Source organism: Globicephala melas, chromosome 7, assembly GCF_963455315.2.
Source record: "Globicephala melas chromosome 7, mGloMel1.2, whole genome shotgun sequence".
NCBI classification, from domain to species: domain Eukaryota; kingdom Metazoa; phylum Chordata; class Mammalia; order Artiodactyla; family Delphinidae; genus Globicephala; species Globicephala melas.
The window spans coordinates 34,502,689-34,624,584 of record NC_083320.1 but is presented as its reverse complement, the minus strand read 5'-3'; the positions used below and the strand labels follow the sequence as shown (position 1 = coordinate 34,624,584).

Sequence of the window (121,896 nt, the reverse complement as noted above, 5' to 3'; positions counted from 1 at the left end):
ATATTTAATTACATGTTAATTGTCTCTCTTACTAACTATAAACTCTTCGGAGGAAGAAAACATGTAGATCTTATTTTCCACTGTGCCTCTACCACTTAGCATAGTGCCTGGTGCAAGGTAGATGCTTAATAACTGCTGGGCCAATGAATGAATGATCACTAATGCCTCCTTCATTTAAAGTATTTGGGGTAATAAGTCAAGCATTCATGAATCCCTGCAATGAACAAGTTGTCATCCATGCTGAGCATGGTGGGGGAAACAACCAGCTGCTTAACCTCCAGGAGCTTATTACCTAATTGGGAAAATGAGACATGAACATTGATAAGCCAACAAACTATTAGTAGCAGATTAGAGACTGGTTTCCTGGTTTATTAAATAGAAAGTAAAGAAGCAATTGGTTGGATCTGCAGATGCCTTTGGAATTGAGAGAAAGCAGTGAAGGGAGGTTTGATGCTGCTTTTTGATGGTAAATAGAGAAGGAGGGAAGATACAAGGACAAACAACCACAGCTGGACAGGAACAGGGTTGCTATCACTGCAGCATGGAAGAGCCTTCTCTGGTCACTTAACAGGTACTCATTGGGCATCTATTCTGTGGTCGGCACCATTCCAGGCCTGGGATACAGTGGTGCCCTCAGGGAGCTTACATTCTAGTGGAGAAAGCAAATACCAGGTGAAGAAGCATCCACGTCAGGTAGGACTGAGTGTCATGAAGAAAACGAAACAGAGCTGTTAGGAGAGTGACGGACATGCCCCTTCAGACGGGGTGGTCAGGGAAGAGCTCAGACCCAAGTACCAAGAAGGCACAGACATACCAGCATCTGAGAGAAGAGAAGTCGAGGCAGAACGGGTAACATGCACCAAGGCCTAGGACAGGAACGAACTCAGCACATTCAAGAAGCAGGGAAAGGCCAGTGTGGCAGAGACGACGACCAAGGGAGAAAGCGGTGAAGCTGCGCTCAGAGAGGCGGGCCCCAGTTTATTTATCTGTTGAGTGGTTACCTAGACTGGATCACTATTTTCCAATGGAATAATCCTGTGGGCCAGGAGGAAGGAGGAAAGGCATCAAGGTGCTGGGTGGATGCAACACCCTACACCTCCACTTCAGGGCACAAACTGGACTTGTCCATGCAATTTCCTATGAGGAGACATTTCTGCAGCTAGAATAAGAAAAGCGTTGGGGCAAGTGGGAGGTCTCCGAAAGCCCACTGCTAGCTCTCCATGAGAAGGAGGAAGTGCATCCAGGACATGCCCCTGCGGCAGAAGCAGCACGCAGAGTGGGTTTAAGTTTAAACAGTTGTTTATGGTTTTCACACTGAAGAGGTGTGGGCTATTCACGAGCAAGCTTCAAAGCCAGGATTGGTGGGAGGCAAAGTGAGGCATGAGCTAGGAGGCCGGGCCACACAGGTGCCCTTGACTTAAAAGGCCACGAAGCAAGGGAGTCTCCACCCCCTGCCCTGCTCTCTGGGGCTCCAGGCTGTCTGCTTCCACACAGGGAGAGATTTCAGTTGCTCGGACCTAAATCCTTTCTGCTCATTTCTGCAGCTGGTACCAAAGAGCATTCCCATTTGGAGCTGGAAGGTGAAACTTTATCTACGGGTGCAATGCCTTGCCCATCAAGATCGGATGAATTGGTTTTCTTTGTGAATGGGTGGAAGGTAAGGGTTGGGTATCACTACCATAGTTTGCAGAGACAACAGGAAACTTCTAATGTGAGGAGAGCACTTGTGGCCTGTTTGGGTTGAGACCGCTCCAATCAGGAACAAGAAGCCATAGGCTGGGAACCAGGCTAATGTGGCCCGTTATCCAGTCCGCCCAGGCTCGGCCTCTGGGAATGTGGGGAGGCGGTAAAGCATTGGGGGTAATGGCACGTGCCTCGGTGTCAGACAGACTTGGTTCCAAGCCGGCTCTGCCTTTTACTGGACAAGTTTCTACAAGTTACTTCACCTCCCTGAGCCTCAGGGTGCCCGTCGTTACGGCTATTGTAAAGATTAAGAGAGAGACGCTTCTTTCATTGATTAGGAACCTCTTAAATTCTTATACGAGGCCCTTAGCACTGGGCCTGATATACCGGAGGCCCTCTATTCTAGCAACGTATACCGATTCTCAAGCTCAGGAGGATAAGAAATGGAGCGCTCTTTATTTTTCTATTTTTTGAACTTAATTTTTCTGTTGAGTCTCCGTTATACAGAATTAGTTGACATGTAATTGCAGTCAATTTCCAGGCCCCCCTTTCCCTGAGTTGCAGTTGAATTGCAGGAGGAAACTCTACAACACTTTTCCCTGGCAGCCACCCCTCCAGGCCTCACCATCAGTCCACACAGGCCACTAGTTAACCCTCAGTGCCTTCTGCCGGGCCTGTTCCTCTCATGCATCTCTCAAGGGACCATTCTGTGCTCCAAGGCATGCAGCTTCTCTGGGGTCTTGCCACCTCTCCTCCATGGCCCCTCAGCCTTCCCATCCCATGAGCTTAGCTGGAATTTGGTCAGGTACCTCCACCCCTGCCCCATGTGGGGGCTTGGCCCAAGGAAGGAGATAGAGCAGAGCCTCTACCTTCTCATGACTTTCGTTTTAACTCTCTCTCCGGTATCCAGTCTCCACTGCCAGCAGACACCAAACATTCTTCCAAAACTCTCACTTACAAGCTGAGTCCTTACTCGCTTGTTCCACTGGCTAGGGCTTTGGAGGCTCCTTCCTCTATTTTCTATCCCGCATCCCTTCTGAGTCATGAGCCCAGAATGAAGTGGCTGCAGCCCGGACAGGGAATAAGTCAAGGGTTAGAGGAAACACAGGTTGTGTGGTAGGGGAATCAGCTAGATTATAAAAATATTATCCAACCACATTCTCATTAAGTGCTTTCAAAAGACCTGGCGGACTTCCCTGGTGGCGCAGTGGTTAAGACTGCACGCTTCCAATGCTGGGGGACCGGGTTCAATCCCTGGTCAAGCAAATAGACCCCACATGCATGCCGCAACTAAGGAGCCTGCATGCCACCACTAAGACCCTGGGCAACCAAATAAATAAATACATAAATATTCAAAAGACCTGGGATGAAAGTAAGGGCAGGCAGATGAGGGCTGCTTCTTTCATTGATAGCAGCCCCTAGAGATCCAGAAAGCTCTTGAATTGTAATATCTCAACTTGGAAGCATCTTCCTGTACTATTTTATTCTTTGAGGTCTACACAAGTTCATGTTTTTCTTCTGGGGAGGAAGAAGAACCAAACATGAATGGCCCACTGTAGCCTCCTTTCCTCTGTTGCAACAAAATGGCTGGAGGTGTTTACAGGACACCCAAAGAAAAAGTGAAAGGAAATAAGCAAATGGGAAAGAAGCAGCAAAGAAGCTCCCTCCGTGGCTTTAGAGTGCCAAAGCCCGCAGTTTTCAAGGTGAGGGAGGGAGGAATTCTAGTGTTCTCCCAGAGCCTCCCTGGGTCCTGAGCTGGGGCCACAAGGCTCACCATTGGCCACGCTGCTAGTGGCACATTCAGGGACCACTCCAGGACGGTAGCAACTCCCTCACTTCCCCTTTCTGCCACCAAGTCTTAGGATCCCGGATGTTATCAAACATACTCCCCACAGGAGGTGTCTCAGAGGTGCCAGAATAGAAACCCTTACTATTCAGCCTTCTTCCCTCAAGGACCCTTCACACTTACATACACACACACACACACACACACACACACACACACACACAGCATCCAAGTCCTTCCCCAATTTGAAGTAGTTCAAGAGTACAGAATACTGGGTTGAAAGACTCCACAAAATTAGATAGTAGAGCAAACGTGAAGAATTTAAGTGCCAGGGGCATTTTTTGTTTATAGCTCTATTTTTTTTTTATAGCTCTCTATCTTATAGCTCTCTCTAAACTGTGTTAGTTTCTGTTGTACAACAAGTGAATCAGCCATACACATACATATATCCCCATATCCCCTCTCTTCTGAGCCTCCCTCCCACCCTCCCTATCCCACCCCTCTAGGTCGTCACAAAGCACCGAGCTGATTTCCCTGTGCTATGCTGCTGCTTCCCACTAGCTAACCAAAGCAATCTATAGATTCATTGCAATCCCTATCAAACTACCAATGGCATTCTTCACAGAACTAGAACAAAAAATTTTACAATTCATATAGAAACAAAAAAGACCCTAAATAGCCAAAGCAATCTTGAGAAAGAAAAATGGAGCTGAAGGAATCAGGCTCCCTGACTTCAAACTATACTACAAAGCTACAGTAATCAAGACAGTATGGTACTGGCACAAAAACAGAAATATAGATCAATGGTACAGGATAGAAAGCCCAGAGATAAACCCACGCACCTATGGTCACCTAATTTATGACAAAGGAGGCAAGAACATACAATGCAGAAAAGAAAGCCTCTTCAATAAGTGGTGCTGGGAAAACTGGACAGCTACATGTAAAAGAATGAAATTAGAACACTCCCTAACACCATATACAAAAATAAACTCCAAATGGACTAAAGATCTAAATGTAAGACCAGACACTATAAAACTCTTAGAGGAAAACACAGGGGCATCTTTCCTCAGTGGTGGTTCCCAACTCTAATCACATATAAGAGCACTGTTGCCACAGATGCTTGGTGCATCTCTTACTCCATAGATGTGTGTAAAAGTCGTTTGCCTGTAGAGCACAAAAAGAGAGGCAAATGAAATCAGGCCTAATATACCCCAGTCCATAAACCAAGCAGGTCATGACAGGCATTCCTCGGGGTCACCCATTCAATTCCCATAATATTCTCTTTCCTGTTTCCAGTGCAGGTGATCGAGAGGAACGTGGACCCAAAAGTCACCCTGCTGACCTTCTTACAAAAGAACTGGACCCTTTTGATCCAAGTCTTGGCCGTGTCTGTGTTTGCCTTAAAACATAGGCCAGGGGCTTCCCTGGTGGCGCAGTGGTTGAGAGTCCGCCTGCCGATGCAGTGGACACGGGTTCGTGCCCCGGTCTGGGAAGATCCCACATGCCGCGGAGCGGCTGGGCCCGTGAGCCATGGCCGCTGAGCCTGCGCGTCCGGAGCCTGTGCTCTGCAATGGGAAAGGCCACAACAGTGAGAGGCCTGTGTACCGAAAAAAAAAAAAAACACATAGGCCAGCTACAATTATGAGAACTAATCAAACCTCTCCTTCCCCACACAGCCAGGTCCCGTGGTCCTTGCTCTCTATTTGCTTTTGGCAATGGTTCTAAGGATATTAAGTTAATTGAGCTATTTGGAGAGGATAAAGTTTCCCCAGAGTTTCTTATATCTTGATTTAATAGCCATGAAATAGAAGCTAAGTTCTTTCTTTCAGCACTAATTATTCCTTTAAGTGCCTTCCAGATCCCCAAGACAGTGGTTATGTAATAGAGGTTTGTGTTGCATGTACCCTTCCCTGGAAGAAAACCAAATTCTCCAGATTCAGGAAGAGCACATGTCATAGGAGAAGATTACCTTTCTCTACATCTGTTTTCTCACAACAGGTTTTCCCCACCATTCTATATTCTGAAATTTAGATCTTCATAATGGCAAACATATTTTAATTGGTAAATCTAATGGATCTCTCAGAGAAGCCCCCCCCAAAAAAAAAAGACAGAAATTACAAGTTTTGTTTAAAAGCCCACATGGTTTTTAATTCGTTGTCAACGTTTTAAAATTAGGAAATCTCATTTTTTTAAAAAAAAAAATAGGAATTTCTCATGAAAAATGGGAAGATAGTCCTTCCTGCCTGGCAGCAGTCTTGCTTAGAGCTGAGTGGGGCCTGTCATCCTCCATCTAAAATGGGGCACAAGCTCTCCAGTCACACCCAGCCCACTCCACTCATTCACACACCTCTCTGATAAGCATTTATGGTTATGACTTAATTTAGATGAGCAAGCCATATGGCTTAAAAAAAAAAAAAAGCCAAAGATTCCAAAGTCTTCTTAGCCAGTCTAGTTAATTACATCCAATCCATAAACTGTGTGGAAATGGGCCACAATCAGGGAGAAGGATGCCTAAAGAGAGGAACAGAGGCTGAGCCTTGGGATTGGACCTGGACCAAGCAGGAGCAGAGGGACACTCCGGGTGGGATATGAAAATAAGGACGGGAGTTTTCTCCAAAGGGTCACTGACTTGGTTTCAAATGCAGTACAAATTACTGGGCAAAACTAGCAATACATTAAACTGCTAAAAATAAGTGTTTCTCTTCCAATTACATGATTGGAACCCAGAAGAATACCTATAATGAAATAGGATTTTTCCAAGGGCTTTTACTTCTGTTATCCTACAAGATGCTTATGCTAAGCCTGTGAGGATAAAGTAGGTATTGCCTTTCCCTCTTTGCAAGTGAGGACACAGGCAGGGAGAAGTTCCTATGTCCAGTGTCACAAAGCTAGGAAGATACAGAGTGGCCTTGACTGAGGCCTGCGGGCAGGCGAATGCCTTCTCAGATCTGCACCTCACCCCACAAAGGAGACTTTCCTTGCTAGTGACACCCTAGGAAGGCAACTCTGATAGAGGCGACGTGTCCGCCTGGGAGTCTTTCCTTGACCACCCTTCCCAGTGCACCTGACAGGAAGTACGCCTGCAGAAGAGGAGGCTGTGGCACCTGCACCGTGATGGTGTCTAAGCGAGACCCCACGTCCCAGGAGATAAGGTATCTGCCCAGATGCCCAGAGACCAGGCTTGCACTCTCATCTCACAGCTTACGAAGATCTCAAAGACCTTCCAGCCTTGTGATTCTAACTCTCTCTAGGTCTTAGACCCCTCTGAGAAGCTGATAAAATCTATGAGCTTTTACAAAAACTAATAACGTTTTGCACACAATTTCCGGGAGATTGTGGACCTCCCAAGGCCCATCAATGCATCCCAGGTTAAGAATCCCCAATTAAGGGACCTCCCTGTTGGTCCAGAGGTTAAGACTCTGTGCTTCCACTGCAAGGGGCACGGGTTTGATCCCTGGGGAACAAAGGGAAGGGAAGATCCTGCATACTGCAGATACCACATACCACAGATCCCGCATGGGCACAGTGCGGCCAAAACAAAAAGAAAGGAAGGAAGGAAGGAAGGAAGGAAGAAAGGAAGAAAGAAAGAAAGAAGAAAGAAAGAAAGGAAGGAAGGAAGGAAGGAAGGAAGGAAGGAAGGAAGGAAGGAAGAAAGAAAGAAAGAAAGAAAGAAAGAAAGAAAGAGGGACTTCCCTGGTGGCACAGTGGTTAAGAATCCACCTGCCAATGCAGGGGACACGGGTTCAAGCCCTGGTCCGGGAGGATCCCACATGCCATGGAGCAACTAAGCCCATGAGCCACAACTACTGAGCTTGCACTCTAGAGCCCGTGAGCCACAACTACTGAGCCCATGTGCCACAACTACTGAAGCCCACGTGCCTAGAGCCCGTGCTCTGCAACAAGAGAAGCCATCTTAACGAGAGGCCTGCCCACGGCAACGAAGAGCAGCCCCTGCTTGCTGCAACGAAAAAGAAAGCCCGCGTGCAGCAACGAAGACCAATGCAGCCAAAAATAAATAAATAAATAAATTTATTTTTAAAAAAAGGAAAGAAAGAAACCGCAATTTAGGCCAAGCATTCATTTTACAGATGAGGAAACTGATGTCAGAAGGATGAAGTGACTTGTTCAAGGTCATGCAACTAGTATGTAGAACAACAACTTGAGCCCACGTTTTCTGGCTCTGACACTAATGCTCTTTCTACTGTTGGGCTGGATCTGGGCCATGATTCCAGCCTTTCTTAAGGGCCAGATTCCAGGACTTGGGCTGCTCCCAAATCCACTGGCCCAAGAAATCAAGAAATGGCCTCAGGACACAGGCCTTCCAACTCTACTGAATGACCTTATACAGAGAGTTTAAAATGAACAAGCAAAAAAATTATCAAATACAGTTAAAAGACAAAGGTGCGCCTTTTACCTGTTATGAGATCAATGTCCTAATGTTTACTAGTTGACATCCAACTATATTCCTGATGACATGAGTCCATTCCCACTGAGACCAGACCCAGGTGGGTCTGTTCTAGGCTTGGAAAATGTTTCTGAGGTTCAGAATGCCCGCATTCCCCCTAAGGATCCCAATTCTTATAGATAATACAGAGTCAGCAGAAAGGACTCTAAATTCTTCCTCCCAGGCACTCCTCCAGGTCTCCATCGTCTCGGCTGAGTGACAGGGAGAGGGGGTGGTTTCTGCTGCCCTTCTTGGTTCCCACATTCCCCACAGGGCAGAGCTGTGTTTCTCCTTTGGATTTTCCTTGTGCCTCTCATATAAGACACTTCTCTGTCACCGTGTGCCTGGTGCCCATCTGCTCTCTGTGTGGGGCTGCTGTCACCACTGTGAAAGGTGTTGGAAGCATCAAAATGAGGCTTCACCCCGTGCAGGTAAAAGCACATCCTAAATGTCTCATTTCTTAACTCTGTCTTTGTAATCAACGCTGTGTTGACTGTGCCTCCTGGGGCTTCTAGGTTGTCGTCCAGTAAGTAGAAGCTTTGGGTGCATATTGATCAAGATAATAATATCTGTTAAGTGATTTAAAAGAAAGCTAGAAATCCATCTACATTTCAGTAGCTGATTATCTTTCTTCTTACTTTTTCTGCTTGAATGATAACAGCATGATCAAAACATTGATTAATGCCAATTAGACTGTGAGGCAGAATAAATATTGCACAAAGAGCATTGTGCATTGAATAAAACACCTCTGAGGATAACAGGGTAAAATTCAGGATTATTCCCTCTGGCGTGGAGTTTTAAGAGCACTGTGACATGCACTGGTATAAACACACCAGTTCCTCTGTCATTGTCACAGGGGTTTGGAGAGTCCAGACCCATTAACACTGCGAGTCCTTCCAGGAAGAAGGAGTCTGGATTTAACCACATAAGAGTCAATTCCAGGAAGGTCAACAAAGGCAAAAGACCCAGCAGAGTTTACTAGAGTTTCTGAGAAGGTCAGAGAGGATGTTCACCCCAAGGCCAATAAGCCCAAATCCTAGAATTATACTACATTCTGAATCCAGAGCAAGGCTTTAATGTGCCCAAGAATCAATCAGCTGGGAGCTTGTTAAAAATGCAGAGGGGCTTCCCTGGTGGCGCAGTGGTTGAGAGTCCGCCTGCCGATGCAGGGGACACGGGTTCGTGCCCCGGTCCAGGAAGATCCCACGTGCCGCGGAGCGGCTGGGCCCGTGAGCCATGGCCGCTGAGCCTGTGCGTCCGGAGCCTGTGCTCCGCAGCTGGAGAGGCCACAACAGTGAGAGGCCCGCGTACCGCAAATAAAAATGCAGATTATGAGTCAAAAAGTTTGGAGCAGAGGTCTGAGGTTCTGCATTTCCTAAAAGACCGCAGGTGGAACCAACACCACTGGTCCACGGACTGCACTTTAAATTGCAAGGATCTAGAACACAGACCAAAATCGTGGACCTTTGAAAGCAGAGCTCCTTTTGAGCCACACCAGAAGAATTTAAAGAACAAAGTAACATGAGGTCCATAGTGGAGAGTCTCCAAGTTAATCAGAAAGAGGTGATCCCATGCTCAGAACCAGGCTGGGAAAGAAATAGGGGTGCTCAAGGAAACTGTTTTTGAAATTACACACGCTTTCCTTATAATTACTGATTTCTGGAGAATTCTTCTCTCTCTGGGAATGGAGGTTGTGTGCTAATTCCCAGTTAGAAGTACCTGGGCATTCGAGCTTGAGAAGTAATTGTAATGCTAGAACACAGCTTCCAGGTCACCTCCTCCAGAAGGAAAGGGGATGCCGGCCCACTCTGCCCAAGGGGAGGGTGCACTGCTCAGGGAGAGGGTTCCACCATGACAAGAGAGACACAGGATGTGGACCCTGGCAGGAGGCGGTGGCAGCAGGAAGGCAGGGCCTGTGACCATGGCTGTGTCCTTCCAGGAGAGGACTGCCGAGAGCCATGGCACCCGGTGCAGGATCTGCAGCCCAGGGATGGTGATGTCCATGTACACGCTGCCCAGGAGTCACCCGCAGCCTTCAGAGGAGCAGCTGCCGGCAGCCCTGGGGGGTAGGTCTGACTTGAACAAGCCCACTGCCCGCCAAAGCCAGGTGAGGTCATGCGTCAGCCTGCTGCTCCCCACCTACAATGCCACCCCAGCCCCGTTCAGGGACCCCTCGGTTGTTTCTGAAGTAGCTGCTTTCACCCCTGAGCAGAGAAGAACGTCAAGGTGTATCTGCTCTTCAGAGCACTTGCTGCACAGAACTAAAGAGCACGCGTGGCCCACGCCCGCATCTTGACACCCTACTTTTCTACCCAGTGACTTATGTGGTTGCCTTCATTCGGGCTGTCATAACAGAGCACCTCAAACTGGGGGTGTTAAAACAGCAGGAATTCCTTCTGTCGCAGTTCTGGAGGTGAAGAGTCTGAAATCTAGGCTCTAGAAGAGGACTCTTCCTTGCCTCTTCCTAGCTTCTGGTGGTGGACAGCAGTCCTGGCGTTCCTTGACTTAAGAGATTCATCACTCCCGTCTCTGCCTCCATCTTCTCACGGCCTCCTCCCCTGTGTGTCTGTGTCCAAATTTCCCTCTTCTTACAATCCAGTCACTGGATTAAGGCCTACCCTAATCCAGTAGGGCCTCATCTTAACTTGATTACATCTGCATCACTGCAGATTTCCAAATAAGGTCACATTCACAGGTTCCAGAGGTTAGAACGTCAACGTATCTTCTGCGGGGGGTGGGGGGGCGGGGAGACACTATTCAACCCATAACACAGCCCTTCATGTATCGAAGGGATCCTTTAAAATTTGCAATGGGTTTAAGTTACTAAAGAGTTCATGGGAATTCCTTGGCGGTCCAGTGGTTAGGACTCTGCATTCATTGCTGAGGGTCTGGGTTCAATCCCCGGTTGGGCAACTAAGATCCCACAAGCGGCGCAGCACAGCCAAATAAATAAATAAAGAGGAGTTCATAAACATATCCCTTTTGCAGGATCAATAAAGCTCACGTTCAGCTGTCAACAATCCCTAAACCAGACATCTGTTACACAATAGATATACAAATCCCTAGATTGAGGCCTGAAGGGTGAGCACCACACACTCTCCTAATCTGCCAGTTGCCGGTGAACTTCCTTTACTCTCTCTGCTCCATTGCAGAAAATCAGATCAAATCACCTAAAACCCTGCCTTCCTTAGGTCCTTCCACTATTTGAGGTCCTTCAGCAGCTCCTTACCCCTCGTGTGGCCACGCCTACCCTCCTTCACCCAGCATTCAGAGAAGTCCAACAGCTGGCCTCCCAAACTCATTATTCCTCCTCAGCTACATGAGTCCCTGCTGGCCAGTCTCCTCTCAACCCTCAGTCCTCCGCATGTTTCCACTTCTGCACCTCTGCTTGTGCTGCGCTGTGAACCCCGAATGCCCCTTCCTTGCTCTCCACCAATCCATTGCTTTCTCATCCTTCAATCCAAGCTTCTTTGTGAAGCCTCCCCCGATGAACTCGAGTCCACACTGACCCTCCTCCATCCCACCCTCTCCCATGCCTTCATCTGTGGAAACCTGAGTTTCTTACACTTTACCACGCAATAGAATTACCCGCAGACCTCTTAAATGCAGATTCCTCCACCGGGACCCAGACGTTCTAATTTAGGAGAATTGGAGAAAGGCCAGAGATCTGCATTTTAAACAAATAGCAGAAATTCTGATGCAGTGACCTAAAATCCACTGAGGGGCACTACTAACAACCTGTCCGGGGCATTACACTTCACTCATATGGTGCCTTAGAAACGGCCACATTTTCTTGTTTTGGGATCGCTTGCATCTTACCTAGTATCTGAAATATAGTTGCTGTCAATAGATACATGTTGAATGAATAAAAATAATTTAATAGATGGATGCAACTGAGCTCACCAGATAGCCTATCATCTTCTTTAGAACAGAGAATAAAACTGGAATTGAGGTGGTGGGAAGGATAATTATCTAAGAAGAAAAAAATCAGTGAACAGCCTAGTGGCTATTTAAATATTCTCAAAAACAAAGCAAAACACCAGTGTTTGTTTCAATTTTCTAAAGAAAAATAAATTAAGAGTCAGTAAAAATAAAGAATACTGATAACTTTTCTTCTTCTCTGATTAGGTAATCTATGCCACTGCACTGGGTATCGGCCAATTCTTGCAAGTGGAGGGACCTTTTGTTTGGTGAGTAGGGGACTGTGGGGGCAACCTACAGAGCAAGAATGACAGTGACAGCTGGTCCAGGCTGGGAGCACAGGAGGTGAGTTGTTTTTTTGTTTTTTGTGGGGTTTTTTTGGTACGCGGGCCTCTCACTGTTGTGGCCTCTTCCGTTGCGGAGCACAGGCTCCGGACGCGCAGGCTCAGCGGCCATGGCTCACGGGCCCAGCCGCTCCGCGGCACGTGGGATCTTCCCGGACCGGGGCACGAACCCGTGTCCCCTGCATCGTTAGGCAGACTCTCAACCACTGCGCCACCAGGGAAGCCCTAATTTTTTAGACCATCTAAATAGACCATAAGGAAGACCAATTGAGTTAGCTCCAACTAACTCACGGGAGTTTGAGCTCTTTGTTGAGAGAAGGGTGAACGTTACACCACCTTTGATGCTCTACATCACACCGCTGGGAAGCTAGGTGGTCTAGCCAGCCAGCCAGACATCTTCCGTGGCTAGTTCAGCAAGGCCTCGGGCCAGGACATGTAGGAGGGCTCAAGGAAACCCAAGGAGACAAGCAAAGACATGGAATTTGCTTTGGGGAGGCAAGGTTAGTTCTAAGAATCCAAACCAGCTGGGAAAGTGTGAGCAGATAAAGAAGCCAAAAATCTAGAGTGGAATCCAAAATTCACCCCAAGTACCAGAGTGCAGGGAGTTTCCCCCACCAAAGAGCGATACCGCACTAGGCTGCTGTGAAAATCAAATGAGAAATTGAAGGCCCATAACAAAGTCTTCCTTGGCACTTAGTAAGAACTCAACAAATAGTTACTACTGTATTGAGGATGCTGTCCACACTATGAATAGTGTTTGCCAGGGAAACCAGACAAGTACATCTGATCACCCTCTACAGAGGGCAGGATGGATGTCGGCAGTACTGCCCTTAGACCCAAGCAAGGGGGATTCCAAGCTTTGGAGAGCCCCTCGCTGGTCCTCCTCCGGCCAATCTCAGGAGGCCATGGGGCCAAAGTGACTTGTTTGCCTCGAGCCTTCACCCTTTTCTAGACTGTGCTCCAGATACATTCTTGACCCCATTCCCAGGCACAAGTCTCTTCCCCAAGTCCATCTTCCTCGGGAAGATCATAACAGCCAGCATGTGCACCCTGAGGCCAAAGACTAGCTGTTTGGGGAACGAGTAGACAGAGCTTGGACATGCAGGCTGGCTCACAAGTGTGTGAGGCCCTTCACGGTACAGAACAGAGGCAGGGTGGGGAGGGAAGGGCAGCAGGCCACAGGCCCGGGGCCTCCATTTGTATTCTTGCCTCAACTCCACAAATAGTGGATGAGGGCCTGGAAATAGACCAGCAGGTGTGTCCCACTCCCCAGAGCCAGCCCGGTCCCCAGTGAGTGTCCCATCTTCTACTGCCACATGGGGGAGCCAGCAGGTGACAAGCTGAGAAAATGAATATCTTGTAAACCCATCAAATTGCTGGTGTAAATAGGAAAACACTTGTGAAATACAAATAAAGGAAGTTACAGGCAACCTCTCTCCCTCTGGAACTTGGATGTTACCCATCTTTCCAGGCACAGACTCTGGGGATAAAAGCAAAAATACAGTCAGAGACCCACCCTGCAGCCAACTGGCCCCAGGGACCTTAATGGGTGAAAGGAACCTAGCCCCGGTGGGAATACCCAAGGCTCCCATTTATTAGGCAAGAGAAGACTGGCTTCTGCTGTTATCTCTCACTCATGAGAGCGCTCAGAGTTCTGAGTGAAAGAGGAAGCGCTACTGGCTTCGCTCAGCTGGTTTTGCTTCTTGGACAGAGAAGAAGCTGTCTCTGCACAACTGCCAGCCTGAGACATTTATGCAGAGACAGAGAACTGAAGTATCTGGAAGAAAGTATTTTACTAGAAACTTAGGAGAGACTATTTGAGGAAGAAGGTACAAGAGGTAAGCTTGGAGAAAATGGGAAATGAAAGAACCAGCAAGTGGAAACCAGCTTTAAAATTCATTGATTGTCCACTCATTCCCAGTCAGTCCCATGCAGATCGCAAATGTCGGGGAGATCTGGTTCCAAAATGGTTTTCTTTTTTTTTTGTCTTTCTTTTTTTTTCTCTTTTTAAGGTCCCTTTATAAATGATAATACTCAATGTTGTTGAGTCTTGTATATACTAGAGAATGGATAAATTATTATTGCTGTGAAAAGCATCTTATCAATTGATTCTACAACTAGGAATTCACCTAAGAAAAAATTCAGAGATGTACACAAAGCTGTACATGTAATGAACAGAAATGTTCATTATGTTATTTGTAGTTATAAAATGCAAAAAAACCCACTAAGTATACATCAATAGCAAATTTTACAACTATATTGTGGAATAGCCAGAAGATGGACTATTATGCAATCAGCAAAATTATATTTTAAAGGCTTTTTAATGATAGGCAAATAAATGAACAAAAAGTCAAAGTAAAAAGTATATTGTACTATAACTATTGTACAAATATATATTACATAAAAATATTACCAGTGGGATAGAGTAATGATAGTTTATTTCTTTTATGCTTCTCCATATTCTTTTTTTTGCGGTATGCGGGCCTCTCACTGTTGTGGCCTCTCCCGTTGCGGAGCACAGGTTCCGGACGCGCAGGCTCAGTGGCCATGGCTCACGGGACCAGCCGCTCCGCAGCATGTGGGATCTTCCCAGACCAGGGCACGAACCTGTGTCCCCTGCATCGGCAGGCGGACTCTCAACCACTGCGCCACCAGGGAAGCCCTCCATATTCTTTATTATTGTTTTAAGCTATATAATATATACTGTGTGTGTATTATACATTCTATATATTTATCTGTATCACTGTATTTAAAAAATAAAGTAAAAAAAAAAGGAAGATCTTGTGATTACCCCTATTCCAGTAGAAACCACCAAAAGTGACTTTAAAAGTTTGGAGCCTCATTTAAATTGTCAAACTCTTCAAGGCACACACCCATTTACATGTTAAAAAGTTCTTCATCTCAAGGCATTTCACTATCCTAGGAGTCAAATGGTTGTCAACAGAAAGGAACAGGAAAATGCTGCCTAGATCGGGGAGAAAATGATTCTTCCTCGCTCGACAGGAAAAGTGACGTGAGTCCCTTTGTTTGCCCTCTTCCTGAGAGTATCGCTTATGCCGGCCAGTGCTGCAACTGTGCTTGTGAGTTTTGATGGTCATTCTCCGCTTTACTTACAAACGTCCAAAGTGCGGGCACGAATAATGCACTTTTCGTTTGGGATCTGGGTAAAGTGGTGATTCAAAGCCCACGCTCTGATTTCCCCTTCACTCTCTGGAAGGCTGAAACAATAAATCATACACCCACTCAGACAAGAGAAAAAAGACCTACCCCAGCTACGATGAGTCCCATCCTTGCCTGGCCCTCCTCATGTAGAGCTGGCCTCTATCACCATCTCCTCCTTTGCAGAGAGAGGACACTGCAATGTCAGGAAGGCTGAGGAGCCTGTCCAAAGATACATGGCGAGTTCATGGCTCCCACAGCTGGGAAGTCCAGCCAGAAACACACCAGTCTCTGGCTTTGCTCTCTGAGAGACACTAGTTTCAAAAAAAAGACCCACGGCCAAGATCTTAAAGGAATTACTTAGAAAGAATTCCTAGTTCGAATATAGGAAAAATAGAGTCTGCTCCCTGTAGACACGGAAAACTAAGAGAACACAGTTGACAAAACTTAGACAAAACTGAGCCCGTCATTCCCTGCTGTATGTGTTTCTATCCTTAACACCCCGGGAATTCAATCTGGGCAATGATTGCACTCTGGGGTCCACCTGGATCACTTTAACCAAATGCAAAAGAACACACTTAAACTGGACTGTGCCCCAATATTCCTTATAAAGAGAAACACAATTTTAAGGTGGATCTTATGATCACTGAGCCACATGTCCTTTCCCTATACGAAAAGACACACAGGAAGCCACGTTATAAGGCGAAGGTTGCTTGGTGACCACGGATGCAGAGCAGTTGGATAATCTTAAGGGTAACATCATAGAAGACGCCCCTCCATCCATCAGGCAGACCTGCTGGATGGCAGGTGTCTGCCCCATGACACTCCCTTCTCTTGAAGCTATGTTAATATCTTCCATGGGGTAACTATAAAGTCTTGGCCTGGTCCCTGTTTAGGGGAACTTTAATCCCTCAGCTCTGATTCATTTTGTTTGTTTTACATTTTAATTCTCAGACACTATCAGGTACTGCCTATACTTCTAATTCCAACTTACACAAAAACTGATCTTCAGATGTTGGCCGGTTATGCTTCAGTCTGGGATCCTAACCTACACAAGGAACAACTACAAGTTGTCCTTCTGCAACCTAGGAAGACCTTAGAGAGATAGGAAAAAAGGCAGAGGAGTATTGGACAAATGTCAGGTCATTTCACTTACTTGTCACAATTACCCTTCAAAATAGGCATTATTTCTATTTAATCTTCAGAGAGGTTACCTTTCCATTGAGAGGGTCAGAGAGCCAAGTCATGGCAGAAGTGAGAAGGAACCCACACCTGTCTGTCTCCCTATTCCCCATGCTCTTCCCCACTACACAGCCCTCTAGCCCTGCATCCCACAGTTCCCTCCCAATTTGTCTTTCTCTTTAGGAAGGTTTCCTGGGAATAAGTGTTTCCAAAAACTGAAATATGTTTGATTCAGACAAGATTCCAGTTTGGGTAACTTTTCACTGTGCTTTAGTTTCCTAATAGGTAAAGTGGAGTTGATAATTTACTTTCTTTGTACAATTGTTGTGAGGATTAAGTAAATTATTAATACGTGTAAAAGTACTTGGAACATAAGCACCCCATAAATGTTAACTATTGTTATTAAAGCAAGTGGTGTGTGTGTGTGTGTGTGTGTGTGTGTGTGTGTGTGTGTTTACACATGGGTCTGTATGTTTAGAGTCTTTTTTTTACTTAAACTATAGGACTTCTCAGAGTTTTGAATCCTGACTTGACAGGTGAGGGGATAGAGGTTGGGGCACAGTGGAGAGGGTTTCCCAAACTTATATGACCTGTGATTGTCTTTCATAGGCTGTCTTGGTGTTTCGCAGGGTACTGTTTGAACTATTTAATAGAATACTCTTTTCTTTAACATCACATTAGTGTCAAATCAGTATTTCTCTTACAAAAAGATTCTTATTTAAAACTATTTGGTTTGAACTATTTTCCCATACAAGGAGAATCAGATAGTTATTACTATGTTCATTTTGCCTAATTAATGTAAAGAATTACAATGCTGTTTCCATTTGAGCAGGGCTGACAGAACAATCTTCTTCTGCCCTTTATAGAGATTTGCATGGAGCTATTTGCAAAAGAGGAGTTCCAGCCCTTAGACCTTACCAGGAACTCATATTTCCCCCAGAACTCTTGGTAAGATGAGTTGGGTGTTTTATGTGCTCGTTTCAATGCCACTGGTTATAATCTCAGTTTTCTAAAACCACGCTTCCCCTCCTGTGAAATTATCAAATTGTGGAAATGCTTGATCAAATCAGTATGCCTGTCCCTGTCCAGCTCACCAAGCCCTGGCTGTTGCCCTGCACACTTTCTCTGAAGCCTCAGCTGAGGTTATTTTTTAAAGCGATTTCGTCATTACTCCCATCATTGTCATCTGCAGTGTGTCCCTACTGACTGTCCCAAGCAATCCAGTTTTTCTCAGCTTCTAACTTGGCCTTTCCAGCCTTTTCCAGATATTGACCTCAAGGGGCACTTCCAGGGCCTCCCGATACCTCAGCCTTCCCTCTGTCAGCATCTCTATCTTTCCTCTCTAACATCCAGTGGTCTCATTCCATAAAATGCCTATTTCTGAAAGATTCTGATGTGTTTATTCATGCATTCAACAAATATTCATCATTCAGCAATGTGCCAGGCACTGTTTGGGGTACTGAATATACAACAGGGAACAAAACTCACACAGACCTGACCCCAAGGAGTTTGTAACCTGGTGGCAGAGACAGACAATGAGCAAGATACTAGATAAGTTATATAGTGTGTTAGCAAGTGAGAAGGAGAACAAAATAAAACAGAGAAAGGGGATAGGATGATGCAGGGGGTTGCAACTTTAAATATCCGGCCAGAGGAAACTTCTCTGAGAAGATAACATTTGAAGAAAGTCCTGAAAGAGGGGAGGGAACTGGCCATGAAGATACATGGGGGAAGAGCAGTGCAGGCAGTGGGGCAAGTGCAAAGGTGCCAAGGAGGGGAGAACTCCCGGCCTGATCAAGGGACGGAGCAGGGGCCAGCCTGGCTGGAGCGCAGTGAACTAGAGAGATCAGAAAGCTGCGGGCAGGGGGGGTGGGCAGACCATGCTGAACCTAGACTACTTGGCTTTTACTCTGCCTGAGATGTGAAGCTACCAGAGAGGTTGGACAGAAGAGGGTTACGCTCCTATTAACCTTGTAATGGGATCCGGGGTCGTTTTGGCTGCTGGGATGGGAATAGCCTGCGGAGGGGGCGAGGGAAGGAGCAGTGAGCCCATTAGGGCCCTAATGTCATGCTGAGGATGGTGGTGCTGGACCAGGCGGCCAGCATGCAGGTGGTGAGGAGGGAGTGGATTCTGGATACATTTTGGAAGAAGAGCCAACAAGATTTCCTGATGGGGCTTCCCTGGTGGCGCAGTGGTTGAGAGTCCGCCTGCCGATTCAGGGGACGCGGGTTCGTGCCCCGGTCCGGGAAGATCCCACATGCCGCGGAGCGGCTGGGCCTGTGAGCCATGGCCGCTGAGCCTGCGCGCCCGGAGCCTGTGCTCCACAACGGGAGAAGCCACAACAGTGAGAGGCCCGCGTAACGCGCAAAAAAAAAAAAAAAAAAAAAGATTCCCTGATGAATGTGATGTAGGGGAGGGGTCCCCAACCCACCCGGCCGCGGACAGATACCGGCTGCAGCCTGTTAGGCACAGGGCAGCACAGCAGGAGTAAGCATCGGGCAAGCAAGCTTCATCTGCCGCTCCCCATTGCTCCCATCGCTCGCGTTACTGCCTGAACCATCCCCCCACCACCACGTCCGTGGAAAAGCTGTCTTCCACGAAACCAGTCCCTGGTGCCAGATAGGCTGGGGACCGCTGCTGTAGAGTGTGGGAGAGAGAGCGCATTCACTGCTGACTCCGGGGCTTTGGCAGCTGGAAACGGGAGTGGCCATTTATGGAGAAAGGGAAGACCTCCGTAGGAGCAGGGCCTTTTGCCTTTGGGGGGTCCTTTTCCGGGGCTTGGAGGGCAATGGGATATGAGGAGCTCAGTTTTGGACACGTTAAATTTGAGATGCCTATTACACATCTAAGGAGAGACACTGAGTACTCGTTCAGGATTTCAGAGGAAAAGCTGAAGATTCTAATTTAGGAGTATTAGTATAATTATGATTTTTAAGGCCATGATACTAAATTATGTTGAATTAATCTATACTGAAGGGTCAGTGACAGATGCCAGCTCATATTGTCCGTTTCCTCCAAAGAACTACACATTATCAAGGCTTAAGCTAAAGGAGTAAATATCTAACTATGGAAAATTCAGGCCTTAGCCAATGGGTGTAGTGAGTGTCTTTTTGGTCAAGGGGACCCCAGAACTTCTGAAATCTCTCTAGAGAAACATACCTCCACCTAGGATCTATCATAACCCAGGAATACAGGTGTGCACAGGTGCACACACCTTGTTATTTGCACGTAGAGAATGGCAAAGAACCCAGAAAAACGAACCCTGGCCTTTCATGGAAAGAGCGTCACCTGGATCTCCCCTGGGACCCTCAAGGACCTCCTGGAGCTGAAAGCAAAACACCTGGAAGGCCCTCTCATCCTGGGCAACACCTCGCTGGGTGAGTGATTGCAACGATTCTCAGTCCACCATTTGTGCCGAGGTGGGTTTCCTGTCCCCCACTGTGCTCACAGTCTACAAAAACTACTTTTTAAGGATAAAAACCTCATTTTTTAAATAAAAATGCTATAATACTGTATCATAAAATATACTACTATATTGTATATTATATAATAATTATTTATATAACATAGTATTTTTATATCTACTATATATTTTTATAAATACTAGCATATATGTGCTATATACTCATATATAAATTATATATACAATATTAAAGTATAATACAAATATCGTATTATTATATAAAATGGTCTCCAAAATTGGAGGTACATATACCCTGGGAGTATGCAGTGTAATTTCTTGAGGTGTGGGAAAAAAGTATTAGAGGACAGTTTATCATTTAATTTACTTTGTCCTTTTTAACTTTGTTTTTGTTCAATAAAATAGAATTTTATAAAATATGTATGGATATATTAACAATGCACACCCAGTTATCACCACACCCAGTTTAAGAACCAGAGCTTTACCAAGAACTTTGAATGCCCCATGGGCCCTCCCAAACCACAGGCCCCCCCTCGCCTTCTTCTCAGAGGCACTCATTAGCCTGAATACGATGTTGGTCAGTCTCTTCCTCATTTTTACAATTTTACCCCATATATTTGAGTAACTAAGCACCATGTCCCTTAGTTTTGCATATTTTTGAACTTCACATAAATAGACTGACACGGTATTATTCTTCTGCAATTTGCTTTGTGCGTTCAACATTCTTGAGCTGAGATTCACCCATATTGTTGCGTGTAACTGTGCTGCTGGATTCCATCGTGTGTCCAGGGCACAATTTGCTCATCCATTCTATTGCTCAAGGATGTGGAGTGTTCTCCAAGTTTTTGCTATTACAGATATCTTTATATGTGCCTCCTGGTGCCCACATGCAAGGGTTTTCTAAGAACCTCTCATCCATTTTATTTCCTATTTTTATATACATGTAGAGAGTATAAATAAATACATATACCAGGAGAGCCTGTGCTATAAAATTACTTGGCAGGGTGTACGGCCACTGCTTTCACATCTATACACATTTTTTTTTTTTAAAGCATTGACTAATTTAATCCTCACATCCATGGTGGCACTGGTACTTTTTGTTTTTAATTAATTTATTTATTTTTGCTGTGTTGGGTCTTCGTTTCTGTGCGAGGGCTTTCTCTAGTTGTGGCAAGCGGGGGCCACTCTATCGCGGTGCACGGGCCTCTCACTATCGCAGCCTCTCTTGTTGCGGAGCACAGGCTCCAGACGCGCAAGCTCAGTAGTTGTGGCTCACGGGCCCAGTCGCTCCGCGGCATGTGGGATCCCTCCAGACCAGGGCTTGAACCCGTGTCCCCTGCATCGGCAGGCGGACTCTCAACTACTGCGCCACCAGGGAAGCCCAACATCTATACACATTTATTGCCAGTTTTTAAAATTAGCATCTGAATATTTTTATGAGAAACTCTCAATGCCAAAAAATTGCATTTTCTCTTTCCTAACTCTCTCTAGAATATATAATGCATTTACTTTCAGGACCTGCGTTGAAATCTCAAGGACATTTTCACCCAGTTCTCCTCTCTCCTGCTAGGATTTCTGAGCTGATTATGGTGTCTAAAACAAGTGATGGTGAGTTCCAGGTGTTCTTCGTAAAATATCAATGAACCGATTCCTGCACTAAACTTAAAACTTGCTATATAGTTTAGAACTTCCTCATACTTTATCTTGTCTGTCCTGTTTCCAATTCTTCATCATTTTTCTGATGTGATATGACATCCCCACCATGAAACTTTACTGTCAAAAGCTTTGCACAGAATATGAGGTACTTGGATAATGTCATTCAAGACCCTGCACTCAGCTGCAGGATTCTTGCCTATAAAAAGCTACAGTCAGGCTTCCTGGTGGCGCAGTGGTTGGGGGTCTGCCTGCCAATGCAGGGGACACGGGTTTGTGCCCCAGTCTGGGAGGATCCCACATGCCGCGGAGTGGCTGGGCCCGTGGGCCATGGCCGCTGAGCCTGCACATCCGGAGCCTGTGCTCCACAACGGGAGAGGCCACAGCGGTGAGAGGCCCGCGTACCGCAAAAAAAAAAAAAAAAAAGCCACAGTCTTGCAGTGTCACTTTAATGGGAAGACAGCAAGAGAGAACTGGCACTCTCCAATGGTTGGATGGTCAATTCCAGGGAGGGAATATGTTCGCAGGAGGAAAGTAGGCGATGTAGTGTCTGGCACCCAAATGCTACTTGTCTCATGGGGACAACGGCAAAAGGCCAAGTGAGACAAAAACCTGCCCGGGCAAACACTCCCAGTCACTTACAACATCCTTAAGGGCCCCTTTTGTACAGATACTGCATCAGGCAAGCTGGCACCCACAGAATAGGAAGGAAACATGCAAGGCTTTGCCTTCAAGATGCACTGCAAACCCTTTGGCAAAAGGAACCTTATTTTAGTCCTTCCCTCATCTCCCAGATCTCCTAGCATATATGTGCCTGTCCCAGATACATGCATATATGTGCTAAATTACTGACAAATAACTTAATGCAAAAAACAAACAAACAAATGAGTGGGTCAGAAACTTGAATTTGGGAGGCAGTGGTAATAATGACTTCCTTAACTCAGGGAACAGGGAGGTTGACTGAACTGAGAGCTTTAGTCCAGACTGACTGGTAGGCCACCGTATGTTTTTGGAGGTTGGTGGTGGGCAGGGGAGGGGACCCACCTTGGCTGTATCACTGCCATCCAGGAGTCCTACCTTCCCGGCCTCAACCATCATCAGCCAGACTTTGACTGTGCTGCAGACCAGCAAGCGTGCCCTTCCCTGGCCTCACCCCACCCACTTGCTAGGAAAGGGACCCTTCATGGTTTTGCCCAGCACCACAGCTTCACAGCTTCAGCCTTGGGACAACTCAGGTAGCACATCTGCATACCACTCAGAAGAGGAGGAGAACGTGCTTAGATTTACCTGAAATCCTGGGGTTGGAGAGAAGAGAAAGAGGGAATAGTAAAATGGGTGGCTTGGGAGCATAATCAAGTCGCTTAAGCAGACGGTCAAGACCCGAAAACCCTTCCCCTCATGTTCACCCCAGGCATCGTTTAGCCCACGGTTTTCAAACTTGTCTTCAGCACCACAACCCTGTCCTCAAACAAATCTTAGTTAATGAAAATAAGTTGCTCTGTTTGAAGGGCAGGGAAGACTTTCTCCATCCCACTGAGCCCCTATATCTACCTCCGCCAGGGCCAGGACTCAAGGAAAGTGAACTTGCCCAAGGTCCCCAAACTGGCTACTGGCGGGTCATCAAGCCACACATCTCCCACCTCCAATCCAGAACTCGTCTTTACTGCCATTCCCCGTCCCCCAGGCCCACCCCACGGCCTGTCCAGTTGGTTGTTTGGACTCTGCACGCAAAGTAGAGCCAGATTCTAAAATCTGAGGAAACAAACAATGCACTTTCCTCGGGGGCCCCTTAAACTTTAAGTGTGAGTAATCTCTAGTGGCCTCCAGGGACCTTCCCAAAGATGCCCAAACTTTTCCTAAGGCCCAGAAGAATGAAGGACACTGGTGGGGGAGGGGTACGTGGGAGCCAGATGTACCCACCACCACCACCAGCAGCAGCGGTCTCCCGCAGGAAATCAGTTTCTGTGACAGCTTCCGTTTGTTTAAATTTTGTGTGCTAATCCATGTCACATACACGCTTGGCTCTGTACACTTCTTTTTCCTCAAAATCTTTAGTACAGTAAACGCTCCAGAAAGTTGCTGCACCTTTAACCCATAGACCCGCAAACTCTGAGAAGCATGGAGTTAAAATCCATGTTCTGAGAATCAAACAAAGGTAAGGCTCTTTTCAACTCTGTTGAAATACAGGCTAGGTTTTGTGACCCAAGATGGAATAAAATATGAATGGAAATACAGTAAATAGAATTTCCTCGGCACAGCTGTGTCATGCCTGGCACAGAGTGAGGGGGTAATGTGAGCAATGGAAAGAGCCAGACGAAAGCCCCAAGGTGGACTGTCTGGCCTCAGCCTGAGTTTGAAATCCATTCTTCTGAGAACCCAGGCAGTAGCAACAGCTGACAGTTTACTCTCCCCTAGGGCTGAACTGCCCTATGCTGTGTCAAATAAGGGATGATCATACTGGCCTGTGTGATGCTCCTGACCTTAAAAAGATATTAATAATAATAATAATGTCTTTCTCTCTGATTTCTTCCCTACGAAGAAGGCTCTGGGTCTCTAGGGTAGGAGGAACTGTATGATAGGAAACAAGCTTGATCTTCCCAGTGCTTCTGCAGGCAAAGGGAAGGCAGGATTTTGCAGAAGTTAAAGACCAAGCTTTATTGGAACTTGTAGTGATGGGAAGCAACAGACCATCCCTGGTGGGTCTGGGATGGGATCCCGCGTTACGGAGTGCCTTGGATGAGATGCTGAAGCAGCAACAGGGTGAGGACTCTAAGTTGAGAGACACTCCAGGGCAGAGGAGAAGTTTAGTTACTTTTAGGCAAGATTTGCTTAGCATATAGATAATAAGGAGAAACCAGTGGTTTCCCTAATCAATTAGGTTAGCTATGATCATTGAAGCAGCAGGGGGTGTTGTGCGTGTATGTTGGCAGGGGTGGGGGAAGTATTGTGCCAAGTACATTGTTAATACTGATGAAGATAAAGTTATGTGGGAGGGTGAAATATTCTCCACGATTAATCCACAAGAGAAAAATCAAAGCCCAGCCCACAGCCTGTTAAAAATCAGACTAACTGAGGTTAGAACCCAGCCTTGGAAATGATGTCAAATCAGATTCTACGTGTTAGTGATTCATTCTACAAACCCCAGAGAGATTAATTTTTAAAGTCCAGCTAAGTCACCTCCTGATGGTTTGGTGGCTTCTTCATTTTCAAAGATTGATCTGAACCCTTTACATCCCTACTACAGAGAAGCCCAAAGCCAGCGCTAAGATACTGCCAGTACTCAAGAGTATGGCTGCAATGGTTTTTAAATTCTGAATTACTTCCTTGGCAGCCAGCAAATAGCACTGCCCTGATCCCCCTAGATGGATGCTTTTCCATTGCTCCTGCCCCCAAGCTCCTCCCTGGGAACCCCCAAGATCCACACACCTAACAACAACCAACATAATACCTAGGGCAGCTCCTTGCATGAGCTGTGTTCATTCTGATTGGCCGGTGCCCCTCCTGGAACTGGTTGTTGATGATTTTGAATAGCAAGGCTACCTGTAGAGGTGCAAATCAACAGTAAAAGCACTATTGATTGCAGACAATGACCTAGGAAATTGAAAGACCTTTGATTGTTTTCATGCCATCATATTTATCCCGCTTAATCACAAAACAGCTTTGCATAGCTTCACTGTGGTCAGTCAGGAGGGGGTCACGGAAAGTTCTAGTAGAGTCTGCCACCTGCTAGTTTTTACCGTCATCCCTTCTCTCTAGCCTCTGTTTTCTTGCGTTCATTCAAAGAGTGTAGACCAACCCAGGGGTTCCCAACCCTGGCTGCCCAGGAGAACTCCCTGGGGAGACTTTGATAAAGGCTTGCACCCAGAGATTCTGATTTGATTGACGTGGGAGTGGGCCATCTGTGCTGTTTGAGTTCTGCTGATTCTCTGAGCAGCCAGTGTGGAGAACCACCGCGCTAGCTGGACACCAAGGCCCTGGAGCCATGATTACAATCCAGCTGCTCCTCCCACATCACCTGTAAAAACAATGTGCTTCAGGACTGACAACAGGTGCTGCCTGTCTTCTGGCCCAGGTCAAGGACATCTTGGCTGAGAGGGTATCTGAGTTCCGGGAGAAGACCCAGACATACCAAGCATTCCTGAAGCACCTGAAGAGCCTGGCGGGCAGGCAGATCTGGAACGTGGCCGTATGTCCTCCGGGCCAATCACGAGGCCCACCGCACCTATTTCTTAACCTCACCGAAATGTTGAAATAGGCATTGGCAGGATCAGTGTGCAAAAGGGTCTCAGCAGATTGAAGCGACAGGCACAAGAAGTAACTATTCAATATTTAACAAACATTATTTAATAACATATTTCAAAGAAGACTCTAAGTCAAGTTCAACAGAATAAGCCAAGTAGGAACAAGTGCTAATTTGGTGATAAGACCTTCAAAGAAGCTAATTTAGACTTAGGCTGCGTTAACAGAAGTATAATACCTAAAATAAGGAGGGTAGTCTCCTCTACCTCAGACTGTTCGGATCACAGCTGAAGAATAATGCTCAGGTCAGGGAATCACACTTCAAGGTCTGACTGTTTTTGACCTCAGAAGAAAGCAGAAGTAACTTTTCAAAGTACACACGCTCCTTCCCTTACATACCCCAAATGGTGTATTAGAAATCCTTGGGATACAGGGAATGGAGGGAGAACATGTTTCCTTTGAAAAATCTCTTCAAGTGATTCCAAAACGTTCCCATTCACTGTCAAGAACTCTGACTCAAACCCTGGAGCCTGGCAAGGAGATGGTGGCAGGAGAGTGGGGGGCTGGAAACCACATCAGAAAGAGGAATGGTGGGGGTGGGGACAATCAGAGGGACCATGAGAGCTGCCTTCAAATATTTCTAGACTCCCAAGGAGACGTGTGATGCATTTCATATGATCACAAAGGGTAGAAGTATGACCGATAGCTGAGAATCCAGGGAAGCAGATTTCCACTCAGTGGAAACAAGAACTTTAAAATTGAGCTGCTCATCGCTCTATGACATAAATCACAGCAAGATCCTTTTTGACCCACCTCCTAGAGAAATGGAAATAAAAACAAAAATAAACAAATGGGACCTAATGAAACTTCAAAGCTTTTGCACAGCAAAGGAAACCATAAACAAGACCAAAAGACAACCCTCAGAATGGGAGAAAATATTTGCAAATGAAGCAACTGACAAAGGATTCATCTCCAAAATTTACAAGCAGCTCATGCAGCTCAATACAAAGAAACAAACAACCCAATCCAAAAATGGGCAGAAGACCTAAATAGACATTCCTCCAAAGAAGATATACAGATTGCCAACAAACACATGAAAGGATGCTCAACATCACTAATCATTGGAGAAATGCAAATCAAAACTACAATGAGGTATCACCTCACACCAGTCAGAACAGCCGTCATCAAAAAATCTACAAACAATAAATGCTGGAGAGGGTGTGGAGTACAGGGAACCCTTGTGCACTGTTGGCGGGAATGTAAATTGATACAGTCACTATGGAGAACAGTATGGAGGTTCCTTAAAAAACTACAAATAGAACTACCATACGGCCCAGCAATCCCACTACTGGGCATATACCCTGAGAAAACCATATTTCAAAAAGAGTCATGTACCAAAATGTTCATTGCAGCTCTATTTACAATAGCCAGGACATGGAAGCAACCTAAGTGTCCATCGACAGACGAATGGATAAAGAAGATGTGGCACATATATACAATGGATTATTACTCAGCCATAAAAAGAAACGACATTGAGCTATTTGTAATGAGGTGGATAGACCTAGAGTCTGTCATACAGAGTGAAGTAAGTCAGAAAGAGAAAGACAAATACCATATGCTAACGCATATATATGGAATCTAAGAAAAAAAAATGTCATGAAGAACCTAGGGGTAAGACGGGAATAAAGACACAGACCTACTAGAGAATGGACTTGAGGATATGGGGAGGGGGAAGGGTAAGCTGTGACAAAGTGAGAGAGTGGCATGGACATATATACACTACCAAATGTAAAATAGATAGCTAGTGGGAAGCAGTCGCATAGCACAGGGAGATCAGCTAGGTGCTTTGTGACCACCTAGAGGGGTGGGATAGGGAGGGTGGGAGGGAGGGAGACGCAAGAGGGAAGAGATATGGGAACAGATGTATATGTATAACTGATTCACTTTGTTATAAAGCAGAAACTAACACACCATTGTAAAGCAATTATACTCCAATAAAGATGTTAAAAAAAAAAATTGAGCTGTTCATAGAGGAACTGGGGTTTCCTGTCCTCACCCATGTTCCAGCCCGGGTCAACACAGCCCAGGCTGTCACTGTAGATTCCATCACTACATGGGAAGGAGGGCACTGAGTGGACTGGCCAGTCATTTCCCTGCCACGTTCTGAGATGCTACAGCCTCGACCAGATCCAAGTGGAATCCCCCAAGAGGAAAAGGGCAACTCTCCCTCAGTGATGTGGATGCCCAGCACCTCAACACAGCCCACAGAAGTCCAGCAATTTCAGAGGCCGTGCGATGAGGCTGAGATCCCAGGCAGGACGGCACCTCTGTGGCCAGCACTGTGGCCACCTGCACCAGCTAAGCAGGGGTGGCTCAGAACTGGCTGCTGAACCTCACTCGCTTGAATCCCAGTCCTGCCCCTTCCTAGCTGGCAGACCTTGATCAAGTTTCGTAAGTTCTCTGTGCCCCAGTGTCTTCATCTGCAAAGGGGGGATAATTGCATCATCTCACTGGGTTGTTGTGAGGATTGAGTAAATACGTGTGAAGGGGTTAGACAGCAGGTGGAACGTACCAAATGCCGTAGAGCGTTACCATCCATTCCTCACCCGATCCAAAGTCGCAGGTGGGTGGAGGCCTCCCACATGGTCTGAACTGAGTCTCGTCTGCAGAGCACACTGAGACTCCTCCTGACCCTTTCACTACCAGAGAAGACCGTAAGCAGGTGCCTATGGGTCTCGGATTTGAGGGATCGAAGGCCGAGGCTGTAACTCTCTCTCCTTAGTCCTTAGGGGGACACATTATAAGCCGGCATCGCTATTCAGATCTGAATCCATTTCTGGCTGTGGGCAACACTAACCTCAATCTGATTTCAGAAGGTAAGCTACCCCAGAACACTCTGGACAGCACCTGAAAAGTTTTTGTTTCTTTTTAAAGAATTGCTATATCAGAGCCCAGGTCTCCGGCTCTCAATCCACCATGGGAAGCTCAGGCTCCTGGCAGGAGGCACACTGATGCAAGGGGTGGCTGGCGCTTCCTTCTGCACCACCTGCCACACATACACGCAACACCCAGCCTGGACCACAGCTCAGTTAGCCCGCATCAGCCTGGGGCGGTATCAGAGGCTGACGTGAAGGCTCTCTGTGGCCCAAGGACCAGCACCTCCTTCTCTTCATGCCCACACCCCCAGTTTCTGTGAGAGAAGCCACAGATCTAGTTAGGACACGCTGGGGACATCGTGGGGCCCCTGGGGGCAGGAGGAAGGTGATGACTAATTGTACATGCTGGCTGAGAGGGACGCTCCCTTGGGGCGCTCCGTGCTATACCACCCTTGTCTCCCCCAAAGTGCTCAGCCTTCACACTGCCTCCGGCTGCTACAGGGATGCTAGCACTCCCATTTACTGGGTGCTGACTTTGCGCCAGGCTCTGCTGGATACTTTACACACGTCACGTCTAATGTGTGCAACCACCCGGCGGAGGTCGCTTGTAGAGGCGGGCATGGGATGGAGACCCAGTCTGCCTGATTTCCAAATGGGCATGCTTGTTTCTTCTCCATCAGGGCCTCCCCAGGGCTTTTAACTCCCCGCTTCCCTTGTTCCACCCCCTCCCTCACCCATCAAATGCCCTCCTACCAGCTGACAGGCTGGCACTGGGTGCAGGGGAGCAGTCACACTGCCCCTTGTGAACTTCGGGGTGTGGCCAACCAGGAATTATATTACAGGCATTGTAACCCTCCCCAGGGGATTGTTGGCTGTCCCTGGTGGGTGGGAACTGAGAAGTGTTGGGACAGACCTACTGGTAGAGGACAAGCTCTCATGCCCCCATTCAGCTTTGTGTGGGACCCACCCAGGGGGGAGGAGAGGAAAGGCCTCACCTTGCCCGGCCCAGTCAACTGTTTTGCTGAGTCCTCCAGGCCTGCGGTCCAGCACGACCTTAGCTCAACCCCCAAAGACTAAGGGAGAAGCAGCCTAGGCTCTGGGGCATCAGGATAGCAAGGATGGCCCGGCCCCCGTGGGGCCTTCTACACTAGGACTAGTAGTACTAGCTGTGTTCTTCTGCTGGGATGTTGGTCGTTACCTTTGGCTTAAGGTCTCTGTTTTCCCAGCTCTGCCAAAGCCACCTCCAGCCTAAGCTCAGCCCGCTCCGGTGAGGCCAGTAGCAGGGAGGGAAAGGTCCACAGGGGCTCCTTTGGGGTCCCCCTGCCGCCTGCCTTCCAATCAGCATATCGCTGCTGTGCCAGGAGCGGAACCCACGTCAGATTCCCTGCACTGCCGCTTGATCTCCTCGCCACATCTCCTCTGTGGAGCCACAACCACTTTTTAAAGCCAGAGGGGACTTCTCTGACCACCATGTGGTGACAACGGGGCCGAAAGGAGGTTTTGTGAATTGTTCACTTTGCTTTAAAGGTATGGGTATCCCGCTTAGAGGCCAACAGCAGTGGCAAGAACAAAAGGCAAATCCAATGATTTGAGCTCTGTTCATAATGGAAACAAACCACGTCTCAGCTTAAGTTACGCCCTTACCTTGATCCCAGTATTGAATGAGTTAGATTTAGTTAACCAGCCTCTGCTGAAAGATGAAAACGGGCCTGACAGGCCTTGGGGACAGGAAGAGACCCAGTTCACACAGCACGTGCACTAACAAGAGTAAATGTCATGCAGCGGCTGCCACCCCTCCCTGTGGAAGGGACAAGGGGGCCTGGTCCTCGGCGCGCTCAGATCCCCGCGCTGCTCCTCGCAGAGAAAGGTGACCTTTTCTTCTCCACTGCTGACATTTAAGAGTACAGAATAATCTCGCATTCCTGCTGCACCTGTGCAGAAATGCCATTTTCTTCAACAGATTCCTCTAAGCGAACATTTTCTTGCTGGGCTGGCGAGTGCAGACCTGGAGCCGGAGGGAACTGCGGAGTCTGCGTATATCCCCCACTCTCAAAAGGTAAGAATTCTGCTGGTCACTTTTGAGAGTTGTTTTTCTCTTTGCATAACTGAGTCCAGTCATCTGTAGAAATTTCAGAACAGATGGAAGGAAAATAAGGCTGCCCTGAAAACCTGTTTCCTGTCCTCTGTAGCCTGGTGCGGCACTAAGGCTTTCAGCAACCCTTGAGCGGGCGGCTCCGGGTGACCAGCTGCGGTCGTTGCTTCAGCTGTGGGGTGGCGCCTGCCCGGCCCGCGGAGGTGCTTCCACACCCCCTCGTGTCCAATATCAACGCTGGGAGGCGGAAATTCAAGTTCTCCTGCTGCAGAATGAGCTTCTCCACCTGACCCAAAGGAGGCAGAGGCTGCGGCCGGACCTCTGTGCTCCGCCCCCACCCCGGAGCTGACCCCAACAGTTCAGAGAAACAGGAGTGCCTAATACACCAGCCCTGGGGGAGATATGGCCACCCAGCCAGCTACCGAGGGAGCCCTCTGTCCTCACTCCCTGTTCCCTGTGCTTCTCCCCCAAACCGTACCTGAATCCCAGAGGACAGTCTTGCCAAGAGGGGCAATACTTCATACACATACACAGTGATCCCAAGCCAGGAGTCACCTTGGTCATGTAGGAAGTCTTATATTAAGTCATGCTTTCAGCCATGTATGACCTTCATTTATTTTTCCTTGGGAATGGAAACTTTGAAATCTGTTCCCGAGCCAGTGTGCATCTGGGTAAGGGCCCCAGAGAGGAAAACAAGCTGACCAAACACAGCACCCTCGGTGGCCACACAGATGGAAACACACTCGAGGCACCGGCCATCTCCGTTAACACTGTGTCAGCACACCAGTGGTCATGGTGCCAAGGGTAAGGGGAGCAGCCGTCACCATCCTGACTCTTGTCTCAGTTAGAATAGTCCCTAGTCCACCGCTGGAAAGTCCTATTCAACGCCTTTACGAACTTTGCAAAATGGAAAAATGATAGCATCTACAAACCCAGAAATTCGGTGGGTCTCTTTCACACTTTCAGCAAATCACGCTTAAAAGCACCTGTGTTGAGAAGGCTCCTCCATCCTCGCAGGGGACAAAGGGGACTGGAGACTGGAGTTATGGTGCCCGGAAATAAAGGCATGTGGAAATGCTCCAGGCATTTTGTGCAGAGGCATCCTGGCCTCAGAGGGAAAGTGCGCAGTGATCCCTGTTCATTGAGCGTATGGGGGGTTGGGGACAGACCTTTGGGAGGACGTCATTCTCTCTTTGAACGAACAGGCAGCCAAATTGTCCTCAAATTGTGCCAAGCGTCCTTTGTGTCCATTTAGATTGAGTCTAAGTGATTAATTCGTGGCACCAAGAAGCAGAAAACTTGCTCTTAGTTTTAACATATCAAATAACTCCAAACGGCTTTTGTCTCCACAGTGGGAATCTGTGTCAGCCTTCTGACAGGCTCAGTGCCAGCAAAATGCCTTGGCCCATGTGAATGCTGGCAGGCAAGTCCTCTTCAGGGAGGGCACAGACACCGTCGAGGACCTGAGCATTGCCTACAGAGGGGTCGGGGCTGCCAGTCAGTGCACAAAAATCCTGCCAGCAGCTCCTGGGGAGGTAAGCAACATACCCTGGACCCTGATGGTGAAGCTTGACGTCAAAAAAGACAAGTGGGAAGATGGAAACTCCTATATGTAGAATCATTGTTTGTTCTTTCTGTAATTTTGCTAAATGAATCCAACCTTATTTGACTTTGATTAATTAGGTGCCGCTCTTTGGGTGAGGGATACAACAAATATGGCCCAGGACTGTGTTCAGCCCCACTGCTCTTGCGCACATCAACACTCCTGCAAACCCACACCGGGCAGCATCCAAGTGGTACCTCCCACTCCCACTGCTCGGGGGCACTCTATTTCTTCCTCAGTAAAGGCAGTGTCCAGTTCATAATGGAATTGACCCTAATGGTCTATTTATTTAATGCCTGGTTCCAGCATGTTCAGGCTACTCAGTGCAGCCTCCCAGGCCCCAGTTTTCCTGAACGGCTTGTTTAGGTGATTTCTAAGTGCCTATCCAACTCATAAAATGAGACGCGGGGGTGTCTGAACCGCCACCATCCAATATCTAGCACGTGCCAGTAGTCACTGAGGCTGCCCTTCTCCAGGCGCTGGGGTGAGTTGATGCTGGATGAGGCCTGCAGGCTGCTCCTGGATGAACTCTCCCTCCCAGGCTGGGCTCCAGGTGGGAGGGTGGCATTCGAGAGGACTCTGGTGGTCAGCTTCTTCCTCAAATTCTACCTACAAGTTCTGCAGGAACTGAAGAAGCTAGTAGAACTGTTCTCTGTGCCTGTAAGTGCTCTGGCTTTTATGTGCTCCTGGCAGCGTAAGCTCCCACCTTCCCCACTACTTTTGCAAACTGTCTTGTGGGCAGCCTGTCAGTTCCCAGCCATCCCTTCTTCCGGAAGTCAGCCCTGAAGGGCTACTGCGTGAGGTTCAGGATGCCAGACTGTCTTCAGTGCACAGATGTTTACCACATGCCCTGAGCAGGGAAACATGGCGGGACCCCTACCTCCTATGTGCAATTGTTTTCTCTTTTAAAATCAACTTTATTGAAGTATAATTACATAGAACAAAATGCACCTATTTAAACTCAGAGAGTTTTGACAATTGTGTAAACTGGCCTCACCACCACCTCAAACAAGAGATAGGGTATTTCAAAAAAAAAAAAAAAAGAGATAGGGTATTTCCATCACCCCAAAAAGTGCCCTTTTGCCCCTCTGCTGTCAATCCTCCCACCCCTGCCCCCAGGCAACACCCCTGATCTGCTTTGTGGCACTACAGATTAGTTTTGCCTATTCTAGAATTTTATATTCAATATGAAATGTGAAACAAAATTTTATTTTTCAAAAAATCTAAAAGGTTGGCTGGTGGTGGGATGAACTGGGAGATTGGGATTGACATGTATACACTGATGTGTATAAAATGGATGACTACTAAGAACCTGCTGTATAAGAAAATAAATAAAATTAAATTCAAAACAAAAACCTGAAAGGTTTATATGCTAATATTTAAGGAGCTTCTTTTCAGAATTTCTGATTATAAACTTCTGGAATATGTTACCAAAGCAAAATATTTTCACTCTCTTTCTCCCTCTCTCTCTCCCCCTCCCCCTCTCTCTTCTGAATCTATCTTTCCTCCCCTGTGACTACAACTCTCACCCTAACTTGCACCCCTGTTCCCCAGTCACACCCCACGCCAACAGCCCAGTGTGTTCCTAAACTGTCTGATTTTCATTCATTCAGATGAAGACCCTCACAGGACTTCCCTGGAGGTCCAGTGGTTAAGACTCCGTGCTTCCACTGCAGGGGGCCCGGGTTTGATCCCTGGCTGGGGATCGAAAATCCCGCAAGCTGTGCGGCGAGGCCAAAATAAAAAAAGAAAGAAAAGAAAGAAAGATGAAGACCCTCACAAACACATTTACTAGAATAACTCCTGCTGCCACTGAATTTCTTAATCAAGACCCTTGATGTGTTTCAGTGACACCCAGAGAGCCTTCCCAGTTTTGCTGCTCTCTCAGAAAAACTGAGTTGCTGAGGAAAATAATCAGGATTTGGGCTCTTTTGTGTACAATGAACCACCCCAGCTCGTTCTAGAATGGCTTTTCCAACCCCGGATTTTCTTGCTTCTCCTCCTGCCTCTGCCCAGCTTGCTGACAGGCCTCTCTCTCCTCAGACTGGCTTGAGGATCAGATTCAAACAGTCAGTCCAGGTCTTCCTTATGTGGAAAGGGAGGGAGGGCAAAGAACATTCACAGAAGTGAATCCTGGGAGGTGATGTGGGTTTGCGTCATCCAGGCTACCCGAACCTTACGGTTTCTTGGCTACTTAAGCCAAGTCACTTTCAAAGCCCAGTTTAATCAGAGACTAATCAGCTTATCTTTATTGTTTTGAATCGTCTTTCAGAACAGACGCCGTTATCCTGAAATTTCAGACCGATTCCTAAGTGCTCTAGAAGACTTCCCGGTCACAGTACCCCAGGGAGTCCAAAGGTACCAGGTCAGTGAGTTTAATTTAATGGAAACTGAGAAACTAAGAGACAGCTGTAGCTGTGTGAAGAAGCAAGTGCTTCAAAGTTGTGATTTTCCCTTCTAACTTTCTAGTTTTTGCTAGCACGTTGGCCCTTTGTTCAGGTCGATCCAGGGAGAGGCTGGATCTAAGATCAGGCCTGAGCTACCGCTGGATGCCCTCAGGGCCAAACCGACCTGAAACAGTTTGACCATCTGACTAATAACTGAGAGTGTCTTCAAACTGCTGTTCTTTGGGCATTTGTTTGAGGAGCAGCTAAGCCAGGAGTGGGGGGCAGGACAGAGCAGGACAGTAGCAAGGTTCAGCCTCCAGCCCTGACTGCAAATGTTTAATCTCCAGTCGGCAAGACAAGAGCCCTGCAAGTAACTGAAGCCCCTCTTCTTGAAGGACAATTTAGAAAGTATCTATTATTATCTATTAGAGCACAGCCCCTCCTGCCACCCGATCTCCACACACAGCCCACACATAGATCTTCGCTGAGCAGAGTTCCAGAATAAACACGTGCTCCCTTTACTTTTTAGTTTTTATTGGAGTACAGTTGATTTACAATGTTGTGTTAGTTTCTACAGTACAGCAAAGTGAATCAGCTATACGTATACATATATCCCCTCTTTTTTGGATTTCCTTCCCATTTAGGTCACCACAGAGCACTGAGCAGAGTTCCCTGTGCTATATACTGTAGCTTCTCATTAGTTACCTATTTTATACATAGTATCAATAGTGTAGATATGTCAATCCCAATCTCCCGATTCATCCATTTACTTATACTGCCAGTGATATTTTTGTGCACAAAAATATCACAAGGGCAGCCGAGGCACCTTAGACCAGATCTGGATAGACTCCACTGCCATGTGCCCCCCATCTCCCACCAGAGGCCCTGCTCCAGCCGATAAGCAGGCTTTTGGCTTAGATTTTGGCCCCCCATCCTCAGGAATTATAGCACTCAAGGCATCATCATCACGGTCACTTTACGTGTAAACAGGCTGATCATTGGAAAGGTAAGAAAGCAGGACAGGGAGACCCTCTGAATTCCAGAATAAAGGGGTGCGGGGTACCACTTGGGAAAAGAACATGCCAAAAGGGGAAGCCAGAGTGCCCCTTCACCTACTTCACAATTTTGCCAAAACATTGGCCCTGTCTAAAGCATTGCCGCATAACTGAAATAACAATTCCCCAGTCTAGTTACATCATTAAATTGCCACGCTCATCTGACCCACTCCACTGTTTGTTGCCTGAGGGTGACCATCTGATTTCTCAATCCTGAATCAGGAGTGTTGGTAATTGGCCAGGTCACTTCTGAAGATTAAAGTTTTCCAGGGAAACTCTTGTCTTTCTCTGTAGAGTGTGGATTCTCACCAATCCCTCCAAGATCCAGTCGGATGCCCCATCATGCACCTACCAGGCCTTAAACATGGCACAGATGAAGCCATATTTTGTGATGAGATCCCCATGGTGGATAAAGAACTTTCAATGGCTTTGGTGACCAGTACCAAAGCCCATGCAAAAATCATGTAAGTAAATGAAAAGCTTTCGAAAGGCTTTTTTAAAGCACACTTGGGGATTCCCTTGGAGGAATGTGACCATTCTCCTGAAATGTTCTAAACCCAAAGAACCTTATGGAAAGAATTTTTAAAAGGTCACCAGCCCCAGGAGGAGGAAGGGAGTGTAAATGGAAATGCCCATCATGAAAGAGAGACAAAAATCACAATTAGGGCCCTCGCTTTCATTCTAATCTCATCTCCCTGCTGCTGCCTCAAGCATGGCTCAAAGAAGTAACTCTGAGTAGGGCTAATATTCAGCTGGTGATAAAACAATGAATGAATGGTAAATGGCCACTGTCCTAAGCTTCCTAAGGACACCCCTGCCACAGCCGTACTGGTCCCTCCCTCTCCTCCCATCCCAGTAGCTATGATGTTACCCCAGGCCCAGCAGGGGGCCTCCTGGACCCTGCTCTGTGTCAGATCAGCTCTGATTGGTCAGGGCCTACGGTGAACCAGTTGTTATATATTTTGATTTTCACCCATGCTCTATCTCTCCCTCAGGTTTAGGGCCCTCAAAGCTTGCTGATTTCTACTTCTTAAATATTTCTCTTTTTTCAGATCAATTGATTTGTCCGAGGCCCTTGAACTACCTGGGGTGGTTGATGTGATAAGAGCGGAGGACATTCCAGGCACCAGTGGTACCGAAAATGACAAATTGTTGGCCGTGGATAAGGTAAGGTACAGAACGTGCCTTCCCACATGACTTTGTGCAGATAATCACCAAGGTACCACCTCCAGGTGGCCTTCCGTCGCCTCCCAGCCTTCTCTGTCACTGAGGGCTAGAAGTGCCAATTCTTCCAGCTTCTCTCTACCCCTAATGCCTTTATTCAGATGGACCTACTCTTCTGGAATCAGGAAATAACATCGAGAAAAGGAAATTTATTACAGGAAAACAACAAGTCCGAGTTTTCCCACTGTGTGCTCTTGAATCAATTTACTCTTATTTGAAGAATAAATGCTGGAATTGACATATATCAGGATAGAAAACCCTTGAAAAATCTAGAAAGGAGAGTACAAATATATAGCCAGTCTCTGTTATTTACACTGAACTCTTTCCTTTCCTGGACTAGCCCTCTTCCTGCCACCTCCCACTCACCTTCACATACTCCATTTTTAATAAAGTTGCTCATGTCATCCTTGACCTTTTAATTCAAGTCTACAATCATTCATTGAGCACTTGCTTTTGGAGCCAAACTACCTTGGTTCATGGTCTCGCTCTGCCACTCACTAGCTGTGTATCATCACCTGTGAAATGGTATCATGATACCTGTAAAATATCATTATCTGTAAAATGGGAATAATCGTAGCACCCACCTCATTGTGTTGTTGTGAGATTTAAATGAGCTGATATGTGCCAAGTGCTTACAACAGTGCTTGGCATGTGAAGGCTCTCAGTAGGTGTTGCTACTACTGTTGCATCTCAGGCTGTTTCTCTTCCAGCCATGAAACAAACCACTGTCCTTTTGGTTGAACTCCAGATGAAGAGGTTGGCTGTTATTTAGGAGCTATGTTATCTGCTCGGGCTGCCATAACAAAATATTGGGTGGGCCAAAAAGTGCCTTCAGGTTTTTAAATAAAAATAAAAGATATTTTTCATTTTCACCAAGAACTTTATTGAACAATGTATTCATTCTTCTGTTCCACTACCTTCTGCCATTTTTCAGGCAACTTCATAATTCCATCTCCCCAAAACTTTTTATCTTTTTGAGCAAAGAACTGTCCCAGGTGCCTTTTACAGTCTTCCAGGGAATTGAAATTTTTTCCATTAAGAGAGTTTTGTAAAGACCGAAATAAATGGAAATCCGAAGGTGCAATGTCTGGTGAATACAGCGGATGAATCAGCACTTCCCAGCCGAGCCGTAACACTTTTTGCCTGGTCATCAAAGAAACATGCAGTCTTGCGTTATCCTGATGGAAGATTATGCATTTTCTGTAGACTAATTCTGGACGCTTTTCGTTGAGTGCCGCTTTCAGTTGGTCTACTTGGAAGCAGTACTTGTTGGAATTAATCATTTGGTTTTCCGGAAGGAGTTCATAATAGAGGACTCCCTTCCAATCCCACCATATACACAATCTCACTTTCTTTGATTGAAGATCGGCCTTTGGTGTGGTTGGTGGTGGTTCATTTCACTTGCCCCACAATCTCTTCTGTTCCACGTTATTGTACAGTATCCACTTTTCATCACCCGTCACAATTTGTTTTAAAAACGGAACGTTTTCTTTACGTTTCAGTAGAGATTCGCATGCAGAAATATGGTCAAGAAGGTTTTTTTCACTTAACAGATGTGGAACCCAAACATCAAAGCGATTCACATATCCAAGCTGGTGCAAATGATTTTCCACGCTTGATTTGGACATTTTGAGTATGTCGGCTATCTCCCGCGTTGGTATAACGTTGGTTGTTCTCAATTATTGTTTCAATTTGATCGCTATCAACTTCAAGTGGTCCACCTGTGTTGATGCTCAGCTGGACCGTGGAGCATTGTCCATCAAGAAATCTCCAGCACGAAACTTTGCAAACCACTTTTGACACGTTCAGCCGGTCATAGCACCTTCTCCATACACTGCACAAATCTTTTTTTGCGTTTCAGTTGCGTTTTTACCTTTCTTGAAATAATAAAGCATAAGATGCCGAAAATGTTGCTCTTTTTCTTCCATCTTCAATATTAAAATGGCTACACAAAAATTCACCAATTTTGATGTCTTTTTCTAAATGCACACTGATATGACAGCTGTCACATAGAATCTAACAAAATTGTTTCAAATGAAGTTAAAGACAACTAAGCGCTACTAGAGCCATCTTACGGAAAAAACTGAACGAATCTTTTGGTCCACCCAGTACCACAGACTTGATAGCTTAAAAAAGAGGAATGTATCTTCTCACAGTTCTAGAGGCTAGAAGTCCAAGATCAAGCTGTTGGCAGGTTTCTCCTGAGGCCACTCTTCCCAGCTTGCAGACGGTCACCTTCTCCTGTGTGGCCATTTCTCTGTGTATGAGCCTCCCTGGTGTCCCTACCTCTTCTTATGAGGACACCAGTCATATTGGATTAGAGCTCCACCCTTAGGACCTCATTTCACCTTCATTACCTCTTTAAAGGCCTTATCTCCAATACAGTCACCTTGGGGGTCAGCCCCTCAACATATGAATTTTGGGGTTGTGGGGTGGGGGGAAGCACAGGAATCACATTGTACAAAAAATACTCTCCTTATCTTTAAACTCTAAAATGACTCCATGAAGGCGACACTCACAGACAACCCTTGACAGAGGATGCAGCCGATTCAGGTCACAGCCAATCTCACATCCACTCTGGGGCTTACATTCACTGAGTAAAATGGCCAGTAGAAGCATCTGTATGATTTTAATTAATTTTTAAATTAAAATTTAAAAGAAATTTTTTTTAGCCAAGCACATGTAGTCACATGTGGTTATTATTGGTCAACAATGATAACTAAAACACCAGCCATTGGTAAGTTTGCACTAACAGTACTTCTACCCAGAATTTTCCACCTGCTTCATGTATGTACTTTCCGCAGGTACTCTGCGTGGGCCAGATCATCTGTGCTGAGGTTGCAGAGACAGATGTACAGGCAAAGCACGCAAAAAGATAAAGGTAACCTGTGAAGAACTGGAGCCCATAATCTTCACCATTGAGGTAAGCAGACTGCCTGATCTCTCCGGTCAGGTTGTAGAATCAAAAGTTCCTTTGCAAACTTCTTAATGCGAGACTAATTCAGGGCTCTACTTTTTTTTTTTGTCACTGGCTTGCTCTGGAAAAACCAGCTTGCTCTGGAAGATATTACTTAAATGAATTAAAATTAGCTTTGGCTCCAAGAAACAGGAAAAAAATAGAAGTTTCTTTCTCTCTCACATTCAGAAAATCTAGAAATGGCCAGTCCCGGGCTTATATGTGTTTCTAAGTGTCAAGGGTCTGGCCTTCTTGTATATAGTTGCTCCGTCCTGCGTGGTTTCCATTCTCCAGATCACACTTCGGTCCACAATGGCTACTGAACTCTGGCTATTGAGTCCACATTTCAGTCAGCAGAGAGAATGAGGTGATGACGAAGAGCATATCCCCTCCCCTTAAGGACACTTCCAGAAGCTGCACATAACCTTCCTACCTCTCCTTGGGTAGAACCTAGTCACATGCCACACCAACATACCTAGAAAGGGGATATGGGAAATGTAGACTGTATTCTAGGTGGCCAGGTATTCACTAGAAATTGGGGATTCTATTACTTGAAAATAGTGAGAATGGATTTTGGGAACAATAATCTTTTCAAGGTAGAGCCCAAAAGCAGTGGGACTTTCATGATGAAATTCCACAAAAATTTCCACTCTCATTTCTGGGTCTAGATGATGGAATGAAAATGCTACTTCCAGCAAAAATAATGAATTTAGATTAGAAAAGTGAGATGTGGACAGGGGTTTGCATGTTCTAATTCAATGAAAGTTGAGAAAAGCTTATTTCTTTTATTGCTTGTGAAAGAAAATAAAATTTTTTCTAAGGCCCTAGTGAACCATTTGAACATTTTTAAAATGTGCCTAAAAGGTACAACTTACTCAATATTCAAAGTGTTAAAGAGGTCATGTTTCTTGTTCTTTCTAAACCAAATCAACTCTGTTCCAAATTCCCATTTCATCAAGTTTGCAAGAAGTCCAAGCCATTGTTCTTGGCTCACCCCGCTTCCTAGGGTTGTACTAGGATCCTAACAAGGGTTTTTTGAAATTTTAATTCCAATCCCATTTCCTCAAGGGGGAAATGGTACCCAAAGGACACACTCATGAAATATCTTGGGACTTGGAATGTTTAGAGATCTAGAGTTCCCTCCGATTAGGACTGTCCACCATCAGCAAAAAAATTCTTTTGCGAAGAAAAGTAGGTCGGACTTCCCTGGTGGCGCAGTGGTTAAGAATCCGCCTGCCAACGCAAGGGACACGGGTTTGATCCCTGGTCTGGGAAGATCCCACATGCCACGGAGCAACTAAGCCCGTACGCCACAACTATTAAGCCTGCGCTCTAGAGCCCAAGAGCCACAACTGAAGCCTGCACACCTAGAGCCCATGCTCTGCAACAAGAGAAAAGCCACCGCAATGAGAAGCCCATGTGCCGCAACGAAGAGTAGCCCCTGCTCACTGCAACTAGAGAAAGCCGCTGTGCAGCAATGAAGACCCAACACAGCCAAAAAATAAATAAATAAAATTTTAAAAAATTTTTTAAATCCTTTTATGAAGAATAGCAGGTAGGACTTCCATGGTGGCACAGTGGTTAAGAATCCACGTGCCAATGCAGGGGACAAGGGTTTGATCCCTAGTCTGGGAAGATCCCACATGCGTGGAACAACTAAGCCCATGCGCCACAACTACTGAGCCTGCGCTCTAGAGCCCGCGAGCCACAACTACTGAGCCCACGCACCACAATTACTGAAGCCCACACGCCTAGAGCCCATGCACCCCAGCAAGAGAAGCCACCGCAATGAGAAGCCTGCACACCGCAACGAAGAGTAGCCCCCGCTCGCCGCAACTAGAGAAAGCCCACGTGCAGCAACAAAGACCCAACACAGCCAAAAATAAGTAAATAAAATAAAAAATAAATAAATTTTTAAAAAAGAAAAGTAGCTAAAAGAACAGTCATATATACCAATACTCATTAATCCATTCATTCATTAACGTGACTATATATATGAGAGGCAGTATAGGGTACTAGTTAAAAGCACAGGTTCTAAAACCAGGGCTTCCCTACTGGCGCAGTGGTTGGGAGTCGGGGATGTGGGTTCGTGCCCCGGTCCGGGAGGATTCCACATGCTGCGAAGCGGCTGGGCCCGTGAGCCATGGCCGCTGAGCCTGTGCGTCCGGAGCCTGTGCTCCGCAACGGGAGAGGCCACAGCAGTGAGAGGCCAGCGTACCGCAAAATAATAATAATAATAATAAATAAAACCAAACTGCCAAGTTTGAATCCTGGCTACACCACTTCCTAACTGTGTGACCTTGGGCAAGTTTCTTAACCTGTCTGTGCCATGGTTTCCTCATTTGTAAAATGAAAATAGTAATACCTATCTCATCGAGTTGTTGTAAGACCAAATGAGTTAATATGGGCAAAGCACTTAGAACAGTGCCTGGCACATGTTGATAGTTAGTACTTGATAAATATAGCATATATTATAATAAGATTATACTACCCTAGGACACATTTATGGGACGGCAATAAACATACTTCCACATGTACTGCGGTGACATATTGAGATCTTGGTTTAGCAAAAAATGAAAATTTCAACTATATTCTTCATTTTCTGCTGCTTTGAGAAATCCAGTATTCATTATTAGGCAAGATGCTTCTGAAAACTAAGCCCAGGCTTGAAAGCTGCCTCTATCACTTATTTGAAGCGTGACTTTGAGAAAGTTATTTTAACCTCCTTAAGCCCAGTTTCTTCATCTGGAAAATGAAGAGAATAATAGAATTCATGTGAGAATACATGTAAATACACTGTATATTGTACAGTGTTTGACACAAAACATGCACTCAATAAATATTAGCTGCTTTCATTATTCCCATTATCGTCATTAGCAAGAAAGGCGATGGACTTAAGGCCATTGGCAAGTGAGAATGCAGGAGTCAGGTGCCATTGTCAAGTGTGGAAAACACCTGGATCTAAAGGTTACGCAAGGATCAGCTGTCCTAGGTCAATCCATAGAACCACAGGACAGGATGGCTTCCAGTCTTCATGTGTGAGTCAGTTCATGTAACTGTCCAAAAAACACCCCTAGAGCAAAGGGCTAGAAAGGCCCTTATGAAATATGCCAAATACAAAAAGAAATGAACAAACTGCGTACTGTGTCTGTTGGGCTTTCTTGCCCAAGAGCTGTGTTAGGACTTTAGTCCTCCCCCATTAACATGGTCTCCATCCTATACGTGAGCTCCCTAAGTCTGACACGAGTATTTTTCTTCCAGAAGAGGGGAAAAAGGGAGGGCCCTGAGCCTCACTCTTACTGCATTTGGAGCTATCACTTGTTCCCTGGAGATCTACACTGAAAATGAGAAATGAGTAGTTATCATCCCGGACCATCATGGTGTCCCCAGATCTCAACTCTAAATGTTTCTCTAATCCTTGTTGGTTTTCTCTGCCATTTAGAAGTTATTTCCTCTGACATCTCATCTCTGCGGGGAGTCTGCTACTCTAGTATGTGCTCCCTTGCTTGCCTGACTCCTTTGTGTGTCTTAGTAGATGGCGATTTTCGGGAGTTTACTGGTTTTTGAGTAAGAACAAATTGCCATTGGAAGAAAACAGTCAAAAGAATTAGCTCTGGGCTTCCCTGGTGGCGCAGTGGTTGAGAGTCCGCCTGCCGATGCAGGGGACACAGGTTCGTGCCCCGGTCCGGGAAGATCCCACATGCCGCGGAGCGGCTGGGCCCGTGAGCCATGGCCACTGAGCCTGCGCGTCCGGAGCCTGTGCTCCACAACAGGAGAGGCCACAACAGTGAGAGGCCCGCGTACCGCAAAAAAAAAAAAAAAAAAGAATTAGCTCTTTTTCTTCCTGTCACTCAGGATGCCATAAAACACAACTCATTCCTGTGCCCTGAAAAAAAAACTTGAACAAGGAAACATTGAGGAGGCATTTGAAAAAGTCGATCAAATTGTTGAAGTGACTCAGGATGTTTCACAGAATCTTTGCGCAACGTTCTTCTGACGCAGACATTGAGAACATGTGATTTCCTCTCAGAAAGACCAGCTTCTAAAGTCTTGGCGTTTTGCCAAAGTTCTCTTTTCTCGCTTCCTTTCAAATTGGTTATGTGTTGCTTTGGGGGGTGGGGGGTAGGAAGCAATAGAATAAACAGAAGAAAAATTCCTAAGACTTTGATTAGTCAAGGACAGAGTGAAGAAGGGAAGCAGACACTTTCAACTTGTTATCTAGCACCTCAGTCTCTGAAACAGATGGCCTCAGTTGTCACAGGACAAACACCTGATCCATCAATGCCTTTGGTCAGGACAAATCCAGCTGGCCAGTGCACGTCTCACCTGCTTTTGAATTCCCCAACCAGCATACAACTTCAGGCATTTCCCTGTGCTTACCCTTGACAGGAGAAATCCGTGTTGGAGGACAGGAACAGTTTTACATGGAAACACAGCGAGTGCTTGTTATTCCAAAGACAGAGGACAAAGAACTGGACATTTATGTGTCAACACAGGATCCAGCCCACGTGCAGGTGAGGTCCAGGATCACCCCCAGCTTCCTAATTGTGTCATGGCCTTCCACCTCCACAGTCTCACAGCTGGCCACCATTTTACCTGCAGAATCTTAGAATCCAAGTATCGGACATCAGCAGAGCAGCTAAGACCTCAGACCCTTTTCTGATATTTTCTGGTCTTGTCAAGTAAATGAAAGAACTGCCACAGCCATTTTCAGTTTGAGGTGTACATTCATGGACTTCGTGCTTAAATGTGATTGTGATTGGATGGCAACACTTAATTATTTCCGTACTTGATTTTTCCCTAAAATAATCACTACAGGTAACCTTTGGAGTAAACACATCACTTCATAGCACATTTTCATTTCCCCAGTCATAAAGTGCTCCAGGTTTTAGCTGCAAACATATCTTCTTCTTTAGTAAATTGTCAGGAGTTCACTAGCTTTCACCTTGCTGGGACATTAGGGGTAGGTGTTTGTCTAAGATTCAGGTTCTGACAGGAATCCAGGACAGTTTCCCTTTAGGAAAGTACCATTTTTCTGCTGGAAAGTCTGCTGGAGACTAACAATGTTTATAGACTCAGTAGAGCTCTGAAACACAGATTCAGACTATCTCAGTTGTTTCTTTCTTTGTTTTTTACTGACAGTAGATGTCGATGAATTTTGCTGTGCTGTTTCACGAAGCAAAAACCTTCTTTACCATTTCAATCTTGTAAACCTTTCCCGTTATCTACCTTTTACAGAAAACAGTGTCCTCTACTTTAAACATCCCATCAACAGAATCGCCTGTCATGTAAAACAAGTGGGTGGAGGTTTAGGCGGGAAGGTAGGAGGACCAGCTGTATCAGGGCTATTGCAGCTGTGGGCACTATCAGGTAAGTGCGCTTGGGGGCACGGGAGGGCGTAAAATGCACACAGCTGAGAGCAAATCAGTGGCCTGAGAGTCACTTGGGCTGCTGTCAATAACCACCTGAGTGTCCTTGGGCAACTCAGCCTCCTGTCCCTTTTTCTTTATAATTGTAGATAACACGCACCCTCCTAGAGTTATTGGAAAAGTCAAGTGCACATAGAACTTTGAATAGGCTAATTTGCTCTATAAAGGAAACGTGGTATTATTTGTTGAACACCTCCAGAGCTGACGCGGCCCCGTCCCCGAGCTTCAGGGAAGGTGACCCACTTAGGGGTGGGGCAAGTCACCTGCCCAAGTGGAGTGTCAAGGGGGAAGGCTGCTCCCCAACTTTTCCTTCCTACCGTCAGCTGAAGACAGTGGGATGAGGAAAAAAAGGCTCCCGCCCTCTCCCTCACTGCTCCTGAGAAGGGCTTGCTCTTCACTGTGTGCTCAATTGACACATGACAACCTCAAAAAGAGCTCCTGGGCTGACCTCAACCGGAAGTGTTGCTCTTTCACTGTTCATGTTGTTCATGGCGCTGGCTTTTCTATTTCTCATTCATTTTTTTTAACATCTTTATTGGAGTATAATTGCTTTACAATGGTTATTCCTCGTTCATTTTTTATGGCTGTTTTTTGTTTTGTTTTGTTACTATGTCAAAGCCCGAATCAGCCTGCAAATTTCAAAGGTCCTGCTTCCTTTGACAACTTCCATGTAGTTCAAGGGTCCCAAAGCACTCAGATATGTGTCTCGTTTTGCAATGACAGGTGGGGAAAAGGTGGGAACTGAAATCCATCCCCAGTGTTTTCCATAATGAAACTCCTTGTATTCACACCCAACAAGGAGTCAGCAAGGGATAATTAATTCATCGTATTCCCACCAAGCTTTGTGCATTTAAGACTTCTCAAACATGACTGCACATCAGAATCATCTGGGAGCATCTAAATCCCAGTACCTAGGCTTCCCCATGTTGACCCAGGCATCAGTCTATTTTAAAACTTCCCCAGTGATTCCACTGTGCAGCCAAGTGTGGGAACCAGTGCCTTAAGCTACAACACCTGCCATGCACTAAGTGGTCCCCAGAGCAGTGTTCCCAAACTGCTGATAATAAGAGTCTCCTGGGTTCATAGAAATTCTTGCCTCCCCATCCCAGACCCACTGAATCAGAATCACCAGGGGATGGATGTGGAAACTGTACATTTAACTGATACTCCAGGTGGTCCTCATCATTAAAGAGGACCATAAAACCCTGTGGTAGAGTCGTGGTTTTCCACATGTACCTGAAGACACCTGCATCAGAATCACTGAGGAAAATGCAGATTCTAGGGCTCCTCCCAACCTATCAAATCAGAGTCCTAGTGCTAAGGCTCAGGAATCTGCATTTCACCAGCAGTCCAGATGATTCATCTGCACTTCGAAGTCTGGGAACCTCTGCCCTAGAGAAACAGAAAGCCTGGACGTCCTCACTACCCAAGGGCCCAACTTAGCTAACATAGTAGCATTCATAGCTGAGAATGAAGATTCTAATCCAGACTTCCTAGGCCGTGTGCTTGGCCTTGTTTTTCCAGTTGTGTTGTTAAGTTTGATTTACCTGTTCACACTCTTTGGCCTCTGTAACTAGTGACAGGGATATGCAAAATGGTTGGATCTAGGTGAGGGTCAAATTTGAAGCCATGAGAACACAAGTTAACTGACATGTGACATTAATCTCCTTTGGCTAGTTCGTCAAACAATGACTTCTAGAACACAGAGATAATAGTAATTTAGCCATACATCAATTCATATCAGTGCCTAGCATATCATATGCACTCAGTGAATGTATATAAGTGACGGGTGGGTGGTTAAATAAATGGTTGGATATATAGGTGGAAGGGTGGATGGTGGATGGATGGGTAGAAAGGTGGATAGATGGATGGGTGGGTAAATAGTTAAATGAGGGGATGGATAAATAGGTGGGCGGATGGTAGATGGGTGGATGGATGGATGGATGGATGGGTGGGTGGGACGGATGAAGAATCTAAGATTTGTTTCTTTAGAACTGGTCACCCCATTCGTCTTGTTCTTGATTGTGAAGATGATACGTTAATAACTGAGAGAAGACACCCATTATTTGGAAAATATAAAGTAAGTATTAAAGATGAAAATATTAAAGTGCCTCATTTTATTTGAATGGTTTATCCTTTTCTATTATTTTGATTTTGCTAAATTCTAAAAACAATCATCTTAGTACCTACAATAGTAAAATGCATGCTGTGTGTTTGAATACTCATAATAACACTTTATGAGGAACTTTTAGTAAATTTGTTGTAAAATTATGAAGAAGTTAAATGATAAAAATAATTTCCAATAATTATTAAAAAACACTATTGAAGGAATGGGATTTATGTTAGTGGTTCCTCAAAGACAAAAAAAAAAAATGAAAGAAACTACAGACATTGTTGTACCAAAACTTCTTGACTATAAAAATATTTTGCAGTAGAAACTGTTTGGAAACCATTTGACCGTTTTAACTGCAAAATTATTTTTTACAAGTGTTTCCACCAAATGGTTATGAAAGCACCACAAAAGCTTTTTGCAAATAGGAAAAAAGAATAAACTAACTAGTGAAATAAATTGTCTCAAACCACGTTCATTGCATTTTTATGCAACTATAGCATAAACACTATTAAAAATAACTGCTGGGATCTGGTTGACAACAATACTACTTTTCAAATTTGTGATTGAGTGTTAGGACAGTTCTAATGTAATGTTTCTATATCAAACATGCTTCATCTGGGAATTGCTTATAGCATACACATAGCTAGATTTTCTGTGTGATTTTGTCATTTGGTAATTTTGACAAATGCTAGGATGAAGTTTTCATGAAGAAAGGTTTGCTAAGCAAAATAGTACCATAAATGAGGGAGCAGAGAGATTCTTAAGCTGTTCGATAAAAACCTTTCAAGAATTTTGGAATTGGAGGCTTCCGGGAAGATGGCGGAAGAGTAAGACGCGGAGATCGCCTTCCTCCTCCCCACAGATACACCAGAAATACATCTACACGTGGAACAACTCCTACAGAACACCTACTGAACGCTGGCAGAAGACCTCAGACCTCCCAAAAGGCAAGAAACCTACCACTACGTGGGTAGGGCAAAACAAAAAAGAATAAACAGAGACAAAAGGTTAGGGACGGGACCTGCACCAGTGGGAGGGAGCTGTGAAGGAGGAAAGGTTACCACACACTAGGAGTCCCTTCATGGGTGGAGACGGCGGGTGGCGGAGTGGGGATGCTTCGCCGCCGCGGAGGAGAGCGCAGCCACAGGGGTGCGGAGGGCAAAGCGGAGAGATTCCCGCACAGAGGATCGGCGCCGACGGGCACTCACCATCCCAAGAGGCTCGTCTGGTCACCCGCCAGGGCGGGCGGGGCTGGGAGCTCAGGCTTGGGCTTCGGTCGGAGCGCAGGGAGAGGACTGGGGTGGGCGGCGTGAACACAGCCTGCAGGGTGCTAGTGCGCCACGGCTAGCCGGGAGGGAGTCCGGGGAAAAGTCTGGACCTGCCGAAGAGACAAGAGACTTTTTCTTCCCTCTTTGTTTCCTGGTGCGCGAGGAGAGGGGATTAAGAGCGCTGCTTAAAGGAGCTCCAGAGACGGGCGCAAGCCGCGGCGAAAAGCACGGACCCCGCCGCCACCAAGAAGCCTGTGGGCGAACACAGGTCACTATCCACACCTACCTTCTGGGGAGCCTGTGCAGCCCGCCACTGCCAGGGGCCCGGGATCCAGGGACAACTACCCCGAGAGAACGCACGGCGCGCCTCAGGCTGGTGCAACGTCACGCTGGCCTCTGCCGCTGCAGGCTCGCCCCGCCCTCCGTGCCCCTCCCTCCCCCGAGGCCTGAGTGAGCCAGAGCCTCCGAATCAGCTGCTCCTTTAACCCCGTCCTGTCTGAGCGAAGAACACACGCCCTCCGGCAACCTACACGCAGAGGCGGGGCCAAATCCAAAACTGAGCCCCTGGGAGCTGTGAGAATAAAGAAGAGAAAGGGAAATCTCTCCCAGCAGCATCAGAAGCAGCGGATTAAAGCTCCACAATCAACCTGATGTACCTTGCATCTGTGGAATACCTGAATAGACAAGGAATCATCCCAAATTGAGGAGGTGGACTTTGCGAGCAAGATTTATGATTTTTTCCCCTTTTCCTCTTTTTGTGAGTGTGTATGTGTATGCTTCTGTGTGAGATTTTGTCTGCATAGCTTTGCTTCCACCATTTGTCCTAGGGTTCTAACCATCCGTTTTTTTTTTAAATTTTTTTTTAATAATTATTTTAATAACTTTATTTTATTTTATCTTATTTTATTTTACTTTTTCTTTTTTTCCTTCCTTCCTTCCTCCCTCCCTCCCTCCCTCCTTTCTTTCTCTCTTTCTTTCTTTCTACTTCTACTAATTCTTTCTTTCTACTTTTTCTCCCTTTTATTCTGAGGCGTATGGATGAAAGGCTCTTGGTGCTGCAGCCAGGAGTCAGTGCTGTGCCTCTGAGGTGGGAGAGCCAACTTCACGACACTGGTCCACAAGAGACCTCCCAGCTCCACATAATATCAAACGGTGAAAATCTCCCAGAGATCTCCATCTCAACACCAGCAGCCAGCTTCACTCAACGACCAGCAAGCAACAGTGCTGGACACACTATGCCAAACAACTAGCAAGACAGGAACACAACCCCACCTATTAACAGAGAGGCTGCCTAAAATCATAGTAAGGCCACAGACACCCCAAAACACACCACCAGATGTGGACCTGCCCACCAGAAAGACAAGATCCAGCCTCATCCACCAGAACACAGGCACTAGTCCCCTCCACCAGGAAGCCTACACAACCCACTGAACCAACCTTAGCCACTGGGGACAGACACCAAAAACAACGGGAACTACAAACCTGCAGCCTGCACAAAGGACACCCCAAGCACAGTAAGATAAGCAAAATGAGAAGACAGAAAAACACACAGCAGTTGAAAGAGCAAGATAAAAACCCACCAGACCTAACAAATGAAGAGGAAATAGGCAGTATACCTGAAAAATAATTCAGAATAATGGTAGTAAAGATGATCCAAAATCTTGGAAATAGAATAGACAAAATGCAAGAAACATTTAACAAGGACCTAGAAGAACTAAAGATGAAACAAGCAACGATGAACAACACAATAAATGAAATTAAAAATACTCTAGATGCGATCAATAGCACAATAACTGAGGCAGAAGAACAGATAAGTGACCTGGAAGATAAAATAGTCAAAATAACTACTGCAGAGCAGAGTAAAGAAAAAAGAAGGAAAAGAACTAAGGACAGTCTCAGAGACCTCTGGGCCAACATTAAACGCACCAACATTCGAATTATAGGGGTTCCAGAAGAAGAAGAGAAAAAGAAAGGGACTGAGAAAATATTTGAAGAGATTATAGTTGAAAACGTCCCTAATATGGGAAAGGAAATAGTTAATCAAGTCCAGGAAGCACAGAGAGTCCCATACAGGATAAATCCAAGGAAAAATACGCCAGACACACATTAATCAAACTGTCAAAAATTAAATACAAAGAAAACATATTAAAAGCAGCAAGGGAAAAACAACAAATAACACACAAGGGAATCCCCATAAGATTAACCGCTGATCTTTCAGCAGAAACTCTGCAAGCCAGAAGGAACTGGCAGGACATATTTAAAGTGATGAAGGAGAAAAACCTGCAACCAAGATTACTCTACCCAGCAAGGATCTCATTCAGATTTGACGGAGAAATTAAAACCTTTACAGACAAGCAAAAGCTGAGAGAGTTCAGCACCACCAAACCAGCTTTACAACAAATTCTAAAGGGACTTCTCTAGGCAAGAAACACAAGAGAAGGAAAAGACCTACAAAAACAAACCCAAAACAATTAAGAAAATGGGAATAGGAACATACATATCGATAATTACCTTAAATGTAAATGGAATAAATGCTCCCACCAAAAGACACAGATAGGCTGAATGGATACAAAAACAAGACCCATATATATGCTGTCTACAAGAGACCCACTTCAGACCTAGAGACACATACAGACTGAAAGTAAGGGGATTGAAAAAGATATTCCATGCAAATGGAAACCAAAAGAAAACTGGAGTAGCAGTACTCATATCAGACAAAATAGACTTTAAAATAAAGACTATTAGAAGAGACAAAGAAGGGCACTACATAATGATCACGGGATCGATCCAAGAAGAAGATACAACAATTGTAAATATTTATGCACCCAACATAGGAGCACCTCAATACATAAGGCAAATACTAACAGCCATAAAAGGGTAAATCGACAATAACACATTCATAGTAGGGGACTTTAACACCCCACTTTCACCAATGGACAGATCATCCAAAATGAAAATAAATAAGGAAACACAAGTTTTCAATGATACATTAAACAAGATGGACTTAATTGATATTTATAGAAAATTCCATCCAAAAACAACAGAATACACATTTTTCTCAAGTGCTCATGGAACATTCTCCAGGATAGATCATATCTTGGGTCACAAATCAAGCCTTGGTAAATTTAAGAAAATTGAAATTGTATCAAGTATCTTTTCCGACCACAATGCTATGAGACTAGATATCAATTACAGGAAAAGATCTGTAAAAACTATAAACACATGGAGGCTAAACAATACACTACTTAATAACGAAGTGATCACTGAAGATATCAAAGAGGAAATGAAAAAATACCTAGAAACAAATGACAATGGAGACACGACGACCCAAAACCTATGGGATGCAGCAAGAGCAGTTCTAAGAGGAAGTTTATAGCAATACAATCCTACCTTAAGAAACAGGAAACATCTCAAATAAACAACCTAACCTTGCACCTAAAGCAATTAGAGAAAGAACAAAAAAACCCCAAAGTTAGCAGAAGGAAAGAAATCATAATAATCAGATCAGAAATAAATGAAAAAGAAATGAAGGAAACGATAGCAAAGATCAATAAAACTAAAACCTGATTCTTTGAGAAGATAAACAAAATTGATAAACCATTAGCCAGACTCATCAAGAAAAAAAGGGAGAAGACTCAAATCAATAGAAATGAAAAAGGAGAAGTAACAACTGACACTACCGAAATACAAAAGATCATGAGAGATTACTACAAGCAACTCTATGCCAATAAAATGGACAACCTGCAAGAAATGGACAAATTCTTAGAAAAACACAACCTGCCAAGACTGAATCAGGAAGAAATAGAAAATATGAACAGACCAATCACAAGCACTGAAATTGAAACTGTGATTAAAAATCTTCCAACAGGGCTTCCCTGGTGGCACAGTGGTTGAGAGTCCGCCTGCTGATGCAGGGGACACGGCTTTGTGCCCCGGTCTGGGAGGATCCCACGTGCCGCAGAGTGGCTGGGCCCGTGGGCCGTGGCTGCTGAGTCTGCGCGTCCGGAGCCTGTGCTCTGCAACGGGAGAGGCCACAGCGGTGGGAGGCCCGCGTACTGCGAAAAAATATATATATATATCTTCCAACAAACAAAAGCCCAGGACCAGATGGCTTCACAGGCGAATTCTATCAAACATTTAGAGAAGAGCTAACACCTATCCTTCTCAAACTCTTCCAAAATATAGCAGACGAAGGAACACTCCCAAACTCATTCTACGAGGCCACCATCACCTTGATACCAAAACCGGACAAGGATGTCACAAAGAAAGAAAACTACAGGCCAATATCACTGATGAACACAGATGCAAAAAATCCTCAACAAAATACTAGCAAACAGAATCCAACAGCACATTAAACGGATCACACACCATGATTGAGTGGGGTTTATTCCAGGAATGCAGGGATTCTTCAATATTCGCAAATCAATCAACATGATACACCATATTAACAAATTGAAGGAGAAAAATCATATGATCATCTCAATAGATGCAGAGAAAAGCTTTCAACAAAATTCAACACCCATTTATGATAAAAACCCTGCAGAAAGTAGGCATAGAGGAACTTTCCTCAACATAATAAAGGCCATATATGACAAACCCACAGCCAACATCGTCCTCAATGGTGAAAAACTGAAGCATTTCCACTAAGATCAGGAACAAGACAAGGTTGCCCACTCTCACCATTCTTATTCAACATAGTTTTGGAAGTTTTAGCCACAGCAATCAGAGAAGAAAAGGAAATAAAAGGAATCCAAATCGGAAAAGAAGAATTAAAGCTGTCACTGTTTGCAGATGATATGATACTATACATAGAGAATCCTAAAGATGCTACCAGAAAACTACTAGAGCTAACCAATGAATTTGGTAAAGTAGCAGGACACAAAATTAATGCACAGAAATCTCTGGCATTCCTATACACTAATGATGAAAAATCTAAAAGAGAAATTAAGGAAACACTCCCATTGCAACAAAAAGAATAAAATACCTAGGAATAAACCTACCTAAGGAGACAACAGACCTGTATGCAGAAAATTATAAGACACTGATGAAAGAAATTAAAGACGATACAAATAGATGGAGAGATATACCATGTTCTTGGATTGGAAGAATCAACATTGTGAAAATGACTCTACTACCCAAAGCAATCTACAGATTCAATGCAATCCCTATCAAACTACCACTGGCATTTTTCACAGAACTAGAACAAAAAATTTCACAATTTGTATGGAAACACAAAAGACCCCGAATAGCCAGAGCAATCTTGAGAACGAAAAACGGAGCTGGTGGAATCAGGTTCCCTGACTTCAGACTATACTACAAAGCTACAGTAATCAAGACAGTATGGTACTGGCACAAAAACAGAAAGATAGATCAATGGAACAGGATAGAAAGCCCAGAGATAAACCCACGCCCATATGGTAACCTTATCTTTGATAAAGGAGGCAGGAATGTACAGTGAAGAAAGGACAGCCTCTTTAATAAGTGATGCTGGGAAAACTGGACAAGTACATGTAAAAGTATGAGATTAGATGACTCCCTAACACTATACACAAAAATAAGCTCAAAATGGATTAAAGACCTAAATGTAAGGCCAGAAACTATCAAACTCTTAGAGGAAGACATAGGCAGAACACTCTATGACATAAATCACAGCAAGATCCTTTTTGACCCACCTCCTACAGAAATGGAAATAAAAACAAAAATAAACAAATGGGACCTAATGAAACTTAAAACCTTTTGCACAGCAAAGAAAAACATAAACAAGACCAAAAGACAACCCTCAGAATGGGAGAAAATATTTGCAAATGAAGCAACTGACAAAGGATTCATCTCCAAAATTTACAAGCAGCTCATGCAGCTCAATAACAAAAAAACAAACAACCCAATCCAAAAATGGGCAGAAGACCTAAATAGACAGTTCTCCAAAGAAGATATACAGACTGCCAACAAACACATGAAAGAATACTCAACATCATTAATCATGAGAGAAATGCAAATCAAAACTACAATGAGATATCATCTCACACCAGTCAGAATGGCCATCATCAAAAAATCTAGAAACAATGAATGCTGGAGAGGGTGTGGAGAAAAGGGAACACTCTTGCACTGCTGGTGGGAATGTGAATTGGTACAGCCACTATGGAGAACAGTATGGAGGTTCCTTAAAAAACTACAAATAGAACTACCATATGACCCAGCAATCTCACTACTGGGCATATACCCTGAGAAAACCATAATTCAAAAAGAGTCATGTACCAAAATGTTCATTGCAGCTCTATTTACAATAGCCCAGAGATGAAAACAACCTAAGTGTCCATCATCGGATGAATGGATAAAGAAGATGTGGCACATATATACAATGGAATATTACTCAGCCATAAAAAGAAACGAAATTGAGCTATTTGCAATGAGGTGGATAGACCTAGAGTCTGTCATACAGAGTGAAGTAAGTCAGAAAGAGAAAGACAAATACCATATGCTAACACATATATATGGAATTTAAGGAAAAAAATGTCATGAAGAACCTGGGGTAAGACAGGAATAAAGACACAGACCTACAAGAGAATGGACTTGAGGATATGGGGAGTGGGAAGGGTAGGCTGTGACAAAGTGAGAGAGAGGCATGGACATATATACACTACCAAACGTAAGGTAGATAGCTAGTGGGAAGCAGCCGCATAGCACAGGGAGATCAGCTCGGTGCTTTGTGACCACATAGAGGGGTGGGATAGGGAGGGTGGGAGGGAGGGAGACGCAAGAGGGAAGAGATATGGAAACATATGTATATGTATAACTGATTCACTTTGTTATGAAGCAGAAACTAACACACCATTGTATTGCAATTATACTCCAATAAAGATGTAAAAAAAAAAAAAAAGAATAGTGGAGGTTTTGGTGAAAGGCAATTGAGAGGAGATTAAAAAAATTTTAAAAATAAAAAGAATTTTGGAATTACCATAAATTCTAAATTTGTACATTTTGCTCCATTTCGTAACTTCTCTGATTTACTATCCAGCAGTTCCCTTGGAGTAGATGATAACCAAATAGGTAAATGGTTCCATCAATGTATTTATCCCTGATTTCAGAAAGGCAAAGGGACCAAGGCCAATTCTTTTTTAGTAGAACTACACTAGGGAGTGGGAATTTTTCTTTTCAACCTGGGCTGTGCAGACAAAATGATCCAGGTGGGCGGGAAGGGAGTGGCAACTTGAGAAAAATGCAAGCTGTCCGGTACTAACAGCAACACGAGCTCACATTTGTTCCATGCTTCATCAGTGACAAAGTGCTTCACTAGCTCAGTTAGATGAGAGCAGTCATTCCCATGTCCGTTCCCCGACCCCAGAGGCTTTCCTGTAAAAAGATGCACTGTGATTCATTCCAATGCACTCTGGAATCCCAGAGACTTTTCCACAAGGGGGAAAACCACAGACTAAATTAGAAGGAAAACCAGTAAAAAGTGAAGGAAAATCTTCCAAGAACCAGGAAGAAGAGGGTAGCAATTATATGCTGGGAGACAAGCAAGAACTTTAGAATTCCATACTGACTGTGAAGCCAGAAAATTACACGTTGAAAGGAAAGGGCTCAGCAAAATTCAGGTCAGAGGAGGTCTTTGTCAGCCAAGCACTGAAAAACAAGAGAATGTCCAGACGTGGTCTACCACAGAGCAAACGGGGGTGGTCTGTCTTCAGTCCTGCCCATGGAGGAGCTGGGCTGCGGCTCAAGCTTAGCATTAAATTCGAAACATATTGTAAAATGTCCATCATTTGGTGACAGGTGGGATTCATGAACAACAGGCGAATCAAAGCTCTAGACATTGAGTGCTTCATTAATGGAGGGTGCACACTGGATGACTCGGAGCAGGTATGTGCATCAGAAACCAGCACCATCCTGCTTTGTGAACAGAATGCAGAATTTTTCTTTTTTATTTATTTATTTATTTTGGCTGCATTGGGTCCTCGTTGCTGTGTGCAGGCTTTCTCTAGTTGTGGCGAGCGGGGACTACTCTTCATTGTGGTGCGTGGGCTTCTCATTGTGGTGGCTTCTCTTGTCATGGAGCATGGGCTCTAGGCACGCAGGCTTCAGTAGTTGTGGCACACGGGCTCAGTAGTTGTGGCTCGCAGGCTCTAGAGCACAGGCTCAGTAGTTGTGGCACATGGGCTTAGTTGCTGTGTGGCATGTGGGATCTTCCCGGACCAGGGCTCGAACCCGTGTCTCCTGCATTGGCAGGTGGATTCTTAACCACTGTGCCACCAGGGAAGCCCTAGAATTTCTATGAGTCTTTGTGGAGCACTTTCTTCAAGTACTTACCTAGTTCCACAAAAGGTTCAACTCTGTATTTGACCTTTAGAGGAGAGAAAAAAAATGTCCAGTATTATGTGAATATTTCCTTTTACTTTAGGTAGTAGAATTTCTTATACTGAAGCTGAAAAATGCATATATAAAATCCCCAACCTCAGGTTCCAGGGCCATGCGTGCCTGACAAATTTACCATCTGACGTGGCCTTTCGCAGATTTGGCTTCCCACAAGGAACCCTGGTAACAGAATCTTGCATCACAGCTGTGGCAGCCAAATGTGGCCTTCCGCCAGAAGAGGTAAGATTGTAATCGAAGTCATAACCAAGGTTGCTGAAGAGTCAGATGAGGTGTGAAACCAGCTACTCAAGGAAACACCCCAGAAGAACCATACAAATTAGCCCTGGCTCAGAATTCAAGATAAATTAGGGGTTACCTAAAAGAACTCACCTCCGCCTATCGGTCTCCTTCCTTATGCAACGATTTCTCTTTTTCTTTCTTTTTTTAATTTGTACGAAAGGAATTACTCTTTTTAAAATTCAAACCATACTGAAGTTATTAAAGTAAAAAGTGAACATCCTTTCATCCCGCGTCCATATTGGTTGAGGGTAACCATTGTTAACAGTTCCATGTTTATTGTTCTAGCCCTTTCTCTATGTTTACCCACCCATCTGTATTCATACACAATTACATAAATGCTGACATATGATGCAAATGTGCACAGATGTGCTTATTTACCAAAATGAGACCATAATAAACACATAATTCTGCACCTACTTTTTCTACTTAATATGCCATGGCCAGCTTCCCATGTCAATAAAATGATCTACTTCATTCATTTTCATGACTGAATACTTCTGTGTAACATGAATGTACCATAATTTATTTAGCCACTCCACTATTGCTACACATTCAGGTTGTTACCCATTTTTTGCTATTAAAATGGTATTGGTACAGAGGTACCAAGGTTGTATCTTTGCTCTATTGTGCATATCTGTAGGATAAACTTACAGAAGTGGAATTGCTGGTGCACTTGAAAACTTTTGAGAGGTATTGCCAAAAGAATGCCCTCCAAAAATATTATCTTGTGCAAGATCCTAGAAGGTACACAGTATGTACGACATGCCAGACCAAAGAGAGGCAGCCACTGGCAACTGAGATCATTGTTGATAACACTCTTCTACTCCTCACACATGCCAAGCAAATCCCAGCCTGCTTTTTCCACTTCTATCCCCTGTTTCCCCAGTATAGACCCTCTGCTCCAGCAAAGACTCTCTACGTCTTTGAACCCATTTGTCCTTAAATTCAACAGGGAGAACCACCAGGTCTGTGAATTGTGAATGTTGAGGTACTTCCTACACACAGGGGAACACCTAAATATTGAACAAGGAAGATGGTAGTTATCCTAAGAGAAGTCACATAAAGTGTTCTATGGGTACAAAGGAGAAAAACATCCCATTGGCTTGGGGGAGGGGAGTCAAGCAGAAATTTCTGGAGAAGATGGCACTGGGGTAGGCCTTGAAGAATAATAGCACGGGGAATGGAAAGGTAATCTGGGCCAGTGGAACCCTTGAACAATGAGAGGCAGCCTCTTTGTGGCTCGGTTTCTTTATCTACAAGATGAGGACAATATGACTCACCTCACAGAGTTTCCGCAAGAATTAAATGAATTTGTTAATATTTGGTTTCATAAACTAGGTAGTAGTATGCCAGTGTAACTGCGGATAATCATAATTCCTTTATTGTCATCACAGTGGTTGGGGATGATGAAAAACCCTGAGCATATCTCAGTGGGATCCCCTTCTTCTTTGTCAGATGTTGCAAATTTCTAGGACATGACACACCTATATTTAAATACATTTCTAAAAAGATTTGACCACACATTCCAAAGGCAATTGGAAGGCTTAGAGAAGATCTGCTATTTGTCACTAGCTGCAGTGCTCTTCCTCTCTAGCAAAACAAGTCTTCAGTTATGACAATAAATCCTTGCTTTCATATCCTGTCTAACAACACTGCTCCCCTCTCTGAACCTTGTAGGAAAAAAAGGAAAATCTACCCCCTTCAGCCCCTCCATCCCACTGCCCTTCAAAAATCAGTTACTACCTCTATCTTCCACTTCCAGGAGGGAGAGACCCCGATTGGTGCATTGAAGAAGATAGGAGAAATACCGCTCCCCACTATTTCTGCAAAAACACATGCTGTTCAAAGAAAAAGAAGAAAGACCCTGTCTTCTCCCCACTGAAGTTTATGCTTTAGTGGGGAGGCTTTACAAGTCTCTGTTTTGCAATCATTTTCTGTCTTATCATAACTATTGACTCAATTTCCCACACACTTCAGATTAGGGAGAAAAACATGTACAGAACAGTTGATAAAACCATCTACAAACAGGCATTCAACCCTGAAACCCTGATAAGATGTTGGAATGAATGTCTGGAAAAGTCTTCCTTTCACAACAGAAGAATGCAATAAGAAGAATTCAATAAGAAGAATTACTGGAAGAAGAGAGGCATTGCTATGATCCCCATGAAGTTTTAAGTCGGATTTGCTGCAACAAGATATCATCAGGTAAGTCTTGTATGTGTGGGAAGTAACCCTCGTTCAGACACACTCTGGCTCTCCGATGTGGGAAGAGTGTCACATCTCCCAGGGTACTGGGCCCCTCCCCCAGCACCTGGGAGAAGTGTACAGAACCCTCCTGAGCAGTCCCCCATCTGCAAGCACTTTCAACACAGCGCAGTAGAAAAACACCTCAATGGCAGAAAACGGCATCAGCAAGCATGAGATCCACAGAAGCAAAACTGCCATGATGGAGTGTTGACCCCTGCTGAACCCCCGCTGTTCCAAAAGGGGACAGGAGCCCACGAGGACCATGGTGCCATGCTTTCTGAGCTTGGAGGTCTCACGGCTTGGGCAAGAATGGGCTTCTCCTGCTCTGTGCCCCAGACCCTGCAGCACTCTTCCGTGCCTCTAAGTCTGAGGCAGAGAAGTCATTCCATCTTGCCGTTGACAGGCTGGCTGTTCTCCTAGCCACCTCTCCTAGGAATCTGTGTCAATTCTGCAGGGGTGGAATGGGGGTGGGAGGGTCCGAAAATCCTCCCAGGTAGATGTGTGAAAGAAGAGTCAAGTCATTCAGAGGCTCATCCAGAAGGGAGGAGGAAGGGCGGCATAGGGATGGGACCTTTGAACAGCACAAAGACTGGTACAGATGAGTTTCCCAGCAATCCCAATGGGTCATATACAGGAAGGATGTTAGAAAACTGGGAGAGGCTGCTGCCTCCCCGTTGCTGTCCACCAAAAGCAGAAACTCAGCAACTGGAAAATCTTACATGCATTAGATCTAGATCTAAATCTAAAATCCAAATCTGAAAGCGCATTAGATCTCCCTTGTGCGTATCATTGAAAGCATTCTTCCACTTACACTCAGCTACTGGCAGCCAGCACACACACATACACACACAACACAAAGGCTGCCCTGTCAAAGGGAATCCCTCTTAGGGAATAAAGCATTGCCCCAAATCCCTAATCAACTGGAGCCAGATGGACCTGCCACTTATTAGCTGTGTGATATTCAGCAGGTTATTCAAGCTCTCCGAGCCTCAGCTTCCCCAATTATAAAAGGAGAATAATAACCCTTTCTCCTAGGACTGATGAGGATTCAATGAGATGCTGAATGTAGGAGTTGGCAGCGTTCCTGGAATGCTGTGTGCTATCCAGGGCAGCCCTAAGCCCCTCCACAGGAGATCTCAGACACATCTCTCAGGGCTGTGGCTCCTCTGGTGGGTAGGACTCCCTGGACTCCTGGATCACATTCCTGTTTGGGTACAGAGTGCCCATTTTATAAAGAGACACAAGGAGGTTAACCGTCACGTCTACAAGTCTGGACTGAATCAACAGCCGGGGTATAAGAGATCCTGGATAGCTGCCAGTGTGGTTTTTCTCTCTGACACCAAGTGCTGTCTGTCCTCCACCAATTCCCCAACACCAACTGGGTGTCCAACAATTCAGTTCCGGGACTAACTACCCAGAGTTGGCGCAGAACCCACAGATCAAGGACTGAGTCCTACAGGATGGTCCCCACTTCAGATGCCAGTGCAAACAGGGTAGCCATACTACCTACACTTCTGCCCAGACAAATACAAATTCAGGGGTTTCCACTAGCCACCCTCAGGTTTGATAATGCCACAGAACAACTCACAGAACTCAGGAAAGCACTTTACTATGATTATGACTAGTTTATTACAAAGGCTACAACCCAAGGATAGCCAAATGGGAGAGATGCACAGGGCAAGGGATTCGGGAAGGGGAGTCGAGCTTCCAATGCCCTCTTCACCCAGGCATGCTGCCTCCAGCTTGTGGACGTATTCACCAACCCAGAAGCTCCCAGAACCTTGTCACTTGGGGCGGGGGGGGGGGGGGGTTGATAATGGACTTCATTACGTAGGTGCCGTTGATTACATTATTGACCATTGGTGACTGAACTGCTCTCCCCTCCCTGGAGACTGGGAGATAGGGCACCCTCTGACCATGTACTTTGTTGTTCTAGCAATGAGCACCCATCCTGAAGTTATCTAGGCTCCCTCCATGAACCATCCCATTAGCTTACAGAAGACAGTAAATTCCAAGAGTTTTGGGAGTTCTGTGCCAAGAACCAGGGCCAAAGACCACATCTTCTTTGGTTTTTATTTTTTTTTTATTGATGTATGGTTGCTGCACAATATTATAGTTACAGGTATACAATGTAGTGATTCACAATTTTAAAGGTTATAATCCATTTATAGTTACTATAAAATATTGGCTATATTCCCCATATTGTATAATATATCCCTGTGCCACATATTTACTTTCTTTGTGTGTGTGTGTGTGTGTGTGTGTGTTGCGGTACGCGGGCCTCTCACTGTTGTGGCCTCTCCCGTTGCAGAGCACAGGCTCCGGACGCGCAGGCTCAGCGGCCATGGCTCACGGGCCCAGCCGCTCCGCGGCATGTGGGATCTTCCCGGACCGGGGCACGAACCCGTGTCTCCTACCTCGGCAGGCGGACTCTCAACCACTGCGCCACCAGAGAAGCCCCACATATTTACTTTTTATTATACCACATCTCCCCTCACTTGCATGGCCACCTTTCACCTAAACCATAGCCTACTCTCTACCATCATCCATGGGAGACAGCTTCTCATCTTGCTACAAAAGAAACGAATCTTTAAATCCAGCGCTGACTTTGTCTCCATTTGAAAGGCCTCCAGCTTCCCCACAGCGTTCTAAATTGACACACCCAAGAATCATCTGGCTGGGAGTTGAAGTGTGTTATTCCAGGTCAGCCGATGACTCACAAAGCTGGAACACCTACTCTCTCAATTAGGTTTGAGAAGTACTCTCCTCAGAGGGAGTCAAAGGCCCACGGTGAATAAATACTATTATTAGCGCCTACAAGCCTTGATGCCCCGGAGCGCCTCCAAGCCACCCTGGGCTTCCGGGCATCTCCAGACACGAATAAAGTCCCAATTCCTCCTCCTCTTCCTGGAAAGAAAAATACCACATTTCCATTTGTCCAATTCAACAAACATGTATTTAGTGTCTCTGTGATTCAGACCTGCTCAAAGTTCTCTGCAGGACTCAGAGATGAACAAGACCAGGGCCCCTCCTCTGAGAGACTCACAGGAGAGCCTGTCACCCCAGTATCTGTTTCCTATGGCTGCTGTAACAAAGTACCACAAGCTTGGTGGCTTAAATCAACAGATTTATTCTCTCACAGTTCTGGAGGCTAGAAGTTCAAACTACAGGTGTCAGCAAGGCCATGTTCCTTCTGAAGTCTCCTGGGAAGAATACTTCCTTGCCTCTTCCAGCTTATGGTGGCCTCCATCTTCGCGTGACCTTCTTATAAGGACACTAGCCAATGTCCTAGTGGGCCCACCCTAATCCACGATGACCTCATCTTAACTAATTACACCTGCAAAGACTCCATTTCCAAATAAAGTTACATTCTGAGGTTCTAGGTGGACATGAATTTGAGGTGTGGGAGGGGACACTATTCAACCCAGTACACCCCTGTAAGAGGAAGTGCAGAGGAAGGAGTCATTGATCCTTCCCAGAGGGGAATGAGAAGCATTCAAGGAAATTTTCACAGAATAGAGACTTGGGGTATGGGTCTGAAGGCTGGGGAGCAGGCCAGGAAGAGAGAACGGCATCAGCAAGAGTACAGGTCAGGAAGGAGCAGCTGTCAGGCCAGACTTGGAAGCAAGGAGGGAAAAGACAGGGATGAATCTGGGAAAGTTCAAGAGACCAAATCCCAAAGGGCCCGTACTGTGGTAAGGAGCCGGGCTTTCCCTTACACACAATGGGGAGTTTTCACCCACCTTGCCCAGTGGTGACCCCTTCTTCCCTCCATGATTCCATTCAGTTGTAATTTGGGGGAACGCTTCCCAGGCTCCCTAGAAGCAGCTGGATCTGTTCTCCCAGAGCCCCTTCCGCCACATCCATTATCTCACAGAACATTCCACACAGCAATGACTTGCTCTCCAGCCTGTCCCCCCATTATGCTGTGAGCTATTTGAGGAAGAACCACGTCTTACTCGTCTTTACATGTCGAGCTGAGCACAGGTTGGCACATAACCTGTGCACGCACTTACAAATGTTTAAGGAGCTGGTTGAGTGGTCAGCCAGAGGATTTAAGCAGAGGAATGACTTTCAAAGAGTTCATATCTACACCGATGGGTCCGTATCGGTCACACATGATGTCAACGAACTGGGACAAGGTATTTACACCAAAATGCTACGGGTGAGAGAAATAAAATTCATCTCTCTATACATTGTTGACATGACAGACATTTGGCACTAATTTTAGAGTCAATGATGACTCCCTGTATGCAAACCCTAAGATCTTGACTATTTAGTTGAAAAACTTCTTACATATGAAATAGAATGGCTGAGGTGGTGGAAATCCTACACATGTGCAGATACTCCTGGAGCTTGGCCCAGGTTTATGGACAGAGATGGTTCTTAGTGAAAACACCATTGATGTGCCCCCAGAGCACTGTGGTGGGTACACCGTGCAGGCTTACCTAGAGTAGGCGTTTCTCAACTTTTCTATTTTGAGACCAGTATGTATAATTTTAAAGTTTGGACAATAACGTCAGGTGGCTAATGGATTGTTTTGAGAAGCAAGGACAAGTATTTCATCAACTGTCATCATCCTATAATTTTTAAAGGATATCTTAACACACACACATATACCCAAAGTAGGAAGATATAATCCCAGAATAAAAAAAAAGAATAATGCTTTAAATTGAATAAATGTAACTTTATGACTAATTTACTAGGTTGTTATAGTGCACATCTGCAGCTTTTGACTATCCAGTCCCTTAGCTCCTTTGGAATACCCCTCCCACATTCCATATAGTTCTGAAAGACTCCTCAATTCTGGTACCTTTTAACCTCATCCCCCTCCTGGCCCCAATGCCTGCCACAGATATATAGGCACAGGACCCTGGTCTGACCAATCATAGTTCCTAAACCCTGCTGGCTGCAGGGATTGGTCGAGGAAGAAGAAACAGGGCCAAGCAAGGCCAATCAATGTCCTTTCCTGGAACTGATGTGTAGATGTTAGGAGAAAGGAACTATTTTTCCCTTGTGGTAGTTTAGCTACTATGCTATAGGCCAGTGGCTGTCAGAGGCAATTCTGTGCCATGATGAAACCTGTCTACCGTTGAAAATGACGTGGCCATGGTAGAAAGAAAAGCAAATATGAGAGGCTGTGGGAGAATCCAGATGAGACCACAAAGCCCCTAGATACAGATATATGTGATACTAGCTCCTCCATCCTTCCCAGTGATGTGGACCAATAAATTCCTTTTGGATTTTCATCACCAAGAATTCATCAAATTGTCCTTTTTTTCTCTCATTTTGCATCTTTCTGGAGAAACTTAATCACTGAACAGTATTAGTCTGAAGATTGGCAAGTATGAACAGGTACATACCTGCAGACATCTAGAGAAAGTGTTTTTGCAAAAACTAAAACACAGTATCGGCCAAAACAGTGCTTTTTTCTTTTCCTTCCTTCCCTCCCTTTCTTTCTTTTTCATTTTTTCTTGATTAAATATCTTAATTTCCACATGTGTCTGCTAGAGAAATGGAAGGAAAAGCACAGAAAACGAAAAAGTGAATAGCACATACTAGAGGAGTATAAGCAAGTGGGAACAAATAGAAGAAAAGAGGGAGGAAGCTAAAATTAAGGTGGGAATGAGGGCAAGAAAGAAGACAGGCCCCCAGGGTCCTTCCAAGTTCATCTGATAACCAATACCAACACACTTAAGACCAAACTGAGTCAGTCAATCTACTCTCTGCCTCTCTTCCTGCCACTGCCACTAAGTAAATCTGAATAATCTCAACTTGGCCTATTCTCTACACATGTAAACTTTAGAAAAAAGGAAATCCTTAATATCCTAAATGCACTAAATTTGAATAGAAGAACTGCTGTGGGATATTACCAAGAAAACACTTTAAAAATTAGCACGAGGCCCTACTAAAAAGTGGTTTTAATTCTTAAAAGACACATTATTCTAGGCTTTAAAGGATATTGTGGATGTACTAAAAATAGTAATTTTTTAATTAAGAAAAATAATGACTCAAGTCTTCACAGAAGTCCTTACTAGACTTGAAATTATTTCTTTTTCTCCTAAGTGGCCAGCCGTGAATTAAAAATACCCATGTCATACATGCACATCTGTGAAACAAGTACAGCCATGGAACCTAATACAATTGCTACAGCAGCATCCATTGGCTCAGATGTCAATGGCAGAGGCGTACAGGTGCTTCCTCCTGTCTGTCTTTCCCTGGGTGCTTTCTCCACATCTCTGGTTTTCTTAGCTGGATATAGTCACAGTGGTTGGATTCAGAGAAGTTATCTGTGTCACTGAACATAGGCTTGGGATCACCAAAATGCCAGGAGAAGGTGTTAGTTGGAGTAAGCTAAACTGAGGTGACAAACAGACCCAGAATAAAATGGCTCCAACACAACAAAAGTTCTTTCTTGCACACAATCCAGAGGGAATATTCGGTCATTCGAGCACCCAGAGTGTGATGGCAATTCCTTCATCTTCAACACGTGGCTTTCAAGGTTGCCCTAAGCATCATCACTTGGGTGATCTGAAGGGAAAGAACATGGAGGCCAGACTTGGGAGGGATGCAAGTCACTTCCCCTCATCATCCATTAGCAGAACCAGTCTCAGGCCATGTCCAGCAACAGGGGAGGTTGGGGAAATGTAGAGCAGTGGGAAACCATGGCCCAGCTACTATGGAAGAAGGGGAGAATGGATTTTGGTTTACAAATTTTCTGTGTCCCTGGGAGACACAGAACAAAGGAATCTGGGTATCAAGTAATGCAGACCTGTGCAAGTTTCCCTTGATACAAACAAGTTCTTGCAGGCAGGTAGGCAGACAGAACCCCAGCCAGGTAGATATGGTGCAATTAAAGTGTCTGCATTAGTAGAGTTCCACCAGACTACTCATCCTTTTTCTTTGTACTTATTTTTCTAACTAATGTAAAAAAAGACTGCTAAATTTTCACTAGTTCAGAATAGAACCATGACTTCATATTCCTAATTCAAAGATCTGACTTCATGTACTTTTGAAGTAATATCTATTTGTCATGTTTCTGTTATAAACTGTCCACTTTTTCCACTGGGACATTCTGAGGAGGCATATAGCCTCACTCCCAGGACACTGCACTTAGGCTACCAAGAGAAACCACTTTCAAATCCATCTTATCTTTGTGGAGACGCCTCCTAGGGGCTCAAAAAACAGACTGTTTTTGCTCAGAACAAGGTGGGAAACCTCAAATTCATGAGATCCAATTTTAGGTAGAATCAAACACAAAATAGGAACTGCTCTGTGTGTATGGAAGTTGTCAGCCCAAACTAGGCATTAATCCATCTTCTAGGGTTTGGGGCTTCTATATCATGGATCATAAACTCTGTGGGTCTAGGTTATCACAGAAACAAATTTAATTATTTTCTCACTTCACACTCAAAGCCAAGGCCTTCACTGCAGTAGTTTGATGACAGATGGATGAACAGACAAAAGACTGAACAATATTTCAGACCCAGAGGGATACTGGCATGTCACTGTTACAGACTAAAGAGCACAAATTTGAATGAAAATAGGATGTTTTGTTCCATAGATCTTAATGGCTGGAAAATACGAAAGAAGGTATAAATCCAAAATGTAGAAAAAAAAGAGAAGGAATTAAGAACATGAATATTCTTAGAAAGGGGATCTGAGAGTAGAAATTCAGCTGAGCCCATAGTTTCACAGGAAGTGAGTGAGGAAGGGAAAACACCCTCTATAACTGATACTCTCCTCATGATCAGGGGCTGTGTTGGTATCGTCTCTGCATTCCCAATGTGTCAGTATCAGGCACCCCAAAAGCATTCACTGACCTGATCAATTGTCAACCAATATTCTTTCAAATCCTAACCACCACGCTCTTCTCTAATGAGGATTCACTTCTTTACTCCTTCAAGAATGCTTGTCAGATTCTTCTGAAACACCTTGAGCCCATCATTAAGAAAACTCCAGAAGGTACCTGCAAAGACTGGGTAAGTGTTCCACTCTGTCTGTTACTACAAATGAGAAAGCAATCCAAACCTGTGCTGAAAGAGCTGTGGTAGTGCGCACACGCACCACGTAGAGTCAGACCTAGGAGTGGATTTCTGTGAAAGGGCAGGATCACCAGGTGATACAACTGCTCCATGATGTATCCCAGGTATGAGTGGAGAGAGAGCACAGGGAACTGCATCGCTGAGAGGAGGAACAGAAGTGCGTGAAGAATTACCAGAGGCCTTACCTCTTTTCTTTTTCTTTTTTTTTTTTTTGCGGTTCGCGGGCCTCTCACTGTTGTGGCCTCTCCCGTTGTGGAGCACAGGCTCCGGACGCGCAGGCTCAGCGGCCATGGCTCACGGGCCCAGCCGCTCCGCAGCATGTGGGATCTTCCCGGACTGGGGCACGAACCCGTGTTCCCTGCATCGGCAGGCGGACTCTCAACCACTGCGCCACCAGGGAAGCCCACCTCTTTTCTTTCTTAAATAAGAAAAGACTGAGCCTTCCTAAGCCATAAAAATGTGATATTTGGGGAGGGAGGAAGAAAACTAAAAAGCCTAATTGCTACTGAATATATCTCAAGGGAAAAGACTTGTTTAATCCAACTTTACAATGTCCTATATCTTATTTCATTAGAACAATTATCTCACACTTGCACACACACTTACCAGAGTTCTAACACTTAGAAATGAAGCTCCAAATATCTAGTGAACTAAGCCCCTACACCACAGATGTGCAGCAAGATTCTACTGTACTTGCTTAATTTAGATTTCTGAATTCAATCAGAAGGAAATTGTTAGTGCACTAGCTGAGGAGAAAGAAATATTAGGATGGGTTCTATTATTGGTTACAAAGCACCAGTAACAATTGTCAGATGTCAATTCTGATAACAGAATATTTTCCTTCTCACCTATCAGATGGTATGTTTATTTTATTCTGACTAAATATGCCCATTCTGCACATAGAAACTGCTTTTGAACAAATAATCAGTCTTTCAGCCACTGGATACTCCAGGTAAAAATTACAATAATGCCTTGACTTGGCTAAGAAATTATGAGGCCATCAAATCACTCTGGGCCTCAGTTCCTTCAGTTGTAAAATAAGTTGTTTTTTTTTTTTAATAAATTTTATTTTTATTTATTTATTATTTTTGGCTGTGTTTGGTCTTTGTTGCTGGGCGCAGGCTTTCTCTAGTTGCAACGAGGGGGTGCTACTCTTCATTCCGGTGTGCAAGCTTCTTATTACGGTGGCTTCTCTTGTTGCAGAGCACAGGCTCTAGGCGCGTGGGCTTCAGTAGTTGTGGCTCACGGGCTTCAGTAGTTGTGGCGCACGGGCTTAGTTGCTCCACGGCATGTGGGATCTTCCGGGACCAGGGCTCGAACCCTTGTCCCCTGCATTGGCAGGCAGATTCTTAACCACTGCACCACCAGGGAAGCCCATAAAATAAGTTTTTATTATGTGATCCTTAAGGTTCCTTCTAGGCCCCAAATTCCATGACTTTGAATAGGTCTTTGAGCTATGTCCAAAAAATATTAAATAATAAAAATACCCCTATTTGGTAAAAAAATAAATAAACATGACTTACAATGTCTAATCGTTATTTACTATTCTTTACTATGAGTAGTAATATCATTAGAAATAAGTTGCAATTCAATTTTACACATCTCCCTCCATTTACCATAAAACTTTTCTATTTTGAAGCTCCTTGCTGGGCAAGAAAGATGGATAGGATGCTTAATTTAGACTTCTGAACTCAGTCAGAAGGAAATTGTTAGTGTATCAGCAGAGGAGAAAAAAATATTAGAATGGGTTCTATTGTTGGTAACAAAGCAAAAGAGATGGAGGGATGGATAGAATGGATAGGACGGTCATCACCAGGCATCCTGGGTGCAGTGCCTGGCAGTGAGAGGTCCTCAGTAGATGCACGTTAATTAAATGAAGCACAAAGAGGGGAGCTGATTGTCAAACGCAGGAAGCGTATGACATTAGTTTTACAATCAAATGAAACAAGCCAACAAACCACACACACACACACACACACACACACACACACACACACATGAGTATAGAAAATCCTCATGAAGAAAGGAGGTAAGGGCCAGCCCAGTGCCCTGTACGTAATAAGTTCCAAATTCCTGAGTTCAGTAATCCAAGAAGAGGGCAAATCAACCCTCTAGCTGGGTCCATCTTCCATTAATAAACACATCGAATTACCGGCCCTTTCTCACCAGTCCTGAATTACCACCAGTCCCCTATGAGTTTGGTTAGCGCAGTCTAGGGGGTCCCTCTGGGAACCCTAATAAAAATCAATTGAGGTTTTCAACGTGCAGATCTAAAAGTCAAACCTTAAACCCTCAAGGTGCAGACACCCTGTGAGGTCTGGACCGAAACAGTTTGTTGGCTTCTCTCTTTTTGGCATCCTAACTGCAGCACAAAGCATATCCTCTTTAAAAATGGAAGCAGGGCTTCCCTGGTGGCGCAGTGGTTGAGAGTCCACCTGCCAATGCAGGGGACACGGGTTCATGCCCTGGTCCAGGAAGATCCCACATGCCGCAGAGCGGCTGGGCCCATGAGCCATGGCCACTGGGCCTGCACGTCCGGAGCCTGTGCTCCGCAACGGAAGAGGCCACAACAGTGAGAGGCCCACGTACCGCAAAAAAAAAAAAAAAAAAAAAAAAGGAGGCAAATGTTAGTGTTGCTGTAAGTAGCTAGACTGTAAATATGGGTAACTTAAAAGCAGTCACAATGAACATCAATCAAATAAAATGCTGTCATTAAAACTTTGGTAAATTTAAAACAAATCAACATTGTTTGCACCCCCCCCTCCCAAGCTAAAGGGCTTTATTTCTTCCATCAGGGGCTACAAGGCCCTCATGGACCGGGAGAAAGGAAAAGGAGACCCTTTTTCCTACTATGTCTATGGAGTAACCTGTTCCAAGATTGAAAGTGACTGCCTGACAGGAGCTCACAAGGTAAGTTATTTGACAACTTTCCTCTTAGCAAGTAAAAACAACAACAAAATTATGTTTACACTAATAACCCAATTTCATTATGTAATACTTGTACAATAAGGACAAGATTCTTTCAATTCCATGGGAATGTCTAGAAATTCAGCTTTATCCTGAATTTCCACTCAAAAAGAAGTACAGAAGGAATTGCTCACGACAGCCTAAAATGCATTAAATATTTTATTCCATTGCAGATAGAATTACTTTCCAAAGTTTTTTTTTTTTTTTTTTCAAAAAAGGGTCTATTCCTAAAGGAAGGTCAAGTTATCTATCTGACTAGGTAATTTAGTAAATTGTCTTGAGTAAAAGTTTTGAAAGCACATAGCAATGTGATATTCCCCCAAAGTCAATTAACCGAAAGGTACTACTGGTCCTAAAGAAATAGACTGGGGGAGAGGGGAGGGCAGGAAATTAAAATAATTTTTGTGTTTACTATTTAATTGAGCATCCAAAAAACACCCTTATTGGAGACAGGGAGTCATATTTAACCAAAAACTAATAACTTCCACCATAAAGGATAAACCCCAGGTACCATTCTAGAAACAGAGAGATTACAGAAACCTTAAATAGAATATAGTACAATCCAAAGTATAGGAAATTTACAGGATGTACCGATGACACATCTAAATTCCATACACTAATTATTCTAACATCATCTTGAACCACCTTGCCCCAAAATAGAAATGGTCAGTCCATGTAAAAATGGGAAGGACTTTGCAAATACTGACCTATAAATTTTATCAAAATGTCTTTTATTGCCCCATTGTTGGTTAACTTGCCCACTGCTTAAATATTACATAAATAAGATAAAAATACAATAAATGAAGGGATGTCTGGAGAGCAGCTGCCCTCACATTCCACTCAATTTTATCCTTAGGGCACATTAATATTATGTCCCCATTTTCATTCTAGATCATTGTGAAGAAGTAAACTCATGAAATTAGGATCACAGATTACTCACATGATTATTGTAAAACTTGTGTTTCTGGATGTTTTTCACATCCTGGCACACATAGACAATGATCATATTTGCACAGCACACTGCTGCAAACAAGGAAGCCATGTTGGCAGGTGACCAGCCTGGGTGTCCTGCCCCAGGACCTCCGAAAGCCTGTGTCTGTATCTTGGCACCCCTGTAACCCATTTGAGGCTCTACACTAGGTGGGAAGCTGTTTTTAGAAATCAACTAGTTGTCTGATCCTCCACCTTAAAGGAGGTGTTGCCAGATTTAGCAAATAAAAATATAGGACTCCCAGTTAAATTTGAATTCCAGATAAACAACAAACAATTTTCTGGTATAAACATGCTCCATGCACTATATGGGACATACTTATTTTATCTGGCAATTCCACCTGAGGGTCTTGGTAGAAATCCCTGAAGAAATGAACCTCATGGAGATCTTCCAGAATTTGGGGTGCCAGAAAAGTTAAGATTTGGTCTTCCCTGTGCCTTCCTTATTATAGCTTAAGGTTCAGTCATTTCAGTATCACTTTGGTCCCTTGAAATAGTTCATTCTTTGAAGAGGCAAAACTGATTTTAAAGAGGAATCAGAGAAATAAAATGACAGGCCTTCTTGCTGATGGCTATTTGTGGTTGGTGAACTAAACCATCTGAAGGTTCAGCTAGTGCACAGCCATCTTTTCCCATTTTCCAATACCTATAATGCAAAATACACCAGGTTTCAAGATGGAAATAAGTTGAAAACTCACTCTGGGGTGTGTCTAATCTCCTGCCCTATCCAGGTTGAGAATGGACGAAGGTTGGTCTCAGTGCCCATAGTAGGTTGTCTGAGAGGCCAATGGTTGAATCAAAAGAGAATTTCCCATTCAAAGGGCTAGAAAGTAGGAGCCCAGGTATTGGGCCTAAACAGTGAATGATGATGTTGGAACAAACACTGGACGTGGTCGAGAAGGAAAGCCCAGAGATATTCCTGAGATAGACCACAGCCATATACGGCTTTCTGTGGCTCCTTCACAGCCTGCATGCACACGCCCAGTGACACAACAGAAGGGCCAGATTAGTGTGATTTTTCTCAGGGAAGGAAGTAAATTGGTCTCAACATTCGCCCTTAATACACCCAAGATCTTGCAAATCCCCAAATTCATACAAGCTGCTGTGACTACATGATTTCCTCAATAAAAAGGCAATAATACCACCTACAGTGAACCATTATGAGGACTAGATGAGCTCATGATTATATTAGAACGAATCAAGGCTGAGAATCAGATGAACAGTCAGGCTCCATTATTTAATAAGAGACGCTCAAACACACCAACATGCCGTGGACTTTGGAGTCACCTGAGAGGAATCAAAACCACAAATGCAGAAGACCTTCTGAGGTCATTGACAGTCCTAGCACTAAATTTGAAGAGCTTAGCAGATGTCTCGTCACCTCTAATGTTGATGGGGTTCAATGCAGTGCTAATTAACCAGCCCGAGTCCTGGAATAAATTGGGACCATTTAAGAAACCTTAAAATAGTATTTTTAATTCAAGTTCTCATGGTCAGGTAATTTTAACTTTGGCAGAAAATCAGAACAGACATCATCATGGATGCATGTTGCAGTCAAAATCCGGCCACTGATATTCGGCAAGTAGGTGCTGGCCCACCAAGATGGGTGCTGCTTCCTGAGAGCCACTGTGGGGTAGGTAAAGGCCTTCTACAAAGCACACGATATCACAGAGCTTGACATTTTCCCCCCTTCAGGTTGAAGGTTTATTTATTCAGGGAATGGGCCTTTATACCACTGAAGAGGTGAAATACTCCCCAGAAGGTGTCCTGTGCTCTCGAGGTCCAGATGAGTACAGAATTCCAACCATCAGCGATGTCCCAGAGGAGCTTAATGTCTCCACGTTGCCATCATCACAAACCCTGCTAACCATCTATTCATCCAAGGTAAGCATCCAAACCTACTACTACACAATGTGATGGATCAGGTAGCTTGGTCAATGAAAGCAGGTGGACGAAATACAAGATAGAGGTCAATGGTTATCAGGACCCAATCCCGATAAACTGTTACCATTTGGAGATGAATCACCTAGAGAAAAGTGAGATTCAGAGAAGATAAATGATCTGCCCAATGGCAATCCTGGGATTTTATTTATTAATATTCTTTTTCACTGAAAACTCTAAAATTCAGCAAGAAGCTTTGATTTGATAGAATAACATTTTCACTTAAGACATTCTCACTTAAGAACCTGAAGACTGAAATATTAAATGGGATTGAAGGCACGATGCTACTGAAATCTTAGAAAGCAGCGGCAGCATGGACACAATCCCGGACTGAGGGCTCAGAAGACCTGGATTCCTGCCCAGCTCTACCAATTCCCTATGATGTTAAGCAAACCACTCACCTCTGAGGGGCCCAGAGTCCTCAGTCATACTGAGAAATGGATCTAAAGCAGCATTTCTCAACTGGGGGAGGGGGGATATTTGGCTCCCACAGGGAACAGCTACCAAATGTCTGGAGACATTTCTGGTTGTCACAACCGGGGGAAAATATTACTACTAGGGGGTAGAGGCCAGGGATGCTGCTAAACAGCCTTCGATGCACTAGACAGTCCCCAACAAGAAATTATCTGGCCCAAAATGTCAATACTGCCAGGAAACAAAGACACCAACCCTGAGTAATTGCTAAAATAGTGAAATTGCGAATTAAAGTAAAGGTCAGAATTTGTTTGCACTGCTGTATGCAGATTATGTGAAAACTACCCTTGGAGTAGAAACTTCATTTAGGTTTGAGATGCATTGTTAAATTTTTCTTTAAAACCTATTGTGTGACTTCTTACTAGGAGTAGCAAATTGATAACTTTTTTTTTTTTTTTTTTGCGGTACGCGGGCCTCTCACTGTTGTGGCCTCTCCCGTTGCGGAGCACAGGCTCCAGACGCGCAGGCTCAGCGGCCGTGGCTCGCGGGCCCAGCCGCTCCGCGGCATGTGGGATCCTCCCGGACCGGGGCATGAACCCGCGTCCCCTGCCTCGGCAGGCAGACTCTCAACCACTGCGCCACCAGGGAAGCCCCTCATAATCTTTATTTATAGCCACTGGAATAAGTTTTGGAGGCAAGAACAGGGCAGAAGTTTTAACTTCTTAATAATAAGCCTCTTGTTATTAAGGCTACTTAGAACATGTTGAGAAAGACCATTTATCTTTCATTCTCATCCTGACCCACAATATTCCTAGCCATTCCACTGACCTCACATCTATTTGAATCAATGAGAATATAGGCTTCTTCAAATCCTTGACAAGACTTCCGTGAGCCAAGCGTTCCTCTGTTCTGGCCTGCAGACCCCCTCTCCTCAGGTGTACACCAACAGAGGAGAGGACAGCCAGAAGCCAGCCTTGAGTGGGGCCTCCCAAGAGAGACAAAGAGGAGGAAGTCCTGACTCTTAGTTTAACAGAGAGAACCAGAAACGCACAAAACATAGATTCTTCTGCCACTTCCTGTTACAGGAAATGTCGATACTCCTTTATCCATATAGTAACACAAACCAGAAACCTTGGACTTGGCCTGACAGTTCTCTCCCTCATACTCAGTAGCTAGTCCTTCATCATGCCCCTAACAATCTTTTCCACCAGTTTATTTCCTCCATTTCTAACCACTATGTCACTCATTCATTAAACAAACATTTGCTGAGTATCTAATAGGTGCCAGGAATTGATCTGGGTGCTGGGAATACGGCAGTGAATGAAACAGAGAGTGATCGCTACCTTCAAGAAGCTTATTTTCTAGAGACTCTAAGTCCAACTACCATCTCTCTAGCCTGGGTCAAAGCAGCCTCCTAACTGGTCTCCTTACACCCACTGCAACGTGGTGTGACAAATATGATCATGTCACTCTAGCATGTACAAAGGTGAAAAGGTTCCCATTGATCTTAGGATAAAGATAAACCTGTTTACATTGCCCTGCCAAACGCATAAACCTGCGAAGTCCAGCATGGCTGGCCCCCACCCACTTCCCCAGCCACACCGGGTTCCCTACCCACCTTGTCTCTCTACAATAGTTACATTTGCTTTCTGCCTGTTCCTCATGTCAAGGACAGAGGCCTCCACCAGCTCTTCCCACAGCTTGGAACCATTTTCTTGCTTTTCCTCACCTGGCTAACACCCTACTCACCTTTCATATCTTAATCAAATTTCATATCTTCAATCAAATTCATATCTGAATCAAATCAAATTAAATGATACTTTCCTTCTCGCATAGTTTGAGGTACGAGGAGTATAGTGGTGAACTAGACTCAAAGGTGCCGTCTCTCTAGTTGTTTATGGTATACCAGAGGGGGAAGACAAACAATTACTGTAAATTATAAGCGCTTGCCTAACTGTGGGTTATCCCTGTGTGTCAACAGAATAAACTTGTCTAACTTAACCTTTTCTTACAGTCAAAGGGGTATGAGATGTGGCCCCAGCTTTGATCATTTATCATGCAATCATTCATTCATCTAGCATACTTATTCAGCCCTTTACATGTGCCAGGCACTGCTGGTAACTAAAAAAATAGTGAGATAGTCAATCTCTGCCATATGGAGCCTACATTCTATTGGGGAAACCAGACAGTAAACAAATAAAGAAACCTACAATTTCAGGTGGTGATAAATACTGTGAAGCAAAGTAGAAGAGTAGGGGGCTAGCTTGTGATAGATTATTTTAGATTATTAGAGAAGTTTTCTCTGGAGTATTTACATTTGAGCCGAGGCCTTTATGAAGTGGGGGAGCAAGCGTAAAGCTGGTAAAGGTGTGTTCCAGGCGGAGAACAGCTAGTGCAAAGGCCCTGTGGCAGTTTCAATGGATTCAAAGTAGCCTGGGACTAAGTAGTCCTCCAAAATGGCCTTCTTCATAAGTTTCTGATCTTGACTCCCTGGTGGAAAAAAACTTGTAACTGAAAGGCTGCAGTTGTTGTTCTCCGTGGCAGAGAGAGAAAAGAAATAGAAATGTGTGGCCAAGCAACTTTATCTTCATGTCATCAGGGTGAAACCCGGATAGTCCTTATCCAATCAGCAGTTTGCTGGCAACTAGCCCCTATCACAGTGCAGGTCTGCTGCTTCAGATCTTTGGAAACTACAGTTCACTCACACAGCAGGCCTCCTGAAATTGTTGTAGCCTGGCTCTTGACACAGACCAGTTTCTTTAAAGCACCTTGGAGCAAATCTGAGCCTGTATTAGCATTTACATTTGGTCGAACTCCAATGTGGTTTTTTAGTTGAGATATATAATGCTTCACACTGGCATACAATATTGTACTATGAAAAAAAATCTTTTTTGAGAAATATAGATACTAACACTCTTTGTATTTGGCCTTTGAATACTTCCGTCAAAAGAATTTGTTCTGACAAGTAAGAAGGTGAGACGGTCAGGTCTGTGTACTAGAACATGAGCATTGGAAAGTCCCAAACCTCGTCTTATAACAAGCTTCTTATAATCATAAGGTAAATAAAAGCCAGGATATAGCTACTTCTTAAACAGAAATCAGGGTCAAACATTCAGTATTTTTCCTTTGGAATTAAGTAAAATAATGCATGTAAAAATACTGTGTAAATACAAGTCACCATGTAAATATTACAGTTAAGGTCTCCACCTAATACCTATAACTGTTAATGACGTTTTTCAAAATATACCTCTCCCAAAGGCTTAAAAAGAGTTTTCCGCATTAAATCAAGTTGAACTGCTGAGAGCAGAAAAAACAGCCCTTAAGATTTAGCAACCTGTTTTTCACAGGTAATTGACTTTAAGCATCAATGAAAAGCAGATATTTGTAAGAAGGCTGGAGCATTTTTGTTATAAAAATTTCTGCAGTTTGAATAATCATATCAAAAGTTGTTTGTTTTTTTTTTACCAGTGTGGCTTTGGTAACCTTGATCAGAGTTGTTGATTTTTGCTCTTATCCTTTTCTTAGGTGGTTAACTTGGTCAGAACAGTGTTGCTGGTGATAGTTTCTGCTCTGAGCCCAACAGAGCAGCCTGGCTCAAACAGATACCACAAGAAACATCATTTCTATACAAAATTTCCTTTTTCGTGATGGGAGAAAGAAACATGTATTTATTGGAAAATGTATTTTGTGTAGTCATTTAAAATTCCACAAGAAAAAAAATGAAATTTCCTTTATACAGAAAATGCCTAATTAACACTTTCAAATTAGGACCTTCCTTAGAAACAAGGATTTCATTTTTTAAAAAATCTTGAGGACTGAGAGACATGAAGCGTTCCACAACCTTAAAAATTAGAAAAATACTGCTTTGGAGAACTTGTCCTGCCCTGTTATTCTATAAAGTTGGTGAGTGTCTTTTTTCTAAAGACATTTACCTTCCCCACTTTGAAAACCTAAAACATACCAATGGGGAGAGGGCCTGGGGAAGGGGCATTAAGATTAAGAGACACAAACTACTGTGTATAAAATAAATAAGCAACAAGAATATATTGTACAGTACAGGGAAATATAGCCACTATTTTGTAATAACTTTAAATGGAGTATAATCTATAAAAATATTGAGTCACTATGTTGTACACCTGAAACTAATAAAACATTGTAAATCAATTTACACTTCAATTAAAAAAAAACTAAAAAAAAGGAAAACCCTAAAACAGCCTCCTTCCACCTGCTCTCCTCCCTCTACATCACTAGCACGCATGTCTCATTTTCCCTCCCTGCTTCTTTTGCATTTCTAGGTACACAGACTCTGAGAGCTGGCAGCATTCAAAGTGCCACCTGTTTAGTGCAGTAAAGGAAGCCCTTCCTGCCAGATGAAAGAGGAAAGGCATGTGAATATTTCCTGTGCTGTGGCCAGCCTGCTTTACTCGCACTGTTCTTGGATGGTTTGACCCCAAACACTAGTCCCCAACCCCATATCCTATGCATACACAGCCTTGCATTTCTCCAGGTATGGGGAGATGTCCTGACAGTCCTACAAGCCTGCATTCTTTTTCCTTACGGTTTTGGAACCTACCCCGATAACGTGTAGTAGTTGTGGCATGCACGTGGGATCTAGTTCCCTGACCAGGAATCGAACCCAGGCCGCCTGCATTGGGAGGTCGGAGTCTTAACCACTGCGCCACCAGGGGAGTCCCAGTGAATGTGTATTTTTGCATCTAAAAATTCTCCTACCTGGTCTCTGGAAGGTTACTCCTTTAGTCTGGTAAAGCTGGAGGCATCCTGGAGTAAACATATTTAATGTGGAACCAGGGAGGGAATAAGTGATGCTGAATGGGAAAAAGGAAAATAGTAGCCATCTTATCAGGTCAGGGAAAGGAGTTATGACACACTTTTTTAGCTTTGTGTTTAAGACATGGCCCTGGAGTCAAAGGAACCTGGGTTGCAATCCCAGCCCTACTTTTGATGATTTATTTAACCTCTCTGATCATTTAGTTTCTTTATAAAATGAGGGGAGATGTTTGTGAAGAGAATAATTCTAGTTTCTTTACAGCATTGTTATAAGGTTTGAATAAGAACCATGAAAAGCATTTAGCAGTTGTCACACATATTAAATGGTCAATATACATTGATGATGATGATTGAGTCAGAAGTCCCCAAGGCTATCTTCAGTTTTGATGTTTCAATGATGGACTCACAGAACTCAGAAAGCTGTTATATTCATGGTGATGGCTTATTACAGTGAAAGGATACAGATTAACATCAGCAAAGGCAAAGGCACATAAGGCAAAGTCCAGGAGAGACCAGGTGAGGCTTCCAGTTGTCTTCCTCCAGTGGAGTCACACAGATAGCACCCCCTTTTCCCAGCAGCAATGTGGGAGAAGATACACAAAGTATTGCCAGCCAGGGAAGCTCAGCTGAGCCTTGGTGTCCAGGAGTTTTATTGGTGATCAGTCACATAGTCAGAGGTCACCTGCATAGCTGACCTTAGTCATTCAGTGTCCAGGTCTTCCAGAGGTCAAGTGAAATCACATGGCCCAAGGCCTCAGGTAAACAAAAACACTCCCATAAGGCAGGTTATTTTGAGGGCTGAGGTGCTATCTCCCACGAGCTGGTCAAGGGCTAACCCCTTCTTAGGAATGTGCAGAGTTGGGACAACGGAACCTCCTAAATTCATCCTTTACTGCCCAATGAGGATGATTAACAATCCTGGATTGATGACATTAGGCCTTGAAACCAGTGAGACTGGGCACAGATGTATCTCTGACAGCCATAGTGATATATTGCCTTAATCATAGCTATCAAGAACCAACTAGGATGAGACTTTCCTAGTGGCGCAGCGGTTAAGAATCCACCTGCCAATGCAGGGGACACAGGTTCGATCCCTGGTCCAGGAAGATCCCACATGCCACGGAGCAACTAAGCCCATGCGCCACAACTACTGAACCTGTGCTCTGAGAGCCCGCGAGCCACAACTACTGAAGCCCACACGCCTAGAGCCTGTGCTCTGCAACAAGGGAAGCCACCACAATGAGAAGCCCGCGCACGGCAATGAATAGTAGCCCCGCTCGCTGCAACTAGAGAGAAATCCCACGTGCAGCAACGAAGACCCAACGCAGCCAAAAATAAATAAATAAATTTATGTATATATATATATATATATATATATATATATATATATATACACATATTTAAAAAAAAAAAAAGGAACCAACCAGGGAGAAAGAGGAGGAAGGAGGAAGGGAATGATGGCCCCAAACAAGGGAGAAGTTAAAGGGAACATCAGCCAGGGTCGATGAAGAGCAGTTTAAGTCCCAGAGCTGGGATCCTTGAGAAAAAAGGAAAGTTGTGTCCTCACTCAAGGAGCTAGGGAGTGGGTGAGACCCAAGAAGGCTGGGGTAGCTAGAGAATGAGTATTGATCTGAGTCCCAAAGTAGAAGGGCACCCCAGGAACCCAGGTCTAGTGAGAAGAATAGGAAGCACGTTTTAGAAGAGACTAAAAGTTGCCATCACCTTTAGCAGAAGAGTTGACCTGAATCTACCTCAGACGAGGTCGATTTGTCCTGCATCCAGCCCAGCCCAGGTGGAACAGGCTGATTCTCAATAAAGATAGCCAAGTAACTCCCAGCGCAGCAGTTAGGTAGAGAATAAGGGAAATCCCTTTGAGGAGGGCAAACTAGCCCTCCATTTACGTTTCGATACAGATTAAGAGCAAACAGTAAGAATAAAACTTGTAAAGATATCCTGGGGGTCAGGCTGTGTTTTTATTTGTGTTTGTTGTCATCTTTTTGTATTTTTGTGAAATAAATATCAGGAGAAGCTTTCTGGAATCTTCATAACTTTTCATTATTTATGGGAAGTTTTTTTAATGTTTTTAACACCTTTGTAACAAAAAGTCAACTCTGCAAGCAAAAACATGACAGCAGCGGAGGCGGGGAATGTATCTTCTGCTTGTTCTGCTTTTCGGCCAAACCTAAGAGGGAGAATTCCCAGCAGAGACAGGACTTAAGAACCACAAGGAAGATTTGTGTGTACCACACAAATCATTTGGCTAAATGTGTAGACAGGGCTGTTCTCGGATCACTGCAAAGGAGTCTGGGTCTAAAGGCTCCAAGCAACACTCAGCCTAACCACTTTCCCCATTCTGTTCTCCTCCCCCAAACGTTTTCATAGGATTCACATCTGAGAAGCAGAGAAGATAGGTAACGAATCCAAGTGCGCTCTTAATTAGCAACATTACAGGTAGCAGAGATGACAACACTGACCCACTGTCTTTTCAGAGTTGTCACTTGAAAGGAATGGTACAGTCCCATTCCCCAGGAAAATCCTGCCACCTCCCATCAGAAAAATTTTTCAAAACCTACAGATTTGATATCATTTTCCTGGTGAAATATTGCAATGGTATTACGATATTAAGTATTTAATTTGCTTTCTTTCTTAGATCCCAAGAAACGATCCTAAGACATTTAAACCCTGGTCTATCCCTATAGCATAACACTGTTGTCATTTCCTACACGGTAAGATCGATAAGCTGAAAGATTATTACTCAAAATGACAAGATCAGCTAGTCCAGTGGCTTTCAAGCTGTGCTCTGTGGAATCTTAGGATTGCACAAGTGTGTAAATCAAGTTTTCTCTTCAAATCTTATCCAACATTTCAATCCTTCAGCACTAAATGTGAATGGCTTTGGATGCTGACAAAGGAAAGTTCAGGGTGTTTTACCCAACATGCAGTTTTTCTTTTTATTTTAAAATAAAAATTTAAATGGAAATGCTGTGGATTAAGATATTTTAAAGATCCTACTCCCTGATTCTTTCGAGAGTCACTTACAACTTGAGTGCAAAACATCAAATTAAAATCTATTGATTACTGCACTTATAATTAACCAGTGCTATTTGGAAGAGTTGTCTATTTGTATTCGTTGAGTTCAACTGCTACAATGTTGTACTGCTGCTTAGCACAAAATACAAAGCACTGAGGACTTTGGAGAGTGGCCACCAAAACTACCTGGGAAATATATGCTGATAAAAAGGAACAAGTATTTTCGTTGTTAGAAAATTAAACTTCTGCTTTTCTGCACACTTAATGGGCAACATTAGAAAAACTGAAAGCAAAAGAGAATAACATTATAGATTCAAAGAAAACAAAGTTTTTTCATCAAATGCTAATTTTCCAATTAAATGTCTAAAACAACCCACAAGTTGTGGGCTAACATATGCATGTTTAATTCCATTGTGCTTTGTCAGATGAGAACTTGCATTGATAGTTTTGCTAAATCAGACTAAATAAATGAGACTTTTGTTTCTCCTCTCACAATACCAACCACAAAAATCAAAATAGGCAACATTTAAAATTTTGTTTTAAGTTATTATAAAATAGTAACTTAACAACATACACCCAGGTATGGATGTGATGGTGAGTCCACTCTAATTCCTACATAAAACAAGGTATATAAAGTGCATAGTATTATGCCTGACACTAGTACTCAATAAAGGACAGCTGCACACACACACACACACACACACACACTCACACACACACACACTCAGATGTGCTAAATGCCATATTTTAACAAATCGGAGACCACTAATGAATGAACAGGTTGTTGAGTTTTTGTACAGACTTTAAAATAAAGACCATCTTCAAATTGCAAGACAAATATAAAAAAAATGAAATGAAATGAAACAAACCCCCCCAAAAAAAACCTCTTGCCACTTTACCACTTACGACTATTTCTATGTGTCAGAATCTTCTCCGTGCTATGCAATTAAAACAAAATGCAAATAGAAATTGCATTCTGAGTCTTTAACTGTCATCCTTTACCTGCAATTTGTATTGTTTTGTTTTTACTGTGGAGTAGCTATGGGTCTGTGTATTGTTTTGTTTTTACTGTGGAGTAGCTATGGGTCTGTGTATTGCATCTGACAGCAAAGGAGTATTTTCCTCATGGTAGGTCAGCTATTCAACTGCTTAACATTGTTTTGGAATTTGGAGGGAAAAAGCAATGTAAAAACGTTTTCATAACATGATCACAAAACATTTTATTTTTTTTAATTTGTTTATGAAAAATATACAATCTGGTATCAGTTTCAGAAATACATAATTGCTCATTTTCCCACATACTGAAGTGGGTAACATGGAGCAAAAGAATTCTAAATTGTAATCACCTTTATGTTGTAGTTAAAACATGCAGGATTGGGACTTCCCTGGTGGCACAGTGGTTAAGAATTTGCCTGCCAATGCAGGGGACATGGGTTTGAGCCCTGGTCCAAGAAGATCCCACGTGCCGCGGAGTAACTAAGCCCATGCGCCACAGCTACTGAGCCTGTGCTCTAGAGCCCGTGAGCCACAACTATTGAAGCCCACGTACCACAACTACTGAAGCCTGTTCGCCTAGAGCCCGTGCTCCGCAACAAGAGAAGCCACCACAATGAGAAGCCCGTGCACTGCAACCAAGAGTAGCCCGCTCGCCGCAACTAGAGTAAGTCCGCGTGCAGCAACAAAGATCCAATGCAGCCAAAACAGTTTTTTTAAATAAATAAAAAACTTTAAAAAATACATATCATTAAAAAAAACAAACATGCAGGATCCATCAAAGTCTACTAATCTGCATTTTAGAGACCAGCATATGAATTAGGCTTTATTTGACCAGAAAGTGAGAGGGAAAAATGACACCCTGTCAGCCAGAATCCACACTATCAGGCTCACCAAGCCTTCATCTGCAGTGACTCCCGGAATGAATGCACAGAGGAGGTGAGGCTGAGCTGGGAGCTCTGGGTGACTGGGGGGGAAGGCAAAGACTGGGCATGTAGTCAGTCTGGAGGAGGCTGAGGGCTGCTGAAGGCCATGAGTATGTCTGACTGAAGTGACTGGGACACAGCTGTCCACAGGCTGACTGGAGGCCTCACTGGGCCACAGGAGTCCAAGGGAGGAAGTGGGTCAGGAGCACAAAGAGAAAGGAGACAGATGCAGAAGGGTCACAGGCAGGACAAAAAAATTACACAAGATTTTTGCACACATGAGCCGAAGAGCTGGGGAACTTAGTGGGAGTAGCCAAGGTAAAATAAGTTGAAAGTAATAAAGAAAAAATGTTTTGGCTCTTTAAAAAAGAATCCTTGGTCTTCCCGGGTGGCGCAGTGGTTGAGAGTCTGCCTGCCGATGCAGGGGACACGGGTTCGTGCCCCGGTCCGGGAAGATCCCACATGCCGCAGAACGGCTGGGCCCGTGAGCCATGGCCGCTGAGCCTGCGCGTCCGGAGCCTGTGCTCCGCAACGGGAGAGGCCACAACAGTGAGAGGCCCGCGTACCGCAAAAAAAAAAAAAAAAAAGTTTAAAAACAAAAAATCCTTAACTGTGTAATCTAATATGAATGTGAGAAATGTGTGTGTTTTATCATTTGTATCATTTTAAATGATGGTGAATATAATTTTTATTTTAATTTGGTGTATTAGGGCTAAGGATGGTTACTGGGTATTTATTTAACGTTTGTCACGGTTGAGAACTATAAAGCAGTAAGAACAGAGGGGTCTGAATAAAAATTATTCATGTTAGTTGATGCACTAAAATCTGGGTGGCATGGATATGAATAAAATAGTTTTTTAAAAGACATATTTGAAGCCACATACTAAAAACCAGTTCTTTGGGCTCTATAAGCCTTGTTAAAGAATAAAACTTACTAAATTTTTTAAATAAGTAACACATTCACACAGTTAAAAAAATATGAAAAGTTATACAGTGTAAAGACTCTCATACCACCATCCCATCCAGCCATTTCTTACACAAGCGCAGAGTATAACCACTTTTATTAGCTACTTTTTACCTTTTTCTTTCCTTCAGGAATAGCTGGTCCCAGAATGCCCAGTCACTGTTGTCAAGATTAGAGCTACTCCCGACTGATCCCACAGATGGATGGGACACAAAGGCCAAATGTCAGCATGTCAGGGGGAGTCTAAGGCAGCAGGACAAGCAGGTGGTTCCTGCCTGTTACCCCTGCTGGACCCACTGAGTGAGATGCTGTTCCCCCTTTCTCTGTCTAGACAATTCCACCCCCTTTTCCATGTCAGCAGTACCTTGGTGCCCATAATAGTGAGAAATTGTAACCCTTGACACTCATCTGAGCTCTATGTTCTTCCCCCTTGGGTCTTGGGTGCACAGGAGGCATTGTACACTTGCCTTCGGAGCCTGGCTTCTCTGGGTGGGTTTTCTCTCACGTAAAGGAAAAACAATCTGCTCTGAGCTCCACCCTGGAACAGTAAAAACACTTGATCGTCTCATATAACTGGGTAGACAAGTAGCAAAAAGTAAGCTTTCTGACTTTCAAGATACCAAAAAGAAGTAAAAAAATAGGCGGAAATAATTGGCGATAGAAAATAAAGGCATCTCTCAGCCTCCCTACACAACATTGAATGAGTCAATGTTAAGAAACCACAGATTGCAAAACGAGAGTGTTCTTTCCTTGGCACAGACATGGCAGCAGGAGACGCCCCCATGCTCCCTTAACTTCACTCTGGCTGACGTCACCAGCTGTCTAGCTACTCTTGCTCCAAACCGCTCTGCACGGAGCTGCCAGGATAATCTTTCTCAACATCTGTAACCACCCACCCTCCTTGGCTAAATGAGTAGCATCCAACAGGACAGTTTCTTCTTCCAAAAAGGATGGTGCTAACATTGGCATAGTGGTCATCTGTCATTTTTATCTGACTGGGGTCTTTTCCTTTGAGAAGTTACCTGTCCTCCACTCCATGTGTTCCAGGAGGGCTGTGGGAAAGGCACAGAATAAGCCAGATCAGAGTTTCTCTGATGAGAGTCAGACTCTTGAGTGAGGTACACAAGGTTAAAAGGCCACTGGAGCAGATTGCCTGGATGGCCGGGCCAGGCATGGAGAGTACATGAGCTCTGCAGCTGAGATCCTCAGAGGTACCCCTGTTCCTACACATCTGAAGCCTGGCTTCTTCAGCTCAGCACTCAGTTCTGTGAGCTACAGAGTATCTTTCCAATTGTATTACTCTCCTTAAAAAAAAAAAAAGAAAAGAAATTCCCTGGCGATCCAGTGGTTAGGACTTGGCGCTTTCCCTGATCAGGTGCTTTCACTGATCGGGTTCAATCCCTGATCAGGGAACTAAGATCCCACAAGTCGCATGGCGCAGCCAAAAAAAAAAGTATTACTTTCCTAGGGCTGTTGTAGCAAATGACCACAAACTGAATGGCTTAACTATTTATTTCCTCACAGTTCTGGAAGCTGGAAGTCTGAAATCAAGGTGTTGGCAAGGCCATGGGTTCTAGGGAAGAATCCCTCCTTGCCTCTTCTGGAGGCTCCTGGTCTTCTTGGCTTGTAGCCGCATCACTCCAATCTCTTCCTCCATCATCATATGGCCTTCTTCCCTGTGTGTCTGTGTCCAGCTCTCTCTCTTTCTCTTATTAAAACAGCAATCATTGGACTTGGGACAACCCTAATCCCGTATGACCTCTAATCTTAACTAATTACATTTGCAAAGACCCTATTTCCAAACAAAGTCACATTCTGAGGTTCCAGGTAGACATGAATTTGGGGTGACACTATTCAACCCACCATGCCAATAAACCTTCTTGCTGAGACTAACAGATACAGTTTGGGGTGGATGTGACCTTTCCTCCTTTATGCCCTATTGTACCTGGTTCTTCTTTCTCTCCCACCAACTATTTGTCTACATGTGTACTCTCCCTTTCTAGATAATGGGTCCACTGTGGTGTCAGGGACTGTATTTTACTCATCCTTTACCACAGGGTCTATCTCAAACTGATACTTAACATATGTTTGACTAAGGAAGAGCAAACAATATGCTCTATTCAAACAGAAAGTTTCGATAGTTGTGAAACCTATACTGTGTAACTCAGATATTCATGAGCGAGGAGATCTAAGGAAGGTAAAAATAAAGAAACTAGTTCCTTAACAGAGAAATCAGGCTACATTGTTATTGAATTTTAATCTGTTGGAGTCACTATTTATGTTACTTGCACATGTTGAATTTTTTCCAAAACTTGGAAATAAGGGGAAAAAATACTGTGGGAGGGTTCAAAGTCATACTCCAGAACTAATAAACCCATTAATGAGTAATTTGATGCTCTAGGGATGCCCTGTCCAATATGGTGGCCGTAAGCCACATGTGGCTTATTTAGATTTTAATTTTAATTAATTAAATAAAAAAATCAGTTCTCTAGTTACCCTAGCCACCTTTCAAGTATTCAAAAGCCATGAGTGGCTGGTGGGTACAATATTGAACAGCATAGAGGAGACCATATTCGTCATCCCAGAAAGTTATATTGGACAGTACTGCTCTAGGGAAATGGAACTTTATGTATCCACTATTTAGTAGGGTTCATCCTCTGAAAAGATATGTCTTGAGGTAGGCAGTCTCTCGAAGCTGGAAAAGGCCATGAAATGGGTTCGCCCCTAGAGTCTCCAGAAGGAACACAGCACTGCTGACACTTGATTTTAGCCCAGTGTGACCCATTTTGGACATATGACCTCCAAAACTGTAAGATAATAAATCTGTATTATTTTAAGCCACCAAGTGTGTGGTGATTTGTTACAGCAGCAATAGGAAACTAATACAGGTGTTAACTTGTAGAACATTGACAAACAGCAAATGATTTCTGTAGAGTGGAAAAGATAACGCCAAAGGTTTCAGGAGTTTTTTTGCCCTGTAGGACATTCACCAGTTTTGTTTTGATTTTTGGTTTTGTTTTTTTGGGTTTGGGGTTGTTTTTTGTTTTGTTTGTTTGTTTGTTGTTTTTGTTTTGTTTTGTTTTTGTCTAACTGTGTAATCTTATTCTGGCATTCTTTTCTTCCGTATCAGTTTCTCATATCTTCCTTTGAACTTGTGTTTTCATCTTGGCTCCCTCATTGACTATATCTTTGATCTTGCTCACTGTACATTATATGAGTCATGGTTTAATATTTTTAAAGTTAGACACTGATACACGGCTAGCAAGGAAAAACAGACACAGGACTCTGAGATTTTTCTGTATGTCAGAAGAGGCTACACAATTTATATAGTGATGAAATTGATGAACACAGTTCATTTACAATTTAACTGAATAAATTTCATATCCTACAACAAATATAATTTATTGACTAAATGTAACCAGTAGACAATTACATTCCAGGGAGAAGATGCAAGGAACTTTGTCTTAACTTTGAAAAAGCCCGATGTAATTAACATTAAATGTATAACTAAGGAGGAACTTCTTCCTTTTTTAGCAAATATTACAAGAGCAGAGCCTGTACCAATACAAGCAAGACCTTTTTCCACTTGTTCAGTATCTTAGTTCCTTGTGCTTAAGAAATTGCTGGCATATAAATGTTCTCCAAGGCTTATCCAAATCAGTATATTGAAAATGCAAAGTACTTGATTTTTTCCTCCTCAGGACTGTCAAACACCATTGTGACAATAGTTTATTTATATTTTTAACTAAAGACTAGATGAATCAAAGTTTAGGGGCTTAATATTTCAACATCCTATTCTCAAGTTGCTCACAATGTATACACACTGAGGAGATACGATGTACATACAAACAAAACAACAGCAACAACAGAACCCTGTCCCCTCTCCTGCCCTGAGGCTCTTCTCCCCACTCCCTTAAGCACCCGGAAGAAGCAAGCGTGAACATATCAGAACTATGTAAAGAGCTTTTTTAAAATTCCCCTATCTGGCTGCCCACCCCTACCCTATCCTGATACACCACCCCAAAGTGGTATTGCCAGAATCTAGGTAGCTTAAAAATCTATAGGAGGAAGAAGAGAAGCAATTATACAAAACACATTGTAAGAGGTATATATCGCCCTGGTTAAAATAGAATCCTATGGGGTCTCACCTTCTAGCCCACCACACCTCCCTTCCCCCAAAGTGATCTTTCTAAAATGCTAACAGTCTGCTGGTGGCTTACTTTGATAATCTCCAGGGGTCTCCACAGTTGACCAGATTGTCACAAACTGATCTAAAGCAATTGGGCAATTGACAAATACAACAATCGACAGATTCTTTTAATAAATATTGGCTGACTCCACCAGTTAAGGGTTAGGTCAAGCATCTCACATGGCAGGTTCACTTTGAGTGGGCACAACACTCTGATGGCAGAATCATCTAACCTTCCAGTTGGACAAGTGACAGCATCCTCTGGGAAGAAGGCACTCAGAACCAATAGCACTCCCAGCACTGCCTGCTGGATCCCTACACCTTCTTCAGATAGGGGTCATAGGGCCAGGTTATCTTTCTAGACAACCATGTTATCTTATTTCTATCATTCCCTATACCAGTCAACAAAACCTTAAGATGGAGTTTTAGAAAATTATTTGAAATGTTTTTTTAATATAAATTTATTTATTTATTTAAATTTATTTTTGGCTGCATTGGATCTTCGTTGCTGTGCACGGGCTTTCTCTAGTTGCAGTGAACGGGGGCTACTCTTCATTGCGGTTCGCGGGCTTCTCACCGCGGTGGCTTCTCTTGTAGCGGAGCATGAGCTCTAGGCACGCGGGCTTCATTAGTTGTGGCTCGGGGGTTCTAGAGCACAGGCTCAGCAGTTGTGGCACACGGGCTTAGTTGCTCCATGGCATGTGGGTTCTTCCCGGACAAGGGCTCGAACCCGTGTCTCCTGCATTGGCAGGTGGATTCTTAACCACTGGACCACCAGCAAAGTCCCAGGTTATATTCTATTTAAAGTTATCATAAAGGGACTTCCCTGATGGCACGGTGGTTGGGGGTCTGCCTGCCAATGCAGGGGACATGGGTTCAAGCCCTAGTCTGGGAAGATCCCAGATGCTACAGAGCGGCTAGTTCCGTGCGCCACAACTACTGAGCCTGCACTCTAGAGCCCGTGAGCCACAACTACCGAGCCCACATGCCGCAACTACTGAAGCCCGCATGCCTAGAGCCCGTGCTCCGCAACAAGAGAGGCCACTGCAGTGAGGAGCCCGCACATTGCAGCAAGGGGTGGCCCCTGCTTGCCACAACTAGAGAAAGACCTCATGCAGCAATGAAGACCCAACACAGCCTAAATAAATAAAATAAATTTATTTAAAAAATGTTATCACAAAATAATGGCCGTATTTCCCTGTACTCTACAATATATCCTTGTTGCTTATTTATTTTATACATATTTAGTTTGTATCTTCTAGTCCCCTACCCCTATCCTGCCCCTCCCCACCACTTCACTCTTCCAACTGGTAACCACTGCTTTGTTCTCTACATCTTCGAGTTTGGTTCTGTTTTGTTTTTGTTTTGTTTTGTTTTTTGCGGTACGCGGGCCTCTCACTGCTGTGGCCTCTCCCGCCACGGAGCACAGGCCCCAGACACGCAGGCTCAGTGGCCATGGCCCACGGGCCCAGCTGCTCCACGGCACATGGGATCTTCCCGGACCGGGGCACGAACCCGTGTCCCCTGCATCAGCAGGCGGACTCTCAACCACTGTGCCACCAGGGAAGCCCTGTTTCTGTTTTGTTATATTCATTCATTTGTTTTCTTTTTAGATTCCACATATGAGTGATAACATACAGTATTTGTCTTTCTCTGTCTGCCTTATTTCACTAAGCATAATACCCTCTAGTTTCAACCATGTTGTTGCAAATGGCAGTATTTCATTCTTTATGGCTGAGTAATATTCCGTGTGTGTGTGTGTGTGTGTGTGTGTGTGTGTGTGTGTATATATATCTCATCTTCTTTATCCATTCACCTATTGATGGATACTTAGGTTGCAGTGAACTTTGGGGTGCATTTGTCTTTCTGAATTAGAAAACACCAAAGTTCTTAATGTTATTTAACCTTTTTACTTGGCTTCTGAAAATTCTTAATGGCATTTTTGTATTTTAAAATGTGAACTGAATGCTAAGAAATAGGTATAGAGAACTGATGGAGAATTTCACTTTTACATTTCCTATAAAAAGTCACCTAGTGCTAAGAATCTCTGTTGTGGGTAAGCCTTATTGCATAATGTCCCCTGAGGCTACAGCTCCTGCAACTGGTCAGGTTCTGAAAAAGGAAGCTATGTTTTAAAAGAAAACTATTTTTATCCCAGAAGGACCTGGGAAATCCTCCAAGACAGTTTTAATACTGCATTTTAAGAGTAGAACCTGAAACGCATCTTGAGAAAAAAGGTTCTACTTTTTCCTCACCAGCTAAATTGATATTATATTTACTTAACAGTAGTCCATGGCCTTCTTTCGGAAGAATAACAATCATTGTCAGCTTACTTTGAAAGTAAAGCAGTCCTTCTTACTCAGAAATTTTCTGTGGAAAGTTATAAAATGCATGTGAGGGATTTCCCTGGTGGTCCAGTGGGTAAGACTCCAAGCTCCCAATACAGGGGGCCTGGGTTCGATCCCTGGTCCAGGAACTAGATCCCGCCACAACTAAAAGATCCTGCATGCCACAGCTAAGACCCATCACAGCCAATATAAATAAATAAATCGATAAATATTTTAAAAATAAATTAAAAATAAAATTAATTGCATGTGAAAATATTTTGTAAACATTAACATCCTCTATAAACATAAGGTCTACTATGACCAGTGTATTAATATTAATAGTAATAGAACACACCAATTAGTAGCAGTAGTAATAGTGACTACTACTATTAAGAGTAGTAGTACACTGCTGCTGCTGCTACTAATACTACTTTGAATAATAATAGTAAAGCAGTTCTATTAGTTTAGTTGCCTTTTTATTTTTGGTAAATAACTTTACATCACACAGAGGCCTCCAAAAAGTAAAATTTGGTTTATAAAAAGACATCAAAGAAAGATGGCCATGTAAATATGTCAAGCAACAGTTCAACATATATTTGAGATAATTTTCTAACACAGAAACATTTAAATCTGGGTTATCAGTAAGATTTCTTGTTTTTAGGAACAAGGAAAAGATTTCCTTTGCATTTTAATATACCAAAGGGTATGAATTAATAAGCAATAAAGAGTCCTTCCTAAATAATCCTATAGCTAACAATTATACCATATGCCATCACAGTTAACTCTGTTAGGTTCTTTTTTGTTTTATTAATAAATACCTTGAATGTTATATAATTTAGAATGTAGATATTGTGGTCATCCATAATATTACTTACTTAGCAAGTCACCTCAAACTACTTTCTGAATAAACAGTTTACAAGAACAAAGAGTTTTCACCTTAACCTATCATCATTCCTATGTGGAGAGATTGAATGCCAGGTTTCTTGAATCCCTAAGCCTCAAAAATCTAAATAATAGAGTGTGTTTGCTGATCCTGAATAAACCCATTTTTGCTGGAGAAATACCTGCCAGTCTATTTGTTTTAGGTCAATATTCTGGTAACCCATATGGGGGCCAGATGGCTCTGGGGCAGATGAGCCAACAGGTGCAGTAACCACAATTAAGCCCAGTGAGCTCACTGCTTTTCTTGCTGACCCTGAAGTTTGAAGGTATGTCTTTCTCTTGGACTCAGGTTTCCAGCCTCTTTGCACTAGAAGCTCTCCAGGACTTATTCAGAACCTATTTTAAGGTTTTGTCCTTTCTGGTTAAGGCCTTGTTCTGTATGTGAGTACTCATTTGGCACTTTATTCTGATTCTGAGATCAGACTGTTTCAACTGAAGCTGGCTGAGAAGCCTTTGGCCCATTACTACTGCAACAGGAGCTGTTTCACTGAAACTGTGTCAATTCAGCTGTCCACCTATTCCATTGGAATAGGGATTGTTCTATGGGAACTGGCTGAGAAGTCTTCAGACAGCCTGTCTCCTTAGAACTGACTGGTATTAGGCCTGAAGGCTGTTTGAGCTATAAGTTGTTTGAGATATTTGACTGTTTAAGCTATTTGAATTGAGTTGTTTGAGCTGTAAGTTGTTGAAAAGTATTCTTTTAGAATGGAAATATATCCCATGCTCTTGGATTGGAAGAATTAATAGTGTTTAAATGGTCATACAACCCAAAGCAATCTACAGATTTAATGCAATCCCTATCAAATTATCCAGGACATTTCTCAGAACTAGAACAAATAATCCCAAAATGTATATGGAATCATAAAAGACCCAGAATTGCCAAAGCAATATTGAAGAAAAAGAACAAAGCAGAAGGCATAACTCTCCCAGACTTCGGACAATACTACAAAGCTTCAGTAATCAAAACAGCATGGTATTGGCACAAAAACAGACATATGGATCAATGGAACAGAATAGAGAGCCCAGAAATAAACCCACACACCTAAAGGCAATTAATCTTCGACAAAGGAGGCAAGAATATACAATGGGGAAAAGACAGTCTCTTTAGCAAGTGGTATTGGGAAAGTTGGACAGCCGCATGTAAATCAATGAAGTTAGAACACACCTTCAACACCATACACAAAAATAAACTCAAGATGGCTTAAAGACTTAAATATAAGACATGACACCATAAAATTCCTAGAAGTAGGCAAAACATTCTCTGACATAAATCGTACCAATGTTTTCTTAGGTCAGTCTCCCAAGGCAATAGAAATAAAAGCAAAACTAAACAAATGGGGAATTCCCTGGTGGCCTAGTGGTTAGGATTCCAGGCTTTCACTGCCATGGCCTGGGTTCAATCCCTGGTCAGGGAACTGAGATCCCACAGCCATGCAGTGTGGTCAAAAAAAACCCAAAAGGGAGCTCATCAAACTTACAAACTTTTGCACGGCAAAGGAAACCATAAACAAAACAAAAAGACAACCTATGGAATAGGAGAAAATATTTGCAAATGATGCAACTGACAAGGGTTTAATTTCCAAAATATACAAACGGTTCATATAACTCAACAACAACAAAAAACAACCCAATCAAAAAATGGGCAGAAGATCTAAATAGACATTACTCCACAGAAGATATACAGATGGCCAATAGGCACATGAAAAGATGCTCAACTTTGCTAATTATTAGAGAAATGCAAATCGAAACTATAATGAGGTACCACCTCACACTGGTCAGAATGGCCATCATTAAAACGTCTACAAATAACAAATGCTGGAGAGGGTATGGGAAATGCTGTTGGTAGGAATGTAAGTTGGTGCAGCCACTATGGAAAACAGTACAGATGTTCATCAAAAAACTAAAAATAGAGTTGCCATATGATCCAGCAATCCCATTTCTGGGCATATATCCAGACAAAACCATAATCAAAAAGATACATACCCTAGTGTTCATAGTAGCACTATTTACAATAGCCAAGACATGGACACAACCTAAATGTCCATCAATAGATGAATGGATAAAGAAGAAGTGATACATATAGACAATGGAATACTAGTCAGCCATAAAAAAGAATGAAATAATGCCATTTGCAGCAACATGGATGGACCTAGAGATTATCATACTAAGTGAAATAAGTCTGAAGGAGAAAGACAAATACCATATGATATCACTTATACGTGGAATCTAAAATATGACACAAAAGAACTTATCTATGAAACAGAAACAGGCTCACAGACATACTGAACAGACTTGTGGTTGCCAAAGGGGAGGGGGATGAAGGAGGGATGGAGTGAGAATTTGGGGTTAGCAGATGCAAACTATTATATACAGAATGGATAAACAACAAGGTCCTACTGCATAGCACAGGGAACTATATACAATATCCTGTGATAAACCATAATGGAAAAGAATATAAAAAAGAATATATGTGTATGTATAACTGAATCACTTTGCTGTATAGCAGAAATTAGCACAACGTTGCAAATCAACTATACTTCAATAAATATGTATATATTATTAAATATAATAAATTTTTAAAAAAATTATTCTGTTACTCTGGAGAAAAACCTCTGAGAAATGATACCCCAGTTATCAAATATTTTGAGGATGCCCCACCCTAGAGAGGGACTCTGGCTGATTTCATGTTTAAAATGCATTGTCCTTCCTCATGCACATTTCTGACTAAATGGACGGACTTGACCAAAGGCAATTTAAAATAATGGGAATTCCCTGGCAGTCCAGTGGTTAGGACTCTGCGCTCTCACTGCCAGGGCCCATATTCGATCCCTGGTCAGGGAACTAAGATCCTGAAAGCCACTCGGTGAAGCCAAAAAATAAAAAATAGAATATCAATGGCCATTATGGGGAACTTTTGAAATCCCCAAACTTAATTTTCTTAAAACCAATTTATATTACAATAGCTCTAAAACTTCCAGAACTGAATGGAATGCCTATTTTGATTGTTATTTTGAGGCTTCTGAATGTAAAATTGCCTCTCTGCAAAATAAGATTCTAAGATTAACTGAGGGAAATAAACAAATAATTAAAGGAAAAATGTCTCCCAAAGCCTCAGGCTTCTTTGTCTCAGGCTCCACCTCCAGTGCCATCTTCCTTCCTTCAATGCCCTCAGTTTCTCCATAGTAATTCTCCCTCTGAACTTCCCTTTTTCTCTGAAACTCTCCCCACTCCTTTTCCTCTGAATTTATCGGAACCTGTCCCATTAAAATTGAGCCTGCTGAGGATCCAGAGGCTAAACCCTTAATTTCTTATATTCCCTAGACTAAAGCTGAACTGTGAGCCATAGTCAAGTATCTTCCCAAAGTAACCAAAGATTCTCACAGATTTGCTGAGGAATTTACTATAGTCATTCAAACTTATCAATCCGGTTTCTCTGACTTATATCAGCTAGTTCATACACTTGTCAGTGAAGGTCTGCCCACTATTGGATGAAAACTGCTAACTGAAAAAATCCTAAAAGGTTTCTAAAATTACAAACAGGAAACCAGCCCACTACCTTGTTACATTATCAGGCTTGGGCAGTTGCTACCGGACTTCACTGGGCAATTGATTCCTAGGGCTTTTCCAAAGCCTGTTGACTGGAACAAAATTCAGCCTTGCACACAAAAACCTGATGAAACTGTTCGTGACTGTTACAGTTGACTTCAGATAATTTTTAAAGAAAATTCTGGTTTTCCTTCAGATGTTGATTCCACCCAGGTGGGTTTTAGCTCTATGTTTATTAATGGGCTGAACGGGCACCTTTCCCTTCAAGTAAAAAAGGCCAGAATGGAATGCAAAATTATTTCCACTCCAGATTTAGTGAATCTGACAAACCACTGCTCTCACACTCTAGATGACTCACCTATAAGGAAGACGGCCAAAATTCTTAATCTTCAACTCCAGCAATTGAGGGTCCCTAAATAAGACCAGAACCCTCCTAGTTTCTGCTACTACTACAAAGAGCTAGGACACTGGAAAGGAGATTTTACAGATTCAAGCACTTCAGGTGCCTTCAGCCCTTTAACCAGCCTTTCCAACAGCCTCCCAATTCTCAATGATGGGGTGCCAAAGAACTAAAGGGGCTCTTCCCAACACTCCCTCTTAATTGGTTTAGAGAAATATTTCTCCAGGTTGGGGATGAATCTCTTCCAGTCCTAACAGACATCAGAGCCACACTCAGTGCTCAACCGCACAACTATAAAGCAGCCCCTGCTTCGGAGTACTAAAACAGTTCAAATAGTGGGAAGCTCTAATGAGCCAACAGAGATTCCCATCTCTGAACTGATTCCCTTTCATTTAGACCCTTTGAGACATATTCACCCTTTTCTCCTTAGTTCCTCCTCTTCTATCCATTTATTAGGCTGAAACTTCTTAGAGAAGTATCATGGCAGAATTTCTTGCTCCCAAAAGGGGGAATAATTCTAGAATTTGAGTCATCACAGCAGCCAACAAGGTGAATCAAATGACCCTATGATGTCTTTTATTTGCTCCATCTCTCATGGCACTAGAAATGATTGTGGAAACACTGATCATTTGTCCCTATTGAATTAGGAGCTACCATCCTCCTTATGGGCAAACTCTCCAACCGATATTGGCAAAATTCACAGCACACCTCCCATCAAGATTCAAATAGATCCTTCGAAACCTCCTCACAGAATTAATCAATACCCTATAAGTAAAGAAGTCCTTCAATGCACAGAGCCCATAATAAAAGAATACAAGGCTCAAGGCCTCAGTATCCTTTGTACTAGTCCCCGTAATACCCTCATTTTACTGGTGAGAAAACCCAAGGGCCCACGGTGGAGGTTTGTCCAGGACCTCCAAGTAATAAACATTGCTCTCCCTTGACACACTGTTGTCCCTAACCCTTACACATTACTGATACCCATTCCCTCCAGAGTAAATTCTTTACTGTAATTGATTCATGTAGTGAATTCTTTAGTATTCTGATTGATGAAGACAGCCGATACCATTTTGTCTTCACTTGGGAAGAAAAACAATTCACCTGGACACTAATGCCTCAGGGTTTTTACTCGGAATCCTTAGTCTCACAAATCCTGAAGGCTGTTCTGGATGATATAAAGTTCCCTTGAGGTTCTACTTTGTTGCAATATGTGGATGATTTGCTTCTTTGCTCTCCTTCTCAAGCCTCCTCACAGGAAGACAGCATCTACTTGCTAAAGCTTTTAGCCTTAAAGGGACATAAGGTCACCAAGGAAAAATTGCAGTTTGCCCAAATCCAGGTTTGATATTTAGGGCATCAGATATCAGAATAAGGGCTACACCTAGATCCAGACAGACTTCATAATGTCCTAAGTTTCCCAGACCCCCAAACTAAGCACCAACTGTGAGGTTTTTCTCAGGCTCGCTGGTTACTGCTGAAATTAAATTCCAAATTTCTCTTTTATGGCCAAACTTCTGTATGTTTTACTAAAGACCATCAACCCCGACCCAATTTTATGGGAAGAATCAGACAACATAGCTTTTAAGTCCTTAAAGGAGAGTTTGATGAGCCCACCTGCCCTTTGGGCATCCCAATTATCAGATTCCCTTTTGTATATGAAAAGGAAGGGAAGGTCCTTGGGGTACTCACCCCAAAACACAGGGGCCTCTGTTAACACATAGGGTGTTATAACCAGAAACAGAACTGTGTGGCACTGGAATACTCCCTTGCCTTAGAGCTGTTACAGCCTTTTGGTTAAGGTCACCAAGAAAATAACTGTGGGATCCCCTTTATCCATTCTTATACCCCATACAGTAGAAGCTCTCCTCAACTCTCATCACACTCAACATCTTTCAGTGAGCTGCCTCACCTCCTGTGAAATCCTTTTGTTAACTGCTCTTCACGTAATTCTTTTATTTTGTAATAACCTTAACCCTGCTACTCTTCTCCCTTCCATCACTGACAAAGTCCCTCACCACTACTTAATTCTGACAGGTCACCTCCAGACTCCCCATGATGACCTGTAGGAAATACGTTTACGTAACGCTGACATCTCACAGTTCAATGATGGCTCTTATTTAAAAGGTGACAATAGCCAGTTTTTCTAAATGTTCTACATATTTTTGAGGAGATTGTGGATTTTCAGTTTGTTGATTCTGAGAATCCACATATCCATTAAATTTAGATTGTTAATAGTGCTTTTCATAGCTTCTCTATTTTTCCTAATTTTCTATATTTGCTATATTAAACAATGTATAGTGAAAAAAAAAGGTGACAATGGCAAATGTTGTGCTGGGTATGATACTGCAACCCCTTTTGATGTTGTTGAGGCAGTATATTTACCCATGACTACTTCAGCCAAGAGGCTGAATTATACACTCTTACATGGGCTTGCACTTTAGGCCAAAGGCAAAAATGCCAATACTCATACTGATATTAGATATACTTTTGAAGCACTTTCATGATTTTGGAATGCTGTGGAAGCAACATGGCTTCCTTATTTCTGCAAATATGAAATTTAGAATGACCCCTATGTTCAGGAATTATTGGATGCAATACTTTTACCTGCCACTTTACCTATTATTAAGATTCCGAGGCATTCTAAACTTGACTTTCTGGAAGCTAAGGGAAATCATCTTGCTGACATTTCCACAAGGAATGTTGCTCTTAAAGGAACCAACAGCAGCCAAACCTCTGTCATGGTTCAAAGGGATATTTCCCCAAATGATAACTTAGAAAAACTGGCTAGAGAAGTTAGCCAGCCTCAAAAAAAAAAAGAAAAACAAGATTTAAAATTCAACAATTGTTGGTTTGATAAAGAGAAAGCTCTCATTAGGATGAAACAACACCCCAGGCCTACCGAAGACTAAAATTCCCGCTGCTCACCATTGTACATGCACTAAACCATTAGTCTACTGACAAAGTGATAGCATTCATCAATCAGTATTGGTGGGGAAACACCAAGGCTGCAAAAAGTGCCTATCTCAATTGTCCCATTTGTCTGAAATACAACCCAGGGATTCTTGTCCATATTGCTCCCATTTTTTTTTAAACATCTTTATTGGAGTATAATTGCTTCACAATGTTGTGTTAGTTGCCGCTGTACAACAAAGTGAATCAGCTATACGTGTACATATATCCCCATATCTCCTCCCTCTTGCATCTCCCTCTCACTCTCCCTATCCCACCCCTCTAGGTGGGCACAAAGCACCGAGCTGATCTTCCTGTGCTATGCGGCTGCTTCCCACTAGCTATCTATTTTACACTTGGTAGTGTATATATGTGCATGCCACTCTCTCACTTCGTCCCAGCTTACCCTTCCCCCACCCTCGTGTCCTCAAGTCCATTCTAAACCTCTGCATCTTTATTCCTGAACCTTTTTTTTTTTTTTTAGATTCCATATATATGTGTTAGCATACGGTATTTGTTTTTCTCTTTCTGACTTACTTCACTCTGTCTGACAGACTCTAGGTCCAACCACCTCACTACAAATAACTCAATTTCGTTTATTTTTATGGCTAATATTCCATTGTATATGTGTGCCACACCTTCTTTATCCATTCATCTGTCAATGGTCACTTAGGTTGCTTCCATGTCCTGGCTATTGTAAATACAGCTGCAGTGAACATTGTGGTACATGACTTTTTTTTTTTTTTTAGAAGATGTTGGGGGTAGGAGTTTATTAATTATTTTTGCTCTGTTGGGTCTTCGTTTCTGTGCGAGGGCTTTCTCTAGTTGTGGCAAGTGGGGGCCACTCTTCATCGCGGAGCGCGGGCCTCTCACTATTGTGGCCTCTCTTGTTGCGGAGCACAGGCTCCAGACGCGCAGGCTCAGTAGTTGTGGTTCACGGGCCCAGTTGCTCCACGGCATGTGGGAGCTTCCCAGACCAGGACTCGAACCCATGTCCTCTGCATTGGCAGGCAGATTCTCAACCACTGCGCCACCAGGGGAGCCCACATGACTCTTTTTGAATTATGGTTTTCTCAGGGTATATGCCCAGTAGTGAGATTGCTGGGTCATATGGTAGTTCTATTTTTAGTTTTTTAAGGAACCTCCATAGTGTTCTCCATAGTGGCTGTATCAATTTACATTCCCACCAGCAGTGCAAAAGTGTTCTCTTTTCTCCACACTCTCTCCAGCATTTATTGCTTGTAGATTTTTTGATGATGGCCATTGTGGCCGGTGTCAGGTGATACCTCATTGTAGTTTTGATTTGCATTTCACCAATGAAATTAGTGACGTTGAGCATCCTTGCATGTGTTTGTTGGCAATGTGTATATCTTCTTCGGAGAAATGTCGATTTAGGTCTTTGGCCCATTTTTGGATTGGGTCGTTTGTTTTTTTGATATTGGGCTGCATGAGCTGCTTGTATATTTTGGAGATTAATCCTTTGTCAGTTGCTTCACTTGCAAATATTATCTCCCATTCTGAGGGTTGTCTTTTTGTCTTGTTTATGGTTTCCTTTGCTGTGCAAAAGCTTTTAAGTTTCATTAGGTCCCATTTGTTTATTTTTGCTTGTATTTCCATTTCTCTAGGAGGTGGGTCAAAAAGGATCTTGCTGTGATTTACATCATAGTGTTCTGCCTATGTTTTCCTCTAAGAGTTTCATAGTGTCTGGATTTACATTTAGGTCTTTAATCTATTTTGAGTCTATTTTTGTGTGTGGTGTTAGGAAGTGTTCAAATTTCATTCTTTTACATGTAGCTGTCTAGTTTTCCCAGCACCACTTATTGAAGAGACCATCTTTTCTCCATTGCATATCCTTGCCTCCTTTGTCATAGATTAAGTGACCATAGGTGCATGAGTTTATCTCTGGGCTTTCTATCCTGTTCCATTGATCTATATTTCTGTTTTTGTGCCAGTACCATACTGTCTTGATTACTGTAGCTTTGTAGTATAGTCTGAAGTCCAGGAGCCTGATTCCTCCAGCTCTGTTTTTCTTTCTCAAGATTGCTTTGGCTATTTGGAGTCTTTTGTGTTTCCACACAAACTGTGAAATTTTTTGTTCTAGTTCTGTGAAAAATGCCATTGGTAGTTTGATAGGGATTGCATTGAATCTGTAGATTGTTTTGGGTGGTATAGTCATCTTCACAGTGTTGATTCTTCCAATCCAAGAACATGGTATATCTCTCCATCTGTTTGTATCGTCTTTAATTTCTTTCATTAGTGTCTTATAGTTTTCTGCATACAGGTCTTTTGTCTCCTTAGGTAGATTTATTCCTAGGTATTTTATTTTTTTGCTGCAATGGTAAATGAGAGTGTTTCCTTAATTTCTCTTTCAGATTTTTCATCATTAGTGTATAGGAATGCAAGAGATTTCTGTGCATTAATTTTGGCTCTTAGACATTTTAAATTGCTTAATGGACCGCTCAAGTTCTGGAAAATGGATTTCATACAACTTCCTTCATCTCATAGATATAAATATGTTTTTGTCACAGTCCATTTGTTTTCACACTGAACTGAAGCCTTCCCTTGAGACAGGCTACTGCCTCTTCTATGGCTAAAGTACTTTTGGAAAAATTTATCCCAACCTGGAGAACTCCTCTTGAACTTCATAGTGATTGAGGAACCATTTTGTTGGTCAGGTACTTCTTTTTTTTTTGCCATGCCACACAGCATGTGGGGTCTTAGTTCTCCAATGAGGGACCAAACCCATGTCCCCTGCAGTGGAAGCTCGGAGTCTTAACCACTGGACTGCCAGGGAAGTCCTGCTGGTCAGATACTTCGACAAGTCAGCACTGTTTGGTTGGTTTTACAACACTTTTACTGTATTTACCACCCTCAATCCTCTAATTTAGTCAGACACACTAATAGCACTATTAAGACTCAATGGGCAAAATTTGTAGAGCCCCTCCAAATACCTTGGCCACAAGCATTGAAGTTGGTCCTTCTAAATCTCAGATCCATGCCTTCTGGAACTCATAAACTTTGAGAGAGTCACAGGACACCCAATACAATTGGCTCTTGCCTCTTTTGATCCACAACTTTTAAAAGGAGAGATACTCCAATATTGCAAAAGCCTAATTGCTTCTATCAAAAATAACCATGTTTTGGTAGGACAATCTTTTCACAGGTACTCTAGGAAGACAAAGACCTTAAGCATCACACCTTGAAACCTGAAGATTTTGTCTTTTGGAAAAGAAACCTCCAGAAGATCTTGCTGGAGAGGGCCCTTTCAAGTACTACTAACCAACCCTTGTGCCACCAAACTCCAGGAAACAGACTCTTAGATTCATATGACACACTAAAGAAGAACCAAACTCTGACTGGAACTGCAAATTACCTGGTGACCTGACAGTAAAGATTTTCCAGAATTGAAGCAGATGACATCTAATGAGACAGTTTTCCCAAGATACAGAGAAGGCATGTTGGAAGTCTGTTGCTGAACCTTTGATGATGACATAATACTTCAGATAATCTCCAATCTCTATAATCTTGATAACATACGGATGTTAAATAAAAAGTGCTTGAGAGTTCTCCCTCAAATGTGACCTCAATAGGTTTCCAATCTGTGCACTTTCCCCCAGTATGAGACACTACACCCAGGAAAGATCCTTCTTGGCATTGACGAACAAAAAGCCATTGAAACTGGAAATCCTGACTCTTGATCAGCAGTGCTTTCAGAGAAAGATCTTGATCAAAAGGGGGAACTGTAAAAAATTAATAAATGGAAACCTCAATTAAATAGAGTTGGGAGACCAGCAGGGGGAGCACTCATGGCCTGGGACAAGAGCAGAGCCCAATAAGAAAACTTTTTTTTCCTGATGACAACTCAGCCAGTGAAAAGCCATGGACTCTTTGTTTTCTATAGCCCTCCCCACTTCCTTTTCCCCTCTATAGAAGAGTTCTCCTGGGCTTCCCTGGTGGCGCAGTGGTTGAGAGTCCACCTGCCAATGCAGGGGACATGGGTTCATGCCCCTGTCCGGGAGGATCCCACATGCCGCAGAGCGGCTGGGCCCGTGAGCTATGGCCGCTGAGCCTACGCGTCCGGAGCCTGTGCTCCGCAACGGGAGAGGCCACAACAGTGAGAGGCCCGCGTACCGCAAAAAAAAAAAGAGTTCTCCTTTCCTTGCTGTGCCAAGACTTGCATGTGTCTCACCATAGTTGCAGACCACTAATTGCAATTATCTGCTGATCCCAGATAAACCTATTTTTACTGGAGAAATAACTGGCAGTCTGTTTTAGGTCAAGAACACACATATGTATATGCATACATACATATGTATTTATGAGTGTGTGTGTATATATGATACAGTATCTAAGCCAGGTTCATCAGGTGTTCTATAATCTTCTATTCAAAGCATAGGAGTATAAATACTTTTCCCAGATCATTTTCCAAGGGAAGCAATGTGCTTGTTGAAACAGGCCCTTGGCATCTTCCTAGCTACGGGAATAAAGACCTATTGTTACTTGTCCTTGAAAAAGAAGCATCTATTTCCACCACCAAAGTTAAAAGCAATATCAAGCTCACATGTTGCAACTAACACCTTTCATCTAAGTAGGGCAAAATTTTTAATCCAAAAGTACTATGGGGATCTCACAGCAAAGGCAGAGTAAAGAGGTCAGCAAATCCTCTCTCTAAAAAAACTAGAAAACTGGGTAAGATTGTCCAAAACTACCATTTCAGAACTCTATAAATCAACCAAAGGGCAACAACAAATTTAGAAGTTTATTCATGAAAAACTGCTAAACCTCAGATAAGAACAGGAATTCTGTGGCATTCTTGTCTGGAAGGAAAGAATAAAGATCAGAGTGGAAATTAATGAAACAAAAAAAAACTAGAGAAAAATTAATGAAACCAGAAGATTTTTGTTTCTTTGAAAACATCAACAAACTGATAAACCTTTAGCTATACTGACCAAGAAAAAAAGAGAAAACACAAATTTACCAAAATAGGAATGAAACAAGAGACCTCACTGCCAACTTTACAGATATTAAAATGATTATAATAAAATATTATGAACATGGGGCTTCCCTGGTGGCGCAGTGGTTGGGAGTCCGCCTGCCGATGCGGGGTACACGGGTTCGTGTCCAGATCCGGGAGGGTTCCACGTGCCGTGGAGCAGCTGGGCCCGTGAGCCATAGCCGCTAGGCCTGTGCGTCCGGAGCCTGTGCTCCGCGGCAGGAGAGGCCACAGCAGTGAGAGGTCCGCGTACTGGAAAAAAAAAAAAAATATATATATATATATTATGAACAACTTCATGCCAACAAATTAGACAATTTAGATGAAATGACAAATTCCTAGAAAGACACAAATTACCAAAGTTGACTAATGAAGAAAGAGAAAAGCTGAAGAGATCTATAACAAGTAAAGGATTTGAACTATTAATTTAAAATATTCCCATAAAGGAAAGCCCCAGTCCATATAGCTTCACTGATGAATTCTATCAAATATTTTGAAAAGAAATACCAGTCCTATACAAATATTATAAAGAATGCCAGGAATGATTAATAAAATATGGTCATTCATGAAATAAATCTTAATTGAAAGTAGGGAAGCCAAACTGGCCTATCAATGATAAAAGTTCCAAAATACTTTTAATCATAAGACACTGCCTCAAGGACTTCCCTGGTGGCTCAGGGGTTAAGAATCTGCCTGCCAATGCAGGGGACATGGGTTCGAGCCCTGGTCCGGGAAGATCTCACATGCCACAGAGCAACTAAGCCCGTGCGCCACAACTACTGAGCCCATGAGCCACAACTACTATGAAGCCTGCGCACCTAGAGCCCTCGCTCCGCAACACGAGAAGCCAGCGCACCACAAGGAAGAGTAGCCCCCACTCGCCGTGACTAGAGAAAGCCCACACGCAGCAATGAAGACCCAATGTAGCCATAAATAAATAAATAAATTTACTAAAAAAAAAAAGACACTGTCTCGAATGTTGCTAATATTTTAACCAAAACCTTTATTATTTACAGCTGGAGTTTGCAAGTTTAGCCAGTTTAGAATTCTTAACTGAGCATTGAAAGTCTGAATAACAAAGTTTTATACAGCACTAACCAAACAAAAGCCAATCTGAGGCAGCCCTGGACCTTGTCTTATGAGATATTTCCTCAAAGATCTGATTTATCCCTCCTCTCCTTAAGGTCATCAGTTACACTAGTACAGTATTTATCAAGTAGGAGCAGAATATATTGCTAGGAAATCCAATCAGTTCAAGGATACCAATAACGAGGATACAAAGATCTGGAACCCCAATTACGAGAGTTAGAAGAGTCTTAACTATCATGTAAAGCTTTGGTACTCACATTTTACAAAGAGCTTAAGTGACTCATGTGAAATCACAAAAATAGCCAGGGACTAGATCCTCCTTTAATTGTCTATCTTCCAGCATCCCTGTAAGTAAACCAGCTTGTCACCCTTTCTCCTCCATAGTCAAGTCTATGATTGTGATATAAGTACTGGCTTTATCAAATTCATTCCATACATATTAAAGCATGTTGCTTGCCATACATTGAGGCAGCACTAAAATGAGTGAGAAATTGCCATTGCCATCAACAATTTCAGTTTAAGGGAAAAGATAAGACAATTGCAAATGCAAAAGTTACCAAATATCAGGAAGAAAGTACAAGGTGCAAAGTTCAAAAAAGGAATGTGTTCACATCAGATGCAATGACTAAGAAAGGCTTGCAGAAAAGGGTAGTATTTAAGATACGGCTTGAAACAATAAGTAGGATTTTGACAATAGAAAGTGAGGGAAGGACATCTCAAGAAGAGGGAAGACACAGTGTGTCCAGTCTGACTAAAACATAGAGTTCAGTTGTTTAAGAGCTTTCTCTGCCATGATACCAGTTTATAAACATTTCCCATGCCAGCGCACTGCACCTATTCCTATGGGTGCACCCAAAAGCATAGATAAAATAGGCTGCTTGCCATATACAACTCCTAGTAACCCCACTCCCTCTCTCACTTCCAAGAACATATATCAGAATGCAAATGAATGATAATGATCTTATAATAGATGACTTTCGATCTGCTTTAATTTTTAAAGAAAATAATTTGCTAACTTTAATAAAGTTTTTTGTCAAGAATTGCTTGCTACACATCCCATAATGGATGGTAATAAGTTAAGAACCACCAATGTGATGAGAAATAATGGTGGAAAACATTGGTCAGAGCTATCCTCAGGTGGCCTCAAGTACAAACCAAGGTATTTAAACTGTGAAGAGAAATGATTCTGGCTGCATTTGGGAAAATTACTCTGGAAGTGTGGAGAAAGAGATAGCACAGTTAGGAAGTTATTGCATAAGTCCCAGTTAGTTAGAGGTAATAGAGGCCCAAATCAAGATAGTACCAGGAAAGGAGGATGGAAATAAGAAAGGTGACAAATATAGAAGATAAGCTTTGTGAGTGCACAGGTCTGTTATGACTTCTGTATCTCTAGAAGTCTCTAGTTCAATAAATATTTGTTGAATGGGTAAATAAATAAGATCATGGTGGCAAGGCAGTATATTATAATGGTGGAGTCAGACTGCTTGGGCTCCAGTCAAGCTTTTTACTTACTAGTTCAATAAATTTGGGCAAGTTACTTGACCTCTCTATGCCTCAGTCTTCCCATCTATAAAACGGGGCTAATAATAGTTTCTAGAATATAGTGTAGTTTTGAGGATTAAATGAGGTTAATATGGAAAGTGCTTAGAAGAATGCATGATACATACCTGCTAAATTAAAGTAGCTATTATTTTTATTAGTGAAACATTATATCTTTAACAGAACTTCAGAAGTGAGAAACGCAGTCTTGGGGGAAGAGTAATCAATAGTATTAAGGGTTTAGTTTGGTATTCCAGGAGAGATACCAGGTAGGGTGGATTGGGGGCTTGAGAAAAAGGACGGGGCTAGACTTAGAGGTCTGACTCTTGCCACTTCATTCTGCTACGCACAGTTCTCTCATCTCCCACCAAGCCCCAGTCACACTAGCCCTGTCAGTTCCTCCAGTAGGTCAGGTTTTTTTCTCCTACCTCAGGATCTTTCCACTGCTGTTCCCTCAACCTCAAAGAGCACAGAGCCTGGACTCAACGAATATTTGTTCAATAGATAAATTTGGAACTCTTTTAAATGGAGATAAAAGTTAAATCCCTGAGAATGTATGACACTGCCACGTAAGAAAATCTGAGGAAAGATGATATAAGATGTGACTACAAAAAAGATGAGCCAAGTAGGTCAGAAAGAGAAAAACAAATACCGTATGCTAACATATATAAGAAAAAAAATCTAAGAAAAAATATTGGTTATGAAGAACCTAGGGGCAGGACAGGAATAAAGACGCAGACGTAGAGGATGGACTTGAGGACACGGGGAGGGGGAAGGGTAAGCTGGGACGAAGTGAGAGAGTGGCATGGACTTGTATACACTACCAAATGTAAAACAGATAGCTAGTGGGAAGCAGCCGCATACCACAGGGAGGTCAGCTCGATGCTCTGTGACCAGAAGGGTGGGATAGGGAGGGTGGGAGGGAGACGCAAGAGGGAGGAGATATGGGGATATATGTATATGTATAGCTGATTCACTTTGTTATAAAGCAGAAACTAACACGCCATTGTAAAGCAATTATACTCCAATAAAGATGTTTTAAAAAAAAAGATGAGCCAGCAAATACAAAGGACTATGCAGAGGTAACCAGGAGAGTTGGAGTGAAGTTTTAAGGAGATGGGTAACACCCTAAATGCTCAAGATTGAAAGCATCACTGGATTTGGCAATAATTCTGGGAAAGAACTCTGAGAAAGTAATTTTCCATGAAATTGGGAGGAGCATGGGGCAAAGATCAGATTGTTAAGGAAAAATAAATCAACTAAAACAAACTAATTTACCAAATATTTGATAAGGAGGAGAAGCAGGGTCCAAGAAAGGTGATTTTAGGGACAAACCCTGTTTTTAGGGTTCCTCTGGTAGTAGGAGAGTAAGGAAGCAGATGGAGAGGCAAACAACTATGGTACAAACGGAATATAAATATGAGGCTAGATCCTGGAGACACTGTGCATCGTTATTTGTACAGGTTTACAACGTCCACAGTACTTTTCGCACTTTTAGTCCCCCAGCTCTCTGATGATACATCCTCTAATTCAGCGATTCACCCATGAGGTCCCTAGACTGGCAGCATCAAGCATCACAGGGAACTTGTTAGAAATGCACATTCTTGGGTCCCACACCAGATCTACCTAATTCAGGCGAAGCTCAGCAAGGTGTTTTAACAAGTCCTCCACAGGATTCTGATGATCTCCAAGTTCCCACAACCATCATACTCAGGACGGAACTACCAAGACCACTGCAAGGATGGCGGCCACAGTCGGAGGGCCGAACTTCCTTCCGACCCCTATCTGGATTTTCCTCGCTCCTAAGAGGGGCAGTGCCCAACCCCACCCAGCCAGCACCGCAGAGCAATGTTGCCCCACTTCGGACTTAGCCTGAGCAAGTGCTGCCAAGCCCAGCCGCAGCAGAGACCACGTACAGACCCTTTAGCCAACTCGGTCTCCGCCCACGAAGGGCCCGGGCGCCCCCAGCCCTCGGGCTTCGACTTCCGGCGCTACTGGGGCGTGGGGGGTGGGGGGGCTCGGTGGGGAAGGGACTCAGGCCGGACGTGTCCAACTTCCTCGACACGGGCAGGGGTGGTGGGGGATATTCGTTCTCCTAACCCCTCCATGTGCTAACTAAGAGGCCGGAGGACACGGCGATGGAAGAAAGAGGGGTTAGTCTAGGCTAAGTTTCCGGGAAATCTGGAATCCAATAGAGGAATAAAAAATCTTTGAAAATCCTCTTCGCTTCCTTTGCCTCCTTTCCCACCCCACACCCCGAAGCCGCCATCAGGGAGGGGCGGGCAGAGCACCAGAGGAAGAAATCTCGCGATAGGACACCGGCCGGGGCGGGGGTGGCACCTCTTCCCTCCTCCTCCCCTCCTCTCGTTAGTTCCGGTCGCAGAGGAGACACCGCTGCAGTTGCCGCCACCTCCGGGATTTCTGGCTCTTTCCTCTTCGCCTTAAATTCGGTGAGGCGTGGGGCCCGCTCGTCTCGGGCCGAGGTTGCGGCCCGTAGTCGCTGGGCAGAGGATGAGGGAGGCGGCAGGTCCTGTGCGGCCCGGTTTGGATGGGCCCGGGCGGAGGCCGCCGCATGAGGCCGGATCAGATCCGGCGCCGGGATTCAGAAGTCGGGGCCGCTGCTTCAGCAGGGAGGCCGAGGGGCGGGTGCCCGGGCCGGAACGTGGGGCCCGAGTGTGCCCCGCGGCGCCACAGGCGGAGGCAGTGGGCTGGGCAGGTCCCCGTGCGGCCCTGCCCGGCCTGGGTAACAAAGCAGCCGTGGCCTCTGTTTGGTGATGTATGCGTGGGGGGTTTCGGCAGGCGGGGCGGAGGAGCCGCCACCACCACTGCGGCCGCCTCCGCTGCTCTCCCGGGAGGGAGGGCGGATGTACGGGGCGGCTGGGCCCCAGGCGCGAAGCGCCTCGGCGCCTGTGGTCCGCTCGCTGCAGCGGCCGCCACCGTCAACGACGGGGTCAGTAGAGAGGGGGCTGAGGGCGAGGAGTCCCCGCCGTGCCCAAGGGGGTCCTGGGCGGGAGGCACGGGAAGGGTTGGATGGGGAGACACGTGCCCAGGGAGGCGGCTTGTATTGTAAGGTATGGGGCGGAGAAGGCTAGGCCGGCTCTCAGCCCCTTTCTCAGGCTGGAGTGGTGCAAGCGCACGCTGCGGTCACGGGCACGACTTCAGAGTAGGGTAGTGCTCCTCATAACTAGGCCCCTCGATGAAGGGATTCGCCCTCTGATAGCGTCTTTAAATTGACGTGCATATTTGGGATACCTCCTGACTGTGGTGGTCATCTCTGTTAGTCCTCTGTGGTGCTCAGAGTGGTGGAAGATGTAGGCGAATTTAAAGAGGAAGAGACTAACCTCTGTTTATGGTGGGTGATTTGCCACTAGTCGTTGTGGCGCTGAAAAGTCATTTAAAAGTGTGCTTCACATTTCATCTTTAAAGGGTTTTGTGTAGGGAGAAATGCAGGTTTTGAACTTAAGTTTAATTCAAGCAAAGGTAATTCTGTGTGCCTGCCCCAGGTCTCTTGCTAGACTTTAAGTGTATGTTCTATATGGTTTACATGTGACTAGGCCAGGGTTTGATACTTTGTTTTTAAAATGGATGTTGGGGCACTGATATTTTTAAGGCCTTATTTTTCCCCCCCAGGGTGTCTTTTATGAATAATCAAAAGCAGCAAAAGCCAACGCTATCAGGCCAGCGTTTTAAAACCAGAAAAAGAGGTAAATATTTATATTTTAATATCTCTCTTCAGACCTCCAAAGTAACTTTTATGTCTTGGTTCCTCTGGCAAGCTATTGCTTAGCATTAAAACCTAAAGAGAAAGTACCGAAAGGAACTTGAATTTCTAGTTGACTGCCATTTCAGATACACCCTTAATATTTCTACTACCTTTAAGACTTTTGGTATCAACATATATGTATCTAAGCAGGTTAGTGAATGATGTTTTTGTTGTGCAGATAAAGTGCCTCTAAAAAAGAGAAAGTATGGGCTGCATTTTCACTCGCTGAATTTCATTTAAGGAAACTTTTGCTTGAGGGAAAAGGTTAATTTATAAAAGGAGAGCTCCTAACGTGACTACTAGTTTCACCCAAACTGTGTGAACATTTGTGGGAGAAAAATCAGACTTTAACCCATGGAAGTTAATTATGGAACAGAGTTCACATTGCAGTGTCTTTTGAAACTATTCCCTCACAAACTTAGTAAGAAAACTACGAGAATTATATTAACTACTTCTGTGTATTATCAGGTACTTCAATGAATATTGAATTCTGTAGCAAGGCACTGCACTAGTGACACACAGTTAAGTGAGATGTGGTCTCAGATATATTTTGTATTGGGTTTAATATTTTACCCCTACACTTTTCAGTGTTGTTGCTCAAAAGCACATATTGACCTTATTTTACAGGAAACTTTTAGGAAATAGAGAACTGGATAGGCTGCTCGTTATAAATTGTGTTTTTCTATCCTGAGTGGCAGACACTTTGAAATATATATTACAGAATCTTCTATGATTTCTGATTGTAGCCTGCCCCCTTACAGCAGGGAGACCAAGGAGTAATTGGATTCTAGTCTTTGCAGATTCATTTAGATTTAAGCCAGTAAATTTTCTCAAGAGGAGGCATAGAAGTTGGGAACCAGAGCAATTCTGCAGTAATGGAAAACTCTGTATCCTCAAGTTATGTGGATTACTGATACCGCCTTTGTGTAAATATAGTATCAAGTAGTTTTATTATTGTTGTTAGTACCAGGAAGAGATGTCACTTCCCCAGTTCCAGATTGCGATCACTCGTGGCCTCCTAGTCCTTGATGATTGGGTCCTGGGTATGGTGAACAACCATCCCAATTTGCCTGGGACTGAATAGAGTTCCCAGGACACAGATCCTTTCAGTGCTAAAAACAAGAAAGTCCTAGGCAAACAGGGAAGAGTTGGTCACCCTAGTGCTGTGTAGAAATTAAGATATCATCTAACCTAGATAGGGAAATCAAACCCTACCCTGGAGTGTGTGATAGCAGCACAGTAAAGGCTAGGTATGTACCCAAGGCACTTTTCAGAATGCTTTATATTTTATTTATGTCATTTAATATTCACAACAACTTTATGAGATAGGTCCTACTCTTAATCACCATTTTACCATAGGGAAATTCAAACATGAAGAATGGGGCCAATTGCTAAAATTCAGACAGGCAGTGATCTCGATTTGAATCAGGCAGTTTGAATCCAGAGCCCTTACTCATAACTGCTACATGACATGTATTGGATACTCAGTAAATGTACTTTCTAAAGATTACCTTAATAAGTATTAAATGAGTGATTTTTTTTTTTAAGTAGAAAGTGTTATGGGCACTTTTAAAGAAAATCAAGAGCTCCCTTTCACTCAGGAATGAAGTTTACCTGAGGTATAGAAGATATCCTAAATTTCAGAAAAGCTCAGAGGCAATGGAAGAGCATTCCAGGTGGAAATGGTAACCTGGCAGTAGGAACACACCAGCTCATTTAGCTCACTTAGGAGACTTGTGTGAAAAAATAGTGGGAGAAAAGCCACACACTTCCTTTTTTTTTTTCCCCCTGCGGAGCTCAGGCTCCGGATGCGCGCAGGCCCAGCAGCCATGGCTCACGGGCCCAACCGCTCCGCGGCACGTGGGATCCTCCCGGACCGCGGCACGAACCCGCGTCCCCTGCATCGGCAGGCGGACTCCCAACCACTGCGCCATCAGGGAAGCCCCACACTTCTTATGATAGGCAGTCCTGCCTTGCACTTGTAGAGGTGCAACTTGCAAAGCACGTGTGTTTAGTCTCCTGTTGTGTTTGCTTGTGTTGCAGGTCTTGGGTAATCTAGGTAGTGTTTGTTTTTTCCAGCTATTGAAATAAATGAAATTGTGATGAATGTGGTTAACTTATTCAGTAGTTATAGCTTCATAAGGTTATGGTTTCATGGTATTTTAGTAAGCCTTTTAAAACTGAATGTTTTGGGGTTTTCCCCCAGATGAAAAAGAGAGATTTGACCCTACTCAGTTTCAAGACTGCATTATTCAAGGCTTAACTGAAACTGGTACTGATTTGGAAGCAGTAGCAAAGTTTCTTGATGCTTCTGGAGCAAAACTTGATTACCGCCGATATGCAGAAACACTCTTTGACATTCTGGTGGCCGGTGGAATGCTGGGTAAGTGTCTGGGTCTTGTGGGAGGTGTGTTGTATGAGGATTATGTAGAATCCAGAATATGAACTATTTGACAAACCTATCAAATCAGGGTGGCTTTTTTTTTTTTACCCCCTTAGGATTTTCCCATTTTTTTCTTCTCAAATTATAGTAAATTTGCCAGTTGCATTGCTCTGTCTAGCTTTATATTTGAAATCCATTACAGAACCATAACATTTGGGGAAGACTTGTCTGACATACAAGTCCCAACAATATCTTCCATCAGTGATTTTTCCAACTTGTGTTTGTACACTCTCAGTTAATGAAGAAATCCCTATCTCTTGTTCTGTCTTACCAAATACTTTATAAATTTAACCCTCGTATCCGAGGGTTCCGCATCCATGGATTCAGCAAACTGTGGATCAGAAATAAAAAATATTCCCTGGAGTGGTGGTGGGAGATTGTCCAGAATGTTCCAAAAAGCAAAACTTGCATTTCCCATACTCCAGTAACTATGTAGCATTTACATTGTATTCTGTTTTATAAGTAACCTAGAGACTGTTTAAAGTATACATAAGGATATGTGTAGGTTATATGTAAATACTATGCCCTTTCATATAAGGGACTTGAGCATCTGCAGATTCTGGTATCCACGACGGTCCTGGAACCAATTCAGGACAGCTCTGTACCTGAAGACTCTAATCCTGCACTCTTCTATGTATTAGCCACTAGCCACTTGTGGTTATCAATCACTTAGAATGTGGCTAGTACAAATTCAGAGGTACTGAAAATGTAAAATACACATTGGATTTTAAAGACAATGCTAAAAAGAATGTAAGATACCTCTAATATTTTGAATACTGAAATGTTAAAATCAATATTTTTGATGTGTTGGGTTAAAGTATATCAAAATAATTTCACTTTTTTTTAAACTTATTTATTTTTGGTTGCGTTGGGTCTTCATTGCTGTGCATGGGCTTTCTCTAGTTGCGGCGAGCAGGGGCTACTCTTCGTTGTGGTGTGCAGGCTTCTTATTGCGGTGGTTTCTCTTGTTGCAGAGCACGGGCTCTAGGCATGTGGGCTTCAGTAGTTGTGACTCGGGGGCTCAGTAGTTGTGGCTTGCGGGCTCTAGAGTGCAGGCTCAGTAGTTGTGGCACATGGTAGTTGGTCCGTGGCATGTGGGATCTTCCCGGCCGAGGGCTTGAACCTATGTCCCCTGCATTGGCAGGCAGATTCTTAACCACTGCGCCACCAGGGAAGCCCCTCACCTTTTATTTTTAATATGGCTACTAGAAGATTCATAGTTACATTATGTGCTCACATTATATTTCTACCCATAGCCCTGCTGATTTACTCCTGCCTCCACCCTCAACAGGCTCAGACTATCTTAATAGAATGTGCTACTTAGTTACATATTTTCAAAGGATACTGGTAATTTCATTTCCATGGCTCTTTAAAGTATTCCAAAATGTTTTCACAGTAACAGTGTATTGAACCTCGGCCAAGCTGATAGAATCAGAACTCTATTTGTATACATGCAGGATGGAGTCTTAGAGAGGCTTCAGTAGCTTGCATGTGATCAAACAATTGCTCAGTGGTGGAACAGGAACTTAAATGTTCATATGTTCTAATGCCTAGTCAGATGAGTATCTCTTTTATTGTAGTATCAGTTGTAGTAAGAAATGGGAAACACACCTATTTTCTATTCATAATACTGCTATCAGTAAGCCGCTTTTTAAAATGCTTTTTAAAGGATCGTTTTTAATAAGATTTTCAAACATATCCTGGAAAGAATAGTGTAATAAACTAAGGATCTGCTATCCAACTTCAGCAATGTTTAACGATCTTACTTCATCTGTTACCCCACCGACTTCATCTCCCCTCCCCTGTATTTTAAAGTGTACGTCAGACATCATTTTATCCATAAATACTTACAAATGTATCTAAAAGATAAAGTCTCTAACTTGCAGGTTTTTATAGCCCAGCCTCTTTGGAAGTTTATGAAAGGTTTTCTATATGGAAAGTCAGAACCAATTCTGAACATCTCCACTTGAGTGACAGATTTGGCACTGCTGAATTAATGCAGTGAGTGAGTTTCATTGGGTTGCTGAAGAGGGTTATTTTATTTATTCCAGTAAATTGTTTTCACTTTGTTCACACGTATTGAACCAACCAGCCATGTTTCTACTGAGAAATTGACTTCGCCTTCAAATCATCTCAGAATTTTTATCAGTTTATTTTATAATGAGAATCCTTACAGAAAATAAGATTGACTAGTATATACAGAGGTTGAACTATAATGTTGTACACCTGAAACATAAAAATAAAAAGTTAAGTTAAAGTTTAAAAGAAAGTAAGATTGAAATAATTACTAATTTTAAATGAAGGTCATTGTAAATTTTTTGTAAAATATACCTTAGCCCCAGGTGGTACACTGGCAGATGACATGATGCGTACAGATGTCTGTGTGTTCGCAGCACAAGAAGACCTAGAGACCATGCAAGCATTTGCTCAGGTAAATTAAACTTTACATAATTATTTCAGTTAACTGTTACCATCTAATGTTTAAGGAATATTCTGCTTTTAAGAGATTGCTGGTAGCAGGTTGAAGGAATCTGAGCTGAAGGTTTAGAGGTGTTCTGGGTGTGCAGTATGATGGTTTAGGAACTTAAAAATGTGCTGAGGAAAACAAAATAGAAAAAAATTGAATCAGCTCTCCTTTTCCTGTTTGTCCCTCTAAAATGAATCCATTGTTTAGGGAAAAAATTCAAGCTGAAAAAGGAAAATCAGTTCCCTGTCGTGATTTTCATCACTAAATTATTCTGCATGTAGCTTTTTAAAGGTGAATGAGGCAGATTAGCTTCTTTACCAGTCAGAATCTCATTTGAAAGTTGCATACATAGTTATGCTTGTGTTACTGTAAGCAAAGAATTAAAATGCATCTAACCTAGGGATTGTTGTCTATGTCATTAGGAAAGTAGAACTATATTTTATGATCCTATTCTGTTAATATCCTACAAATGGGTAAATGACTTGTATTTGAGCAATAATTAGTCCATGCTTTGATATTTGGCAATAAAATCTATTGCAGGGTGGCAGTTAAAGTGTTAACAGTATTGGTATATTGTAGGATTTGGGAATTGACAGACTTCCCAAGCTGGTTTAAACATCTGATGAAAGGTTCACTTCTTTGCTATTCTGGAGATACTGTGGAGAGGTCTTAGTTGCCCTGACTTAGATCTTTTGGGAATCTGACATTTTTACGTATGAGGTTATCATTCAGTTCCTTTACTATTCTTACAGGTTTTTAACAAGTTAATCAGGCGCTACAAATACCTGGAGAAGGGTTTTGAAGATGAAGTTAAAAAGGTATGAGCAGCAATATGCTTTGTGGAAAACAGAAGGTTGGGGTCAAAGAAGGGAATGTTAAATCCTAATTCTGCCACGGATTTGAGGTAATTTTAGATATTTAGGTAGGCTGTCTTTGAAATGAAGTTTGGGGGTATATCATTTTGTAATTTGCTGTACACTGTTTCTTAGCTCTATATCCAAACAAGTGGCAAAGGGGTTAAAATCCAAGTGGGGTTTGTTTAGTAGACAGAGAGTAGCAGATCAGAGCTAACAAGGAGAAATTTAACATACTTGCTCTCTGAGTCTTAGATATTCTACATATAAGTGCACAGAAAATTTGGTAAGGTTAATAGTATCATTTAATGAATATGAGACACTGTCTTAATTATTAACTCATTTAATATTCTCAAAAGCCCTGTGAAACAAGTTTTATTATCCACATTCACATATGAGAAGACTGAGACAGAGGTTAAGTATCTTGCTCAAGGTCACTCAGCTAGTGAGTATTATAACCAAGATATAAACTTGGATGGTTAGGCCCCAGAGCCCACAGTTTTAACCAGTATAATATGCTTTACTGCTTCTATTTATGTAATGCATTTGCTCTTTTAACCGTTAACTATTTACTTTTATAGCTGCTGCTGTTCTTAAAGGGTTTTTCAGAGTCGGAGAGGAACAAGCTGGCTATGTTGACTGGTGTTCTTCTGGCTAATGGAACACTTAACGCATCCATTCTTAATAGCCTTTATAATGAGAATTTGGTTAAAGAAGGTAATCAACCTTTAGTAAAGGATGATCTTTAGTTGGCTGAGGGAGGAGTAGATAAGAGCCTGAAAGATGAACTGATACGAAAGTTAAGATATAGTTTATGTAGATTTGACTTGTGTGATAGTCTTAGTTTTTTAACTAGTATCCTTAAATTTAATTGGTTCATTTCAGCTCATTAGTTATTTAATGTATACCTTTGGCATTTAGACTTAACAACTGTCTATCCAGGGTCTAGACAAAATGTGATTGATTGTAAAGTAAAAAAAAAATGCTGTGGAAACCCAGAGAGAGATTAATCCCAACTGGGAAACTTGGGAACATCTTGAATAGAGAAAATGGGGAAAATGGCAAGCTGAAAAAGAAAATAAGCTCCCTTTTGTGATTTCCATAGTTAAATTTTTCTGTGCAGTAATTTAAAAGCTAACTTCTTTTTATTGCTTAGAGTACTGAGTTATTTAACATGCCTTATTTTTTATTCTCACAACAACTCTGTCAAGTGTTAAGAATTGTTACTCTCATTTTACACATCAGAAAACAGTTTAACTTGACTGACAGTACACAACTAGCAAATGGTAGAGTAGAGAAATTGGAGTAGAATGGCAAGCAGTGGCAGAGGGAAGTTCAGGGGTAAGCTTGGGGATAAAGTGAATAATCCTGTGTGGTGGAACCTCAGAGGGAGGAAATGGGAGATAGTCATTGAAATCCAGGCAGGTACTTCTGTTAAGTAAGCTCTGTTTTTCTACAGGGGTTTCAGCAGCTTTTGCTGTAAAGCTCTTTAAATCATGGATAAATGAAAAAGATATCAATGCAGTAGCTGCAAGTCTTCGGAAAGTGAGCATGGATAACAGACTGATGGTTTGTAACTTTTCATTCTTCACAGTCTTGAAAGCTTAATAGGCAACTTTCCCATTTTTAATCTGTGAAAAGAGGAAAAGTGTTTTTCTTAATCTGATTTGAAGACCATTTAACCAGATTAAATTCTCCTTTCAGGAACTTTTTCCTGCCAATAAACAAAGCGTTGAACACTTCACAAAGTATTTTACTGAGGCAGGCTTGAAAGAGCTTTCAGAGTATGTTCGGAATCAGCAAACCATAGGAGCTCGTAAGGAACTCCAGAAAGAACTTCAAGAACAGATGTCCCGTGGTGATCCATTTAAGGATGTGAGCTATTCTTATTTAAACTATCTTTATATGGCCAAGTTTCTGGCTAAGAAAATTTTTACTCATTTCAGAAACTTCAAAGTATTTCACCAGTGAGTTTTATAATAGCTATAGAATGTTATGCTGGGACTTTGCCTCAGTCTTTTTCATATTCATTGCCTTATGGGTACCCAGAAATCATAACACTTGGGGATTTTTGTAAGGTGCAAGCCAATAGACAGACCTTCTGTTTCCATCTTGGTCTTTTCCTAGGTAGTTCGCCTATGTGTAATACAGGGTTTGAACTAGAAGTCCGTACCTCCTTGTTCTAAAAGTTCTATGATTATATATGGTCTCCTGGTCATTGCTAGTGGCATGGAAAGGTGTTTATGCTTTTGTGAAAGGTCTGAGTTTCATGTGTGTAGTATCTACATATCAAACTTATTTCTGTACTAAATTTGGATTCTTTTGCAGATAATTTTGTATGTCAAGGAGGAGATGAAAAAAAACAACATCCCAGAACCAGTTGTCATCGGAATAATATGGTCCAGTGTAATGAGCACTGTGGAATGGAACAAAAAAGAGGAGCTTGTAGCAGAGCAAGCCATCAAGCACTTGAAGGTATTAGAACTGTGCCTTGGTAAAACATTATTCTTGTAAGTGGGGGTAAGTGAACTGTCAGTGTACTTTTCTAAAAGGATTTATCACATCCTGTGCTTCCTGGGGATAAACCACCAGTAAGTAGACAAATAACATATTAACTATTGATGATAACCTTTTAAAAAGTCTGATTTGGGCTTTCTTTGGCTCACAGGTTAAAAACAAATACATGTTTAAAAGTAGATTGAACCTGTAATATGGTCTTTGCTTTTGAGAGAATATTGGAAAACAGGAGGATTCTTTTTTTTTCCCTTTAAAATGTTAACATTGTATTCACAATTATCTGGAATCCTTGGTGTAGTATTGCTTTTTTGATTTAAATGCTTAATTTTTCTGCTTTACTCTTTTTTTTTAACTTCCACTAAACAGAATATAATTCACAGTGATTATAAAAGATGAGTTATGTCTTAGGAATTTATAATAGACGGCCATCGTACTAAATGACTAAATCTTTTCTCCCTTCCCTTTAAAAGCAATACAGCCCTCTACTTGCTGCCTTTACAACTCAAGGTCAGTCTGAGCTGACTCTGTTACTGAAGATTCAGGAGTATTGCTATGACAACATTCATTTCATGAAAGCCTTCCAGAAAATAGTGGTGCTTTTTTATAAAGGTAATTTAAATTTTGAATTTTGTGAATACATTTGACAAATATCCTAGGAAACTCAAAATAATTCTAATGAGTAGTTCTCTGAACGTCAGCACCCTAAAATATTTTACTCTAATCACAGGACTGAGTTGTCTCTGATTTAATTAGTTACTTTTGAGTGCATTATCTTTAAAAAATCTCTAAAGCTTATTAACAAGTTAAAATTTAAAGCCTTCTTGATGAGGCCTCAAACTTTGCCTCCTATATTCCCCCAGTCCTCTTCCCCAGACAGATGATTTTGTTGGTTCCCATATTTTAAACTTAGAGGTCTACCTGCATCCCTGCATCCCCAGGTTTGGTTTTGTTTTGTTTTTTAAAGGATAGGGTAATGAACTCCAAGTACCCTGTGCTTCAGTGATTATCAACTTGTGGTTAGGTTTCTTTAAAGTATCTATACCTCCACTTCCTCCACTCAGATTGTTTAGAAATAAATCTTAGAAATCTTCATTTAATTCTGGAAAAGTTAGTAATTAACTTTTAATTTTATCTATAAAACACATGGACTTTTAAAAAATCACAGTACCATTTTCACACCTAAAAAGAAAAAAAAAAAATTGAAGAATTACCTATGAGATATCCCTGATCATTTATCACAAGATTTCTCAACCTTGGTACTACTATTTTGGGCCACATAACTATTTTGTAGGTGACTGTCCTATGCACTGTAGAGTGTTTAACAGCATCCCTGGCATCAGCCCAATAGGTGCCAGTAGCACCTCTCCCCAGTGTAACAACCAAGAATGTCTGTAAACATTGTCCGGTGTCCCCAAGGGATAAAACTGCCTTCAGTTGAAAGAATCACTGGTTTAATAAGGTTGATTTCCTGTTTGTAGGTTCATACATTGGCCACAAGTTGATAAAAAGTTTCTTAATGTAGTGTTCTCATTTCATCTTTTCTACTTTAAATTTTAATTCATTGAAGAAACCAGTTAAGAGAGTTTTGAACACAGATTTATTTTGTAAGCAACCAAAATATTTGCTTTTCAGTGAGATCTTTTTTGCCTTGAAGGCGTTTGCACCTTAGGGCAGGGGGTCCCCAAACTCCGAGCCACGGGCCGCTACCGGTCTGCGGCCCATCAGGAGCCGGGCCGCACAGCAGGAGGTGAGCAGCGGGCGAGCAAGTGAAGCTTCATCTGCCGCCCCCCGTCGCTCACGTGACCACCTGAGCCATATCTCCCACCCCCACCCCGCCATGGGAAACCGGTCCCTGGTGCCAGAAAGGTTGAGGACAGCTGCCTTAGGGGGTTTCTAACTCTGCCTTAGTTAGAGAAGTACTGTATGAAAACTCCACAAATGTAAAGGTTGCTCTCTTTATAGCTGAAGTTCTGAGTGAAGAACCCATTCTGAAGTGGTATAAAGATGCACATGTTGCCAAGGGGAAAAGTGTCTTCCTTGAGCAAATGAAAAAGTTTGTAGAGTGGCTCAAAAATGCTGAAGAAGGTAAGTCTTTTCATTTGAGCAGGTTTTTTTTTTTTTTTGGTAAAGCCTGAGAACTTATTTTAACGTGGCCAAGAGTATGTCCATACATGTTGCCTTCTTTCATTCAGGTACCATTTTGTATGTGAGTACAGATTTTTGTTCATTTATGACAGACCTGCAAAAACTTATTACTTTAAAGTAGGTGAGGAAAACTAGACTTCAGGTATTTTGATGGCTTGGCCATAATACTGTCATTCTTAGGAAATTAGAAAATTTTGAGAATAGTTAATATTTATGAATTTTGAGGTTTACAAATGAATACATTTAATATCCCCCTCATATGAGTAGAGCATTATTAATAAAATTCCTTAAATAAAGTTATAAACAGAAGTTTTGCTTTCTGATACCATGTAATGCTTGACTGCACTTCTCCCCTTTTCTAGAATCTGAGTCTGAAGCTGAAGAAGGTGACTGAATTTGAAACTACACCCTCAGTAAAGCAAACAGGAATTGTAGATAAAATGTCATGTCTCATGTGTCCTGGTTCTTACATCTTCCTACCTCCCTATATCAAGCATGATATAAGGGCTTTCATGGCAAATTTTATTTTAACTGTTTCTATGGTTACTGGAAATGTTGGATTTAGTTTCTAAAACCATGTTTTAAGTAGCTACAGGAGCTATAGATTTGAATCTAATGTTGCATTAGTCTTTTCAGTTATCTTCTACCTCCTGTATTTTCTACTGTAATAATGTAATTTAAGGCCTTCCACAATGAACAGTTCACTTTTTCCCTGGGTTTTCTATATAAACAGTTTTCAAGATATGATTTGGTTAAAAATAATTTGTTATAAAAATTCTGTTTGCAAATTAAACTGTAAAAGTATCCAGAGTCTCAGAAGGCAGTGATTTGTGTGATAATTTGGTATGCCCAAAGCCCTGCTCCTCAATGGAAATGTCATATACAGTAGATTCATTTACATGAATCTTGAGTATTTGGACCACTGCTTGCATGTTGATAT

General features: G+C 43.2%; 2 protein-coding genes across 2 annotated transcripts in view; both read left to right on the top strand.

Annotated features, from left to right (window-relative positions):
• Nucleotides 1-1,603: 1,603 nt before the first annotated feature.
• LOC115852843 (aldehyde oxidase 2-like) lies at nucleotides 1,604-85,031 on the top strand. The gene is given in 41 exon segments (XM_030856077.3): nucleotides 1,604-1,657; nucleotides 4,771-4,856; nucleotides 6,541-6,621; nucleotides 8,236-8,344; nucleotides 9,853-9,979; nucleotides 12,042-12,103; nucleotides 15,102-15,191; nucleotides 17,388-17,427; nucleotides 17,430-17,467; nucleotides 19,753-19,897; nucleotides 21,457-21,549; nucleotides 25,632-25,780; nucleotides 28,616-28,709; nucleotides 30,617-30,765; nucleotides 32,154-32,296; nucleotides 32,298-32,336; nucleotides 32,881-33,064; nucleotides 34,677-34,769; nucleotides 36,141-36,310; nucleotides 36,899-37,013; nucleotides 39,875-39,938; nucleotides 39,941-39,993; nucleotides 43,882-43,917; nucleotides 43,919-43,977; nucleotides 44,414-44,540; nucleotides 45,265-45,286; nucleotides 45,289-45,369; nucleotides 45,372-45,396; nucleotides 47,448-47,535; nucleotides 56,610-56,696; nucleotides 57,235-57,270; nucleotides 57,273-57,428; nucleotides 59,466-59,706; nucleotides 63,818-63,898; nucleotides 65,799-65,929; nucleotides 67,643-67,721; nucleotides 68,684-68,732; nucleotides 70,576-70,690; nucleotides 73,254-73,319; nucleotides 73,433-73,621; nucleotides 84,925-85,031. Coding segments are annotated over 41 exon segments (3,852 nt in total). The 3' UTR covers nucleotides 84,931-85,031.
• Nucleotides 85,032-109,078: 24,047 nt separating this feature from the next.
• Nucleotides 109,079-121,896, top strand: part of BZW1 (basic leucine zipper and W2 domains 1) — a 16,769-nt gene continuing 3,951 nt past the window's right edge. The window contains exons 1-12 of the mRNA XM_030855171.2: nucleotides 109,079-109,217; nucleotides 110,398-110,471; nucleotides 112,737-112,913; nucleotides 115,310-115,404; nucleotides 116,193-116,258; nucleotides 116,876-117,011; nucleotides 117,754-117,863; nucleotides 117,999-118,169; nucleotides 118,623-118,769; nucleotides 119,282-119,420; nucleotides 120,774-120,896; nucleotides 121,319-121,896. The exon at nucleotides 121,319-121,896 is cut by the window's right edge and continues 3,951 nt beyond it. Of these exons, the coding sequence (XP_030711031.1) occupies nucleotides 110,408-110,471; nucleotides 112,737-112,913; nucleotides 115,310-115,404; nucleotides 116,193-116,258; nucleotides 116,876-117,011; nucleotides 117,754-117,863; nucleotides 117,999-118,169; nucleotides 118,623-118,769; nucleotides 119,282-119,420; nucleotides 120,774-120,896; nucleotides 121,319-121,350 (1,260 nt within the window). The 5' untranslated portion in view covers nucleotides 109,079-109,217; nucleotides 110,398-110,407 and the 3' untranslated portion in view covers nucleotides 121,351-121,896. The remainder of the gene's footprint in view (nucleotides 109,218-110,397; nucleotides 110,472-112,736; nucleotides 112,914-115,309; nucleotides 115,405-116,192; nucleotides 116,259-116,875; nucleotides 117,012-117,753; nucleotides 117,864-117,998; nucleotides 118,170-118,622; nucleotides 118,770-119,281; nucleotides 119,421-120,773; nucleotides 120,897-121,318) is intronic.